We start from the raw sequence: 132,881 nt of genomic DNA on the forward strand, positions 1-132,881 counted from the left end.
TGAATGTTTGATAATTATAAATTTCTTCTGTCACAATCCTTCTCTTTCTGTTTGGTTGTTAGGGAGGAGGATGGTGTAACAATGTCACAACTTGCCTTTCCCGTAAGAAAACTCGTTTAGGTTCATCTAAGCAAATGAAGGAAATTGTTTTTTCTGGGATTCTGAGCAACATGAAAACATTTAATCCAGGTTTGACATCTACAACTACACTAAAAATAATTTCTTTTTTTGGGAAATTGCTTTCATTTTCTATCGTCTGTTGAGCCTGCCTTGTTTTTTTAACACTAAAACAAACATTCTGTTTCCCATGTCAGACTTTTACAATTGGAATAGAATCAAAGTTAGGTACTGTGATGGGGCTTCATTCACTGGTGATGTTAAAGCAATAAACCCTGTGAGTTTCTTAGCATTCAATTAGTAGTACAAGCTTTACATACATCACAGATTCTGAATCTAGTGTATAACAATTTGAGCAGGCTACTGGTCTTCACTTCAGAGGAGCAAGGATTTTTCGCGCGGTGATCAGCGATCTATTAGCAAAAGGAATGGGGAATGCTCACAATGTATGATCACCCATTAAATGTCAACAATTTCAGTTCTGTTATCTTCAGTTGTGATAACTTATTGGGACATGTGACTGCAGGCTATTCTTTCTGGTTGTTCTGCTGGGGGATTGACTTCTATTCTTCATTGTGATAATTTTCGTGCTTTCTTACCTGTTCGAACCAATGTGAAATGCCTTTCAGATGCTGGTTACTTCATTAATGTGTAAGCTCAAATTTAGTACCTTCTGCCTTTGCCTTGTATTCCAAGCTATCTGAGAGTTGCTTATACACCCGGTAATGAATAACAGAAAGGATGTTTCTGGAGCACAACACATTAAAGGCTTTTTCAATGATGTTGTTACAACACATGTACTCTCTCTCTCTCTCTCTCTCTCTCTCTCTCTATATATATATATATATATCACATGTTGTACAAACATCAATCCCCATTTCTGATTGCCAACTTTGTGCAGGGTTCCGTGAAGAATTTGCCTTCATCTTGCATTTCAAGATTGAGCCCAGGTTTGGTAAGTGTTGCTATATTGCAATGATTTTTCACTTGTGACTATATGTATCCTCACCCTTGTAAATTCTAATGATGCATACTTTTTAAAAACAACTCTAGTGCTTCTTCCCGCAATATGTGGCATCGCAAATCCAGACACCAATATTCTTTGTAAATGCAGCCTATGATTCATGGCAGGTTAGCTTAAACCCCCTGACTCTGTTAATTGTTTCCCCAAACTCTTTGCTGCAATTTCAATTTTAATTTTATCTATCCACATTTTTTTCATAATTGTTAAAAAAAAAAAAAGGGAAAAGAATGGAGTTTTGAGCATGCATTTCTCTTTCATTTTCTCTGACTGTTCATGTCAATGTATGCATCCAGATAAACAACATTTTGGCACCAGGAGTTGCCGATCCTCATGGCACTTGGCACAACTGCAAGCTTGATATAAAGAATTGCTCCCCCACTCAACTCAAAACCATGCAAGGTGAATCTTAAAACCCTACTTTAATTTATACTACTATGCCCTGAAATAATATTTCTTTCAACAGAGTAATGTTAGATGTATCACATTTTTTCTACTAATTGTACGTATTAGATGTATCGGAAAAATCAGCTGCTGAAAAATTTACTTAGTCTGTTAACGTGACAATTTTTATTTTTTTTCGTTTTTGTTTTTCAGATTTCAGGTTGCAGTTTTTAAGTTTAGTAAATGGTGTGAACAACTCTCCATCAAAAGGAATGTTCATAGACTCTTGCTATGCACACTGTCAAACTGAAATGCAGGAGGCATGGTTAAGGGCTGACTCTCCAGTACTAAGCAAGACGGTACATAACACCAAATACAGTCTCATTATTCATCCCATTTTTCTCAAAGTCTTTTCTGGGTTTTTTTCTCTTTATATTTTATGACGTAAGAAGAAAAAGAAAAAGACTAATTTTAATTTTGTAAATACCTTTTGTGCTGTGCAGACAATTGCTAAGGCAGTTGGAGACTGGTATTACGGACGTAGCCCGTTCAAAAAGATAGATTGTCCTTACCCTTGCAATCCCACTTGCCATAACCTTATTTTGATCCAAAATGAGTACCTAGAATAGTATTAGATTTATTATTTTAATTTATGTGACAAATATATCATTTTTATTAGCTAGATTTATAGGTTAAATGATCTTCAACAAGAAAAAAAATGTGGTTTATCAAGTGATCATCAAAATAATGAAAGCTCACCACAAAACAAAACTTGTGTGCTGGGTGCACGTCTTCCCTCATTGTTTATGTAATCAATCATTAATCTCAATTCTCAATTATATTTCATACTCTTCCATCTTTATTCAAATATGACCATCTTTTATGCTGAAGGATCAATGGGTTACAAAGCTGCATAAAGTAAATGGATACCACAATCCTCATAAAAAAACCTAGAACTTGAAAACTAGAATGCTAAAGAAACTAGGAATTGAACTAAGAACTTTCTATGAGAGCAACAAAGGGAACTTGATGCAACTTGAGTGTAGTGTCTCTTGAGCTTTGTGTGTCGAATGTTGAATGTGTGTCCTCTTCTTCTCCTCAATGGATGTATTTATAGGGTCTAGAGTGCAATCCTAGTGAAATGCTATTTCTTGGCCCCAAATTCTCTCCACTCTCCTAATTTGAGTGGGACTCAATCTTCTAGGATCCAAGATATGGTAGAATTCTTGGGCTGATCTTCTTGCAAACCACATTTTCGTCATTGATGAAAATTGAAGTTCTTTCCATAATAGAAGTCCTTGCTTGATCATATTGCATTCTTGCTCCACTAGGTGACTTGTCTACAAAGACTTTTTGAATCCTTTCCTTAGAGGGCTCTAAGAGAATCTTAGATCAAATCTCATCATTAATGAAGATAAAATTTTTTACTAAAGTTGGACTCATTGCTTGAATACTTGGTCCCCACATAATATTGAGCTTGTTTCTTAGAGTTGGTCGCGTGAATGGGCCGTGACAATTTTTATTGGCCCTACTTGAAATGGGCTTATTTATCTTGTGGCCATATAGTCAGCCCACATATTAGGGTTGCGAGCCACACTAGCAAGAAGTTTCAAGTAAGTTTTGGCCCTCAACGAACTTTGGGCCTCAAACTACAAACTAAAGTAATGAGGGTTAAAAACATTTCTTGACCACAAAATAAGTTGGCCACGAAATAACGAAATGTTAACCACAAACACCTCTTGGCGGTGAAATAAGGATATATAGGCCACAAACGCTTCTTGGCCACAAAATATGTTAGCTACAAACATTTCTAAGCCCAAATAGCCCAAATGTTATTTTTTGGTACAAACAGTAACAAATGTTCATCACCAATCCAAGAGTTAAAAGATTATGCAACATTGGACCACATCCAATCATACCTACCGTAAAATAAGTTGGTTTTATGAAATTTGCAATAAATAAAAAATATATGAAGTTAAAAGGAACATAACAATACCATAACACAATCCTTCTAAGCTGCAAAATTAGAACACATAAATAAAAATAAATAAAGATACTACTCCAAGTATAAATAGATATGGTTGGCTCATGCACTACTGTATCGAAAAGTTCAAAGTATTAGTATATGGAACAACAATTTTATACTATAATATTTCCTCAAATAAAAACTAAAAATTTCAAAATCCTATCCTCAAATCTAAATCAAACATTATCCTCAATGTTTCAAAATAAAGAACATGACAATGACAATAATTAAGGTGAAAGAGAAGGATGAAAAACTATCTCAAAGATGATTCCCTCATTTCTTAGAAATTGCTAACAATGAAGCACAACAAATATGATATGATAATTTCAAAACATAATGAAGAGAATGCATGACATAACAAAAATTTTAGGAAAAATTAAAGACACAACGAAAAAAAAAAGAAAAAAAAAACTAACACTACAAAAAGAAATAAGTAAACTCAACCCGGATCATGTACAAAGTGTAAGAAACACTCATGAATTTCCTTTTTGCTCAAAGAAACCTCACACAAGTGTTCCTTGTTTGGTGACTCAATTCTAGACTTCAAAGAAGGTTTATAAATCATTCGACCACCAATCAAGTCAACCTTAAAACTATCCTCTTTGTCGGGTGGTTTTTCTTTGATGTTAAAAACACACTACAACATTATCTAGCAAAGGCAACCAATTTTTTTTGGTAGGAATAGATGCAACTGACACTGTTGTTAGTTTGTATTGCCCATTGCCACCCTGCAGTCACCATAGAGCATGTTGGAGGTTGGTGTTGGGGTGGCAAGCGAGCTAAGGCCACCCACATGTAGGAATGGTGGAAGCTTTTGCCAAAACCTGCTATGACAGTCTGCAAGAATGCTCCTCACCAATGCTGCAGTTAGTTGGTTTCAATTTTTCACCATATTTAATGAGGTTGCTATATTGGTGGAGGATTGATATTATTAAATAATGATATGCCATGGATTCTTCTACTCTCTTGTTAAAAGTGGGTTAGGTAGCTCACTAATTCCAACAGTAGCTTGTTGCATTCCCACCTTCTTGGTATTAGTTTCTGATTTGGTTTCAGTAATTAAATGTCCTCCACCATGCAAAAAAAAAAAAAAGCTTACTAGTTAATAGTAATGAATTTTCATGTAACCTCAAAGGAATACTACTAATTAATAAACTGCTCATAAAATTTGAAAATACATACTTGAACCGAATGTAACTTGCATTACACATATATATCAGTTGAAGCCTAAATTACAAATTATTCTATTAGTTTCCTTCAACATTCTTACAACTAGAAACATCTAAAACAATTAAACTTGGTCAAGCAACAGCTCCAAACCAGCTACAAAATACGTAGATACCCTGCCAGTTTTCACAAAAATATGACCAAGCTTTCACCATCAATATCATCCCCTTTAAGATCCCCCTTCACGAATTGAAGATCCTTCAATACCATCAATCTCACAGAACTACAAAATGAAATTTCTTTAATTGTACCACCAAAATAAATATATAAATGCCCCGATAATTATCAAGAGTGTACCTTGAGGCCTTCCACTATGGTAAGACCCATTTTTTGTGACCCAAAACCCATTTTGGGTCACAAATAGTGCTGTGACCCAATTCTCACTGCAATGGTGCTGTGGCCCATTTTGGATCACAGTGTTTTACACATATTTAAAATATGACTAATATTAATTAAGTTATGTTTAATTTATAATTTAAAATTTAAATTATAATAAAAACTAATCTATTGGTCTTATTTTAATGAGATCTTTAAAATAAGGTCAATATTGAATATATTTAAAATAAGAAAATTTCATAAATTAGACAACATAAGCCTTACAACATCGAGACTTTAACAACCACAAACAATAAAAACAACACGATGATTTAAAGAAAAAACAAGAACAACACGATGACTAAAAGAAAAAACAACAACAATATGATGATTTAAAGAAAAAACAACAACAACAACTGCATTCGACATGACAGAAAATGAAGAGAACTTCTTATTCGGAGTCCGATGACGAAGAATTGAAACCCCCGTAATTATACCAATCTGAGATCTTCTATTGAAAGTTTGTGTTAGGTGATTTATCTACCTAATTAACTTGAATAAATCCACTGTCATTAATCGGACCCCAATTTTTGTTTTATTTGATCATTCAGAAACTAATTAGGCAGACACAACTTTGACGATACAGTAGCTAAAATCTGAAAACACATTGACTTGTAAAACCAAAACAACTTTTGTAAATACCACAAATCAGAACACACCAAAGAATTGAGTGACAACCTATGCACTCAAAGAATCCATCAATGTAGGCATCCCAGTGCTATCAACAACTAAAGTGGTGTGTGGGCAGATTTATCAAACTTTCATTTAGCATTCAAGAGGTTAAGTTAACATGCTAAAGTGAAGTGTGTGATCTTGTGATGTAATTTCCAGATTAATAATTAGCAACACAATGGAAATAAACAACAAATAAGGCACAAGATTGTTCACCCAGAAAACCACTAACGGTTAAAAACTGGGGGTCTGTTTCAGCTGACCAAGCAATCCAATATCAAGGGTTTCAATACAAGCAATCACACGACAAGCTCAATCACTCTAGTCCTAATACTAAGTGGCAGCTTCTTACCATTGTGCATCCTTGTGCAAACACCTTGAAGTTAGCAATCAATCATTCATGTCGTTGGCAGCTCCTTCTTGAGCTCTTCAACGCACAGCACCGATCGCACCCAAGCAAGTGGATTCCAATGATAATGCAATGAAATGATATGCACATTTGGATTCTATAAAAATCAGCCTTCTCAAGCAAGAGACATGAAAAGGCTAATGGAGAATCCTTAATCTAAAAATCTAAATGAAAGTGTTTATAAATATGTGAAAAGATTTAGGACAACACTCAAATCCACTCAGATTTTAGAGGAAAAATAAGTTAAGAAAATCATTTAGTTTTTGAAAATCAAAAGCATTTTCTTACTTGAAAAAGGATGATCACTCGCACAAAATTACCCAAGCTTGAACGCAGCAAGAATACCCACTAAAAATTATGCTCATCAACCCACTCAAATAAAGCAAGACCATTACACACCTCTACCTCGTACAACACACACACGCCATTACCATCACTGCTCGTGCCATGTGGAAGCCAATCAATGGCTGTCCACAAGAGACAAATAAATGACATATTTCTTTTGTCCTAGAGAAGTATCCTAGTACTGCTAAGGATAAGAATGAGGAGCTGTAAAATCAGATATTTCTTTATTTTGCAAAAATCAGAAATGGAGAAGATGATGAATAGTGCTGAGGTGTGTGAGTGAGTGGCGTGAAAGTGATGAGAAGAAGATCTGATCTGATTGATTCAGTGAAGGAACCAAATCATGTGCTGTGCACATGCATGTTTAAAAAAACAGAAGATGAGCTTTAAATGAAATGGGCTTTAAGAAGCAAAACCCGAAATGGCCCCACTAAAGTGACTGTCATTTAAGTGTTAACCATTGTACGTGAAGAACATTGTCCTTATGTTCAGTGAATGACTAGTCAAATAGACAAAAAGCTGTTATTTTCATGAAATGCATGAAGTGCAGTATACCTTGGGTCTTTGTGCATTACAACTTCATTCTTGATTTCTTTAATACAACTGATCTTACCCTTAATTCTAGCCTAGAGCTTGTGAGTGATTAAATAAAAATAAATACAATGATTTTGACAAGGAAAAAACTAATATATCAAATCCTAGAAACTAACAGTTCGGTTTCACACTCATCACATGGTTGAACAGGAGGGTTCTTCCCGCAGGTGCATGGCACGACTGGTTTGGGCTCTGGCAGGTGGTTCAACCATTGGTGGTGAAGATTTGGGTGGTTGGCTAGATCCTTGAGCTCCAATCCCATGCAAAATTCACACAAATGGACCAAAATATCATCCGAACACTTGCAGAACTTCCAGTCTGGTTCTTTTGCATGCTCCATCATTAAACAATAATCGCACAATGGTGCAGCACAGTTAGGGAGGCACTTACACAAGCTTTGATCGCACTGTTGTTTGGAGCTCTCACCGGCGCCTTGCTTGGAGCTCTCACCGATGCCTTGCTTGAAGCTCTCACCGACACTTTGCTTGGAGGAGGAAGCCATTTCTAAACGATAGTTATGTGGATGTGTTGGCCTTATAGTTAAACCTTGGTATTTATAGGGAAAAAGCATGATAACTTGCCCATTGGATTCCCTAATGGATTCACAGATACTCGAATCTCACATGTGAAGCAACAGTGTTGTGCATGAGATGGAGTGTGGAGTCAGTGTATAGTCTTGTCATTGGTTCAGTGAATTATTTTGCAAGCATGTGATGGTTGTGTCATGTCATGTCAGCTAAGAGAAATCAATGCCTTTTTTTCATTTCACAAACTGCAACCAACAAACACAAACACACTTAAATGGAAAATACAAAGACAAATAACAAACTTCGAAGATAAACAACAAAGATTAACCTAACATAAGATAATGAGAACAACATTGATGAACCATGATTCTGATTTCAATGGGTTGAGGCAAGTGGTGGGTTCCCTTCTCGGATTCAGATGTGCTCAATCAAATTGGTTTTTAGGGATTCATTGACATTTCGGTCTCTAAGAAAATTTCGACGAATATTTATCTCAGGTAATGATGATGGAGCGGCACCGGTCGGACATGGTTCTTCACCTTTGTATTCAGCTTCTGCCCTTCTAGTGCTCGCTTTTAGGTCTATTAGGTCATCCCTACAGTCATCCTTAGGGCGCTCATCCTCCATGATCATATTGTGCAATATTATGTACGCCTTCATGATATACCCAAGCTCAATCGGACGCCAATAACGAGCAGGTCGTTTTATAATCTGCCATCGGGCTTTTAAAATTCTAAACGCCCTCTCCACATCCTTCCTGTATCCCTCCTGTCGAGCGGCAAACAACTTGTGGTGGGGAAGAACGGGACTGTGCAATGGAGTAATAAGAGTTTACCATTGAGGGTAGATCCCATCTGCCAGATAGTATGGAATGGTGTAGTCTATCCCATTCACAGTGAATTTCACCCTGTGGTTCCGGCCAGAAATCATATCATCAAAGAGATGTGAATAGTCCAGCACATTGATATCATTATTCGACCCAGGTATACCAAAATTTGCATGCCATATCCACGTGTTGTACCCAGCAACGGCTTCAAGGATAACTGTTGGGACACGATAATGCCCATGGTAAACAGCTTGCTCGGCCATTGGGCAATTTTGCCATACCCAATGCATGCAATCCAAGCTACCAATCATACTTGGAAATCCTCTACGGCTCTTCTTTCGCAAAAGTTTTCTCAAATCGGTCGGGGTAGGCCTCTAGAGATACTCTGGTCCGAAGACGTAAGTAATGGCTCTCACGAAATTCAAGAATGACTGTCGTATAGTGGTTTGGCTAATGGTAATTGACTCTGAGACCAAATCATACGGAATGCCATATGCCATCACCCGCAGTGCCGCAGTCACCTTTTGGTGAGGTGTGCAATCCACTCTACCGAGAGCGTCAAATCTTAGACGAAAATACTCATCCTGGAGGCAAACCGCTTCGAGAATCCTATTGATTAGCGGTTGGTGCATGCGGTATCGCCTGCGGAAAGTCATGGTGTCATCGATTGGCGAAGGGATGAAGTAGTTATCCATGAGACGTTCGTGGGAGGCTTCTCGATTCCGGTGTTTGTATCGGCGACTTGAAGAAGTACCACCATGCCTTGGACGTCCGGCGACGACGGTATGACCCATTGACATGATCAACTGACCCACCATCCCCCTTCCATCCTCTTCCTTATCCCATTCAGCATCAGAGTCCGAAGACGAGGAGGAAGATGAATACACGTACAAAGGATTCATCTTAGTGTTTATGGAATGAGAAATGATCCTGAAATAAGATTGAGTGTAACATGGTAAATATAGTGGTATTTATATTAAAACCACATGCATTTGAGATAAGGATTGAATGATCCACATTCATTTGCTTTATGATGGTGTAGTCATTTCATGCACTTTGATTGAGTAGTCGTTTTCAACAGCATGCTTATTCTGCAGTAATGATAGCATGGATCAGTCTTATCTACTGTAGAGCATGCATGCATCCATTGGAGTTGTACCATAATAAGTTAGAATCCAATGTTGGGTGGAAATGCAAACATGACTTAAATAAATAGCAAACATGACTTAAAACAAGATTGACATTCAAATTAAAGGATACAATTAAAGAGCAAACATAATATAAGGTCTCATTCTAATTATTAGGCGGGTACCCCTGGTTTGACTGATTGAGGTTGGAAAGATTCGGGTAGTATCCAGATGGAGTGTACTCTGAACTGTGGTTAGCACGCATTTGCCTCTTTGCAATGATTTCAGCCATCTTTTGCTCCCAATACATCCGTTGCCCCTCATTCATTTTGGAGAGGTCTTAGCCCATAATATTTTGTTCTTCCCATTCTAGCTGTCTTTCGATCCTTACCCTTTCTCTTGCTTCCTTTGCGGTGTCTCTTTCACTCCTTGCATGCTCCCTATCAAGTCTCGTTTGTATGAAAACCCTTGAATTTTCATTATAATGATCTACTGCCTCAACCATATGAGTTTGGACAGGCTCGGCTGCCTTGGCCTGTTTTGCATGGTTTCTCCCTGGTGGCCTTGGCCGCGATGAACCTATTAGTTGGAATGGTGGTGGGTTTTCGTCCTCGCCAAGTGGTATGACTGGATCGGCCTCCTCAGGATCATCATCGGCGGGAGTGTTGGCATCGTCGGTGGCGGGGGTCTCTGGATCACTAAACCAAACAGCAGCATGAACCGCAGCGTACTTTGCACTTTCCTTTATTTGTTCCTTTACTTTGCACTTTCCATGGAAACTTGAATCCAGTCTTGTTTCGAAAACCTTCAAGTGCTTGCGTAAATTACAATAATAAAATAAAAATAAAAATATATAAATATGCTTGATAAATAAACAAAACAAAAAATAATAAAACTATTATATAAATATGCTACATTTATAAACAATAAAAAATAATCATACAAATATATAAATATGCTTGATAGATAAACAAAACAAAAAATAATAATATCATTATATAAATGTGCTACATTTATAAACAAAAAAAAAATCATACAAATATATAAATATGTTTTATACATAAACAAAACAAAAAATAATAATACTATTATATAAATATGCTTCATTTATAAACAAAACATATAATAATCATACAAATATATAAACATGCTTGATAATTTGATAAAACAAAAAATAATCATACAAATATATAAATGCATAAAAACTTACCACATTGGCATTATTTGCAACGCTTGCCCGCATTCGCTCGGCCTCCAATAAGCAAGCATAAAATTTGTTGCAATCACGCGTAATATCTTTGAATCGTGCTTTAACGCCGCCAACCTTACGAATGGTTTCACCCCCCGTGTTATGCTTGAAAATTTGATAAATTTGTTCTCAAACCACGTCGGCTCTATTTTGGGCACCAAGACAACCGTCAGGAGACCTCTCTAGGGCTTCATCTTCAGCTAACCCCCAAGCATTTCCTCTAGGAGCCATGACAAAGAAAAAAAAATTTTGAAATTTGGTAAACAAAGTTGTAGTTTGTGATGAAAAATTATGAGTTTTGTATGATATATATACACCCATTTGAGAATATAGCTGTTGGAGGGTTTGGAGAAATTTAAAACATTTTTTTGAAATTTTTTAAAAAAATTTTGGGTGTTTTTTTTTTTAAAATCATTTGTTTAAAAAAAAAACTAATTGGCTACGATTTGGACCGTTGATAATCAATGGTCCTTTAATCTAGGCCCTGCAATTTGGTCTGGGTTTAAAAAAAAAAAAAGAAAAAAAAAAGGGCCCAACGGTCGTTTCTTACTGGCCGCTCATCACCAACGGTCAAGCCATTTGGACCTTTGGTGCATCTCACTTTCCTTGCATGCTTTGGTCCATCACTATCCCAGACAGCTGCTGTATTGTGTCAGTATGGATGCAGGCAAGTGGGAAACTTGCTTCCTTCACGTGGGTGGGCCCAGCCAGCATTTGGGTCTCAATAAATTTGGCTCACATATGTGACCCAGAAGTGGGTTAAAATTTGGGTTACACCCCATTTTGGCTCCCCTTTTTCGGCCCGCAGTGAGTGGATGTGAGGCAAATGTGACCCATTTTGGGCTTTTGGGTCACATTTGCCGGTGCATAGTGGTAGGCCTAAACATGGAATTTTATCCTCTTAATTTGTTGCTGCTTCAGTAGTAACTCCCTTTGCTTCAAGAACACCATTTACAAGTCATATAGTGCATATCTGTTAAATTTACTGATAAACAAACTTTGTTGTTGTACTTATATAGAATTAACCAACAACAATACTTAGCCATTGTGCATCATCTAAAATCTACACAAATATATACACCAATATATAAACCATGCAATGTTGAATGTTCCATATTGATGTAGGACAAGAAGTAGATTCGAAGCTTGAGGATCGGACCTCTCCCCAGAGGACCGAATCTCCAGAAACTCACCATTGAAGCCATGAAGCTGAGGACCGGACCTCCAGGAAGCCTCCATGAAGCTGAGGACAGGACCTCCTCCTTGAGGTCTAGACCTCCAGAACCTCCAGCAGCTCCCAGCTTCACCATGAAGACCAAACCTCTCCCAGGAAAATCTAATATTTTATATTCCTTTTATTTTTTAATCTCAGAATTTACTACGAAATTAAGTGTTTGTTTATAGCCACAAAATCATAAGGAAATTTATAAAACATAAATAAATATAAACATATCTAAAAAATGAAAAAAAAATTCACAACAAATATAAACAGATCAACTCTCAAACTCTTGTTCATAAGAAAGAAGCTCATTTTTTATTGTCCACAACATGACTCAAACTCAGTTCAACTAGGATGTAGGTCTCTTAGAAACTAGGGATCTTGGATAGGGCATAAATTAGGGTTCATGGTGGGTCTCACCAGAAATTCTTCATATCCTCCTTCGGGTGGTCCAGAGGATGTTCTTAAGATGATGATGATGGCGACAGTAGAAACGACTTTGAAGATAGAAATTCTGCAAAGCTCCAAATCTGAAAGGAAACAATGAAACATAATAGTTACAGCCTAAATCTTCCTCTAAACATCAAATCTACAAATTGTAATAATTTTCAAAATCCCGAAACCCTAGAAGAAAATTTCATGATTTGAGAGAGGAAGAGAGAAAATGTTTGTTTACCCGTGCATGTCCTCTAAGTTGTATTCATGGAGAATGCAGGAGAAAAGATCTTGGGACATAGCAGTGAGAAGGTGTGAATCCATGTTTCCATTGGGTTGTTGAGTAATCAAAAGGCAAGGAAAGAGAGAGGAGGAAGAGACTAGTTGATTGAGGTCCATGTCGCCGATGTTGGCAGCTAGGCGGCGAAGGGATGGCCAGAGAGAGCTCACAGCAGAGGAGAGAGAAGAGAAAGAAAGAGAAAGGGGTGTGCAGCTGTTTCAGGACTAAAATGAGAAGAAAAATGTTGAAGTTGGGTCTTTATAAAACAAACCCTATCTGACGAATTTACTAAATTGCCCTTTAGAAGCCACATGGCACAAACCTATAGGCTATAGAATAACTAGAAGAACTAATAACCACAATCACTGAAAATACAGACACGTGTACAATTCAACACAACCATGAAGTAGAGGACCAGATCTCCACCTTGAGGACCTGACCTCCAAGAAGCCAACATGAAGCTGAGGACCGGACCTCCAGAACCCCCAGCAGTCAGCACATTTTCTGAAAAGCCTATTGTCTCCATCTACACAACAATTGGGTGTAGCAGGTGCTTCCTTATTCATGCACAACCCAAGCACATAGAGGAACCACAATTTCTGAAAAAAAAAAAACCCAAGTCCAGGTGCCACAAACATGAATAACGGTAACCAAAGAAGCAAAAAAACTCATGAATTTCCCTCACCTATGCGCAACAACAGTGGAAAGATTGAAGCCCAGTTATTTGGCAATAAACAACCCAAATGGAACCCACTTTCCGATGGTGACTGGAGGAGGATCAACCCCTTGATTTGGGGATTTGAACCGATCGACACTTTCTGGCGTGAGTGTTGACATCCACCGATGCTAGATCCCGTTTGGTTTGGGGTGGGAAGAAAGAGATGTTGCCACTATATAGGGAAACCCAGTAATGGTTTAGCCACTAGGAGCAACTAGACAAAAAATTAAACTCCTTTTTTAACTCCTTTTTTTAGTTTAAATTATTGGGGTGCCACGATTTAATCAACTAATCAGAATTATTAGTTGAATATGCAATCACTGTTCATGTCAGACTTAATAATGTAATCACTAATAATTAACATTAGTGAACAGCCACATTAGCAATTGGCACCCCCCAACTTTGGTGGAAATCATTAGAGGCCTTTGGCCAAAATTGTTGTAGTGACATTGTGGTGTGAAATTATATTTTCAAAAGAGACAATCACTACACCATTACCACCATTTATTAAATTATGTGAGCTTTTGAAATTTTCTCTAAGTGACTCTTATGCTCACCTACCAAAGAAACAATGCAATTGATATTTTTCAATGAACCCTCCATCGCCTCTTTGGGCTCATTGGGATCACTCACAAGCTTAGCATCTAAGATTTTAGAAATTGGTTCAAGGGCTAGCTTGGGTGGCTCTATGATGGAAGCTGGAAGTGGGGGAGCAATAAGGAGATGGTCTACTCTAAGTCCCCAAGAGGTGATGTCCATGATGGGTGTGGAGTCCAATTGCATTAACCTTTTCTATAGATTTGGTCAACATCAAAGTCACAGCAACAATGGGTTAAGCCTGCTTTTAGTGGGTCCTCAACACTATCTCTAAGGGAAGAATCTACCACCATACTATCGATGCGAATGCTATCCTCACCTTCATGTGGTTGGTGACCAATGTCGACACTAGTATAACTCAAAGGCTCATCAATGATCTCAAATTGTCCTAACATGTTGGTTCTCTCCCTCCCCAATAATATATTGTAAAATGGTCTATTTGTTGTTCTAAGTTTGCAATGGCATTAGCATGTTGTTGGGTAATTTCTTTGATTTCATAAATTGTTTGACTAGTTAACTCAATGAACTTTTGGAGTGTATCCTCTAAAGTCGTTTGTTGGGGTGCAAACGGTGGTGTATGTTTATAGACACCAGGATACAACTCACTAGGAGGGTAAAATAGGTCATTTGGCACTTGTTCTCCTAAGCTCATTTGAGAAAAAGTGTGGTCATTCTCCCAACAATTAAAATTGGATATTTGAGGAGGATCAAAGTAAGCATACATGCAATGACAAGTTTGATCTACATGTTTTGGACTACCACACAAAAAACAAACCTCAAAATTGTAAACATTTCTTCCAAATCCATACATTTTTTTTTAACTAAGGGCAAATAATCAACAAAAACACAAATAATTAAAAATGAGGAAGTAAATTGCGCAAACCAACAAACACCAATCAAGAATAACTAAATAAAGATAGTTTATAGTGTACTACTAGTGTGTTGACATAGGCCAAACACACTGGGAGATGGGCAACCACAACTTTATGAGCTAGCAATCCTCTCTTGATGATCCACAACTTTTGCAATCTCCTCCAAAAAAGAAAACACAAGAAGACAAAATAAAAAATATGAACAAAGTGCAAAAGGTAAGCAACCTAAACAATTTATACAATGAAAATGTTACTAATAAATAAAGAAAAGAAACACTTTTTTTCTTCACCTACAAGGGAAAAGATGGGAGAAGTGAAAAGAATTATAAAAAAAATTGAAATTTTTTTTGGCACTTATAAAGAGGGGGGGGGGAACTTCGAATGTTTTTTTTTGTTGAAAAAAATATTTTTTTTTCTTTTTTATTTTCTCAAAGAACAAAGTAAATGAAAAACTAATAGAAGATTTAAACTAACAAAAAGTCTAAGCTAGTGCATCAAAACACTCACTGGCAACAACGCCAAAAACTTATTATGTTTTAATTATTACTCGCAAGTGATAGACGGCACTTTATGAGGTCGATCATCAAGGAGTGTTGCAAAATAGATACACTAATTTAAACTTAAGTTAATTTATCTCTAACCTAGCTTGGACGATTTTTTTGAGTTTTTAATAAAAGAAACTAAATAATAGCTAAATAAAATGAAAAATATGGGTGGAAGGGTCTAGAAATTGGTATGAAACCAAGGTCTAGGGTCCACACCACCATGTAATTATTTATAGAAAAGATCTAGTAATTTCCCATATAAAGGAGGGCACCCAAGACTCAACTTGATGCTCTCACCAAATGTATTTATATTTGAAACACAAATGAAATGATTTTTCATAGTAGATCTTGTTATTGCTTAAGAGCACAAGCTCTAAGCATCTCAAGTGCAACCAAATTTTAAGTAACAACTAGAGATCAAAGAATATATCTTGCATTGAAACTTTAACGTACAACCAAGCATAGATGTGGAAAAGAGGCTTCTAACAACCCATGATACATGGCATCATGGGTGAAAGTTTTCTTTTTTCACAATTTGTAAACAAGATCTAAAACTTTGATGAACTGAAACATGAAAAATTAACTAAAAATTAACTAGAAAATGTAACATGGTAGTGATTCCTCCTTATCAAGGTAAAAGGGTTTAGTGACAAACTATGGTGAAAATAAAAACAAGGGAATAAATACTAAAACTAAAAATGCAAGAGAATAAATAAACTAAACTCATAATATTAAAAGACAAAAAAGGAAATAAGAATAGACTAAATGAAAGAGACAAGAGGAGAATATAAATAACTAAATAAATAACATAATATTAAATAAAAATGTGCTACAAAGTAAAAATAAAAGAAGAAGTTACAAAACATAAATAAGAGACCTAAGCTACTATGGGGCTATAGAGGCCTCAAAAGAGGCGTGAAGGAAAAAAGAATGAAGGCTGAGTCTTTCTTAAATAGGCTAGAGCAGTAGGAATTTTAGGGCTTGTGTGGGACACTTGTCGCAGCATGAATGGGCCAGGAGAGGAGAGAGATAGGGCTGTCAACAGCTATTCTGCCATGTGTCATCGCGTGAGAAGATAGCAGCGGAAAAAGCAGGAGTCGTTGGCTTCTTGGGGGAGTGCGGAGAGCAGTTGGGCGGAAGAAAGAGAGAGAGGATCGATGGCTTACGCAGCTTGGCGGCTCCTGAAGGAAGGTTCGGCTCCAGCTTGTGAGGAAAGAGAGAGAGAGAAGCTTCCCTCCGTGTGACTCTTTGCCTCCCAGAGGCTTGGGCCGGTTCTTGGGCTAGGCTTCTCTCATCTTCTCTCTTCTTTCTCTTTGTTTTGGGCTTTGGGCTCTTTCACATTTTCTTCTTTTAGGATTTTTCTCCCTTCTCATTTTAATTAAACCTAAAAAATAAAAATAATATTAATTATCAAATTAAATCTAATTTAAATAAAAATAAATAAAAATCTAACAAAATTTAGAAAATAAAACGAAAACTAATAAAACCAAATAATTGACTAGTTAATTAAAATGAGATATAAAATGCAAAAAGACAAGAACTAGAATGTATGATTTTAAGGTTAAATAAGTGTTATAAAATAAGTTCAACAGTCTACAATGGAGATCATGCATTATATGAGCAAGTTTAAATTTTTCATATATGCTAATTCGGAATTGATCTTTGGTTTCATTAAGAAGATGAAATTTCATATTTTTAAATGTACCTGGATCAGAGCGTGTTATCAACATAGAGTAGTATTTTTCATGAAATGGGTTGTTGCTCTAAACTATGTTTGACGTCACCTAACATTGATCTGATCATAAATTGCTGGAAACAACAAATTTTACATCTAAATTACCAAAAACCCATTTAGATGTAAATGAGGCCTGAAAGTAGGTGGGAGAGGAGGCACAACAACGACAGAGGGTGGGAGAGAAGGCATGGCAGCGAGTGGAAGGTGAAAGAGGCGGAAGGGGGATGGGGAGGGGGATCAGTTGAGCTCAACTGCCAAGAATTACAATCTACAAAAATTGTTAAACAGCTTTGTCCAAAATAGTATTTTAGCACAAAAAATACTGTGCTATCGTGGGAGTTGGGACCATCTCACGTGGATGAGTTTAAAAAGTGTTGACACAAGTTGCTCGGCATCTTCCTCCTCCTATTTTGAAACATAAATGACTGTTATTACAATTCTAGAATCCTATCGCAATCGTAGTTATTGTTAATTGAGAAAGAAACTTACCTGCAAGGGGCCACTGAGGTGTGCAGAGAGAAGGTTAAGTAAAGAGTGGGTCCCACATACTGATGCCCACCCTTCTCTCGGAGAAGTCACCTCAGTACCACTATTGCAAGCAAGTTTTTTTTCGTTAATGAAAGTTGCGTTGGAAGATGATGTGGTAATAGGGGTGGGCATTTTAACCGTGCATTGTCAAAATCGACCAAACTACACCGTTAAAAAATCGTAAAAAATTGCGTTGATCAAAAAAAGTCAACACTGCCAAAAAAACCGAACCACACCGATTCTCTCCGGTTCCAGTTCCGGTTCTATACCTTATTTAACCGCACCGAATCGAACCGCACCGCATACTTGTAACAAATATATTTTTATACATATATACACCATCAGGGCCCTTCCAATAAAGGATCCCTCATTTAGTGTTAAATGAGGGATCACCCTGTGTGGCCCAACCAAGTCGTTTTGTGTTAATCCAAACCGTCTATTTTTTACATCTTCATTGATAGATCATCTCTGCAAAAAATCAGCTAAATCAGAAATCGTTTAGCCATTTGTTTAAGCGGTCAAAGTTTAAAACAAATGGACGAACAACAAATTCCTCTATAAACACCTAAACTTTGACCGCTTAATCGAACGAGTAAACGATTTTCGATTTGGTTGATTTTTTGCAGGGATGATCTATCAATGGAGATGCAAAAAATGAACGGTTTGGATTAACACAAAACAACTCGTGTGGGCCCCACAAGGTGATCCTTCATTTAACACTAAATGAGGGATCCCTTATTGGAAGGGCCCTCTATACACCATTATATATATTTATATATATTTATACGATTATTATATACTTTTTGTACACATTTTTATACACTTTAGATCATAAACCCTAAACCCTAATAAAATATTAGAATTAATATTAACGTAGCTATATTTTAGGGTTTAGACCCTAAAATATATTTTATATAACCCTATGACCTATTTTCTAGATATATAATATAATAATAAATTAATAATGTTTTAGTATATAATTTTAGTTATACCCATTACCCTATATAATAAAATTAGTATATTCTTTATATTTAATATGAAAAAAAATTAGTATATTATTTATAGTTTATACTCTATATACTAAAATTTTAAATTGTTTATAGTTCTAGGGTATAATATATAGTTATATACTATATAAGTGTATAGGGTATATTCCATATAAGGTTTATAACTTGTAGTAACTAGTAAGTTAGTAACTTTATTTTAAGCAAGTTCTTAACTTGTAGTTGTAGTCATTGGTTGGATACTTGTATACTTGATTTTGTTTTTAACTTTTAAGTTTTAAGTACTAAGCAGATTAAACAAAGTTTAATGTGTGAGTCTTTTTAGTTAAGTTCATTGAATTAACTTGTAAATTTTTTTTTTTGTTGCCAACTTGTTAATTAGGATGAGTTTGCAACATTAAATAATTGGGCTTAGGTTTAAAAAAATAAATGTGAGGTTCAAAAGTGCTAATCTGAATAATAGCTCATTAGGCCCAGAACCGCGGTGGAGAACCGCACTGCACCGCATCTTGAATGGTTTGGTTTTTTTATTTCTTTTACGATTTTAAGTATCGAACCGCACCGTATATTAATGTCTGGCACGACGCACGATTCCGAAAAAAAAGTGAGTCGAACCGCACCGCGCCCACCCCTATGTGGTAGTAGCAAATAGCAATTAAATGAGCGTTTCTTGCATGAAGGTACTATCTGTTTTTTTTTTTTAAGAAAAAAGCAATGAAGGTTTTTTTTGGCCAAAAAAAAAGCAATGAAGTTAATTACTAGTTTACTCTTTTACACGCATATGCTATCTATTTATGTGTGTGTACTATTCTCTGACATACACTCGTTTTCATGAATGAGCAATTGAGCACCAAACACGCGCACACCGACAGGACAAGATTCCTACTATGCTTTGCAGCTGTGAGCAATAATGTCGGTTGGGTTCGTTCGTGAAGGCTGATCGCTTTTTCGTTTGGATATAATAATGAGCTACTTTCTAAACTTTGTACTCCATCATTACCAAAGAGCTTTCTTCACTCACCACGTTTTCAATTTCTTTGCTTTCAGTTCTCTTCCATTACTCTCAGTTATAGTTTGGCATAAGAAGCCCAACTACTCAACTGGGTTTCTCTCCCATTCTTTGAGTCCTTCAGGTGTTCTCTCTCTGTTTCCAAAGGTATAAATTAGCAATATATGCTTTTGGTTCGTTCTCATAGTAAGAAAGCAGTCCTGTTTACTTTTTTCTTCATTTGGTTCGTAGAGAACAACATGCTCTGAAGCTTTTATTCAGTGTTTGTTCTTTGTATGCTGACAACACTGTTCATTGAATATATGAGTGTACAGTGTTTTTTCTTTTATGTCTGTATGTGTATGTATTTGCTAAATAACACCTCTTTTTTGTTTTTTTTTTGGATATGCTATTGAATAAAGAAGCATAGATGGGCAAATGGAACTGGATTCTTTGCTCATATTAGCACTTTTTTTTGTTTGGATTTACTATTGAATATGATGAACTTGTTAAGCTAACTAAGCCATATTACTGTTATTAGTGCTGAGTAAAAGTTAAAAAAGGTTCTTCGCGCATCCTTAGACATTAAGCAATATCTAAGGGTGAGATTTTGAAAAGATAACAATTTTGTATCTTTGAGTATTTCGTTAAACCAACCAGGAACTTCACAACATATGTTACTGTGATGTAGTGGGAAATTTTGTCTATAATTAAGTTATGCAAATGCTCTGTTTTTCTTTGTAATCCTTTTGGTTTTGTTAATCTTGGGGTATTAATTGCAAAAAAAATTTATATGCGCAGAATGACCCATGCAAGATTAGGCCAATGGTTAAGTGTTGTTGTGTGTTTGCTGATCTTGCTGAATGCAGAAAGCCATCCTGTGGGAATCACTTTTGTGCAGGATGCAGTAGCCAAAGGAGCTGGTGAGAAATATTAGAATTGAGTATTTTTCTAAAGTTCCATTGTTCCCATGTCAATTTCTTTCTTTTGAACTTTCATTGTTTCCATAACAGTTTCTTTCGAACGAGTTTTCTTTTCACATGATATGTGTTCTAAATCTGAATTTGACAAACTATACAGTTTGTTTGGACGGGAGTGCACCGGCTTACCACTTTGACAAGGGATTCGATGCAGGAATTAACAATTGGCTGGTTCACATCGAGGTTTGTACTTTTTCCTGCCATGCTAAAATTGATTTGAAAGAAAGAAAGGATAGGGTGGGAATGTTAAACAAATTTATTTAGTTATAACAAACTTTTTTGCATTAATGTTTGACATCCCTATAAATTGATATTGGTGGTTCTTAGGGAGGAGGCTGGTGTAACAATGTTGCGAGTTGCCTTGAGCGGAAGAACAATTTCAGAGGTTCATCTAAGAAAATGGAAAAAGAAATGTCTTTTTCTGGGGTTCTTAGTAACAAGCAAAAATTCAGTCCAGGTTCGGTTTGCCTTCATATCTCATTAATTTAGCTGTCTTTAAATTAATTTTTTTGCCTTGATCTCGAATTTTGCTTCGTTAAAACAAGCATATCCTAAGTATGATTCAGTAACTGATCAACATAGCTCTCAATTATTTAATATGAGTTTCTTCTTTTTGTTTCCTTTATTTTTTCTAACACTAAAAATTGAACTTATTTTTTTATGCTAGACTTCTATAATTGGAACAGAATCAAAGTTAGGTACTGTGATGGGTCGTCCTTCACTGGTGATGTGGAAGCAGTAGACCCAGTAAGTTCAATTAACAAACCATGTTTTCTTTGGTAAGAAATTTTGAATCTTCGCGCGGTTTCATCTGTTTCACATGGCCTGTTCTTAATTAAACAATAATTTGATCAGGCTACAAACCTTCACTTCAGAGGAGCAAGGGTTTTCCGTGCCATCATTGATGATCTATTAGCAAAAGGAATGAAAAATGCTCAAAATGTATGACCTATTCTGGGAACTGTCCACTTTTGTCATCTTGCCCTCCCCTCTGATAGTTAATTTGTTAGTACTACTTGTCTGATTCAGGCTATTCTCTCTGGTTGTTCGGCTGGCGCATTGGCGTCTATTCTTCATTGTGATAACTTCCGTTCTCTCCTACCTGTGGGTACTAAAGTGAAATGTCTATCGGATGCTGGTTATTTCATTAATGCGTAAGTTTGGATTTCATTTCTTCCATCTCGATTACTTGTATGTCTGTACTAAAATTTCACAGTTGCTTACACCTAGTAATGACTAACAGGAAGACAGTTAGTGGATCAGGTCATATTCAAGCCTATTACAGTGAAGTAGTTGCAACACATGTATCTCTCTCTCTCTCTCTCTCTCTCTCTCTCTCTCTCTCTCCCCCTCTCAGCATTCATTCTGTGCATATGGTAACTATTAGCTTCTGATTCTGATTATCTATCTTTTGTGGCAGGGTTCTGCAAAGAATTTACCTGCATCCTGCACTTCAAAAATGAGACCAGAGTTTGTACGTATTATATTTTTTTTATGATTTTAATCTTCCCTATTTCCTTATTACTTCTAATATTTCCTTAAAAAATATTGCAAATTTGCAGTGCTTCTTCCCACAAAATGTGGTACCACAAACCAAGACCCCAATATTTTTTGTAAATGCAGCTTATGATTCCTGGCAGGTTAGCTCATTCTAATCCATGATTGCATATCAGTACTTTCCAATTTTTTGTAGTGCATGGAACCTTCTTTTCTAGTACTATTTAATGATTGTACAAAAGAAGTCTACTTGCTGAAAATTATTGTATGTGACCATATAACACCACGTGGTTTAATGACATGATGTTTTGCCATATGATCAAAGTTATAAATGTCAAAAACTTTTTATTAGCATATGAATTATAAATCTGTAACCCTGAATATAGATAGAACTAAGTAATAGTTTAGGGTACAATAGCTCTTTTTTTTATTCTCATCCTTAATTGTATTTTATACTTATATACTTGATTTTATCTATTTTCTTAGACAACCCAAGACTCTCCCCTGCGCCAAACAAATTAGTGGCTAAATTAACATATTGAGTCTCTTTCTCTTTCTCCATTCATTTTTATCATTTTGTAGCTCGATAAGCAATTTATTCTGGTTTGGCTCAGCTAGCTAGCTTTGACTAGCTCTTGCGCAATTTTTGTTTTACCAACAGTGCTGTTTCCTCAGGAGCTTTGTATACAAGAATAGCTTAGCTTGTATCATTCTTTCTTTGATAACAAAACAAACACCAACCTCAATACAAGGGCCAGTTTGGTGGAAAACGGATCTATCATTATTTTCTCCGTATTTCAGTGCTAACTTATTCTATCTTACTATTTGGCAATTGTATAAATAGAAAACAGTATCACCCGAACCTTCGCTAATCATCAGACCTGAAAAGGCAATAAGTACTAGTATGATAGTTATATAACATCTAAATATAAATGCTTTGTTTTCACTTTCTAAATTAAGAGAATATGTTGGCATGCATTTCTCAGATAAAGAACATTTTGGCACCGGGTATTTCTGATCCTCGGGGATCCTGGCGCAGCTGCAAGCTTGGTATAAAAAACTGCTCACCCGCTCAACTTCAAACCATGGAAGGTAAAATACCAGAAGCCTCCTATATACCAATAGGCAGTCCTTCAGACATTCAAGTTAATTATACTAGAATCCTTCATAGCCCCTTGAGAATATAAACCGAGAATTCAGTTCATACAAAATCGACTTAGGTTAAATCTCTTATGTCTTGAGTAAAATTTTATGGCTGAAGCTTCTTAAGGTCTCATGACCTACTGCCTTTACTGTGTAGTCTTTAGATGAACATAAACAATTTAAGTATCATTACTGTCCCCACAGTCCCCAGTCCCCCAATGAACAGAATTAGAAAGGAAAGCCTTTCATGCTTTTGGCTGAATTTGGTTTTTTGGACATACCAAGAGAAGACTGGGTGCTGGAAAATTTACTTGGTTTGTTGTTGTGTTGGCATTTGTTTCAGATTTTAGGTTGCAGTTCTTAAATACAATTTCTGGTGTGAGCAACTCTCCATCCAATGGATTGTTCATAGACTCTTGCTATGCCCACTGCCAAATTGGAACGCAGGAGACATGGTTGGCGGCTGACTCTCCCATGTTGGGCAAGACGGTAAGAAGTCCTGTAATCTTTACTTAATCTCCACCCATTATCAATTAATTATCTTTACATTTCCCTTAACTTTTTATTGGTTTCATTCATATTTATAGAAACAAATGACTGATTAAACTATAATTTTCTGAACAATCTTTTCGTAATATATTATGCAGACAATTGCGAAGGCAGTTGGAGATTGGTATTACGACCGTAGTCCGTTCAAAAAGATAGATTGCCCTTATCCTTGCAATCCTACTTGCAAAAACCGTGAATTTGATTCGAACGAGCAACAAGATTAATTTATTTATGTCAAAAATATATAATTTCTTTTTCTACCGAAACGATATATATAATTTTTATAAGCTTTGGACAATTATGTATTGACCGTATATCGTTCTCAAATAATATTTATTCCTTTGAGCTTGGTTGTGTCATGAGGATTTTTTGCACTGAGAAAGCAAAGAGGATGTTAAACAGTTGCAGCAAAATCATTTGTTGTGGTGGTGGATGGTCAAAGGATTTGTTGTTTTTTTTAAGCACCAAGATGGATCCTGCACAAGGAAGAAAGGGTCACTAGAAAGGCATCAGTATGGACCGGTCTAACCCTCTCCTATGGGAAGATCACACACACACGAAACTTCCACCCTCTTTAAAATTCTGGGAAAAATTTTCAAACAGGACACCTACTTTGGGATCGATCTTAGTTTAGGACACCAGTTTGGATTTGTGTTAGTGTAGGACATATATTTAGAATTTATGTTAGTTTAGGACAATCCGTCAACACCGTTAACTTTTTCGTCCAAATAAGGGATAAATTGGTCATTTCATATTTTTGAAATAAATAAAAATTTTCAAAAAGAAAAAACTAAAAAAAATCAAAACTTTTTTTTTTGGAGGAAAAAAAATCATTAAAAAGTTTAAAACTAAAAATTAATTTAAAATAGATTAAAACTAATAACAAAAAAAAAAAAGATGCAGCAGATTTGGATCATACCTATCCAACCCACGCCACCCCAGCAGATCTGCAATTGTATTGTCATGCTTCGAAGTTCAAAGGGTAGATGAAAAGCCTTTAGATATGGCGCCCTTCCATTTAAATTAGGCCACATGCACACACACCCACATAGAGCGAAAGGGTTAGGTTAGCGATCGATTGAAGGTTGAAGATGATAGCAAGGACTCCCCCAGCGAAGAAGCAATGGTTGGTGGAGAAGGAGAGCCCGGCGGCACCGCTTAGCCCTTTCGTCATCTACGAGGACCCTCTTCCCCTTCCGCTCCACCCACCGACTCTTCCGACCACATGCTCTGCACTAGGGCTGAGATTTTATGCCAAAAAATAAAAAATTATCGACCACCGACCGAGCATTGTTCCGAAAATTATCGAAAATTTCGATTACTGATACCGGGGTGTCGGTTTTCATTCCGAATCGGTGATTTCGGTAACGGTACCGGCTTACAAAATCAAATACCGATGGTATACCGATACTGAACCTCTATTTTAAAAAAATTGAAATAATTCATTTTTATACATTTATTTGATTATTTCTATACTATACCCTAAATAAAAAATACCTTTCTATATAATTTATAAAATACATTTCTATACTATACCCTAAACAAATAGAGTAAAAAAATACTAAAATACCCTAAACCCTAATATTATACTAAATTATAAACCCTATATAGTATATAGTATATAGTATATACTAATATACTATAATTTATAATTCTATATAGTATATAATGTATATTAGTATATCACTATATCCTATTAATAATTCTCCCCTTATAATGTATATTAGTATAACACTATATCCTATTAATAATTTAATACTATAAATTTATAATTCATAGTTGGTACTTGGTAAGTTGGTAGACTTCGTAGTAACTTGATAACTTGGTATATATTATTATAGTAATAATGTAATATACTAATATAGTATATACTAAATAGTAAATAGTAAATAATATATAGTTATATAACTTATATTATATACTATATACTAAATAGTATATAGTATTTACTAATGTACTATTAAAGAATAAAGTAGTAATGTAATATAGACTATATAGTATTAATTAACTATTAAGTATATACTATATACACTAATACATTATAGAAGTATAGAGTATAGGCTATACTGCTATAGTGATATACCCTAAGGTTTAGGATGTAATTAATGATATAAATTAAAAAACATATAAACTATTAAGTATTAACTATATACTATAAAAATGTATAAAACATATAAATTATAGGGTTTAGTATTTATAAGTTATAAGTTATAAATTTATAGTATATACTATATAGTAAGTTAGTAACTAGTTAACTACTAACTATAAGTATAAACTATATACTATAAATTTAAAAACATATGTAATAAAAATAAAAAACTTCAAACCCCAACCAAACCCCAAAGTCCAAACCCCAAACGAAGCCCCAAAATACCCTAATCCTACTATTCATAAATTCCTAATTTCATAATGTTTAAAATCTAAATAATAAATGAATTTTTTTAAAAAAAACCACTTAAACAAAAGTCAAAACAACAGATTTTTTTTTGTTTCACTCACAAGGTCTCTCACTCTCGAAGTCTCTCTCTCCTCCTTCCCGCAACACCCTCTCTCGTTAGTCCGGCATGATGCCGACGAGCTAGGCAGTGAGACCACCACCAAACTCTCCCTTTCTTCCTCCTCTCCCTCCCCATGGCCTTCTCTCTCCCAGATCTCTTCTCTCTCTTCTCTCTCCTCCCTCCCCGATCACCTCTCTCTTCGATCTGCTACCCTTCAGCAACGGTTGGTGACGAGGCCGAGCTCATCATGCTCGACTACTCGCCTCCTCCTCCCCACTCTCCCTTTGGTCTCCGCCCACTCAAAACCCCCTCTGTCTCGCCGCCTCCCACACAAATGGTTTGCATTTCTGGGTTTTGCTGCTAGTGGGTTTGCCGAGTACCGCTCCGACACCGCCCAGCTCCGACCGATGTTGAATGCATCGAATTTCGACTACCATCAGCACGGTATTGGGGTCCAAAATCCTCCCTCCGCTCATTCTTGGTCGGAAGTCGGTATGTGGGTTTTGGTACGGTTACCGTTCTGAACCCACCCCTACCTTTACTGATAGACTAATAGTAGAATTTGAATATAAGACCGTGCTTACAAAAAAAAAAACATACTGATGGATTAACTAACAAAATTTTGAGAACAAAGGTCTAAAAGGCCTCAATCCAAGACATTAGCACCCTCAGGTTCAAGCACACACAAACTATCATCTGATGAATCCTCATCCTCGTCTGACACATAATCGGGATCAGATGAGTGATCACCGCCAGAGCCTGAACTGGAGGAGGAGCTGCCAAACCAATCCAGACCTACAGAAGGCAGAGGCACCAAAGCTGCATGAGGAGGAGGCAAAAGCACCAAAGCTGCAGGAGGAGGAGGCAGAGGCACCAAAGCTTGTTCCTCAATCTGGCGACCCTTCTTCATTAAATTGATTACATTAGTCCCTCGACCAGGGGAAGGGGGTGGAGAGATGCAGACACCATGGGGCGGTGTGAGCCAGCCAAGGGGACTCGAGCGTCGGCCAGGTGACTGGGTCTGGTGCCGGCCAGGTGGCTGGGTCTGGCGCCGGCCAGGGCGGGCAGAGTGGCCACGGCAAGGGGAAGGAGAATGGCGCCGGGGAGAGTGGCGATGCGAAGATTGGCCAGGGCAAGGGGATGGAGAATGGTGCCGGTATGGGGGTGGAGTTAAGCGACGGTATGGTGGGGGAAGAGAATGGCGCCGGGGAGAGTGACGACGAGAAGATTGGCCACGGCAAGGGGATGTAGAATGGCGCTCGTATGGGGGCGGAGTTAGGCGACGGTATGGAGGGGGAGTAAGGCAACGGTATGGGGGGAGTAAGGCGATGGTATGGGGGGAGTTGGGCGACGGTATGGTGGAGGAGTTAGGCGACGGTATGGTGGGGGAGGAGAATGGCGCCGGGGAGAGTGGCGACGTGAAGATTGGCCACGGCAAGGGAATGGAGAATGGCACCGGTATGGTGGCGGTGTTAGGCGACGGTATGGAGGGGGAGTAAGGCGACGGTATGGGCGGGGACTTAGGCGACGGTATGGCGGGGGACTTAGGCGACGGTATGGGGGAGGAGTTAGGCGACGGTATGGTGGCAGAGGAGAATGGCGCCGGGGAGAGTGGCGACGCGAAGATTGGACACGAGAAGGGGATGGAGAATGGCGCCGGTATGGGGGCGGAGTTAGGCGACGGTACGGTAGGGGACTTAAGCGACGGTATGGGGGAGGTGTGTAGTGCCGGGATGAGGATGGTGTGTGGCGCCGACCAAAGTAGGGGTAGTGGTGCGGCGTGTGGGACAAACGCGCGGGGGCTGCAGAGTGATATTGGGCATGATCTAGAGGCAGATTGTGTCGCGGCGGTGTGTGGCGCTTGCCATGGATCGGCGAGTGTCGGGCTGGCGGTGCACTGTTACTGCGGTGGTACGACATTGCTGTGTGTAGGGTTGAGATTTTATGCCGAAAAACCGAAAACTGACCACCGACCGAGCATTGTTCCGAAAATTATCGAAAATTTCGGTTACCGATACTGGGGTGTCGGTTTTTATTTCGAACCAGTGATTTCGGTAACGGTACCGGCTTACGAAATCAAATACCGACGGTATACCGATACCGAACCTCTATTTAAAAAAAATTGAAATAATTCATTTTTATACATTTATTTGATTATTTCTATACCATACCCTAAATAAAAAAAATACCTTTCTATATAATTTATAAAATACATTTCTATACTATACCCTAAACAAATAGATTAAAAAAAATACTAAAATACCCTAAACCCTAATATTATACTAAATTATAAACCTCATATAGTATATTGTATATAGTATATACTAATATACTATAATCTATAATTCTATATAGTATATAATGTATATTAGTATATCACTATATAATGTATATTAGTGATATACATTATAATGTATATTAGTATATCACTATATCCTATTAAATTTATACTATTAATAATTTAATACTATATCACTATATCCTATTAATAATTTCCCCCCTTATAATGTATATTAATATAACACTATATCCTATTAATAATTTAATACTATAAATTTATAATTCATAGTTGGTACTTGGTAAGTTGGTTGACTTGGTAGTAACTTGATAACTTGGTATATAATATTATAGTAATAATGTAATATACTAATATAGTATATACTAAATAGTAAATAGTAAATAATATATAGTTATATAACTTATATTATATACTATATACTAAATAGTATATAGTATTTACTAATATACTATAAAAGTATAAAGTAGTAAAGTAATATAGACTATATAGTATTAATTAACTATTAATTATATACTATATACACTAATACATTATAGAAGTATAGAGTATAGGCTATACTGCTATAGTGCTATACCCTAAGGTTTAGGATATTATTAATGATATAAATTAAAAAACATATAAATTATAGGGTTTAGTATTTATAAGTTATAAGTTATAAATTTATAGTATATACTATCAAGGGTTTAAATTTCGAAGTTTTTGGCGAAATTTCGCCGAAAATTTCGATTTTCAGGGGGTCTGAAATTTTAACACGAATTCGACAAAATTTCAGAAAATTTCGGTGAAATATTCGAAATTTCGAATAGGGTAAACTCAAATTTTTTTGAATTTGAGCGAAATTTCGCTAAAATTTCGTCGAAATTTCGCTCAAATACCCACGCACCCAGGCTACCCAGCTAACAGCCTAACCCTCACGCAGTCACTCACGCCTCACCTGAAGCATCGCACACCTCTCTCAATCTGAAAAATTGAAACCCGATCTGCAGCGCCGCCTCTCTCGGCTTGCTAGTCTCCTCTCTCTCTTCTCTCTCTCTCTCGCCTCTCTCCTCCGTCTTCTCGGCTTGCAGCAGCGCCGATCTCTGTTTCTGTTCTTGGACTCCGGCCATCTTCGCAGCAACTCCGGCCACCTCGAAGCATCCGGCCACCTCGAAGCCTCTGGCCACCTCGAAGTCTCCGGCCTTTCTCTCTCATAGTGAGTATACAGCCAAAGTGCCAAACACAACAGTGATTTCACCTCGAAGTCTCGGACTGTGGCTGATTGAGTGATTGTTGAGTTTTTTTTTTTTTTTTTTTGTGTTAATGTGTTATTAACTTATTACAATTTACAATAAAGTTTGGCTGATTGATCTTGGGTTGATTATTTGATTTATATAAGATAAATTATATTGATCTTGGGTTGATTTATATAGATTTGGAATTAATTGTATGATTTTGGGTTGATTTTGATTTGTATAATTTGTATGATGTTGAATCTTTAATTGTATAATTTTGGAATTGATTGTATAATTTTAGGTTGATTTTGATTTGTATGATTTGTGTAATTTTTATGATATATAAATATTGATATGGAAGTTGAAAGTGATGATATGATATGAAATTGGAATTGGTATGATTTGTTAATAATTAATATGGAATTTGTATGATTTGTTAATACTTAATAGTATCTAATATGTATCATGTATGGAATTGCCGAATTGGTAATTTAGAATTAGTGAAATTAATATGGAGTTGGTAATAAATTAATAATTAATATGAAATTAGTAATATGGAAATGAAATTGGTGATATGATATGAAATTACAAATTAGTAATATAGAATTGCCAATTAATAATATGAATATGATATGAAGTGACAATTACAATTATGGGCAAAACACTCCAATATTCTACCTACCGCATCGCCTTACTTGGTTGAGTCTGATAGTAACTCATTGGCACAACAAGAGACAAACTCTTCAAATGAGTATGCTTATGGGCAAATTCAACCACAATAGGTTCCTGATCCATATGGTTGGCATGTTGGCAATTACATGCAAAATTATGCTGGAGAAGTATCTTGGGATGATTATTCTTCGCATTACACCTACTCTGGACACGATGATACTGAAGACAGCGGAAATTTTGAACCTCCTAGAAAATTTATGTGGTATTGATTACTTTTGTAATTTACGTGGCAATATTGTAGTAAAAATAAAATTGATGTGTTATTGTAGTAATTATTAATTAGTGAAGCATTTTTTTAACAGTATTTGCCTCCAGCGCGCATTATATTCATCACATATCACATGAAATCTACTATATAATTTGGTTTTTTCAATATTTTTTATCAATGTAGTAGATAATATGTTAAATAAACATATGGTAAAATTTCATTCAAAATTTCCGTATTTTGATAGTAATTTCCGTCGAATTTTTGTCGAAATTTTAAAATCTTCGAAATTTCCGTCGAAATTTCTTCGAAAACCGAAATTTTATTCCTTGTATACTATATAGTAAGTTAGCAACTAGTTAACTTCTAACTATAAGTATAAACTATAAACTATAAACTATAAACTATATACTATAAATTTAAAAACATATGTAATAAAAATAAAAAACTTCAAACCCCAACAAAACCCCAATTGAAATTTGACCCCAAAAAACCCTAAACCCTAAACCCCAAAGTCTAAACCCCAAACGAAGCCCCAAAATACCCTAATCCTATTATTCATAAATTCCTAATTTCATAATGTCTAAAATCTAAATAATAAATGAATTTTTTTTAAAAAAAGACCACTTAAACAAAAGTCAAAAGAACAGATTTTTTTTTGTTTCACTATCAAGGTCTCTCATTCTCGAAGTCTCTCTCTCCTCCTTCCCGCAACACCCTCTCTCCTTAGTTCGGCGTGATGCCGGCGAGCTAGGCGGCGAGACCACCACCAAACTCTTCCTTTCTTCCTCCTCTCCCTCCCCATGGCCTTTTCTCTCCCAGATCTCTTCTTTCTCCTCCCTCCCCGATCACCTCTCTCTTCGATCTGCCGCCCTCCGGCAACGGCAGGTGACGAGGCCGAGCTCATCATGCTCGACTACTCGCCTCCTCCTCCCCACTCTCCATTTGGTCTCCGCCCACTCGAAACCTCATCTGTCTTGCCGCCTCCCACACAAGTGGTTTGCATTTCTGGGTTTTGCTGCTAGTGAGTTTGCCGAGTACCGTTCCGACACCGCCCAGATCGACTGATGCTGAATGCATCGGATTCCGACTACCGTCGGCACGGTATTGGGGTCCAAAATCCTCCCTCCGCTGATTCTCAGTCAGAAGTCGGTATGTGGGTTTCGATACGGTTACCATTACGAATCCACCCCTATCTTTACTAATAGATTGATAGTAGAATTTGAATATAAGACCGTGCTTACAAAAAAAACATACCGATGGATTAACTAAAAAAATTCTGAGAACAAAGGTCTAAAAGGCCTCAATCCAAGACATTAGCATCCTCGGGTTCAAGCACACACAAATTATCATCTGATGAATCCTCATCCTTGTTTGGCACATAATCAGGATCAGATGAGTGATCACTGCCAGAGCCTGAATTGGAGGAGGAGCTGCCAGACCAATCCAGACCTACAGGAGGCAGAGGCACCAAAGCTGCATGAAAAAGAGGCAGAGGCACCAAAGCCTGTTCCTCAATCTGGCGACCTTTCATCTTTAAATTGATTACATTGGTCCTTCGACCAGGGGAAGGGGGTGGAGAGATGCGAATGCCATTGGGCATTGTGAGCCGGCCAAGGGAACTTGAGCGCCGGCCAGGGGGACTCGAGCGACTGCCAGGAGGCTGGGTCTGGCGCAGGCTAGGTGGCTGGGTTTGGTGCCTGCCAGGTGGCTGGGTCTGGCATCGGCTATAGCGGGCAGAGTGGCGATGCGAAGATTGGCCATGGCAAGAGGATGGAGAATTGCGCCGGGGAGAGTGGCGACGCGAAGATTGGCCACGGCAAGGGGAAGGAGAATGGCGACGCGAAGATTGACCACGGCAAAAGGATGAAGAATGGCGCTGGTATGAGGGCGGAGTTAGGCGACGGTATGGTGGGGGAGGAGAATGGTGCCGGGGAGGGTGGCGACACAAAGATTGGCCACGACAAAGGGATGCAGAATGGCGCCGGTATGGGAGCATAGTTAGGCAACGGTATGGTGGGGGAGGAGAATGGCGCCGGGGAGAGTGGCGACGCGAAGATTAGCCACGGCAAGGGGAAGGAGATTGGCGCCGAGGAAAGTGGCGACGCGAAGATTGGCCACGGCAAGGGGAAGGAGAATGGCGTCGGGGAGAGTGGCGATGCAAAGATTGGCCACGGCAAGAGGATGGAGATTGGCGCCGGTATGGGGGCGGAGTTAGGCGACGGTATGGTGGGGGTGGAGAATGGTGCCGGGAAAAGTGGCGACGTAAAGATTGGCCATGACAAGGGGATGCAGAATGGCGCCGGTATGGGAGCGGATTTAGGCGACGGTATGGTGGGGGAGGAGAATGGCGCCGGGGAGAGTGGCGACGCGAAGATTGGCCACGGCAAGGGGATGCAGAATGGCGCCGGTATGGGAGCGGAGTTAGGTGACGGTATGGGGGGAGTTGGGCGATGGTATGGAGGGGGAGTTAGGCGACGGTATGTTGGGGGAGGAGAATGGCGCCGGGGAGAGTGGCGACGCGAAGATTGGCCACGGCAAGGGGATGGAGAATGGCGCCGGTATGGTGGCGGTGTTAGGCGATGGTATGGAGGGGAAGTAAGGCGACGGTATGGGGGGGGACTTAGGCGACAGTATGACGGGGGACTTAGGCGACGGTATGGGGGAGGAGTTAGGCGACGGTATGGTGGCGGAGGAGAATGGCGTCGGGGAGAGTGCCAACGCGAAGATTGGACACGAGAAAGGGATGGAGAATGGCGCCGGTATTGGGGCGGAGTTAGGCGACGGTATGGTGGGGGAGTTAGGCGATGTAATGGGGGAGGTGTGTAGCGCCGGAATGGTGGCGATGTGTAGCGCCGGGATGAGGATCGTGTGTGGCGCCGACCAGAGCAGGGGTAGTGGTGCGGCGCGTGGGACAAACACGCGGGGACCGCAAAGTGATCTTGCGCATGATCTGGAGGCGGATTGTGTCGTGGCGGTGTGTGGCGCCCGCCATGGATCGACGAGTGTCGGGCTGGCGGTGCACTGTTACTGCGGCGGTACGCCATTGCTGTGTGTAGGGCTGAGATTTTATGCCGAAAAACTGAAAATTACCGACCACCAACCGAGCATTGTTCCGAAAATTATAGAAAATTTCGGTTACCGATACCGGGGTGTCGGTTTTCATTCCGAACCAGTGATTTCGGTAACGGTACCGGCTTATGAAATCAAATACCGATGGTATACCGATACCGAACCTCTATTTTAAAAAAATTGAAATAATTCATTTTTATACATTTATTTGATTATTTCTATACTCTACCCTAAATAAAAAATACCTTTCTATATAATTTATAAAATACATTTCTATACTATACCCTATACAAATAGAGTAAAAAATACTAAAATACCCTAAACCCTAATATTATACTAAATTATAAACCCTATATAGTTTATAGTATATAGTATATACTAATATTCTATAATTCTATATAGTATATAATGTATATTAGTATATCACTATATCCTTTTAATAATGAAACATATGTATCCTATTAATAATGTATATTAGTATATCACTATATCCTATTAAATTTATACTATTAATAATTTAATACTATAAATTTATAATTCATAGTTGGTACTTGGTAGTAACTTGATAACTTGGTATATAGTATTATAGTAATAATGTAATATACTAATATAGTATATACTAAATAGTAAATAGTAAATAATACATAGTTATATAACTTATATTATATACTATATACTAAATAGTATATAGTATTTACTAATATACTATAAAAGTATAAAGTAGTAAAGTAATATAGACTATATACTTATATAGTATTAACTATTAAGTATATACTGGATCTATACTTCACCGTCAGCTCTCTGGATCAAACAATATTGGGTTATTAATGAAATTTCGGACAATTGGATGAGAAAATGGTGCTTGCTAGACTTGGAGGCTGTCAATGAAATATTGTAATTTAGCACTGGGGAAATTATTTAACACCTTATCTTTTATCATTCAATAGTAATTATAAATATTTATGTATCGATTGTTGATATTCAAAATTTCCAATTTCACCATAGGATCGACACTAGAACCCAAGAATATGTTGTCGGCACTTATATTTCCATGATATCCTCCTAACTTAACTGTAATATACAATTTTTCATTAAGAACATTCCTAATGGAAATAAAATTACTCGAATATTCCTTAAACAGTTTGGTTGGTTTACACATTTACACCCATGACCCAACCAATTCTGATTCTCAAGGTTTAAGGTTTTATTACATGTACTTGGTTTCTTCTCCACTACCCTCAGTTGCCACTCTTCTTCTTCAAACTCTGTTTTTCAACTCTAGTAAGCTTCTCCTTCTATCTTTCTCCTAACTTCAAGTTTTTAATTATTTGTTTATAATTAGAGTTTATTTGAAGTTTTAATCCAACATTTAGGGTTTAATTTTTCTGGAATCAACTCACCTCAATAATTTTGGGTGTTGGGGAATTGATTAAATTAATTAGTCAGATAGCTAGAGTGTTTAGATATGAAAAAGAAGAAGACAAATAATTATAAATATCTATGCTTCAATTGTTGATATTCAAAATTCTCAATTTTGCCATAGGATCGACACTAGGACCTAAGAATATGTTGTCGGCACGTATATTTTCATGTTATCCTCATAACTTGACTATAATATACAATATTCATTAAAAACATTTCTACAAAAATAAATTAGTAAACAACCATTTAACACCTCTTTTCTTATCATTCGACAGTAATTATAAATATGTATGTTTCGATTGTTGATATTCAAAATTCCCAATTTCGCCAAAGGACTGACACTAGGACCCAAAAATATGTTGTCGGCACTTATATTTTCATGTTATCCTCATAACTTGACTATAATATACAATATTTCATTAAAAACATTTCTACAAAAATAAATTAGTAAGCAACGATTTAACACCTCTTCTCTTATCATTCGACAGTAATTATAAATATGTATGTTTCGATTGTTGATATTTAAAATTCCCAATTTCGCCAAAGGACTGACACTAGGACCCAAAAATATGTTGTTGGCACTTATATTTTCATGTTATCCTCATAACTTGACTATAATATATAATATTCCATTAAAAAAATTTCTACAAAAATAAATTAGTAAACAACGATTACACACCTATTCTCTTATCATTCGACATTAATTATAAATATCTATGTTTCAATTGTTAATATTCAAAATTCCCAATTTCGCCAAAGGACCGACACTAGGATCCAAAAATATGTTGTCGGCACTTATATTTCTCTGGTATCCTTCTAACTTGACTATAATATACAATATTCCTTTAAGAATATTTCTACAAAACAAATTAGTAAGCAATGATTTAAGGTTTAAGGTTATACTACACGTACTTGCTTTCTTCTCCACTCCCCTCAGTCGCCACTATTCTTCTCCAAACTCTGCTTTTCAACTCTAGTCAGCTTCTTCTTCTATCTTTCTCTAAGTCCAAGCATCACACAGACTCGGTTACTCAAATATTTATCTTTCTCCTAACTTTAAGTTTTTGTTTCTAATTAGAGTTTATTTGAAGTTTTAATCCAACATTTAAGGTTTAATTTTTCTGTAATCATCTCACCTTAATAATTTTGGGTGTTGGGGAATTAATCATTAATTGGTTAGCTACTTAGAATGGTTTAGATATGAAAATGAAGAAGGGCAATAAGGAACTCTCATCCCAACACCAGTAGTAGAACTAGAAGCCAGAGAGAAATAAGCGAGAGTGAATAGTTTTATTGGTGCGAGCCTTTATGTAATTGTTTTACAATATGTTTTGTATGTTTCATTTAACTCATTCACACATAAGTTTACATTTTTCACTCTACTAATGTTGTGGGTTTCTGATGGTTGGACGAAATATATACCATTTTTTTTATAGATTAACCCTCTAGCTTAGAGTGCAAAAACTCGAAATTTTTGTGTGTTTTTGTTAGGTTTTGTGTCTGTAGGTAAAATGAAGTAAAGATGGAGAAAAGAAACCAATCGAGTTATATCAGATCATTTTCTAGAAGCTTTTCATGAGTGTTGAGTTTCACGATAAGCAATGGAATAAATGGGCCAAGGAGCGTGCACGCAAACTACAAATAAAATATATGAGACAAGGAGCAGGCGCATGTTCTATAAAGAGAAGAAACGGGCCAAATAAGAAATAGGTGCGCGTGGGCTTTGAAGAGACACAAGAACGGGCCGTAATAATTTTATGTACAGACAATAATACCCTCTCGATTCAAAACTCAAAAGAAATACCCTAGCCTCACTCAGCCTCTATCTCGCCGCCTTCGCCCTCGCCTTCTCAGTCTCTTAGTCTCTCGCCACCCTCGATCTCGTCATCCTCTCCCCGAAAACTCAGAAACCCATCGCAGAAACCCAGAAAGTTCAGACTCTCTCTCGACGTCCTCGCCGTCTCGCTGAATCCTCGTCCTCTCGCCACCCTCGATCTCGCCATCCTCTCACCGAACACTCAGAAACCTAGAAAGTTCAGACTCTCTTTCGCCGTCCTCGCCCTCTCGCTGAATCCTCGCCCTTTTCGCCACCCTTTCGCCATCCTCTCACCAAAAACGCAGAAAACTCAGAAACCCATCCTAGCACGTCCATCGCCCATCATCCCAGAAAAATCAAACCCTCTCAAACTGAGTTTCGAAACCTAGAAACCCAGAAAACTCACTCAGACTCTCTCTCTCACCGAGTTTCGATCTCCCAGAAACCATAAAGTTTCATTTAGTATTACATCCTAACTGAATGGATCTTGAGATTCGTAGGTACTTATAATCTGTTGATACCTTTTTTTTTTTTTTTTTTTAAGTTTCATTGGTAATGGTTGTTTTAAGGTATAAAAGTTTAGTTGGATCTGAGACCTGGTTGTGATGAAATTGATTTAAATATCAAGCTCAGTTCTAGATCTTTGAAGTATGTTTCATGTTTTGATAGATATACTAAATTGATTGAACCACTGATTCACTTATATATAATCTGTTGATACTATTTTTTTTATTTCATTGGTAATTGTTGTTTTAAGGTATAAAAGTTTAGTTGAATCTGAGACAAGATTGTGATGAAATTGATCTAAATATCAAGTTCAACTCTAGATCTTTGAAGTATGTTTTTTGTTTTGATATCATAGCTGATATACTAATTAAATTGATTAAACCACTGAATAAAGTTATATCCCCAATTTCAAGTTCTTCTAACTAGCTAGTTTATATGAGCTGCATATTTAATTTGGTTTCTTAGTCTGTATATATATTTGTGTTGTCTTCTCCTTTTTGTTCTCTAATTTAGGAGCAAGTCTCATTTGATCTCTTTCTCACTACGATCTTCATTTGCTGTATGTTTTGTATAGGTGTAAAAATGTCGTCATGTTGCTTGGCAACACAGTTTTCCTTCAGGGCCCATAACATCTTCACAAGAGAAGTAAGCCTCTGTAACTGTAACGATGTCATTCTTGACTCAGTTGTTATTCCAATTCTTGAAGTAAGCCTCTAATTCTAATCTAATTGTAATATTAACATATATATATATGTGTGTGTGTGTGTGCTGGGAAAAGGCCCAAAAGGCTTGGATTTTTATTTTTATAATTTTTTTTTTCTGCTGTAAGCCTATAATGAAGAATATTTACCAAAATACTGAAAATTACAGAAAATTGAAGGATCCGAAAATTACCGATTACCGAAAAAATCGATTTGGTAATCGGCATCCAAATTGAATTACCGAAAATTTTGGTAATCGAATCGGTAAGGCCATTTACCGATTCGATCCGACCGATGAGCAGCCCTAGTATTAATATTTATGACGTACGACCCGTAACAGAATTCATGACGTAGAAGCCGAAAAGGATAATTATGTGACGCATAAAAAAAATTATTATTACGCCGCATCCACCTTGCTTGCCGCCCACCAATCACAAGCTGCCTCTACCTCCTCTACTCCCCTATATAAAAACCTCTTCACTTCTACACAATTCACCAATTCACATTTTCAAGGACTGGAGAGTGGCGAGAACCACCTTGTTGTCTATGCAAGAACCAACATTTCATATTTGGATCATTGTCCATTTGCACTATAAATTGAAAGAAAGCATTAGGGAAGTGATATACGATACTGTATGAAGAATCAAACAAGGTGTGAGTTTTGGAAGTCTAGCACTAGGGGATATAATTATAAGAGACAATAAAGTGTGGCTACCTAAAGTAAGAAAGTAAGAAAGTAAGGAAAAGGTCTAAAAGATCCATCTAACTACTTAGAGCAATTCAAGACAGTATTTATTCTAGAGATATTATGTGCACATCACAGTATTGCAAATGAATGCCCCAATTCCCCTTTGACCCGAGAGAGAATCACAAGAGCCATTAGTATTCATTTTATACATACTCGAGGGAGGCTTCACTCATCATACGGAGGAATTGAGAAAAACATCATTGAATGGTGGAAGAGAAGAAGCATACTCATCGTGGAACATAAATACCATGAATTTGACCCCTAAAATCCCCAAAAGTAGCACTTGGGCAATGATTTAACACCTTATCTCTTATCATTCAACAATAATTATAAATATTTATGTATCAATTGTTGATATTCAAAATTCTCAATTTCACCATAGGACCGACACTATAACCTAAGAATATGTTGTCGGCACTTATATTTTTATGGTATCCTCCTAACTTGACTATAATATACAATATTTCATTAAAAACATTCCTAATGGAAATAAAATTACTCGGATATTCCTTAAACAATTTGGTTGGTTTACACATTTACACCCATGACCAATCCTGATTCTCAAGGTTTAAGGTTTTACTACATGTACTTGGTTTCTTCTCCATTCCCCTCAGTTGCCACTCTTTTTATTCAAACTTTGCTTTTCAATTCTAGTAAGTTTCTCCTTCTATCTTTCTCTAAGTCCAAGCTTCACACAGACTCGGTTACTCAAGTATTTATCTTTCTCCTAACTTCAAGTTTTTAATTATATGTTTCTTATTAGAGTTTATTTGAAGTTTTAATCCAACATTTAGTGTTCAATTTTTCTGGAATCAACTCACCTCAATAATTTTGGGTGTTGGGGAATTGATTAAATAAATATGTGCAACATAAAAAGTTATTATGTGCGGCATAAAAAGTTAGGCATAGATTCAATTTAGACACATAACTATATATGCTATTTCAACGGGGTCCATGAACTTTCAAATATTTCAAATATACATATGATTTATTATGTAAATTGAAAAAATGAAATTTCGTCCATCAATTTATTGAGAGATTAGTTAAATGTCAGCTTGGCTTTTTCTAACGGGGATTAATTGGCGACGTGGCACCAACTCAGCATACATTTCCCGCCAAATGAGCAACACATGTCCACTTGACACGGGCCCACACACCCATCACCTCTTTCCCGCTCATCAAACGCTCTCCTGACCATTTAGTCTCTAAAAAACATCACGTTTTCCCCCAAATTCGAATATAAATCCCTCACTTGTGTTCAACGAGCGAGAAAGAGATGATGAGTTTGTGGACCCGTGTTAGGGTTTAGGTGGACCTGTATCGCTCATTTGGCAGGAAATGAGTGACACGGGTTCACCTAACCCCTGACACGGGCCCACAAATTCTCTCTCTCGATTATTATTAAATTGTGGGCCCGTGTCGCTCATTTGGCGGGAAATGTTTGCTGAGATAGCGTCATGTCGCCAAGTAATCCCGGTCAGCAAAAGCCGAGCTGTCATTTATGTAACGACCCGACCCAAATTTTCACTACAATTTTAAATTTTTATTTAAGTATGTTTTTTTTTAAGAGGTCTTTAAAGAATGTTGGGTTGTATTTTAAAGATTTGAGATTTATTTGGAAAATAAAAAGGGTTTTGATTTAAATATTTATTTTCGTTTTAATTTGGGGCTTTACCCAAAGTTGACTTTTAAAATAAATGGGCTTTCGATTTTGACTTCGGCTCCGTTAGATAGGTTTCGAGCCCACGATTTCATAGACACGTAGCACGCGTCGATCCGAGTTACAGTTTGAAAGATATGGGCGTTTGAAGCGAGGGGCAATTTCGTAAAATGGACAAATTGGGTTTAAAAAAATAAGATTTTTTTAAAACTTTCTCTCTCTCTCTCTCTCTCTCTCTCTCTCTCTCTCTCTCTCCCGCACTCCCTCACTTCTCTCTCTCTCTCCCCGAGCTCACTCACCTCCCCCTCTCTTCTCTCACCGGCGCGGCCAGCTCCGGCCTACTCCCCGGCGACCAGAGGCCGGCGATGAGTTCCTCTCGTCGTCACCGACCCCACAGACCCCCCCCCCAGTTTTCTTCCTCTCCGCGACTCCCTCATCTCTTTCCCCCACTGCTCGCGATCGGCTCAGCCCAGCCCGGTCAATTCCGGCCATTACCCGACCAGCCCAGGCCACCGGCGAGCCTTCCCGACGCCGACCACCTCTCCCGGCCACTCCTCCAGCCAGCCCAGCTCCCACACGCGCGGAACCAGGGCCAGAGGAAGCCCAGCCCGCCGCCTCTCCCTCACCGAATTCCGGCCAAATCTCAGCCCCTTTCATCCATATTTTTGGTGAGTTTTCTTCCTCTTCTATTGGGCCTTCATTTCCCTAAATTCATATTGTTCAATTTCAAGTAATTGGGAATTTGAAGTTTCTGAGTTTTGAAGCCATTTCGGGTGTTCTTTAATTTTCAGACTAGAGGACCATTTGTGTTGTTTTGAATAATAAATTCTATTCCTAGGAACCCCAATTGTGGTTTAAGATTGAAGGACTGAATGAGTTTGAGGAATTGGGCATTCTCGGCTAAAAATCTGATTTGAGACAGCCACCTTGGGCGGCACACAAGGGGATTTCGAACCCCATTGTATTTTAGTGAATGTAGGATGATTTTAAGGAAATGGTGGAGTGAGTTATTGATCTTGGTTAGGACGTTTTTGGTTAGGCTGAGCCGAGGAGCTTCCGGAGTGTTCATGTAGGGGTTTTAGGTCTACGAGTGGAGGTTGGGAATCGTCGAACTAGAATGGGAGGCGGGTGTGATGTTAAGTTGAGTCCATATCTACGTTTAAGTGTCTTGAGTCGGAACTAATTTTATTTCGTTGATTGTCTATTTTATAGGCGAGACGACCGCGGCTCGAAACGATTCGGCGGAGGATCGGAGCTAGGATTCTCACTGTGAGTGGACTTGGCTTCTTGAACGTTTTTATAAATTCATGGATTTGTTCATGTTTAATATCTTGAATAATTGATTTCTGCGTAGTGAGTTGGATTTTGTTTTCCTTAAAAATGATTTTCAGGAACTTCAAGATTTTTAAATCATGATTTGATAATGATTTTATCCAAATATGATGACTTGTGAATTTGACCTTGATTTTAATTGAATTATGGGTTTTAAATGATTATTTGCCTATTTAATCATTTGATAACCAAATATGAGATTTTACTTAGCTTTGAAAAATTTGTAAATGAGATTTCCATGTTGAGTAATGACTTTGTTAATTTGGGAATTTTCATTGTGGAGGATAATTTATTTTGAATTTGGAATTTATGCAATAAGTTCATGGATTTAAAGTTTCTTGGAAAAGTACAATTATTCTATTCTTGGTGGAAAAATGATTTATTTGGGTTATGGAAAAAAAATGGTTTTCAAACCACCCTTTGCAGTACCCTCCAGATTATCAGATACATAGGTCTTTGGGACCCATCACGGCACACATATAGGCTTTGGGCCGTGTGTCGGGATGCTTCGCCCTTTGGGGGCTGCTCTGCGTGCACGTACGACCAGGTTTGCCTGCACGTGCTGATTTTATTCACATGTGTGTATGGCTAGGATATTGCCTGCACGTGTTGGATTTCACTCCACGCGTGTGTATGGGCAGGATATTGCCTGCCTGTGCGATGCAGGAATTTCGCGCAGGTGTATGGCCAGGATTATTCAGGGTATATAGCATGGTGGAAAATGAATTTGGCTATTTTCAGAAATTATTAAATATGTTTTTAAGTGAGGGATTTCTTTTGAATTATATCAAGGTTGTTGTTACGATGTTTTACGGTTCGTATGTTTTTAAGAAATTGTTATCTTGAGAAAATACATATTGTTTTATGGGATTCTTTTAAGTTTAAATAAACTTTATGGTTTTAAACTGGGGGATTTCAAAGAGTGACGCGAGGTCTTAGAGCTAAACGTGTTTTTGAAGGATTTTCTGAAACATGAAGTTTACCTCAAATGTTCGTTTCTATTAAACTGTCCACTCACTGAGTTGTCTCACGGTTTATTTTGTTTTGTTTTAAATTGTCCCCCCAGGTAGTAGCTTTGGTGGAGGTCGAGCCAATCACGTCGAAGCGGTTACATCCATATTCCTTCTCGGACCAGTAGGCGTCATTCTATTTTTCGGTGTAAAATTCTTTATAATAGATTAGAGGCTCTGATAACCACTTAAAATATTTAGTTGGTTTCTCTGTGAAATTGTTGGGTCTGAGACCCTATTTGGTTGTGGTAGAGGTGGTTGATGACTTAGAAGTGCTTTTAACAGGTTTCAAAATTTCTGGGTTAGTCCATTTTCAGGGAAGGTTCTGCCGAATTTTCGGTAGGATTTTCCTTGATTTTGGATTCCCGCAGGACCTCTCCGGGTTTTAGGGTGGAATCTGGGGGCGGTCCTGTCATTTAACTGATCTCTCAACGAATCAATGGGCAGAAATTCATTTTTCAATTTAGATAATAGATCGGGTGTATATTTGAAATATTTTAAAGATCATGGACCCCTTTGAAATAGCTTATATAGTTATGTGTCTAAATTGAATTTATGCCAAAAAGTTATTACACCGCGTCCACCTTGCTTGCCGCCCACCAATCACAAGCCGCCTCTACCTCCTCTACTCCCCTATATAAAGACCTCTTCACTTCTACACAATTCACCAATTCACATTTTCAAATTTGAGAGACATGGAGGAGCCAAGAGGAAGAGAGAGCCAAGAGGGAGATTGGATAAGTCGAGAAGGAGAAGAAGGAGCCGTGCCCATCGCGAATGCCGCCCCTACTATCGCTGATCTCTCTTGTGGTCTTTTGATTTTTTTTTTTCTTGTATTTCAACCCTTTTATTTTATTAATCAAAGTATTTTGTTCATTTGAACTTTATTTCAATTATATCAATTATGTTCATGTTGTTCTTGTTAGTGGTGGATCTATCCATCCTCTTAATATGAATTAGTTACTCTTGACATGTTATAAGGATGATGAAACCTTTATAAAAGTTAAACCATAACATCGTGACATGAGACTTAGAGGTCAACTGAAAGACATGCATGCATGACAATGTTATCTATTATCAAATTCTTAATCTATGGTTTAAAGACATGTTAGACAGTTGAATTTCTTTGGAGTAATTAACCTAGATTGTTTGCATCTAGCTAATGTTAGAGTTTAGTGTGAAATAAACAAAGACACTAAATTCAAAAGGGTGTTGTGGTTAGTTTTGTGAGAAATAGTGGATGTCTTGTATTACTGGTAGGACTTGTATGTTTTGTCGTTCACAACCATGACTCTAACCATGTGTTTGGGCACATGTTTAGTTAACTGCTTGGTGAGACTATTTTGTAATCCAAGTATGAATTTCATTTATTGTGTGGGATCAACCTCTTACTTATACGTTATATTTACCTCAAGCGATTCTTATACTTATGAGCTACAACTTGGTATTCAATTCTAAAGTCCAAATAAAACAAGTTGTACAAAAAGTGACAACACTAATATTATTTGAAAATAAGTTGCTAAACATACTTTCAAGTCTATTGGTTGATTCCATCAAAAGTCTAGTTAATTTTCATCTTTTTATTTTTGTGTCAGTCAAAGGATTGTATGTGTCAGTTGTAGGGGTGGACATTATCACCGCGAACTAGAAACACCAGACCAGACCGAAGGCCAAAAAAACTAGAAAAACCGCATTAACCAGTTTTAGTCAACGCCGAAAAAAAAGTCGGAACCGAGACCGGCTTGAACCAAACCGGTCCTGATCCCGGTTTACACCAGAAATTAACCAACTCGAACCAAACCAGACTGGATAATATAATATATATATATTTTAAATATTTATACACATTTTAACCCTAAAATATATTTTATACAACATAGACCCTCAAATATATTTTATAAATTTATGTAACCCTATGGCTATGGCCTATATTCTATATAGTATATATAAAAATGTTTTAATATATAATTTTAGTTATACTCATTATTCTATATAATAAAATTAGTATATTTGTTGAGCTCTTTTATATATAATTTTTATCCCTAAAATCTTACATTTTTGTCTATATCTTTTAGCAATTTTTAGTGTTTTAAATTCTTATTTTTATTATTTAGTTAATTAGTGAATTTTATTAGTTTTTGTTATTTTTTAAATTATATTAGGTTGCATTTATTTTTATTTAGGTTAGATTTAAAATTATAATTATAATTATAATTTGTTTATTTTAATTTTAATTTTGTAGGCTTACTTAAAGAAAAAGAAAACAAAAGCCCAAAACTAATAAAGGAAGACTGAAGCCCAGCCCAAGTGGAGAGAATGAAGCCCAAATAAGAAAGCAACCGGCCCAAATTGAAAGAATGAAGACTGAAGCCCACTTGCGCAGAGGCCCAGCCCAGGAAGCCGAAGAGTCACTCGCCACTTCCGCCCAAATGCCTTTGATTAATATTGGCTCCAGCCAATACCGCAGTGACACGTGGCGCCTCACATTTCCTACCGCTTCCAGCCAATTGTTTGATTAATCAACCCATCATCCACTCGAGCGTCGCCACATGGCCAACCAACAGCCATTTCTTCCGCCCAGCATTCCGTGTGTCACTCCTCACCCATGTGAGCCGAGCCGAGCCAGCCAGCCAAGCCTTGAGCCGGTCCCTCTTTTCTCTCTCCCTCACGTTGCTTTCCAGCCGCAACTCAGCCAGCCGCTGCACCCTTTCCGTGAAATGTTGTCACGCCAGCAGAATGTTTTGATTAATCAAAACATCATCCACTCATGTGTTGCCACGTGGCACCTCCTATAGCTGTCTTCAGACTTTTCCTTCCACCTCTCTCCTCTCACAAATATCTTTCACCAGCCATTTTGTGCTGATTCTCTTCCTAGAGATAGCCCTAGTATTTGTAAATAGGAACATTCAGCCCCCTCTTCATATCTTTTGACCCTAGAATTTAATTTATTGCCTCTTCACTCTTTTCTCTTCTCCTAATCTTTATTTACTTTATGCAGTTTTTTATTTTATGTTTAACTTTATATTATGTCTCTCTTTTCTTCTAATCTTTTATTTACTTTATGTCTTTTATTTTATGTAGTTATTTACTTTATTGTTAGTAGTGTTATTTATTTTATTGTTCTTTATAATGCTCATTATTATTTATTTATTTTTATTTAAGATATAAGATCATGCGTGGTCACTAAACCCCCTTACCAAGGTAAGGGGGAAGCACCACCATGAACATTATTAAGTGAGGTCTCTATGTTAAATTTTCCCTTATTTAAGATCCTACAAGCTCTAGATTTTGATATTAAAATGAGAAAGAGATCATCTTTCACCCATAACGTCATATATCATGGGTAGTTAGATCCACTTTTCACATTTTAACTTTATATATGGTTAATTGTTTTAAACACAAACTTTTTGAACTCTAGTTGTTCCTTAGTTTTAGTTCACTTGAGTTGCTTAAAATTTGTATTTTCTAAGCAAAATCAAAATCTACCATATAAATCTTTAACTTTTGTGCTTAATTCATATTTATCTTTGTGAGAGGGCATCAAGTGACTCTTGGGTGTCCTCCTTTAAGGGGAAATTATTAAAAATCTCATTTAATATGTTCATAAGTGGTGTGGAACCCTAACCTTGGTTCTTATACCATTGTTTAGTTTCTAAAACCAAAAAGTTGTTATTTTCCTTTCTAGATTTAATATTTCAATTCTTGCATCTTTATTTACCTTATTCTATTTTCATCTACTTTATTTGCTTTTTAATTTAGTTGCATTTTATTTTAAGTTGCCTCAAAAACCAACAAAATTTTCAAACTAAGTTAGTTTTAAATTAACTTAAGTTTAAGCTTAGTGTATCGTTTTTCATCACTCCTTGAGGTTCGACCTCGTTAATATACTACTAGACTCGTATATTTGCGAGTAAATAAAATTTTACAACAAGTTTTTGGCGCCGTTGCCGGGGAGTGTTTTGATGCACTAGTTTAGGCTTTTTATTAGTTTAAATCTTCCACTAGTTTTCATTTATTTTGTTTTTCTAAACAAAAAAAAAAACCAATAAAAACACAATAAAAAAAATTTCGAATTTTCCTTTAATTAGTTTTTTTTTTTTTAGTTTCCTTGTTTTTTTTCCCACTTTTATAAGTGCCGAAAAAAAAAATATTTTTCTTTACACTTTCTTGCATCTCTTCTCTTGTAGGTACCAAGAAAAGAAAGAAAAAAAAAAATTATATATTTATAGTTTACCATTTTTAGTTTATTATTTATTTTAGTGGTCTTCTTTATTTTGTGCTTGTGATAAAAATAAATTCTTGCTTTTATTTAGCATATTTATAGTTTTCTCTTTCTTTATTGCTTTCATAACTAGTATCTAACATCATCTTTTATTTTCTTTACCATTAGTTTTGTCTTGTTTGCCATCTAAAAAAAAAATTTATATATATAGTAGCATATTTATTTATTTGTTGTCTTTAGGTTGTTGCATCCAGTTTCAATTGTTGAATTTTTCTTCTTGTTTTTATTTATTGTTAAAAAGAAATTCAAATATTTTTGTCATTTAATATAATTTGGTTAGATCTTATTTATTGTTGTGTTGTGCATCTTATCCATTGGAACATTAGATAAGGTAATTTCTATCTCCTCTTATTTCATTTCTCTCTTCCTATTCCACCTCTTGTTTATTTTTATTTTAGTTCTATTTCCCTTTCTCCTTTTGTGGTAATTTTAGTATTTATTCTAGTATTTTCTTTTTAGTGGTTGCATTGGGGAGAAGTTTGCAAATGTGTGGTCATCAAGAAAGGGGAATTGCTAGCAAAAGTTTGGTTGCCTTCTCCTAGTGTGTTGTGGCCAATGTCACCACACTAGTGGTATACTCTAAACTTTTTCTTTTTAAAAGCTTTCTTAAGTGGTGTTTGCCTTACTTGTGCAATTTCAACTTCTATATATCTTTGTTTTATTGGTTGTTGCATCTTCAATTAGCATTCTTGCATAATCAACTAGTAAGGGCATTCACCCCCAACAAGATAAGGATTGGATTTCATCACCAAGTCCTTGCCCACCTAGGCTAACCATCTTCTGCATTTGTTAATCTCAAACTCAATTTAATTAAAATCAAGTAGACATTGGCCAAAGGGTTCACGAAGCTCATAGGACCCTCTTGGAAGAAGTCAATTAGTGGATACTCCGGTGAGTGTTTTTGAAAGTACAATGTCTAAAAATGTTCTTTAAGGTTGCAATTATCTTGATGCTTAAAGGGGACTGGTTTTTAAGAGAGACCATCTGTGACTCCTCCACCTCCTCCAGAACCGGCCTGATTGTATTTTTGAGAACCTTATATCGGTACGCCACTAATTTGCTTTGAAAGAGAGAATGAGCTTGTCTAGTGCTTAATCAAGATTAGGATTGTCTAAAAGACATCTCCCAAGGCTAAATCAAAGATAATTAAATTGCTTGTTTGGATTAACTCCTTATTTTGTGATTTTTGTTTAGTTGTGTTTGATTTGTTTATTAGTTTGTTCATGTTTTCGTTTAAAAAAGGGTAGTTAATTAATTAATTAAAAAAAATTACAAAAAAATTAATTAAAATAATTTTTGAAAAAGTTTTTGAAAATTCTTTTCTTGAAAGCCGTCTAGTGCATGCTTGGTCGTCGTTCATTGAATCACGATTTAGCACCTTTTGACCTTGAAATTGAGAGAACACTTAGAAATTTAAGAAAAAGAATTGAACCGATAATTGAAATGGGTGAAAATATTGAAATTCGTCCGTTAAGAGAGTATTTTGCTCCCGTCATCCTTGACAACCCTTCTTACATAGTATTGCCCCACACTACCGCAACTCATTTTGAGATTAAACCCCACATCATTCAATTGTTGCCCTCCTACCACGGATTGGATCGAGAGGACCCGTACACACATGTTAAAGAATTCATTGAAATTTGCTCAACCTCTAGATACCAAAATTTTCCCAATGAGTCTGTGCGTCTCCGTTTATTCCCATTTTCGGTCAAGGACAAAGCGAAAGCTTGGTTGAACTCCCAACCCCCCGGTTCCATCACTTCATGGGATCAACTTGTTAAAAAAATTTTGTCAAAATTTTTTCCAATGTTTAGGACTAACGCGCTTAGGAGAGACATTTCGGAGTTTAGACAAAAAGACGACGAGCAGTTTTATGAGAGTTGGGAGCGATTCAAAGACTTAATTTTGAGATGTCCTCACCATGGTTTCGAGACGTGGCGTTTGGTGCAATACTTTTACAACGGTTTAACTCAAATAAATTACAATATGGTAGAGTCCATGAATGGGGGTGCGTTTTAAAATCTTGGGAAAGAGCAAGCCTATGATTTTTTTGAAAAATTGTCCGAAAATTCTCAACAATGGGATTTCTCCAACCCACATGATAGACAAGCCAAAAAACCAAAGCATGGGGGGATGTATGAAGTAAGAGGCGATGTAGACTTAGGGTCTAAGATTGAGAGCCTAACGAGAAAGGTGGAGGCCTTGGCCTTGAGTCAAACCATGAGTGTCGTTAACCATGTCCAAAATGAGATTTGTTCTCATTGTGCTAGTCCGATGCATAATGTCCACGCGTGTCCTTCCTTGTATACTTTTTTCGAGAGTAATGTTGAGCATGCGAATGCCCTTAACAAATTTAGGAAGCCGTTTGTGAACCAAGGCACCTTTTCCAAGACCTACAACCCCAATTGGAAGAATCACCCAAATTTTTCTTGGAGACAAGGCCAACCCCAAACACATTTAGGAGGAAATTCAATGCCAAACAATTCATTCCGTCCTCCTAATCCCTCATATTCTCATGTTCCTCATGTTCCTCATCCCACTCCACAAAGGGTTGCCCCACAACAAAATCCATCATCACCTTTAGAGGACACACTCCAAAAATTCATGCAATTGATCGATCAAGCCTTTGTTGAGGTTAAAGCTTCCACCCACCAAAATACACAAGCCATTGCGAAGCTAGAACATCAAATTGGTCAATTAGCTAACATTGTGGGGGAGAGAGAGAAGGGAAAATTTCCAAGTCAACCCATTCCTAATCCAAAAGGTGAATTTCAGGTTGATGCATCTAGTTCATCCAATACTCATGAGCATGTCAAGTCCATCACAACCCTTAGGTCAGGTAAACAAATTGATAATAAGGTTCAAATGCCCAATTTGGAAAAAGAAAATGATGAAAAGAATGAAAATGAAAATGAAAATGAAAAAAATGAAAAAAAATGAAAAAAAAATGGATTAGGTGGTCTAGAACCTAATGTTGATCACATTGTCAAGTCAAAGGAAAAAGAGCCTTTAATTGTTGATCATTCTCCAACTTTTGTCCCCAAAGCCCCATTTCCTCATAAGTTGGCTAAGACAAAGAAAAATGCACAATTTAATGACATTCTAGAAGTGTTCAAGCAAGTCCATATCAATATTCTCTTCTTAAATGCCATCAAACAAGTGCCTTCTTATGCCAAATTTTTGAAAGACCTTTGCACCATAAAAAGGAGAACCAACGTTCCAAAGCAAGCCTTTCTCACCGAGCAATTTAGTTCAATTATCAAGCATCGAATTCCAGTTAAATACAAGGATCCAGGTTGTCCTACCATTGCATGCACGATAGGAACTCATCATATAGGAAGAGCATTGCTAGATTTAGGAGCAAGCGTGAACCTTTTACCATACTCCGTTTATGTGCAACTTGGCTTAGGAGAGATGAAACCAACCTTGGTGACTCTTTATTTAGCGGATAGATCGGTAAAAATTCCTAGGGGAATGGTGGAAGATGTTTTGGTCAAAGTGAATGAGTTTTATTTTCCCGTGGATTTCATTGTACTTGACACCCAACCCGTGACCAATGCTTGTGATCAAATTCCAGTAATTTTAGGACATCCATTCCTTGCCACCGCAAATGCCTAAATTAATTGTAAGAATGGAGTCATGAATTTGTCGTTTGGGAACTTAACTATGAATCTTAATATTTTTAACATAAGTCACCAACCACAAGAGGGTGAGGATAGCATTTGTGAGGTTAATTTAATCGAACAAATAGTGGTAAACTCTTTCCATAGGGATAGTGTTAAGGACCCACTAGAAGCATGCTTAGCCCACTTTGGTTATGACTTTGATTTTAATGAAGCCATAGAAGAAGTCGATGCACTTTTGGACTCCACACCTATCATGAACATCACCAATTGGAAACCAAGGGTAGAACCTCTTCCTCTTTCCAAAAATCCTCCAGATCCTCTTTCACCCATAATGTCATATATTATGGGTAGTTAGATCCTCTTTCCACATTTTAACTTTATGGTTAATTGTTTTAAACACAAACTTTTTGAACTCTAGTTGTTCCTTAGTTTTGGTTCACTTGAGTTGCTTAAAATTTGTATTTTCTAAGCAAAATCAAGATCTACCATATAAATCTTCAACTTTTGTGCTTAATTCATATTTATCTTTGTGAGAGGGCATCAAGTGACTCTTGGGTGTCCTCTTTTAAGGGGAAATTACTAAAAATCTCATTTAATATGTTCATAAGTGGTGTGGAACCCTAACCTTGGTTCTTATACCATTGTTTAGTTTCTAAAACCAAAAAGTTGTTATTTTCCTTTCTAGATTTAATATTTCAATTATTGCACCTTTATTTACCTTATTCGCTTTTCATCTGCTTTATTTGCTTTTTAATTTAGTTGCATTTTTTTTTAAATTGCCTCACAAACCAACAAAATTTCCAAACTAGGTTATTTTTAAATTAACTTAACACTACAACAAAATTGTCAATAGATATCACCTAATTTATATCAGATTTGAAATCGACTGATATTGTAAAAATTATAATATCAGATAATTTTTTGGCTAATTTTTAAACTCTATTAGAAATCATCAGATTTTTTGATCTGATATATAATGTTTTCCTTTTTTATAAAAATTTTGTAAAGATATCAATGTAAACTGCCAACTGATATCTTAACACACCGCTTATAATTTTTTTTTCCTACCACCGAGCACACCTGATATCTTAACACACCGCTTATAAGATATTGTAATATCTTTTTCCCACTTAAAATTTTTTTTGTCCTACTCCCAACACTTGCACAAATTAATTCACTAACCCTCACTCACAAAGCTCGATCAAACACAAACCCAGACCCATAACACACACACACACACACACTCTCTCTCTCTCTCTCTCTCTCTCTCTCTCTCTCTCTCTCTCTCTCTCTCTCTCTCCTGCGAACTTGATCTATCTCTGATCGGGTTCTCTCTGTCTGGCAAGTGTGACTGGCGAGATGACCACCAGTCTCTTCCTTTCCTTCTCGTCTCTCTTTCCTTGTACTTCACTCGCCTTGAAACCAAGCCAGAAACTCGAATCGAGCCACACAGACTCGATGGTCTTCTCTGACGATCTCCTAATCCTAGCGGCGTTGCGACCCAAATCCGGCCGCAATGGGTTCCTCTCGTCGATCTGGTCAATCCATGGTCTTCACTTGGCAGCGATTCGAATCAAGTTAGTGCTTTGATTAGGTCCCTCTCACTTTCGCCTGTTAGCTTAGGTCGCCTCTGAAATCTCCTCATCAGTCATCACAAAAGCCACTAAGCCATACAAGAATACTCAGCTCCCTCGAATCAGGTTAGGGCTTCGATTTGTTTAGGTTTTGATGTTATATATGGTTTCGATTTCAAAGATTTTGTTTGGGTTTTGTTTTGGGGACGTGTACAACAATATGGCCATGCTTCCCAAAGAGCTTAAGCTTGACAAGGAAGCCCACCCAACATTCGAGCTTCGGTTCCAACTCCCTGACCTCACCCAACCCATCAGAGTAAGTCCCCAACCTTTTTTATTTTAATTTTTAGTTGCTAAAGGAGAGGTTATGTTTATTATTGTTCCTCTGTTTGGTTAACTGAGACTGGTGTATTAATTTCTCTGTATGGCTTTGTTGATAATCTTGTAATAGGGCTCTGGGATTGGAATTTATGGTTCAAATTGCCCTCAATGGATATTGGAAATGGAGGTATTGTTTGGTCATTCTTTTCAATCTCATTTTGCGTTTGTTAATTTTTCTTTTCTGTTTTCATTACTGTGATACTTTTAGATATAATCAGTATATGATCAAGAATGTGATGAACAACTTGTTTAAATTTTGTGCAGGCTTGCAATGCTCACGGTTTGATTTGTGTGCTTTCAGATTTTCTCTCTCTCTCTCTCTCTCTCTCTCTCACACACACACACACGCACATTGGTTGAAAGTGAAAGAAGTGAGAAATATGAATATCTCAACCTGCAGCTATTGAATCCCGATTCTAGGACTCCTCAACAACTAAAAGGTGAAAACAATGACTTGTAATTATTTATGTTATGGTTGTTTTGAGCTTGGTTGTGGTTGCAGTTATGGTTGCCGTTATTGTTAGTTTATTGTTGCTTAATTATAGTGGCCTAAACTTTGATATTTTCTTTAAATGTTATTAGGTCTGATGTAGCATAGCAAAGTGGGGAGGTTACATGATCTGTTTCTGGTCCAATACTTTCTAGGTATTTCACATCTTGCAATCCCATTTGTTAATTATATGTTTAATTTCTCTAAAAAAATATATATACCTTTAATTATTTTCTAGTGTAGTTACTGTTCTAATTATTGTGGTGTATCATTCTTCTAGGAGAAACCATGGTCATCATGAGCTTCGTGTGGAGAGGCAACTGATGCCCCATGTACTTACTGGATATTTTGAATGGACCAGATTTGACAAAAGGCAGCTAACAGCAGATCCACCAAAGGCAGAGAAACAAAATCCATGGATGAGAGGTGATAATACTCTTTTATCACTACATCTGCATTGATTTTGATATATAGTCTTACCTATCATTTATGATATTTGTTTCCAATACCAGTCCATATTTGATTGTTAGTTTCTAATACTATATACCATCTTTGTCATCTTACAAACATCTCATTTTAAGTTTGTTCCCAGTACGTTCTATTCAAGAAAGATTATTGTTACTTTGACTGCTTGTATTTCTTTTGGCTTAAGCTAAATTGAAAGGAAGTTTTCCTAAGGGGAACCTAGTTAGAGATGTTTTCCATCTTTTGTAACTTATAGCATTGTTCCATGATTATATTGTTACAACTTATCATTAGAACAATATATATCTTATTGCAATCACAATAAATTGATGATTAATATATTAATATCTTTATTTATCTTTATTTGCAATCACACCTAATTTGGTTGCAGATCCAATTATTTGATGAGTAGGCATATTAAAATTCGTCCTATATACAAGAAAGTCAGAAACTCATTGCAGCAGGACTTAGAATATAAGTGTACTATTAAAGTTCCTTACCTTAACATTAGTTTGTAGGGATATATTTGTATATAATACAATGAATATAAACTACCTTATATATGATATTCATTTGTGGATGGCTTAGTAGAGACAAAGATAGAAGAGTACGTTCATGTTTTTTCCACAAGATGCAGCTTAATTAGGAGCGGTTATTCTAAAATATGTAGATTGCAGCAATCAAATGTTTCAGATTACTTGAAACATGTGGAGGTGCATGCTCTCTCTCTCTCTCTCTCTCTCTCTCTCTCTCTCTCTCTCTTTTTCTCTCTATCCCTCTGTCTTGCATCTTTCTAGTCTGATTGATTTCCAATGCTCTCAGTTAGCAGTAGATATATTGACATATCTTTCTAGTCTGTTTGATTTCCTGTGCTCTCAGTTAGCAGTAGATTTATTGACATAACTGTTTTAGTTAGCAGTAGATTTACTAGATTGTGCTAATAATCTTGTCACTAACACATGATAGGAAGATTAACCTGCATGACTGGAATTGAAAAATAAGTTTGTAAATATATGACTTCTTTAGAAAGTAAAGCAGTGATAAAATTGTACGTAACTAAGTAAGACACTTGGACTTTCATGGTATTTATAAATGAAGGTGAGCTTTTGTCTACTGTCCAAAGAGGTTATGGAAGTGTAAGGGTGGCATGTCCAATTTATATTTTGTCTGTACATAATGGTGTCATTTGTATAATATATATATGTTTGTATTGTTTTCATTTATATCTAATTTAATATTAAAATTTTTTTTTTAACAACAAGAAGATTAAAATGTTTTAAACTTCTAATTTAAGTTATGATTTTCTGATTTTCTTCAAAGAAAATGATGTAAGCCAAGTCAATGTGCTAATTTGAACTTTACTTCTTCGAAAAGCTTTTTTAATTATTGCTTATGTGCTTTCAGTATCTAATTCTAATATAATCCCTTTAGGCTCCTGCTGATAAGGGTATTAGCAAAGATGATGAAGGAAAGGACAAATGTGCTAAAGATAATGAAAAGTTAGTTTCCTCAATACAAATATTTGACTTCAGTATCTCTACTTGTTATTGGTGGATAATTAAGCATGTAATTTAAGCTTTACGGTTTCTCATTTTATGTTTGTCTGCAGTGTTGTGGTGGATTTGGGTTCCACTGATTTTGTGGGTGGGGTTTGTTGCTTGTTCGGTTTTGGGTTCATTGATTTTGTACTTGGGTTTTAGCAAATTATAAATTGTGCATTTCATTTTTCAGGTTTACTTTGTTCGTAATAGAAGACATAATCAGCAGCCCTTTTTACACATAAGGAATTGCTAACCTTGGTATGTTTCTTAATTATTTACTTCGATCATTTTCATGCTGTTGTTCAATTTTGGTATGTTTCTGAATTTGTGATTAAATTTAAGAATATATGTTCCTTTGATGTTTTCAGTGGTCCAATATGAAGACCAAGCGAAGTGGATACATATAAGATCAAATAGATGAGGTGCGGGTGGAATGGGGATCGAGATTTTCTGAACAATTACCTTTAGACCGACAAGTTAATTGGTAGGTGGTGTACGTTTTTCCTCTTTTGTGGATAGAAGAAAACTGTCATGCATGCTCAGTTTTTGCAAAGCATGGAAGAAGATTGAAGATTTGGTGCTTTTAATTAGAATACATGCTGCCATGAATATTTTGTAAAGGATGGCTGAATTGAATTAGAACTAGCTAGCTAGACATAGTGCTGATTTATTGATTAATTAGCCTAGGTGCTGTCATGCTATTTTGTACATGTGGGCAGCGTTGGTACATTAATTACAACTTGTTTTGGTTTTGTAAAGGTTTCACAAGCAGGTTTAGACAATATTATCTTAGTTATTAGGCTGGTGGTATGTTTAGACCTCTACAAAACAAAAAATATATGGTTATTTTGTTGGTTATCTTGTTGGATATTTGTAAGCAGCTTTGAATATTGTTATTGGTGATTAGTGGAATATATGGAATGAGAATGAAAGATTTTATGGTTGCACAAATTTCTGGCCATATTTATGTACAGACTCAAATTTATGTATTGATATTCTTTTTTGAGGTGAAAAAAAAACTAATATAGCAAGCTGTATTCCAATTATCTTTTGATATACTAAACGATATCAATTTTTGACTAAAAATTGATATTTTATAACGTTTTGATATCAAATTCTTTTTTAGACCTGATATATAAACGATGTTAGATATCAGGGTCTATTCTATGCCTGATATTGATATAAAGATTATATATCAGATTTTACCACAGACCTGATATTGATACTATAATTTTATATCATATTATACCTCAAACCTGATATTGATACCAGGTTATATGTCAGTATTAGTATAAAATTCGATATCTATTGACTAGAAATATTAATACTCGGATTTTATAGATATCAGTAATAATATCAAATTGGATATCTATTTTGTATTTAGGACATCAGATTGAAAAACAAAAATGATATATAAAATTATTTACATATCAGTTTAAAACTGATATCTAAAATGTGAACATTAGATATCACGACGCGCTATATCAGACGGGTACCCCATTAGATATCAGTCCACAACTGATATATATTGACATTTTTGTAGTAGTGTAAGTTTAAGCTTAGTGTATCGTTTTTCATCACTCCTTGAGGTTCGACCCCGTTAATATACTACTAGATTCGTATATTTGCGAGTAAATAAAATTTTACAACAATATTCTATATGCTTTATAGTCTATACACTAAAGTGACTAAACCCTATAAACTAAAAATTTTATAGTTCTAGCCTCAAGGGTATATAGTATATATTGTATCAATAATGCTTTACAACTAACTAGTTAGTAAGTTAATATAAAACTAACCACCCTGTTGGGCCCACTGCACAATGTAGTTTTATAATTCGAACCGTTTATTTTTTAGGCCATACTTCAAAGATCATTCCTGTAAAAAATCTTCAAAATTGGAAGTCATTTAGCCATTTGATTATAATAACAACTCTTTTTATACTTTTATCGAAAATACTGATCGTTTATTTATTTGATCTCAATTAGATGACTACATGATTTTCGATTTAGTTGATTTTTTGCAATGATGATCTTTGAAGTAGGGCCTAAATAATTGATTGTTCAGATTATGAGATTAGTGATGTGGTGGGCCCAAAAGCATGGTTAGCTTCGTATTAACTTGCTAACTGGTTAGTTTTAGAGCACTCCTCTATATTGTATATGGTATATTGATACATTCTGTAAAGTTTAAAGTCTAAAGCCTAAACTCTAAACTCTATTAAGTATCTTATATACTAATATACCATAATTAAAAGTTAAAATCCAAACATATTATTCTAATTATAGAGTTAATTACACTTACACTCAAGGAATAAAATTTCGGATTTCGAGGAAATTTCGACGGAAATTTCGAAGATTTTTAAATTTCGACAAAAATTAGACGGAAACGACGGAAATTATTATCAAAATATGAAAATTTTGAATGAAACTTTACTATATGTTTATTTAACATATTATCTACTAAATTGATAAAAAACATTGAAACAACCAAATTATATAGTAGGTTTCATGTGATATAAGATGAATATAATGCGCGCTGGAGACAAATACTGTTAAATAAAATTAGTATAATAAATAAATGAAATTAGTATATTATTTATACTCTACAATCTATACACTAAACCCTATATATTTTATAATCTATACTTTATATTATTTAGGATATGAAATATGATATTAGGGTTTAGGCCCTTTAGGGTATTTTTAATTATTTTTTATATATAAATATATTAGAGTTTACTGGTTTAGAGTTTAAAAACAACTAAACGAAACTCCAAACCGGTCAAACAAAACCCAAACCATTTTTTTTCTTTAGAATTGCCCAAACCCTAATCAACTCTAAATCTTTTAATTTTTTTCTCTTTTTTTGCTTTTCTTTTTTTCTTTTTTCCTTTTTTTTTCCCTTCCTTTTAATTTCTTTTTTCTTCCTTTCCTTTTTCCTTTTCTTTCCTTTCTTTTCCCCCGTTACTCTCCACTCTCCAGTGCAATTACTATCTCATGGTGTTTTTAGAATTTTGTATTGCAAATGGATCAAGGAAATATCCACTGCTCCAAGTGTACATGCTGCCTTGCTGGTAGTAACTAGTCAAAGGCATATTCTTTAAAAAAAACACCCACTAGTAAAGGCACTCACCAGATACGAAGCCCAAAAACATAAAAAAAACATGAGATTGCTTTGGTTTGGTAAAGGGCCGCATACTCATGAATCACAGACTCCACTCTCGGGTTCTTTTTTATTCATCTTCTTCTTCATCCCCTGTTTCTCTCTCTCAATCTCTCTCTCTCTCTCTCTCTCTCTCATCTATGATTTGTCTTCTCTCTCTCTGTATCTCCATCATCACTAACCCACTCCCACCCTCAGCCACACATCTTTCTCCCTCATCTCCCCCCTGTCGCTCCCCTTGCCGCCCCCTGCCGCCACCCCCTCCTCCTCCTCCCAAAACCATCTCTTTCTCCCTCGATCTCTCTGCTGCCAAAACCATATTTTTCTCCCAAAACCCAGCCTCCTCTCCAAAAACCCAGCCTTCCAAAACCCAAAACCAGCCTCTCTTGCTCCCTCGATCTCACCGGCCGAAACTTTCGCCGAAATTTTGATGATTTCGGCGAAATTTCGATAATTTCAACGAAATTATACCGAAAAATTAACAAATAAGGGTTTCGATTTCGACATCCCAGAAAATTGAAATTTAACACCTTGCTTACACCCCATGAGATTTATCGTCTTTTCACATACACCCCCTGGGGTTTCAATAATTACACATACACCCCTTGATGTTTCAAAACTGTTGTATATAACCCCTTATAGTGGGACGAAAAATGATGAGAAATTATACAAAAAAGCATGCTAAAGGGTTAAATGGCCTAATAAGATTACTCAAGGTGTAAAATCCAACTTCAATACAAATATTTTTTTTATTGATTTATTTTTTTCTCTTGTAGGGGGTTATATGCAACAGTTTTGAAATCTTAGGGGTGTATGTGTAATTATTAAAACCTCAGAAGATGTATGTGAAAAGACGATAAACCTCAGGAGGTGTAAGTATAATTTACTCTCTAATTATAACCGTATGAGAAAGACTTATCTGAAATGGGAATACCACAACTGGTATCCCCCTCTCTTTCTATCTCTCTCCTCTCTTTTTCACTCTCTCTCTTCCTTTCTTTCTTTCTCCTCTCCTTCTGCTCTCTTTCTCTCACTTCGGTTGCATAAGGGCCCGTTTGGCACTGCTTCTTAGAAGCACTTTTATTTAGTAGCGCTTTTATCAGAAGCGCTTATGTTAAGAAGCATCTATAAATTTTTATAAAACTTATAAGTTGTTTATGCAAAAGCACTTGAAAGTGCTTCTTGAGAAAGCACCTGTCAGGTGCTTCTCAAAAAACCCCTTAAAAATACTTTTATAACTCAAAAGCACTTCTAATTATTTTTGCCAAACGCTATCAAAAGCGTTTTTACTAATTTGAAAGCGCTTTTGACAATTTTAAAAGCAGTGCCAAACGGGCCCTAAGTCTGCCGCTATCACACGGCAGACAGGTTATTCTCTAACTTTATAAGGTAATAGCCTAATAGGTATAAGATTTAAAATTTAATAAAAGTGAAAAAGCCCTAATGAAAGTTATGAAACCCCAAAAAACCCTAATTTATAATTTAATAGAAGATTCTAGTCTAACTTTCTCTCTCAGTCTCTCTCTCTTCTCTCTCTTTCTGTCTGAACTCTTTCTCTTCTCTTCGATCTCGCCAGTCGCTCCACCACGGCACCACAGCACGCCACCACCGCTCGCCACCACCGCTCGCCATCACAAGGCAGTAAGGCGCCATCTCTCTTCTCTCAGTCTCTCAGTCTCTCTCTGTCTCGATCTTCCATTTTGAATTTTTGATTTCTCACTCTCAGTCTCTCAGTCTCACTCGTCACTCTCTCTTGTCTCAGCCTCTCAGATTCTCACTCTCTCAGCCTCTCTCAGTCTGGCCACCACCGATCGCCACCACCGGTCCAAGGTTAGGGTTTCATTCGATTTTTGAATTTTGATTGGGGCTTCCTAAAATTTAATTGGGAATTAACTTGGGCGATTTTTGATTAATTGGGAATTAATTGGGGCTTTTTTGATTAATTAGGGTTTGAGGCTATCTTTGAAAAATTGGGGCTTCAAAAAATTGCTGGCTGCTGCTGTGCTAACTGATAAGAGAGTAAGAGGTATGTTTTTTGATCTGTTGCTTGCTTATAATTTAGAAACCTGGTTGCTGTGCTGGTGCTAATTGCTAAATATGAATGTTAAAAAAAGGTTTTTTGATCAGTTGAGTTTGGTGTTACTGAAATGGAAATGTTATTTCGTAATATATGTTTTTTTTTATTTTTTTTAAATTAAGTTATTTAGTATCACTGTTTCGACGTGAAACTTCATAGGTGGTTGCTTCAGAGATAGTTTATAGTCAAAGCTGTTTGAATTTGCTTTTGAATTTGGTTTTGAATTTCAGGGCCTGCCTGGAATCTTCTACAAATATGAAGAAAATGATAGCTCTAGGGTTTGAGGGTTCAGCCAACAAGATTGGTGTTGGGGTTGTGACCTTAGACGGCACGATTTTGTCAAACCCACGCCACACATACATTACTCCACCCGGCCAAGGTTTCCTTCCCCGTGAAACTGCACAACATCATCTCCAATACATACTTCCACTAATTAAGTCTGCTTTGGAAACTGCCCAAATAACCCCCAAGGAAATTGATTGCCTCTGTTACACCAAGGGTCCTGGCATGGGAGCACCACTTCAAGTTGCTGCCATTGTTGTTAGGGTTCTTTCACAGCTGTGGAAGAAGCCCATTGTTGCAGTTAATCATTGTGTTGCCCATATTGAGATGGGAAGGATTGTGACCGGCGCTGTTGATCCTGTTGTTCTGTATGTTAGTGGCGGTAACACTCAAGTAATTGCATACAGTGAAGGGCGGTATCGAATCTTTGGGGAGACCATTGATATCGCTGTTGGAAATTGCTTGGATCGGTTCGCCAGGGTATTAACACTCTCCAATGATCCAAGCCCTGGATATAACATTGAGCAGGTATTTAAATTTGGTATATTTTGACTTGTTGCAACAGTTGAGGTTGAAATATTGAACATTCATGCCTTTTTTTTCCCCGAGCAATCTTTTTATATTTTATCAATATTTCTTCCTTTGATGATTCATTGGATCATAGGTGAACCTGCCTAGGTTTCAATAATTTCAATGCATTTCATGCTTTACATAATCATACAATATAGGCACTGAAGTTGTGTCTTGTCATCTTGTCAACTGCTCAACCTATTTAAAATATGTACTTATTCAAGTAAAATTAATGTCCCTTGATCAAACTTACATGGGTGGCTTATGAAGGAGACTTCTACTGCTGTTATGTTAATTTTGGTGATGTCAGTACATTGACTCAGGATATGTGAAACAATCTTGGTCATAAGGGTTATAGTACTGATCTTAAGGTGCACTTGTTTCTAGTGTGCCTACATAAAATTGTGGCAAATCATTTATCAAGGATTTTTTTTTTTTTTTGGCCACCATTTATCAAGGATTAACTGACTGGCTTTGTACTCTTTTTTCTTTTCTTTTTAAAGAGGATTCAAAGTGACTTTTTCTTGGGGAGAATTGTGTTTTGGGGGAAAGTTCATAATTACTTGATGAATTTAGATGCAGCTTGCTATCCTTAAAAGTAATGAGGTTAGGGTTGACGAAGCTTAGTGTCCTTAAGTATACTTCTTTGCTATGGAGAGGGAGATATTAGACTTTGAAGACATGGTGTGAGTAAATCAGTTTTCATTTAAATTGGGTCATATAGAGGGAAAGTCTTTGATTTGTTTTCCAGGAAAACTTTGTGTAATTATTTAATTTTTCTAGAATTTAGAATCCTGCTGGTATGATTTCTATTTATTATATTCTGGGCGGCCATCTTGCCTCTTTGTATGTGGTGCATTTGAAATGTCAGAATCCATTCTAGTTGATAGCAGATTATCTTTCATAATACACGATCCTTTCATAATGTTTAGAGATATCTTATTGGATGCAATCAATATTAAGTGCCCTATGTGTACATTATCATATTGGATGACTCATATGGCCTTAGATTGCACTGAATGGTATAAAAAATCCATTTGTAATTCTTCTTAAAGTGGAATCATCATTATTGTCATCATCATTATCATGCTCATTCTAGCTTTAACTACTCATTCATGGCCAGTGCTTGAGAGTTCAATATTTTTTTGGGAAGTGCTTCCATCATGAGTTGTGATACCCTTCCGTGTCGCAGCTTGCAAAGAAAGGAGAACAGTTTATAGACCTTCCTTATGCTGTCAAAGGGATGGATGTCTCTTTTAGTGGAATTTTGAGCTATATTGAAGCCACTGCTGGGGAGAAGCTAAAAAATAACGAGTGCATCCCTGCGGACCTGTGCTACTCACTTCAGGTAAGTTTTCTAATCATTTCTATTTTTGATGAGAACATTACACAAAACCTATGTTCTCATCAAAAGAGTAAAAATTTGCAATTTAATAACTCTCTGTAGGTAAAAGAGTAAGAATAAGAATTGTAACAACAGTAATGATGTACTTTATGTATGACTTTTTTTTGTTTTTCTTAATATGTTTCAGGAAACTGTGTTTGCAATGCTTGTGGAGATAACAGAGCGTGCAATGGCACATTGTGACACGAAAGATGTCCTTATTGTTGGTGGTGTAGGTTGCAATGAACGCTTGCAAGAGATGATGAGAACCATGTGCTCTGAACGTGGTGGAAGGTTGTTTGCGACTGATGATAGGTATTGTATTGATAATGGGGCAATGATTGCTTATACTGGTCTTCTTGCATTTGCTCATGGCACATTAACCCCCCTGGAGGAATCGACTTTCACCCAACGGTTCCGGACAGATGAAGTGGAAGCAATCTGGAGGGTAAAAGAGGAATCAGAAAAAGTTGATGGATTCATGGATGAGAGTACCTAAATCTTGTGGCCCTTGAGGTATGTTGGGTTTTGGCTCTCATTTCATTTACAGTTGGTGTACACAACAAAACTGCAAAGTGTATTGAGATTCTTTTGACTGTTTAGCTGCAGTGAATTTTCCGACTACAATTTGGTGTTGTTTTCTGAAGAGTTAGTGACTTAGTGCAAAAGCAGCATAGAGAAATTAGAAAAGGAAAGACAATTTAATATTTAAAAGAAAAACAAAACAAAAAAGTTGATAAATCCATCCATTAACCATTGATTGTACATAGCGTAATAGGGGGAACTGGGGAAGTATTTTCCTTTTATTTTTTGGGTGCATTACCTGCGTATGGGAATTGAAGTTGTTTATAGGCTTCACTTTTTTTTTTTGTCAGATCCATAAGAGGAGTTTATAAAAGAGAGAGAAAAAAAATCCCCGAAAGGAAGGCCCATGTATTAAAGAGAGGGATTAAACTTGTGACAATGAATGAGTGAAGTTGTGCCTGAGATTTTTGTTCAATTGAAGCAGCTTTTGGGGATTGGTTAATCTCATCATTGTACTTGTAGTATTCTTATCCTTTTGCATTGTAGATTTTACTCTCATAATTATAAATTAAGGAGACCCCTGAACTATAATTCTTTGTAATTAAGTAGCAACGTTCTCACAGTGGTCTTCAAATCACTGAATAAGTAGTTTGCTATTATTTATTTAAGACTTTTTTACATTTTAGCCACCTGAATTTTGACCCATTTTTCACTTTACCAACTAACAAAAAAATTGAATTAATGTGGCATCTTAGTTTATAATTTTTTGCAATACAGCCTCCGTCTCATTCCATCAAGATTTTCATCCAAAAATAGTCGTGCTCATTCGGTCAAGATTTTCATCCAAAAATAGTCATGTGCATTGCACGTGACCTCTTTCTAAGGGACATTTTGGTCTTTTGGATTTTCATGAAATTTGCTTAATAATTCTTCTATTCATACCCAAACATATTCTCTCAATATCTCCACAATTTCCAATTTTACCCACAAATCAGATTTTTCAAAAAAGAAAAAAGAAAAACACAGCAGCAACCCCACCCTGGGTAGCTGTCAGCGGCCCCTCGCTTTGACTATCCGTTCCCCCTCCCCTCTTTCCCTCTCTCTCTTTTTATTCTGCCTCTCTCCCTCGACCAGTCATCTTGTCAATTCAAGTGGGTTGAATTGATTTCTTGGTAATTTTTTGTTGGGTATTGGGTGCTTTGTTTTTTCTCTGGGTCTTCTTGTCCACTAGGTTTTGGGATTGTTTGGTTGAGGTGGTGGTGGTGGGTTTGGTTGTTTTGTTCTTGGGTATGCTTAGCTTGGTTAGATCTGATGGATTTGATGAGTTTGGTTTGGTTCTTGGAGGATAGATTGGGTTTGAAGAGTTTCATTTGGTTTTTAAAGAGGATATAGGCTGCTGGTGGTTGTGGGGGTGGGTGGTCTGGTTATTATTCATTTCTTTGGGTTTTGTTTTTTGTTGAAATATCATTTTCAGATTTAATTCAGGTTATTATTCATTTGAAAACATGAAATAATTGTATCTCCAAAAGGAATTTTTGGTAAGCAATGGATAGCTGCAGGTGGTGGTGGTGGGCCGAGGGAGGGAGGAAGGGAGGGAGGGAGAAAGAGTGGGTTGTTCATTACTGCACTTTTTTTTGGTCTAACAAAAAAAACTAACATAAAAAATACCAAAATGCCCTCATTTTTAACGGAAATATTGATAGAATGTAACCAAGGTGGTACATTGCAAAAAATTATAAATTAAGGTGTCATATTGATTCAATTTTTTTTGTTAGGTAGTAAAGTGAAAATTGGGTCAAAGTTTAAGTAGATGAAATGTAAAAAATCCTTCATTTAATACTAGAAAAGAGTAAAAAATTGGGAAGGTTGGTATATCGATATATCCCAAAGTCCCACATCGACTAAATGGCATATTGCAGCTATTTTACAGAACACCATTAACATAGCACATTGCAGCTATAAACTGATAAACAGAGCACAATGCGGCCACACCAAGTACTTCTCTGATTCTCCCCGAAACAGCACAAAGATAGATTAGTTATCACTGATCAGCCTTTTTCTTGATAGAGTTATCAAGATCAATTTTGGGGACATCTGATCTTGATAACTCTTACACTAAATTTGCATTAAAAAAAAATACACAAATAAATTTGCCACTAACTTCATGAGTTTCTACTAGAACAATTCAATATCATTAAAATCAAATAACCATTTGACATCTAACCTAACAGCTAGTAGGTGGACAGTAGAAAACACCATGCTCTCCAACAGACTCTTGATCAGTCTCACCTTTGATGCTAGAGGTGGCATCCACTGAAGAAGACATGGGAGAGAAATCAGCATCAAGGGACCCAAGCAAGCCTGTGAAATCAGAGAACCCAAACAGAACCCCAATCGACTATACATGACCCATATTGCACACATTCAATCACAAGTTCACAACACAAAAAAGCAAATCAAACAATAAGCACACACACAAATAAGCAAAATGAGAAGCAAATCAAATACAAAGAAGCAAATCAAGCACCATTGACATCCAAATAAAACTACAAAATCAAACACCATTTTCCCCAAATTCCAGTATTCAAAACCCTAAAATCAAAGCCCTCTATTCAAAACCCCAACCCCAAAAACAAAACCAAACAAAAACTCGGAAATCGAAAGCCTAACCCAAATCGAAGCCCTAAAATTACTTCTAAAAATTAAGTAAACCTAAATAAATCAAAATCCTAACCTGATTCAACCAAGCTTTATGCGATGAGGTGAGGAGAGTTGTGAGACTCAGAGGCGAGACAACCTTAGGTCCTCGGCATCTCAGCTAACTGAAAATTGAGAGTGAGAGTGAGAGTGATCGGGACTGGGAGGGAGTGAGATCGGGATTGGGAGAGAGTGCGATCGAGACTGGGAGAGAGCCCAGTGAGATCGAAACTGGGAGTTTGGGAGGAGAGACCGAGGGAGTGAAAGTCGAGAGAGGAAGCAGATGAGAGAGCTTTGAAAATGAGAGGCGGATTTGAGAAAATGAGAGTTAGAGATGAGATAGGGTTATATTTTTTAAGATAATTACTAAAATGCCCTTCCCTTAACGGGTGACCCGCAGTTTCACCAGACACGACTCGTTATTTTAACGGGTCACTAATGAGTGACACTGATATCAACCCGACCCGATAACCTCGAACCCAAACCCGTAAATTTGTGTGTCGTATTGTGTCATGTTAACGGGTCGTGTGTATTTTTGCCAAGTCTACTAACAGTAAGGAAATGGTCACCGCAATTAATTTGTGGTTCTCACTCCGCCTCTCCCACCGAGAAGTTGGGCCTGGCTCTGCCTTTTAGCCATAGACGCTGGGCCCCACTTGGGCTTCGGGCTCTGTTTGAAGCCATCCTTAACTGAACAAGCCGTAACAGGGGCCTTGGGCTTCGTGGCCATCTTTAATGACTACATTGGGCCCTCGTGCAGCCTACTTCTCAAAATAACAGGGTTGTGGTTTCTTTTCGGTTAAGTCCCCAACTTTTTTTATTTTTAATTTTAATTGTTTTTCCTATTTCTAAAGAGATAGCAAATTTCAAAAATTTTTATTTTCTCCCAAATATATCAAATTTATAAAATTTTTATTACAAATTTAAGTTAATTAAATATCTTTGACTTTTTTTTTTTTTTTTTTTAAGTTTTTAGAAATTTTACCTTTGAGTAGTACTTGAGCACCTTTCAAGAAGTGCTTGAACACCCTAATTTTTGGAAACAAAAATGAGTTAGTTTTCTAAATTTCTCTTTTATTATAGCAACTTGGAGCTCGATCGGACTTGCTAATCCTTTAATTCTAAAAAAATAAAAAATTATAAAAACAAAAGAATAGAACCCTATAGTGGTGAAAATCAGAGATATCGGTTTGGAAAAGAGCATGCAGCTCTCTCAAATGCTTCATATAAGAGATCACACCGAGTCCAAAGTCATCAGGCGTCACTCAGTCGCATCGAGTTGTTGTCGTCTCCAAGTTTAGGTATAGCGTAAATTTGAAGCCATTTCCTTCATTGGCCTTTAGTTGTCATCGTCTTCATTTGTTGGTAACATTTGAACAAGCTCTTTATAATAATAAAATTGAAATTATTCACAGACGAGCTAGTTTCGCAGGAGCTTGGTGTTCGGCTTGGGGAGGACGTAGGATGCACCATTAGATTTGAAGATAGAACTTCATAAAGGACGTGTATTTAATTACCTTTATGACGGGCCGGAGTCCTTCGCCAAGTCAAAAAATTATATAAAAATCTATATATAGCTCATTCAAATCTAGTATTTCTACACATTCATCTATCTTTACCCTAAATTTTATAACAAAGTATTTGTTTACAATATGGGTGGTACAAGAAAATGAAGTGGTCGGAAGATGAAGATAAAGCTCTATGCAATGCTTGGCTATAACAGTCCATCAGATTTATTCAGATCTGATATTTATTAATTGGATAAATATGAACGTACATGTCATAATTATCATAGAAAATTACATATAAATTAATGAAATATTTCAATATTACATAATGGTCAATGTAAATTTTTTTTTTTTTCACATAAAGGTCAATGAGTTTTGAAATTGTATCATATTTTAGTTACTAAGTCAAACCACTTGATAATTCATTTTGGTCAATAGTAACTAAAATAAAATTATGAAAAAGTGCATTGATTAAAATGTAATTGTAAAATTTTTTATTGATTTATTTGTAATTAACCCTAATTATTACATATATAACATGAGATAATACTTATAACATGTTTGTTAAGCAGATTAATTAAAAAGTTGTATTTAGACACAATTTCAAGACGAACGTACACGGTTATACTCTACTATATTTTTCTACTAAACCATAACAACATGAAACTCTTATAAAATGTGATGTAGGTACATTCGGCTTGACATTCTTAATATAGTTGCATTTCCATGTTTCCAAGGAATAAAATTTCGGGTTTCGAGGAAATTTCGATGGAAATTTCGACGGAAATTTCGAAGATTTTTAAATTTCGACAAAAATTAGACGGAAACGATGGAAATTGCTATCAAAATACGGAAATTTTGAATGAAATTTTACCATATATTTATTTAACATATTATCTACTATATTGATAAAAAACATTGAAGAAACCAAATTATATGGTAGATTTCATGTGATATGTGATGAATATAATGCGCGCTGGAGGTAAATACTGTTAAATAAAATTAATATAATGAATAAATAAAATTATTATATTTTTTATACTCTATAATCTATACACTAAACCCAATACTTTATATGTCATAATATTACATTAAACCCCATACACTCTATATTTTTTAAGATATGATATAAAATATTAAGATTTATGTCCTTTAGAGTTTTTAATTATTTTTTATATAGAAATGTATTATGATTTAGAATTTAAAGATAACTAAACGAAATCTCAAAATAATCAAACGAAACTCCAAATTTTTTTTTTTTTCAATTGCCCAAAGATCTCAAATTCTAATTGACCCTAAACTTTTTTTTTTTCTCTTTTTTTCTTTTCTTTTTTTTTTTTTCTTTTTTCTTCTTTTTTTTTTTTTCTTTTTCTTTCCTTTTTTTTTCCTTTTCTTTTTTTCTTCTTTCCTTCCTAATCCTACTTCCACTTCACGTGATGGATGGCGTGAGCAACTGAGGATTGAGCATTGTGCAGAACTGCAGACCCTTTTCTTCTTCCTTTTTGACTTTTTCTTCCTTTTTCTTTCCTTTTCTTTCCCTCCTGAGTCCTGGCTTCCATCTTCTTCCCTTCATTTCTTCTCTCCCAGCCGCCGCGACTCACTCAGCAAGTCAGTATATGGTATAATATCAAACCTCCTTCTCTTCTCTCTCCTCCTGTCCTCCCTCTCCAACGCCACTCTCTCTCTCCCAAGTCCCTCCCCGATCTCCCTCTCTCCCTCACCTGATTTGATTTTCTTCCTCCCCACTCTCTTCTCTCTTCTTTCTCCTTCCTCCCCAATCACGCAGTGGCTGAGTTTGTAACTGGCAAGGAGAAGACAGACATAAAAATGGTGGGTTTGTTGCTTGGAACGAAATTTCGGCGAAATTTCGAAAATTTCGAAAATTTCGGCGAAATATTGACGAAAAATTTATGAACTAGTGTTAAAATTTCCATACTCTCAAAAATTTCGCCGAAAATTTCGAAATTTAACTCCTTGCATGTTTCCCAATTTTCTAAAATTATCGGCACAAAAAAACGAAAAACCAATTTTCTTTCTAAACTTTTAATTCCAATTTTAGCCTTTAACAAAATTGAAACATATTCTTTACCTTCCTCTCCCCTTCCCTTTAATAAAGCTTAGAGAAGGCGCTAATGAAAGGCACCTTCCATTCAATGCTCTTCTTCGTTTAATCGTTTACCATGTCTCAGTGTCTCATCTGTCATGATGGGTTCTTTTATGATCATTGATACATAATTTCAAATGAGACTATACACAACTTAGAGTTCTCTTATTGCATGCATGTTTATTATAATTTGAAGTTATATAGTAAAATGATTTCAATATTTGATATAAGGGAGAAAACTTCCATTCACTAACAAAAATTTTTGACGGGCTAACCGGTCTAATTTAAATTCAAGTAGTAGAATCGATCATCTTCTTTAAAATTTGTAATTAAGTTCTCAAAACAAGTAACTTAATATTCAAAATCAATGAAAAAAAAGAATAAGAAGATACAAAAACAAATTAAGAAAGTAAAAAAATGGAAAGAAGGAAGAAACCAAGGCAATTTACTTTCCAAATTGGTATCCAACCCCATCCCATGTATTACACGCCTTTTCTTGCCTTACAATCAACCCCCCAAATTAACCCTACTCCTAATCTCATTAGAGAAGCCATGAAAACCCATAGAATATATATTAATCCTTCATTAGTATTCTTGCTTCCAAGCCTAACTCATTCGCCATGGTTTCCTCACCGTCACGGTCGCCTAGCATCCCCATATCCGGCGGTGGCATAAGCACCTCTTCGATTCTATATCTAACAATATTTGGCTTTGTGTGTTGTGTTGCTCTCAAACTCGTATGCATTATTTGCTGTGGCAGACGTTTCAGAAACAACAGAAAGGGGCCTCAAACTCGTATGCATTATGTGTTGTGTTGTGTTGCTCTCAAACTCGTATGCATTATGCATTTTTCGTCGGGTTGTCAAGGAAGCTGTCGTCCAGAAGATTGGTAGTGATGAATCTGTCTGAATCCCAATGACTGAGTGTTGGAGAAGAGAATGTGTCTTTCTTTTTGTGGTTTTTTTTTTTTTTTTTTTTGTTGTCTGTCCTAAATAGGCCAATGACCCGACAAGGGTATAAATTAATTAACATAAGAAACCTATAGATGAATAAGGTTCGATTGCTCTTCCTGTTTTTGTTTTTTGTTTTTTTGTTTTTTTTGGTCTATACGAAGAAGTTTTAAAGGGGGACTGGGTATGTGTATGAACTCTATCATTAAATGCATGTGTGGGTTAATGCGCTAACAACTAGAGCTACAACCCTCACTGTTCAATTGTTTATATTGAGGGGTTCTGTTTCTTTCTTTAAATAAAGGGTCAATCTATTCAAGTTGAAAATATGTATACAACTCATATGAAAACAAGTGAGCTAGAATTAACCCATTAATTGAAGTAAATTCGATCAACCCTTGAATATATTGTCTTTCATTTGGCCCTTATATTAAGCCGGACTCATATTTATAATTCTTCTTGACATTCCATATGTTTTTGAAACAGTATGATTTAAGGTTAGGTTTGTTGACTTTAGGTATGAAATTTCAATTTTTATTTTATTTTAATTACTAAAACTTTTATGTCATTACACTTTAGATATTAAATTTCAGTTTATGTACCAATTGACTTTAAAAAACGTAGTTCACCGAGCGCTTGAGAAATTTTTTATTTTTTTTACAAACTCAACTGTGATTGTCTAACAATCACAACTTTTTACTAATTTGTTGTGAACATATGTACTTGAGTTTTAGCTTCTTCTATGTGGGCATATTCATTATTTTCTTTTCATTGTAATCACTTTTTCTCATCAATAAAGTGTTGCTTTCGAGCTTTAATAAAAAAAATATATTTATCAACAAATATTTAAATTAATACATTAATTTAGTTAAACTAAAAATATGCAAGAAATTGCATGAGTGAACCTACGTGGATGGACTTGTGCGCAGGACGTGATGTAGGGCCGTGTATGCTGGACGTGACTACATGCATGGCGGTATATGTATTAGTAAAATTGAATTTATTTATTTTAGTTTAATACATGTCAAAATTAAAGCTAATTTGTTATGAAAAAGGATGCTCGTGAAATGTCATGTATATTTTGAGCTTTAAAGTTCAATAAAATTTGCAATGTAAAAGGTAAAAAGTTATTTTAAGTTAATTAATGTTCTTGCAATTGTTTATATTCTTTGCATAACAGGCTCTTCGCTTGATTTTCATCTTCTATATATGCGATTAAGTCGTTATAGGGTCTATGATCGACCATGAATGAGTACCTCCAAGAAGTGAAACACAACTTGATAAAACTACTTTGGACCTTTGGTAGTACACATTCTAAATGGACTCACTTAGGGTTGTCCTTTGGTTTGGTTTTTACTGAACCAACCGACTACCGATCGAATTTTTTTGGTTTGGTATACTGATTTTCACAATTCGAAAATTAGAAATCCGAAACCGAAAAAAGTTGGTAAATCGACCGATTATTAAAAAAAACCGAATCAATTATTACCGAAAAAACCGAAATATATACCCAAAAAAATTGAAACAATTACCGAAATTTAGTTATATATGCTTATATAATACTATTATGTTAGTGGTACAATAAATATTAAACTACTAATATCTTAAACAACTATAAGAAAATATAATTGTATAATGTTGTCATATTAATATTATTAAAAGTGTGAATTAAGATATAAAGTCATTTTCTAATAAAGTAAATGTTATTATTTTTAGGAAAATAAGAATCTCATCTTTAGATAAGTAATGCATATATATATATATATATACTCATATTTATCGATATATATACATACTAAATTAATAGGATATGTACTAATACATATTATTAAACTATTTATACTAGTATATATTATTACTAATATTAATATTATTGCAATTAATACTAGTACTATACTAAACTACCAATACTACTCGTGCAAATATATATTCATCAAACATTATATTTTATGCATCATATTTGATTAAATTTTAATTTATATTTGTATATAATAATTAGTATTATTATAATTATATCGAAAATGAACCGAATATATATTGAAGTAAACCGAAAATGAATCGAAGATATACCGAAGTAAATTGAAAATGAACCGAAATTATCTGATACCAAGATTACTGAAATCGACCGAAAACTAAAGTTTACAAAAAAATTACCAAACCGAAAAATACCGAATTTTTTGGTTTTGGTTTGGTAAGCCCCAATTTCAATCCAAACCGACCGATGGACAACCCTACTCACTGATGGATGATATGACAATTTTGCCACATCCATTCGAATTAGATCAGTACCAATCTATGCAGATTAACTTCATGGGATGATTCTCAATGAGGAATAAGCGATTGAACACAAAGGTACGTAAAGACATTTTAATCCCAAACAAGTCTTTTCTTTTTGCAGTAGCAAAAGCACATGGATTATCGATCACAAGCACAAAACTGTCATAAGTATGTAAGCTTGGAGACCCATATTTTTTAAGGATCGATCTTTATTAGAAATTACTTATGTTCTTACAAAATGGTTGGCATCGTTCAATTGAAATACCGGTCTATTATATATTGTGGGAAGTGAGTACTACAAAAATATTTTGGGTGAAAAGGCACTCTTTTACAATTAGGAACATTCCAATAGGTTCATATGAATTATCAATCACTTTACATGAAAAGACACTTTCTATCATTTCAATACATGAAGTCATCTTCACTGATGTGTATATATATATATATATATATATATATATATATATATATATATATATAAAAATGCTCTAAAACTAACTATTTAGTAAATTAATACAAAACTAACCACTCTGTTGGGCCCACTGCACAATGTAATTTTAAAATCCAAACCGTTTATTTTTTAGGCCATGCTTCAAAGATCATTCATGTAAAATCTTCAAAATCGGAAGTCATTTAGCCATTTGATTATAATAACAACTATTCCATGCTTTTATCGAAAATACTGATCGTCTATTTATTTGATCTCAATTAGATGACTACATGATTTTCGATTTAGTTGATTTTTTGCAATGATAATCTTTGAAGTATGGCATAAATAATTGATGGTTCAGATTATGAGATTAGTGATGTGGTGGACCCAAAAGCATGATTAGCTTGATATTAACTTGCTAACTGGTTAGTTTTAGAGCACTATTTTATGTATATATATATCAAATTACAAACTATGTATCTGTCACATGACTTTGGTACTACTGCTTTTCACCATCTGATTCTTAATCTTCTTCATCTGCTTTGACAGTCCATTATAGTCCTCCGATGTTGGTCCAAAATAATATTGGCAGCCTGTTGGATTCAATTTATATCATATTTTATATTCCAAATTATACATTTTAGTCTTTAGTTTTTAGTATTTTAATTGTTATTTTAATTATTTAGTCATTTATTTGGTTTTATTAGTTTTTGTTTTATTACATAGATTTTTACTAGATTTTATTTTATTAATAAGTATTTTATTTTTGCTTTCGACCTATTACAAGCTGCCACGTGGCAACTCCCAACTCCCACCAGTACCACCGTTCCATCTCTTTCCTTCCGCAAGCCATGCCACAATTTGGTTTGATTAATCAAACCTCCAACCTTTCACAAGGTGCCACTTGTCCTCCACCTGCGGCATGCCTCCCTTTCTCCTTTTCTTTTCTTTCCTTTTCTTCTCCACTAGCCGCTTCACTCTTTCATTAGTTTAGTTGATTAATCAACTCACCAACAAACACATATCACCAGCCACCCAATCCCTTATCTTTTCTTTGTTTATTTCCTCACCTACACCACAACATCATTTACACCAACACCATTCCACCGAAACCACCATCCTTCTCTTCATTTCATTCCCTATAAATAGCCAAGGCTTTGGCCTTCAATAATCATCTGGGAGAGCTTATCTCTCCTTGATCATCTTTGATCATGGTTTTGGGGCTCCTCTCCATAATAAAATGTTTGTATGATAGTTGTAATTTTAAGTTTTTGTAAAAATCAAGTTATGTAATAAAATAATGTTTTTATCTTATGTTGTGTTAAAATAAAGTAAATAATTGACATTATTAAGAATCTTCGTGGGATCGACCTCGTATTTGCATGTATGTATTATAATTGACCCGTGCACTTGCGAGTTAAATGTGTGGGTTTAAAGTAGTGTAAATTTAGGTCACTTTGAATTACCAACATAGCCGGTCTGTGATATATACCTCCAGCATGTGCTTCAAACCTAGTGAGAGCAAACACCTTAATTCGAACAATGTACAATCACGTCTGATCCATTCACGAGTTACCATACCCCTAGTAACCGGACCAAAGCCAAATTTCCTTGACAGCAATAGTTCAGCATTTTGGCCGTAACATTTAGATAGCAACAAAAAAATCTTTAGTGCACCTTAGTGTCTGGCAACACCGTGTTATGGTCTATCAACCAAGAAAGCACCATCTTAGGACAACCTTTTTTAAAATAGAAAATTAAATGGAGAAAAAAATTTAAAATTAAATGTTTCAAATAGATTGATTATCAAGAAGACAAGAACCTACTGATTTTCTAGACCATGATCCAAACAAGATATAGATTAATTAAGATAATCTAAAACCAGATCGAAGAAAATCACTATAAATTTGTCCATTAGAAAAACATAAGCACACACATGGAGAAAAGAACAAGTTCGAACAGCAAGATATAGACATAGATATATATACATAAGATATATAATTAAATGGGTTGAGATTGGATCTCAGTCCCCAAATATAGGAGAACATGAGTGTGTATTTATATATAATTAACAAAATGGACAAAACTCAATCAATAATCAGCAATATGAAACCTTAGCCCCCAAAGACAAAAACGATTGATGAATATATAATATACCTCTGATAATTCATTGTACCGATTTTTGTAGGTTAAGCTCTCCAGTACTAGAGCATCTTCATCTTCATCTTCAACTTGGCATTCACATATCTCACAAATCTTAAACATTTTCTCAAGGCCAAAAGACGTTTTTGGTTCCTGTACTATGATTGAGTCGCACTTGGTTCCCGTCATTTCAATTTTTTTTTGTTAAGAACCGTGTTTCCATTAGTATCGCAATCAAGTCCAATCCTTCAAAATCGAGACGAAAAATGCCGACGTGGCATCACTTGATTGGCTCTGAAGTAGACAATTTTGATAGTGTGGACCTGATTGCGACATTAATGGAACCACTGTACTTGAAAATGCAAATTTAAATGACGGGGACCAAAGTGCGACTCAGCCATAGTACAGGGACCAAAAACGTCTTTTGGCGTTTTCTCAATGTAAAGCCAAAAGCCAAGAAGTAACTAGAGATGGAGATTACAGCAAGTTTATGCACATTGAAAATAATTAGTCTTTAGGTTATTTTTATAAGTAAAATAGAGGATTCCAGAAGGGCGATTTTGGCAAAACTATGGGCTTCAACCCTTGTCTGGAACCTATTTTTAGGATTTGATATGTTTGGTTTTTATTATTATTTTTTTTTGGTCAAAAGGATTTGATCGATCTGTTTGGTAAGTACGCTCCATCCAGATCTTTACCATAGGCACTTGGCTGTTGGCTCCATCCTTATCTTTATAATTAAGAATGTAATAAAATGGGTTAAAAGTCTTCAAAATGTTCAAAATTTGGTTAATATTCCAAATATTTTCTGTGTTCTCTTTGACTGAATTGTTAGCTCACGCCAACTTAAGTGTCTCTATTTCTTTTTTATAAAGCATAACATTGCATTAAAATAGTCAAAAAGGCAAAGAAAATACAAAGTTTGAGTCCAAAAGCTTACAGCAAAGCAAAAGCCCACAAAATCGTGTGATAGAGTGGAGCGAAAAAGCCCATCGAAACTCCAAGATCTCGTAACCTCGACATCGAGCAGAAGTGTCTCGATTTCTTTATTGTTTCTTCTTTACTGAAAAAAAAAAATTAAAAGATTGTTTCATCTTTATAGAATTTTTTTAATTGTATATGTTTGGCAACTGCGTGACATCTTTTTTTGCTGAGAAAGTGCATTGAATTGTTACCAGTGCTCTATTTGCCAGGCAAACCTGAGGTGCTTGATCATTCTCCATCTTTTATTGTTGAGGTTATGTTGAGTGTGCATTTCATGACATTTTATGTTACTAACTCCCTAATTTATAGTGTTAAAACTCGATATTTTGTGTCTTATTAGTTTGTTTTAATGTTTTGTAGGTTAAACAAAACATTGAGGATGAAAGGAGTCTAATGGGGTGATTTTGAGCTAAAAATGGAAAAAAAGAATCTTGAGAGAATATTATAGAAGAATCTGAAATCTTGAAGAAATCTTTGGAGAATCTTGGACAAAATCTTTTTTTTTTCAAGGTTGACTTTTGGTCAAAGTCAATAGTCAACTATGCAACATCATCACATCACATGGATCACACATGCAGCCCATGCATCATGGGCCATGCGCAAAACCCTAGCCCAAAGGACCAAGGCCATGAGCCTATTGCAAGCCCAAATGAAGGAAGCCCAAGTCGTGCCATCCAAGGTCCACAAGCTTAAGGAATTCGCATCACATATCTGATCCAAGGCCCAAATGGAAGGAATCCATCATGTGCAAGGAAAATCTCACAAGATTCAGTCAAAGATCACAAAGAATCCTAGCTGGAAAAGAATTCAAAACCCTGAAAAATAGAGCATGAATTTCGACAGTGATTTTGTACTTCTCCATATCGAACCAGGTAGCATATCATATATGGTTGGAAAGCTATGGATGTTAGTTTCACAGAAAATTTTAAGGATTTCAAGTCCGAGTTGTGTAGCTCGATATATGGCCATTTTAGTGGGGTAGCGCAGCAGTTCCTCGAGCAGAAAACGAAGTGACGCCCAAAAGAGCTTGAATTTAGCCTAAGGCCCATCTTTTTGCTGAAAACCCTAGACTTGTGGAACAAGGAAAGCCTCACCTCCTCACTCCTATATAAGGACCTCATTCTCTCATAATTCAGGACTTACCTCACCTTGCACCTTTCATTTACTTTACCTAGAAGCTAGAGATACTTCTATTTTCTGATTTATTTGTGAGAGGATTTCGACACCAAGTGGACAAAGAGGGAGTCTTTGCCGCAGCCCTAGCTTGCCCTAGCCGTGAGCCTCTTGCTTGTGGTTTCTCTCTCTTGCCTCCTTGTGCCGAAAATCCTTGTTTGCTTTTAATGATTTCTCTTATTTTTCTTATTTCGATTGTTTAGTTTATTTTAGTTTGTTATTGACAATGAATTGAGAATTTATTTATATTATGCATTTTATTTTTTGAATTATTTTATTATGATTAGTTAGTTGATTATTCTTGCATGTTGGGATGATAATTGATGTTTTAATTATGTAGTTAACCACGAGTGCATCAGTCTTCTAGTTAATTGATTCGGAGTTTGCGTATAATAAAATTCTTTTATTTATGTTTGAATGCCATGCTAGTTGTAGGATCTCTTTGACTGGCCACCTTAGGGAAATTGTATCTAGACTCATGTTATGAAATTAAACAAGCTAAAAAGGATGATAGTTTCAATTTGTAACAAGTGGATGTCCTAAGAACATATCCATGATAACAAGAATCCATAGATGCTCATAGGTTACAGGTTTCGATGAGTCTATGCTCTATGTGTTTGATGTTCCCCATGATCGATAATGACTCTTGTATGGCTAACAGCTCTAGGTATAATCAAGCCTTAGGGAACATGTATAGTTAACTAACTAGGGCATAATCAAACCTTAGTTATGATATAGAGGAGCAATTGTTGAAAAGACAATAATGAACACTTTTTAGTAGTCAAACTTTATTATATTGTGTTTGAATTGATTGCTAGTAAGGTTTGTGATGAGGGATTGCATGATTAAAATGGATTTTGGATTCTCAACATTGAAAGATAATTGGGTGTGTGCGTGTGCGTGATTGAAGTGGTGTGCGTGAGTTTCATAACCTACAAACCCCCTTTGCCGTGTGTGTGTGTTAGTGATTTCTAGTTGATAAGCATGATTAATTTGATGTATATTTACCTATTTCTCGTGGGATCGACCTTGTACTTGCACCCTTTGCTATGAATGCGATTCGTGCACTTGCGAGTAAACTTAGAGTCGTATATGTTTTAATTGATTAATTTTATACTCTAAGAAAACAACAACAGGTTATAGCCACAGATGGATCCAGTTAGCTTTCCTGTTACATATTGATATGGTATATATGTATATATATGCGCCTTTAGATCTTTCTTCTATCCGATAAATAGGTATTCTAATTTAAAATATCTTACCTTAGGGGGTTGCTTTCATTAAGTAGATACATTGCTCTAATGATTTGGTCAATAATGAGATTGATGACTGGGTATAATGACATATCTCGTATGTGATCATGAGGTGTATATAGGATTTAAAGTTTTGGAGCTATAGAGCTATATATATTAGAATTTGAAAATCCATCAGGTTAGCATCTAATTAAAAGAGAGATCTTTTGGAGGCTCTTAAGTCTAAAAGACCCTAAGAATTTCATCTTATTTCATGCCACCTAGCCATCCTTGCACGTTAGTAAAAGAACATAAAATGTTTGTAGATGAAAACAAATTAATAATAATCTCTTCCTAGATCAAAATTTAAGTTAGACTACTACATCTGAATGACCATATGCCCGTAGCAGAGAGTTACCTTGTCTATATAGCTATGGCTAACCCAATCGAAAATGAACTTTCACAAGCAATTACTACAAGTAATTCCAAATTAATTCCTCCCATCAGATAGCACCTGGTATGTGGAAAGCAATTTGGAAAGTGAAGGTCCTTCCAAAAATTCAGCATTTTGTCTGGAAAGTGATGCATATTAATGCTGTAGCAGCTAAATATAATCTTTCCAAGAGGAAGATCACAAATTCTTCTCTCTGTCCTATCTGTCATAGGTATCCTGAAACTGTGGAGCATCTCTTTTTATTATGTGATTGGGTGGAGCATGTTTGGTTTTACTGCTTGGGGTATCAAATTGATAAAACTGCTATTTCTTTTATGGATTCTTGGCTTTTGGATGTGTGCCAAGCTTGGAAAGTTGATGATGCTTCTTTGATGGCTAGAATTTGTTTTATTCTATGGCATATTTGGAAAATGAGGTGTAAATCTGTTTTTCAGAAGTTGGTTCCTGATCCTGCAGTGGTATGTTTCAATGCTATGAGAGCTTTTAATGATCGAGTTTATGGAGTCTATTCCTCCCCAAGCTCCTAAACTTGTGAATAGGGATGGACATTTGACCCAGTGGGCAGAGATACCTGCAACCCCAAACCCATCTCATTTAAATTTTGATATGGGGGCGGCTATTCCGACCACCCTGTTCTACTTAGTTGACCACCCTAAATTGAATTTAGTAAAAGACATATATACCCTATAGCAAAATGACCATAAAGGACATCTAATATTTGGGATAAAATTTTTCTCCCAACACCCCCTACCATCTTCAACCACCAGCTGAGAGGAGCACCATCATCTTCACCACCATCTTCAACCTTCCACCACCACCATCTTCAACCTTCATCTTCCACCTTCCACCACCACCATCATCAACCTTCCACCCTAGATATAGATTGTTGTTTTAAACAATCCCACCCGCTGGCTCCACCCACGTGTACCACCATCATCAAACAACACTCCACTCTCTTCTACCACCACCACCATCTTCAACCAACCCTAGACATAGATTGTTTTTGTAAACAAATTCATTGTATCCAAATCACCTACTTTTGACAAATGGACAATCAGAACGACAATTTGGAGTCATCAAATGAAGTAAGTTTGAGTTTTTTTGAATTTTTTCGCGGCTGAAAAACTGTGAGTTCGTGTTTTTATTCGGTAAACCAGTACCGAAATATACATTATATTTCGGTAGATGGTCACCGAATAAATGTACATATTTCGGTAGGTATCCACCGTTTATAAATGTAATGTCAATTTTTTACACATTTGTTCGGTCGATGCCTGTCGAAATATGGCAATACATTCGGTGGTTTGTCACCGAAGTTTATACCACCGTTCGGCAGATATCCACCGAATGAATAACGTATAGTTTTTTAAATAGTTTTATTCGGTAGGTAGTTGTCGAAATATATTGGTATATTCGGTACTTAGCCACCGAATATATATGGTTTATTCGGTGGATTCCCGTCGAATACTGGGACAGAACTACTTTTTTTCCCGAATGACCAACGTATAATTGTTTCATTCGGTAGTCAATTGTCGAACTTTGTTTGCATATTCGGTACTTAGCCACTGAATATATGTGATATTTTGGTTTTCCCGTCGAATACTGGGACAAAAATTATTTATTTATTTTTTTTTTGCTGAATAGGAGCAGCAAGTGGATGCTTCCACCGAACTCAGTATAGTTGAAGGAAGGTGCAATTTTGACTACACCAATGAATTCACAACAGCGGAGGTAAACATTGTTTGTATGGCCGGGAATTATGATTTATGCATACCTAAATATGAATTGTAAATAATATATATAATTATCATGTGTAGGTGTTTCAAAGTAAGGATTCAATGGTTAGTTGGATTCGTGCACAAGGAAAAAGGAACAACATGGTAATTGTCATTAGAAGGTCTGATGCAGGCGGGGTTCGTGGTAAAAGAGCTTGGATCAAATTTGCTTGTGAGAAAAATGGTCAATATGAGCCAAATAGATCAAGGAAGTCATCAAAGTCAGATTCAGGCGACCAAACATCCGATGCTGCTAGCCGTAAGCAACCGGTTTCTGATGACTCTAAGGACACCCGTTCGAAGAAATGTGGATGTCTATTCTCGTTGAAGGCGGTGAACACTGGATGTGGTGATCAATGGGAGTTGGAGGTTGCATGTGGAGTGCATAACCATGTAGTTTCAGAGTATATTGAAGGGCATTCATTCGCAGGCAGATTAACTGAAGAAGAGAATTCATTGTTAGTGGCTTTGTCCAAGACTTTGGTGAAACCGAAAGATATATTGAAGACCATAAAAAGTCAGAATCCACAGAATACATCAATCATCAAGACAGTATACAATGCCAGGCAAAAACATAGGGTCATCGAGAGGGCCGGTAGATCAGAGATGCAAGTATTTCTAACTAAGCTGAGAGAACATAATTATGTTGAGTGGCATAGAAGTTCTGGTGATGTTGTGACTGACCTGTTTTGGACTCATCCTGAGAGTGTTGATATATTACGTGCATTTCCGCATGTACTGATAATGGATTGCACTTATAAGACTAATAGGTACCGTTGGCCACTTTTTGAGATTGTGGGTGTGACTTCCACTAGCATGACATTCTCTGTTGCATTCGCTTATATATGTTCTGAGAAGGAGGATAATTATACATGGGCTTTGGGTAGAGTACGGTCTTTATTGAATGATGACTGTCTTCCTAACGTGATTGTCACGGATCGGGAACTAGCACTCATGTCTGCAATCCCTAAAGTGTTTCCTAGTGCCAGACATTTATTGTGTAGATGGCACATTAGCAAAAATGTGTTGAAAAATTGCAGGAAGTTGTTTGGTACGGTTGACCATTGGGAGAAGTTTAATGCTGCCTGGAATTGTTTGGTTGGATCGGAGAGCGAGGATGAGTATGTGAGTCGTTTGCGTGACATGGAAACCAACTTTTGTTCATACGCCGGAGCTATTGAGTACATTAAGGATAGTTGGTTGATACCTTATAAGGAGAGGTTTGTGGCTGCATGGACAGATGCTTGTATGCACCTTGGTAACACCACTTCGAACAGGTAGTCTATTTTTGTTATCATTGACTTGTTATATGCTTAGACACACATACTAACTTCTTGTTACGAACAGGGCTGAAAGTGCACATTCAAGGTTAAAGAAGGAACTTGGCACTAGTCAGCTTAGTTTTGAGTTATCATGGCAGTATATTCATACATTGATAGAGTTGCAGCATACACACATTAAGGCATCATTTGAGAAAAACCGTTGTTTTATCCAGCATAGTGTCAGGAAACATGAGGAGATGAAGGAATTGTTAGGCTATGTATCAGATACAGCATTGAATATAATTGGTTGTGAGATAAGGAGGTACCTACACTAACTAACCTTCATTCTACGCATTAAACACTTATTTAGTTTGTACCAATAATTTATTCACTTCTTTCATATTGTACAGGGCTGAATGGATTGGAGGTGCCTTACCATGTGATTGCACCATTCGTCGGACACATGAGTTGCCATGTGCACATGAGATTTTGTCATATAGACGACGTAACCGGCCTATTCCACTTGACTCCCTTCATCCTTATTGGAGAAAGTTGGATTACAATAGGGAACCGGAGGTCACAAAACTCTCAGATCCTCCAGTTAATGCCACAGTAGATAGACTAATAAAATGGATGGAAGAGCAAGATGCAGACACCCAGAAGCACATAAGTTTGAAGTTAGAAGAGCTTATGAATCCAAGTTCCACTACTCTGAGGGAACCACAAGTGAAGACCAAGACTAGGGGCCGCCCAAGTAAAGCTGAAACCTCTACTAGGCGTTTGCCATCCGCATTTGAGTACGTACTTTCCGGTTGTGACAGTCATTCACCCTCACCGTCCATTGGCAATGTTGACTGTACCTCGCCAAAAAAGAAACTAAAAAAACGGGCCAACAAAGTGAAGACGAGTTCGCCCATTCCATTTGCTCAGCCACATCGGTATATAGACCAGTTTCAACCCATCATGAGACCGTACATTTCTGGTGTAACCGACGTCTTACCAGATGGTAATTGTGGATATAGAGTTGTAGCTGCAGCTATGGGATTTGGAGTGGATGCTTGGCGAAAGGTACGCACAGACTTATCCAGGACACTGCTACATACACCGGCTTTGTTTGAGTCAGTTTTCCATGTGCGCGAGCGAGTTATGGAGTTTCAGAGGGTACTTGACTATTTTGATGACACCCCTGCACCCAGAGATCATTGGATGACTATGCCCGAGATGGGATATATTATCGCCACATGTTATGGTGTAACCGTGATCCATTTATGTAGATCGTTATGCCTTACGTGTCTCCCACTATATGCACACTCAGAAGCACATCAGGACGTTGAGCTCTGTGAGATTTGCATTGGTTTTGTCAACGGTGATTATTTTGTACAGGTACGGCTATAAATTGTGTAATTGTAAATTTATAGTAGAAAAATTGTCATTGCTAAGTTATTCACTTAATTAATATGTGTAGGTACACTTGTCCCCGGGCCATCCTATGCCACCTATTTTAGATGATTGGCATAAACATGCCGACGCGTATGCCGCACGTGGTTGGTACATTGGATATCAAAATCGCCTTGAGGAGTTCAAGCGAATTAATGGTGACGTGCCTACGCCGAAAATTGTGTCTCTTGATAATGATTGAATTTCAACTTAATTAAATCTAGTGAATTTTTTTTAACCTTTATGGCGTACGTACCATATATGTGGGATGATATTAACCTTTATTAGATCTTGACTCATGCATAATATTATCATAATATGTGGTGCTCCAATATTTGTTCGGATTGTTTTTATGCAATTTCAAAGTCACTAAATTAAGATGCTCCAATTTTAGCCAAAATAAAAAACAGAAGGTCCTAATTACAAATAACCCTCATAATTAGTCATTAACTTTTGGCCCTTGTGTTCATCAAAAAAACTTATGAACATGAAAGCGGGTGATCACTGCCGAGTGCGGCGCTGGTAGGTCATGGTGCTGCTCAAGTGTGTGCCCTCCAAGATATGTTGTAGACTGTCAATCGCCCTGTAAAGGTGAGAGGGACGCCTTGTGGCCTCATCCTCGCCCAATGCCACAATAGGGCGAGTGATATGCAACATACGGTCAACACAGTCCTGTAAGTAACAAAATCATATATAAGCAACAATTTATATACCATGTCAAAATATAAGCCAATTTGAGCCTAAATAAACAATTTTCACCACCAATTTCAAAATTTAAGCCTTTGGATCCATACCCTGCCAAATCCTGGTGCCACGGTCCTGTGGGGGTCAAATGCAGTCCTCAGTGCTGGATTTTGGATGTACGGATGAGATACATAATGGAACCACTGGAGGTAGCCGTCAACGGTGTCAGATGGAGCCTTCACTGGTACACTGCGACTATCTTCAGACAATAAGTGGTCCGGCCACCTCTCCCACGTACTATCAAAGTACTCGTAAAAGGGATTGTACGATTGTGCATAAGCACCTCGTCCACCACGCTGAGGAGCACGTGGTGCAGGGGGGATAGTTTGTACCCGTCCAAATTGCCTTAAGACTCTCTCCGGATAATATGGCTCCACAATGTCGAAACACTTGATCAATCCTGTGTAAAATGCCACATCTAGTAATGGATGTTGTTGTCTACTGGATTTGTAGGGTTCCCATATAACCTGAAGAAAGAAAAAAAACCAAAATAAGTTAGTATCAAATAATTCATCCAAGAGCAACAAATGCAAAATTAAGTCTAATTTTTCATTATTACTATAAATATATACCTCATCCGCCTTCAAATCGTCAAGTCGTTGTCTCAGTTTCTGCATATCTTCACAAGTTGTCCCGGTATCCCTCCTCGGAGTCCATCGGAGCGCACGGGGGCTACTCTCTAAGTAGTTAATGTCATAGCCCGGACTAACAATATGGTGCATATGCTCATACACCCATGCCTCCAACAAGGTCATATATCCACACATTTGCTTAACCTTAGACCTAGAAGCAACACCTAACTGCCGATATAGGAAAGATAAGGCCCCTGTACCCCATGCATAATGGCTAGTGGTGTCGAGATTAGTAAGTAATTGTAGATACTGGACTTGTACCCTTGTGCCAGTCTTATCGGCAAAAAGGGTACATCCTCACTAGCTCATCATCATGTGTATCACACACATGATACACATGAACAATAAATAAACTCTAGCAGCACACCTCACTAGCTCATCATCATGTGTATCACACACATGGCCAAACCTCGACCGTAGCCACTCGAGACGCACATACTCACCAGAATAGTCATCCAACTCCGATGTGGCATCTGCCTCACTCACCCCTAAGTATGTTCTCAATAAAAAATTTGATGCAATATGATCATGAGGGGGTGTAGAAAGTGATAAACCCACAACCGGAATTCCCAAAATGTTTGACACATCATCTAGTATGATGGTCATCTCACCGAATGGCATATGGAAAGTATTAGTCTCAGGCTGCCACCTCTCAACAAAGGCTGAGACCACTACCTTATCAACAGTACAGTACGAGCATGACACCAGTGGTCCGAGCCCAGATCTGATCACATACCCCTTCACATTGTTATTATCATTTCTACTGCACAAGTCCCATGTGCGCAGCTTTGTTGTTTTGGACATGCATCTTAGGGGCTCACGTTCCTATTTTCAAAAACAAGCCACAAGTCAATTACAATATTGCAAACTATATAGTTATAAAATTTTAAATTATATAAGTCATTATGTATAATCTCTAATACCTCATTTTTCCAAATGGAGGCAGCAATGTGACTGTTGAAGCTCCTAAGCAATGACATATCAGTGGGACCTCTAGGGAAAGGCCCATTTGGATCATTGTTGTCATCTTCCATTACATTCTCTTCCGGCTGGACATCATCCCCCCTCTCTTCGTAAATAGTTTTGCCCGTCCTCCTACGCCCCTCTGAAGCTGTAGGACGTGTTCGATCTTCATTTGCATCACCACCTCTAGAAGATCTACCTCTACAAGTTTCGCCTCGAGCAGATTTACCTCTAGATGCTCCTCTCTTATCCATACCTATATTCAAAAATTGAAATCATGTTTAGAATACAGAGAATATAAGTTATCATGAAATATAGAATAAGAGAAAAGTGTATGTAAAAATATTTTATATTCATGTCATTCGGCAGATGTCTACCGAAAATTTCAGATCTATTCGGTAGATGTCCACCGAAATATTAAGATTCATTCGACAGACACCCACCGAACATATATCAATGTTTCGACAGATGCCCGTCGAATGGAACCAGCACCAGTTAAATCAATATATTCATTCGACAGAGACCCACCGAATGACATTTGATATTTCGGAGGATATCTACCGAATAAATGTAAATAATTCGGAACTGAACTACCGAATGAATTTGTAACACATTTCCAGCAAATTCTGTTCGGAAGTATACTGTCGAATATTTTGAAATAATTCGACAGTATACTTCCGAACAAGTTAAGAAATTTCGGTACACCGGTACCGAATGAAATTCGAAATCAGATCCTATTTTGCAGACACCCACTTTCAAAATCTCATTCTAATTTCTCTAAAATATCACATATCTGTGTAATTGGAAGGCCAAATATATATATTAATGCATTATACAACCCTAATGTAGGAGGGAGAGAGTGACAGAGAGTGAGTAAGGGAGAGTAAGAGGGAGAAAGCAACCACCTGAAATTGCAGAGGAGGAATCGGCGGTGGAGGGGAGGAACGGCGACGGCGGGGAGGACCGGCGACAGCGGGGAGGACCGGCGACAACGGGGAGGACCAGCGACTGGTGGCGTGTAGGCGGGGGTGGGGTTTGCGGGTAGGCAAGGGTGGGGTATACTGGTGGGGTGTTTGTTTGGGTGGGGTAGGTAGGTTTAGATAGTAAAAATGATGTATTTTGTGAAATAAGGGGTATTTCTGTCATTTTAGGGTGGTTAACTCAGTAGAAATTAAAAAAATTATACAAGGGGGTGGTGAACTCAGCAAGGGTGGTCAACTCAGCACAAAATGGTGGTGTGCATAGCCCCCCCCTTTTGATATACACATACCCAAGCCATACCCGTTACTATTTTCATGGGTATTACCCATACCTGCTCCACCAGATTAATGGGTTGCCCAAACCCAACCTATTAACCCACAAAATTTTTTTTTTTAATAAAATATAATTCTAATCAAATAATTCAATTTTTGGAGGAAACAATTTATTATTTCATTATCTCTCTGGTATTTTTTCTTCATCTGCTAGCTTTCTAGGCTTTATATTAATCTCTGTATAAGACTAACTTTGAAAAATTAGTCAAAATTATAGGTACCAACTTTCACAGATCCATCACCCACCACTTGTCCTGCATGTGTATTTTTCTGCCCAGGACATTTTTTAAAATGTGAATGAAAGTGATTAGTCCCATTAGTACGCACCCCACTTAGGTCATTTTGACAATAATTACAAACCGCTCTCCATGCCCCATTAATTTTTCAATAATGCTAGTTGTCCCACATTTGTATCCCACCTGATGTGTCATTACTTTATTGGAAGGGTATTTCTTTTTTCTTTTTTAGGTTTTATTTTTTAATTTGTAGTATCCAATGTATGAATGCCATGTAAGATGGTATGAAATTGTGGTATAAAAATGTGGTAAGTGTAGCATTACTGTTAATTTTTATTCTTTTGAAATGGTTCCACATAGTTAACTTTAATTTTCTTTTGCGTGAACCACCACCACCATCACGTGAAGGAGTTCTGTAGGACTCTGCATCAGTTGGCATTTCACTATCAATTTGGTTCTCAGCTTGAGTACCACTAATTGACAAGTGTTTCGAATCCATCTATAATCTAATAAACAACTTAATATACTAGCTATTTCTCCTTTGTCCACATAGTTTAACAAGTTAATCACATTTTAGATAACAAGTAACTTGCAAACACATTATATAATTATACATTTATTAGTTTTTACCCACCAAAATAAAGAACAAGATACTAATAGTTCTAATGTGGCACTAGTCTTGCAAAACCTTCAAACAATAATTAACTCAACCCAAGCTTAGAGTTGAATGAATCAAATTATAATTATACATAACTCTATAGCTTTCAACTATTAGATTTCAAATTTATCAAATCCTAAAGAATCAAAAGTTAATCCATGAGGTCTAACAAACCCAGTTCAATATTAATCCACAACAACAAAAATGAAAAATGATTCACAGAATTAAAAATTATCCCAAAAGGAATCACCAAGCACCCAAAACGCTGCAAACCACAAAGACACCTATATACCCATCCAATGTGAATGTGCCACTGCCACCAGTAGAACATGAATACCAACATTGAGAGAGAGAGAGAGAGAGAGAGAGAGAGAGAGAGAGCTCACAAATAATCCCTACTTTGTGATCTCCGTTGGAAATATAGCAGACCTCTATGTTATGATTTTTTGTTTTGTATATTTGGATAACAATGGGAATTTCCCAAACCCACCTTATCTCTATATGGGTTTTATAAAAATCCCCATACCCAGTCCAAACCCAATAATAATGTCCCAATTAAACCCATACCCTAATGGAATAGGTGTTGCGGCTACCTACACCCATGGGTCAAATGGCCAATCCTACTTGTGAAGCAGGTATCTCATTAAAATCAGGTGCTGAGGTGTGGTCTCCTCCTAGTGGACATGAAATCAAGATTAATACTGATGGATCTTGGCTTAAGGACTCCTATATTGCAGGGATATATTGGAGTGATTTTAAGGAATCATGTTTGTCAGATAATGGGAGGTGTTTCTAAGCCTTGTTCCGCAGAATCTACTGAATTGGTTGAGGCTATATATGGCAACTAAGGAGGGGCTTCTTTGTGCAAAGAATTGTGGTTTTACAGAGTTAAATGTGGAATCTGATTCTCATTTCTCAGTCTATCATTTTGGCTTTGAATCACTCTACACAGCCTATTTCTTGGCAGTCAGCTCCTATTATTCATTACATCAAATTGTTGCAGCAAGATTTTTCTTCTGTTAGATGGTCATGGATTTCCAGAAAAGCCAATAAGGCTGCTCATGAGTTGGCTCAGCTGGCTCGAAGGGGAATGTGTCCTGAGGACTGGGTTTCTAACCCCTCATTCTCTTTGCTTGGTGTATTAATAGCTGATGGCCTTCTAATTGATTAGTTTCTGTGATTGGTTGTCTGTTTTCTTGCTTTGTTTCAGTTGCTTTGATTTAGTGGTATTTGTTTGGTTGTTTCCTGTTGTATTGTTTGGACCTTCTGCCTTTGTGGCTTTTTAATGGAATCCTTTCCAATTGTTCAAAAAAAAAAAAAAAAAAAAAAGAGATTGATAGGCCAAGGAACAACACTAGGATTTTGGAAATTAATTAACATAGATCTGATAGTCACAATCAATCCAAGGATATGATGTCATCCTTATATTGCCAAGCCAAAGGGAGAGATATAATGGCCAAAACTTCAACAATATGAGAGTGATAAAAATGACCTTGATGATTGTGATATCTCTTACATGCATACATCTTTGAATGTGCAACATTTTATTAATTTGTTTTAAAATAAATAAAAAAAGTTAATTTACCATATTAATTTTTAGGATAATTAAAATTTTTCATTAATTTAAAATTTTAAATAATTGTAGCTTAATCCGATCATGCACTAAATACAGGACGGTGTTATTTAGCTTATTTAGCTTTATAGTTCGACACAGCACCAAACACAAGATAACACTTAATCCAGCTTACTCCAGTCCAACACTATCCAGCATAATCCATAAAAATAATTCAGTCCAATATAGTCCGGCGTACGAACCGTAGCCTTGGGATTGAAGAAGTTGGGCTTGGCCAACAAGTATCCATTTGTCCTTTTTTTTTTTTTTTGGTCGAACGTATCCATTTGTCCTAGATTGTGTTATATGAGACAGACACAAACCCGACCAAAAATCTAATTTTGATTTTTGAATCCCAGAAAAAGAGGCAGAGAGAACGCCACTCTCTCTGCTCTCATGCCTCCTCTTGGAACAGTCACACACATACAAATGCTCCACTTCAACATTACATATCAAGTTGCTCTGCCCTGCCTTCGTTTCATTTCCCCATATCTCTGATCTGTCTCTGCAAGTAAGTTACTTTGTTGTCTCATCCCCCATCTCTCTCTGAAATAATTATTTTTATTTTTAGTAAATAGAAAATTGAAAATGTGATTGAAACCCAGTATTCATTCCTTCTACAGCTTCCCAATGCGTGGTTCGTGGTGTAGTTTGAATCACATTTTGAGGGTAAATTTCTAAGGGCATTGAGTTTGGAGGGGGTGAGAGAGTGGTGAGGGAGATGGGATCGAGTGGCAGCAAAACGAGGTCGTTTTCTTCATCATCATCTTCTTCAACGTCGTCTTCTCGCGGCACTGGGCAGAGGTGTCGATCTATAGGCCACAGAGTGTTCCAGTCGTCTTGTCTGGGAACCACATCTCGATCTCACGACAGCGATAATGACGACCAGGTGGCTCTCAATTTTGCCCATTCATTTTAAAAGTTTATTCAGTTTTCTTAGATTTCGAGCATCAATGTGGAAATTGATTCGAATAATTACTGGGTTTTCATTTGCATGGCATTTCGAGCAAATCTTTAGTTGATTTAATTTCATTTGTGAAATAGGATCACACTATTAAGTTCACTGAATTTTTTTTTTTTTAATTAGTAAACAACTGTCGTCCATGAGATTTGAATTTAAGACCTCCTCCCACATAGGAGAGACTGAATGCCACTAGACCAAATGGTTAGTGGCAAGTTCACTAAGTCTTTGGTAACAAAGTGTTTTTCGAGAATTGTTTTTTCAGTCTAAATCTGTTTTTTGCGATGGGTATCAGCTTAGGAAGCAATATTTTAATTAATAAAATTGTGGTCGCATTTTTTTGCTTAATAAATATCTTTGGGACCAAGTCTTTGTTTTGTTTGGTTGGTAATTATATCCTATATGTATTGGCCCTCCAAGCCATAAAAGGAAGCCATTTACTAGAGGATAGAACTGTTATGGAATCTAAGCTTGAGCATTGATTCTCAACTTGATGCTGCAAAATAGTCTCAAAATGTCCTTCATTGAAATAAAAGCATTCCACCCTTATATAGAGGCTTTTACTAATCCTAACCCTAAGAGCAATTGGGTTTCTAAATAATAAACTACTAAACTACATTAACCCATAAATGACTACAAAGTTAAAAACCCTAATACATAACAAAACATGAATTTAAATTCATGAGCCAGGACAACAGGTGATATTGAAATTAGGGATTTACCCTAAATCTGAAATCAGTAGCTTCCTAAGGGAAAGAAATATGAAAAACTAGCAGTAATAGTACCTATTGAGAGTTACATGTGTATGAATTGAATTAAGTCATATCCTTAATCATCCTAGCCAATGCCCATTGACTAATCAGCTGGTGAGCTTATATTTAATTGGAAATTATATTATACCATCAGTTGAAATGCTGAAAAGATGATGAGTTCATATCTTTTTGCGTGGAAGAACTTAAGAATCCATACTCTTGTATTAAATGAGTACTTTTCTGTTTTTTTTTTTTTTTCTTCTTCTTCTTCTTTTTCTTTTCTTGGTGGAACAAAATTAAAAGAAAAAATCAGCTGATCTTAGCATTAGGTGTGAAAAAAGAAATTAACCAGGTGAAATAAGATTGCTTGGTCACACTGTTACAGTTTTCTATGCAGAAACTAAGAGATCCTTTAGACCATCTCAAGGCCTCACTATTAGAATGTGTATTGAATTATTGGTCCTTATTGAACTTAAACATGGATGGAGTTATAAATATATTCTGCAGGACTCCAACAAGTTTGCACCATTCTTAGAAGCCTTGCATTCCAACCTAAATCACATTTTACTTGTCTTCCACCTTTGATATACAAACATGACATTCAATGGATGCCCCTTGCAACTGCAGACTCACAAAAATTGGTACCCCTTTGTCCCTGTGTGCATTCAGCCTTTTTATCTGTGGAGTTCCTGTTGTTTGGGGATAGAATACCTTTTTATTTGAAAGTTATTGCAGTATATGCCCTCTTTTTCTTTTCTTTCAGGTCTATTTGTTTATGCCTCTTCACTTGGACCTTTATCTGCAATTGCTTCTATGTTTTTTATACTAGACTTCTCTTTTAACTCCCTTCAAGCATATGTACATGGTGCATGTTTCTGAGAGTTGGTCATTTGAAACTTTTATCTATTTATAAGCCTGGTCTGCCGTTAATTGCCCAACAGTTATATAAGGAACTAAAGTGTTGTGTAACTCATGCTTTAGGTTTGTGATCACCGGAATAAAGAAAATAGAAATAATGCTCCATGTTCAAACTTGACTGAAACTGAGCCAGATCATGCAAAGATTGAATGTTTCAGAAATGTTAAAGTTGAACAATCTGATGAAATGCCTTGTATATCTTCAAATGTTGAGCTCAATGGATGGGGTCAGGCTAGCATCACTGAAGGTAGCAGCTCTGCCCAAGCTTCTGCGGCTCCATCTTTGAATCCTTCAAGTCGTTTCCTTTCTCGCTTTAGTTTCATTCCAGGTAATGTAAGCTTCAGGCTAAGCCGGGCAACCAGTTTAGGGTCTTCCAGGTCTTATCCTCTATCTTCAACAAGTCTCACAATATTGAACAATGATGATGAGCTTGATCTACACACAGGACCTGCTAGCAGTTTGGTTGATAGAGATGAAGGTCAAGAAGGTAGCGACTTTCATCCAGAATCACTGATTAATAGGACCCCTGCACATTTTTATGAAGACACTTCTGGTACTTTACAATCAAACGCTCCGGCATCTAGTTTTTCTGACAATTTGCAACATAACCAGACAAATTCTTCTATGCATGGTGTTGCTAGAAATGTTAATGGTACAATAATGAGTGTTGGTGTAAACTTGTGTTCTTCAAGAATTCATAATGAAACAGAGAGCAACAGAACTAGACTTTCTGATAGACGCCCAGGGGCTCGGGAACCTGTTGAACGAAATGTTCGTTTCAGCCGCACCTTAAGTGTTGGAAGACTTCGTGACAGGGTTCTTCGTCGATCATCATTATCCGATTTAACATTTTCTTCTTTGCAACAAGAGGGAGAAGTGAGAGATACAAATCAGGGGGATTATTCAAGGACATTGGAACCTGAAGGTAATGTTGTAAACTCTCAAAATGGGTCTGGTTACCCTCCATCCAATATGTCTAGTTCATTGTTTAGCATCCAAGACCATGAGGTGGAAACATCAAGACCAAGAGAAGCCAGGTATCACGATCTACTCGAACACAGATCAAATTTCCTTGAGCGGAGGAGAAGAATACGATCTCAGGTTTGCATCTTTTTGACAGAGTAAATTTTGGTGCTTGGGTGATATTGAGTATTGAACATTGAATAGCACTTAGGCTTGTAACTTTTTAAACAGAGTTTTGAAAATTACAACCTTATCCCTATTGCCAATTCGGTGTAGCAGTAACAGTGTTATAGGGCCTTTATAAGGACATTACTGAGTCCTTTGTTTCTAGGTGGTTCTTTTGGGTATTATATTTGCCAAACTCTGCTAAAAGCACCATCTAAACTTCTTCATTCTATATAAATATTGCCCATCTATTCATGAGACTTATTCCCATGCTTTTTATTTTTCAATATAAATGTTTTAAGTTCGCTGCCTGATGTTACTTATTTAGTTTACTGAACATGTCAAATTTTGTAGGTTCGTGCACTTCAACGATTGGGGAGCCGTTTTGAAAATGTGTCTGGACATGAGAGGTCTTGTATCTTATCTGGTCAACAGAGAACAGGTCGTTGTACATGTCGTACGAGTAACCGAGATGCCCATCCAAATGATGACAACAGTGCTAGGGCTAGTATATCGAGAATTGTTATGTTAGCTGAGGCTTTGTTTGAGGTACTGTTAATATGTGAATACCTTTTTGTCGGTTTTTTCTCTATTTATTATTTATGTTGAATCTTTTATACGTAATTTAATTAGGTTCTGGATGAAATTCACCAGCAATCTGTGGTTTTATCCTCCCGACCTTCTGTTTCTTCAATTGGATCTGTTCCCGCTCCCAATGAAGTTGTGGAATCTTTACCTGTCAAATTATTTTCCAAGTTGGAAAAGCATCAGTATGAGGAGGCTGCACAGTAAGTACCCAAGTCTATCTACTGTTTGGAATTCAGTTCACTGTATAACTTAGAAGGAGGTAGCTGACTCTTTCAGCATGTTGAAGATTACAAGATTTTATGTGCCTTGTGGTTTTTATGATGTTATCAGCCACTAATGGTTTTCAAATAGTGCATTTTCCATGTGATTAATTTACAGCTGCATATTAATATTTATCTGAGGAAAAATGTTCCCCTACTTTAGACACTGAACAAAATATTAGATTACTTGAACATTGATTTTCATAATGCCAGTTAATAAGACAGTAAAGCTTATTCCGTTTTTAATTATGTTCCTAATTCTGGCCATTTTAGGTACATGTTTAGTTTTGAATTTTGAGCTCATGGTCATTGCTTCATGTTGAACAAACATATTGACAAAGAAATGGTCTTTTAGTTTGTTGTTAGTGATGCAAACAGTTAAGTTCATTTAGGTAGTATTTTTTGGGTTCAATATAAAACTTTGGGCTCTGTAGCACAAATGTGCAAGTTTAACTCTTCAGAGAAGTCACTTCATACAATAAGGCTGAAGGTTATCATATCAATTATGAATTTTTGGTGCTGGAACAAGAGGGTGAAGCAGCTATTTTCACAGAATTATTTAGTGGAGAGTGGGTCCTGCATGCCTAACCATATGTAAATTTTCTGTTTTTGATATGTATATTTATATTTTTTAAAAAGCACTCTAAATCATGAGGCTGTAGCATATTGGCTTGGAGCTCATATCTGAAACTCTTGGGTCGAGTTTTAAATTCTTGTTTTACATTACTTTCTCATTTTATAATAAATAATGTTAATATGGTTAAGCTTTCCAAGTGACGCTAAAATAGTCAAATTCATTTGCAATCTGACAAGTCTGTGGCTGTGACTATGTCAATATGTCGATCGAGAACGGGCTTTTATTAAAATATGAGGAGTTAATGTGTTTGATGTGAGTTTATTGCCTTATTCCAATGGTTTATACATTTTAGGTTATGATCATATCTTTATCTCTCCTATGGCTAGTTAACATCTTTGCTTAGGTAATGGTCCTGACAATGGTTTGGTAACCTGTGTACCATGTAAATCTTATATTCACTGGCATCTGTTGGTATTCATTTTGGAATGGTATTGAAATAGGTGTGTTGTTGGCAGTACATTATCTCTCTTGCTAAACACATGGGAGTGTCTTTAGAAAGACAGTTTTTGTGGACTGACTATAACAATTTGCAGTGACTTTGTTTAATTTCTGAAATAAATTATTTTCATTGAGAAAATGTGTAAATTGCATCTTGGATATATTGCACTATCTTATTTACTTTTGCTTTGGGTGTTCTTCAATCTAACAGATGCTACATATGCCTTGTGGAGTATGAGGAAGGAGACAGAATGCGAACACTCCCTTGCCATCATGAATTTCATAAAAATTGTATTGACAAGTGGCTCAAAGAGATTCACAGGTTTGGAATATATTTGCTGCTTTTGAATCTTCTAATAAGACTAAATTATATAGAGAGACATACACTTGATTGGATACAATAACATATGTTGATGAGTGCTACTGCAATGTACTTTTATATGTTCCGGCCTATGAAACTCGTGAAAGCTGTTTTGCTAAATTTAGTATAGTAGTTGGCATAGAAAAGAGTATAATCTTGGGATAAAATTTGTTCCCCCGGCTTTTCCTATCAAAAAATTTGTTCCCTGGCTGCTCGCTTGTTCAGCAGCACTCGCATGGTAGTTGGTTGGTACTTTGTGGTGCTGACTTCTGATACATGCTGATATTGGACCATTGGTGATACAAACTTGAAGCTGAAAATGGTAGTTATTGATGCTGATAAATTGGAATTGAACCAAACAGATGAGAATGCTTGTCTTGCAGGTTCAAGCATAGTTATAGATTCTTTTCCTGTCTTGCTGGAATGAACAAATTTGTTTGGTTCAATAGGTTTACCAGACCAGCAACTCTCCAGTGTTATCTTACTTTAAATACTGAAGTATTTCACCCCATTCCCCCTTACTATGCATTTTTGGCTCGTTCCATTGCAGTGCAAAAAATAACTATCCTTTTTCAACATAGCTTATTTTGGGAAGGTCCTTTATGTTGTGTTGTGTGGTATTAATTTATTTTTAATCGTTTGTGCCTGAAATATCTATGCCTCCAGTTTCTGACATTTTCGTTGAGGATTATTATTTTGATGCTAATAATGCTGGCAGATAGCTAACTTGTCTCTGGTATGCAGGGTATGCCCACTTTGTCGCAGGGATATCTGTAGATCCGATTTGTTGCCTGCAGTGAACTAAGATGGTAATTTTTTCACTCTGCTTCTGAAGGCCTGTTGAGGAGTGAATCTTTCCACCTAGGCAACAATAAGAACTGTTTTTGTGTATGATTCTACGGGAAGTTCAGTCCTTTTCTGCCTGTATCATTGCTGCCCACCATTAATGGCTCTCATTGCAAAATGTAATATTGAAGTTAGTAGAAATGGACTGAACTACTAGCCATCTGCATCACCTCTAGCTAGATTCGCGGGGTGAGTGAGTGAGAGAGAAAGGGAGGGTGAGTGAGAGAGCTGTTTCTTTCCTCTGATGAATACTGTTAATATGCTTAGTGAGAGCCCCCAGTGGTGTATCTGAAATTCTGTGCATTCCTGCATTTCTGATTTTTTTGTAAGAGGTTGATTTTTAGGGGAAATTTATCTTGCTCTCCTTAAATTTGAGGTCAGTTGAAATGTCCTTTCTCTTTAAATACTATTTTCTTTTCTTTTTGTCTGATTCCTCTTTTTCTACTTTTGACCAATGCTCTCTGTACTATTTGTACCTGTTACGTTGAGTTTTTATTATTATTTTTTTTGCTATATATACTAGGGGAAATTACCAATTTAGTCCATTTATTTGTTCTAAAGTCTCATCTTGGTCCACGATTTTTTTTTTTGGCCAACTTAATCCACTAACTGTTTGACGTTTGCCAACATAGTCCATTCCGTCAAACTTTCAATAACGGCCGTCAAATTTAGGGGCAAAATGGTGAATTCATATCCTTAAATGTACTATTGGTCCACTTACTTTCACGTTTTTCCCAAGTTGGTCCACTTTTTTTTCGACATTTACCTACTTGGTCCATTCTATCAATTTTGTTATAAATTCTGTTAAAATGAAGGACAAAATTGTCTTTTCATATTTAATAAATTTGTAATTCTATTTCTAATTTTAAAAATATTAGAACTAAAAAAAAAACCCAATAATTAAATTTAAAAAACAAAAAACAAAGAAAAAAAACCCATCGTAAATCCCCGGCCAAACCCACAAACCCCAGCCACCCATCTTCCTTCCCTAAACCTCATTTTCTCATCTCCAATGGCGGAAGTAGAAGCTCCTAGTGTCGTCGCCCGAGGCTCCAATGGCAGAAGCAGAGGCAGATCGAGATGGGGTGAAGTCGACGATTGGCAAAAAGGGCATATCGAAAATGGATTTGGCTGCAAATGAAGAAGAAGTTGGATTTGCACATTCAGAGAGAGGGGAAAATAGAGAGAGAGAGAGAGAGAGAGAGAGAGAGAGAGAGAGAGAGAAAAAAAAAAATAGGAGAGGGGGAAGAGGGGGTCACTGGCTAGGTGTGGTGGTAGGGCCGGGCAAAAGGTCAGTGAGAGGGAGAAAAGGGTGGAGGGTGGTGGGTGGGTGAGTTGCCGATGGTGGATAGAGGGTTGTGGGTGGTGGGTATGGGCTGGGCATGGGTTGGAGAGGGGAGGTGATGGTGGGTTTGATTTTTTCTGTTGTTTTTTTTCTATATATTCTTTTTTTCCATTTTTTTTTTGTTTTCTGCAGGTGAGGGTGGAGATGGTGGGGAGGGAGGAAGGGCTACGGGTTGTGGGTGGAACCTAGGCTTCTTGTTCTTCTTTTATTTTTATTTTTATTTTTTAAATTATTTTTATAGTTGGGCATGAGTGAAGATCATGGGAAGTTGCAGAATAAGAAAGAAGGTGAAAAAAAAAGTAATGGCTATGGGTGTGATCAAGGAAGAAGAAGAAGAAGAATTAGGGAAAAGAAATGGCTATGGGTGTGATCAAACAACAAGAAGAATTTGGGTTTATTGCAAATGGACTTTGGGTTTATGCAACTTTTGTTTACTGCAATTAAATGGACTTTGGGTTTACTGCATAATTTTGGATTTTGTGTGTGAATTGAAGAAGAAAAAGAAGAACAAGAAGAAGAAAGAAAAAGAACAAGAAAAAAGAAAAAAAATTTGTGGGGGCTGTTATTTTTCTTTGTTGATCGATCTAAGGGTATGAATGTTTTTTCTTTGTTTTTTGTTTTTTAAATCTAATTATTGGGTTTTTTTTTTAGTTCTAATATTTTTAAAATTAGAAATATAATTAAAAATTTATTGAATATGAAAAGACAATTTTGTCCTTCATTTTAACAGAATTTATAACAAAATTGATAGAATGGACCAAGTAGGTAAATGTTGAAAAAAAAGTGGACCAACTTGGGAAAAACGTGAAAGTAAGTGGACCAATGGTACATTTAAGGATATAAATTCACCATTTTGCCCCTAAATTTGACGGCTGTTATTGAAATTTTGACGGAATGGACTATGTTGGCAAACGTCAAACAGTTAGTGGATTAAGTTGGCCAAAAAAAAAATTTGTGGACCAAGATGAGACTTTAGAACAAATAAATGGACTAAATTGGTAATTTCCTCTATATACTATTTGTCTTTGTCTTGTTTGTTGACCCTGGGCCTCTTGTTTCGTTGGGTTGTAATGACTAATGAGCATTTGTTTAGGTATAGCCCCTATATATGGATTTGACCAAAAAAAATAAAATTATAACAACTTTGTTGATAATGATTCGTTTGGTCAAAAGAATTATCCGAAGGAAAAAGAGAAAATGAATGGGAAGGTGCACTCCAATTTTCCCCATCTTTACTTCTCTTATTTTTCTTATAGTTTTTAATGTTTTTCATATATGCTATTATTTGTATTTATAAATGTACGTTTTATAGCTTTTGACTTTAAAATATTTAATTCTCATCAACCTATTAGTATTTTTCTTTCGAAAACAAGTTTTTTATTTTTTTTATTTTTGTGCATTGGATTCAATGAATACAAGACGGAAGAAAAAAGTGGTAGGCACAATCATCTTTTTTATTTTTTTGGTCGAAAGGCACAATCATCTTCTTTATAACATGCATAGGTGTTAGTAGATATATTAAGGGAAGAGAAAAATTTACAAACAAGATACATACTTTGATGGTTATTTTATTTCAGAACATTAATTTTGATTCGTGTTAGTGAATGATACATACTTTTATTTTATGTCAATTAAGGACTCTGTTTTATCTCAACTTTGTCCCGACATTGGACCCATCAAAATTCTACCAAATTTAGTAAACTTATATTTGGTTTAAAGTTATGCATCTCCTCTTTACAACCATATAAAGATCACTCAAATCGAGCATTTATAACTTCAGATAATTGGCCCAAAAGTAGAGTATCCACAATTGTCCAATCGGAGCTCTGCGAAAAAATTTAGAAAATCGGACAGTTTTAGGTACTCTACCTTGGGGCCGATTATCTGGAGTTGTAGAGATCTGATTTGGGTGATCTTTATATGGTTGTAAAGAGGAGAGTATAATTTTTTTGAATTTGGTGGAGTTTTGATGGGTCCAACATCGGGGCAAAGCTGAGATAAAAACTGAAAAAAAAACATGGTCCTTAATTGACACAAAATGACAGTATGTGTCCTTCATTAATACGAATCAAAATTAATGTCCTGAAATGAAACAACCACCAAAGTATGTGTCATGTTTGTAATTTTTCCCTTAAGGGAACTTTTATTCATACCCAACAATCTTCTTTTTCTTACTATTGGACATATTACATACTAACTTTTTAGATAGCGAATTCCCTCTCATAGTTTGCAAGAACCCGATGTATTTTTTAGGATTTTGTCAGTTTTTTGTTTTTACAGGGTTTGGAAGTAGAAATGAAGAGAAGAACTTAAATGGGCTTACTTTGGAGGCAAGACAAACTATCAATGGGAGATACATAGAACTGGGCCTAGGGAATGTCAAAAAGCCTACGTACACTGCACAAAATATTGCTTAGCATCCCATAAGGAGGCCCAACCACACCAAGGCTGCACCACCTTAAGCCCACTATGAGTGGCCGCCCAACCAGCCAAGTGCACACCTTAAGGCTACCATGCAGAACGGCCTAAGCTATGCTCATGCCTCCACAAGGCTAGCGGCCCACTAATGCTTGTACAAGGCCTCAAGGCCAATCCACCACTGCAAGTTGCCGTCCAAACCGCCTTGAGGAATGGCGTGCAAGGTGTAACACCCTGAATTTTTGGCTTATATTCATTTTGTTACTTAAGCTTTTTAACCTTATTTTTAAAGTTTGTTTAAAGGAATTAAAGTTTTCCTTAAGTTTTGATAAACTAACTTAGACCTTTGATTGTGGTTCTAGAGTTTAGTTGCTTGAAAATGAATTTGAGTTTAAGGAAATTCAAGAGTGGTGATTATTTTATTTATTTTCATTTTTCGAAATTAAATTATAACAGGAGGATTTTTCATAACTTTTATGGAAGTGATTTGACTATTTTGAGGCTATAGGAAATTAGTACTCATTGTTACAAGTCCGTAGGATTTTCGGGGAATTATTTAGAGTCTCGAGCTATTTTTTGTGAATTTCCGAAGTTGGAGAAATTAGAAACAAAATAGGAAATTAAAATAAATTGAAAACAGTGCTGACTGGTTGACACACGCCAACGTGGTGCGACGTGATTGGCCAAAGCGACGATGACAAGGCACTGAATAGTTGACGCAGGCGAGCTCACGAGCTTGCTATGGAACGTGTCACAACAGATCCATCACCTATGTTCTAATCTGAGCCGTTGGAGCTCATTAATGAGCTTCTAATCTCAGCTGTCCATCCAAGAGAATAACCGGTCAGACTCAGCCCACATCCCTGACTCGTGTGTTTTGCCATGGATCGACCTGAATCCATTTTGTCTCACAAAACGGATAATCCTGTAGGGTTATTTTGACCCAGTTCGATTTTTAGTGTGTTTTTGACACTTTTGTGCATCCTATCTCACATTGAAAAATTAGAGAAATTTTTCATCTCGTTGTGCCTATAAATAGAGACCCTTGTATTTCATTTTCATTTGTACCATCAAGTGAAGTTTGAGATACTCACTCCTTGGTTTTGTGGGAGTCTCTATAAGAAGAGACATACCAAAAGGGAAGAAAATTCTCATAATTTAAAAGTTTTCTTTTGGAGAGTTTGTCAAGGAGGAGGAGCCCTTAAGATTGGAGTCTAGTTTTGGAGGTCTATAACCAGGTAAAAATTTTATTTATTTTTCTGCTTTGTTTATTTATTTTTTGCTTTAATATTATATTGCATGCTTAGATTAATTAAGTAGGATTTATTTATTAATTAAGCATGCTTAGGTTTATTTTAGAGAAATACTGATTAATTAAATATTTGGATAATACTTAAATTTGATTTATTCTAACCTAAATTAATTTGTAGAATTGCTTTAAACCAAGACAATTAGTCGAGTGGTTTGACTGTAAAATTAACTTGAAACCTAGAAACCTTAAAGAATAGAGTTTAGTCCACTTAGGGCTAGAGTCTTTAGGGGCGTGTGACCTAAAAGGATGGCCCATAACGAGATTATGTTGAACTCAACTTTTGACTAAGTTGTCGTATTGTCGGACACTTAATTCGAGACGAATGGGGATGCATAGGCTATGTAGAGAATACATGAAAAGCATTGGATTCCAGGTAGGGGGATTTATCCTACATTCTTGACTATGAAATTTGTATTTTAAAATTATTATAACGTGTTATCATTGTATTTGGTCTGAGAGTTTGGGTAGCGTAGTACGTGACCTTGGTTTCAAATCCTCAAACCTTTTAGAAGAAATGATCTGTACATTATGGGGAGTTTAGCCAAGTTAACACTTGGCTACGTGTTCTTGTGTGAAATGGGGACTCATGATTGATCAGGTGGCAGTGATACGATTTCTTAATTGCGAATTCATATTTCTGTTTACCAGGGTACTCTTGCTATGGATGCTATTTTCTTTGATTATAGTTGGCCATAGTCGTATCTAATGTGTATCGAATATCTGAGTTATTATTATTTATGAGTTTTTATGCATGTTTACCATATTGTTGTACAACCGAGTCATAAATATTTTGTTAAGGATTTCAAAGGAAATGTTTGAAGAACTTGTTTTGGATGATTTAAGAATTCAATAGAAAAAGATTTACACTATGTTTTTTTCACTGGAAAAGGTTTTGTGTTTTTCAAACCTAGCAGTGTCCCCTGAGGGAAGCTATTATCGTCTAAGATGCTTACCCTCTACATTGTTTTGTTGTTCCTTATTTATTAGATGTTTTTATAGGTATGAGCATGATAAAGAGACATACTTGGATGAGGGTTGAGCAGAGCAGCATCTTGAGACTTGTCAACTTCCTGGATTTAATTGGTGATGTCATTTGATTTTTCTCTCGTATCGAGTATGTCTTGAATGATTTTATCTTTATTGTTTGGAGATGACTTTCAGTTATTTACTTTGATTATACATTTGCATAGTTTTAAAACTTTTATTCTATGCTTGCCATGTATTTCGAATTTATTTAATTCTTCAAGATTGCAATGAATTATCGTAACCTTGGGGGTTGGTTTTATAAAGAAATCTTATTTTTACTTCACATGTTTTCAGCTATTTATTATCTCTGATCCAACTCGTACTAAACTCAAAAGGCTTAACCCGCTTTGAGTATCTTGAGGGATTAATACTTGATTTAGTGATATTAATCTCTTTGGGTATTCAAGGTAGCTGCCTCTGTTGCATACTCAGGGTTTAGGGTGTGACACAAGGCAAGGGAAGCCTTGTCGCCTCTATTACCTCGACTCACTAGGAAATTCACACCTATAAATACCCCTCCTCTCCTTTCATTTCATCATCGCGGACTGAAGCCATCATTTGAGAATTCGGTCCTTAGAAAGAGTAAGAGAGATTTCGAGAGAAGGAGGAGGAGAAAATAAGAGTCATCGCCCCTAGCAGCCGCCCCTTGTTAGCGTCGGCCTCCATCTTGGTTTTTCTTTGTTCTTCCCTTGTTTTTCTTTTGTTCTTATTAGTTCTTATTTATTTTGTAGACAATAATGCTTTTCAATTTAATATTCCTTTTAGTTATGGATTCATTTATGTTCTTTGTAACTAAATAGTTTCTTGTGACATGTTAGAATGATGGTGAAACTCTAGTTGAGATTAAACCATAACATCGTGACAGGAGACTTAGTGGTCAACTGAAGATCATACATGCACAACAAGCTATCTTGTATTAAATTCTTAATATTTGAAACAAAGATATGTTAGATTGTTAATTTCTTAGGATTGATCACCCTAGGTTGTTGTTTTCATCTAGCTAATGTTAGATCTAGGTGGGATACAGTTTAGAGAACACCAAAATCACAAGTAACAAATGAATTGATGGGTTCAAGGGATTAGTTTTGTAGAAAGTAGGGAATGTTTTGTCTTACCTCTATGATTTGCATGTTTTGTTGTTTCATAAAACTTAATAACTCTATACGTGGTTAACAGCCCTGGGTAGCCAGCCGTAGCCGAATGGGAACATGTATAGTTAACTACTTAGGAGAATGATTTAGAAAACTAAGTTCATGTATAAGGAAACACAATTTGTTAATAACAGTTGCCACTAATAACTAGCCAAACCTAGCTGGTAGGCAAAACTTTGATACTAGATACTTGAAGTGTGGAGCATGACACCACTAATGGTGGAATCTTCTAAACTAGGGTGGATTCTAACTTCTAGCATGTCAACCATTTACTTTTCATGCACTTAGGTTAGTCTCACTTCTCAACTCCCATTCCTTTTATTGCATTCAATAAATGCTAGTTAAGTGAATGAGTGCCTTGCCAATACATTTCTCGTGGGATTGACTTCGTACTTATATTTATCCTTATATCAAGCGATTTGTATACTTGCGAGCTACAACTTGTTATTCATTTCTCAATTCCAAGTAAAACAAGTTGTAAAAAAAGTGACAACAAATTTTTGAAGCCATTTATAGGGAATGGTAATTGGTGTCACACATTTACTTGATTAAGCTAGATAGTTAGTTTTTGTTTCTAAGAAATAACAAGAGTCTATGTACTTTGTATTGCAATGATGTTGGGATCAAAGCTGGTGATAAACTTAGTGAACTCAGGCCAGTTGTTCTTAACTTGAAGAAGAAAGTTGTTGGCATTCCATGTTACAAACTTGAGTGGCTCTTTTGGAGATGATGGAAGAGCCTGTTTTTTTGTAAAACTAGGATAATTAATACAATTTTTCAAAATGATTATTCCATTCCACGGTTGTGGTCTTTATACAAGAGTATCCCTACAAAATAGCAACTAAAGTCTATCTCTAACTTTACAAACAAGGAAGGTAAATATATATATATATACATATACATAAATAAGTATATTAACTTCCTATTCGATCTACTCCTGAATTGGTGGAATAAGGTTGGCTTGTCGACACTCCCCTTCAAGTTGGAGAGTGGATGTCAAGAATTCCCAACTTGCGCAACATGGTTGAGAAAACATACTTTCCCAATGGCTTTGTAAACACGTCAGCTAGTTGGTGTGATGAGGAAATATGTTTTGTAACAATTGAACCATCTTGTACCTTGTCTCTGATGAAATGGCAATCCATCTCAATATGTCTGGTTCTCTCATGAAAAACAGAATTAGCAGCTTTATGCAAAACTGCTTTGTTATCACAATGTAGTGTTGCAGGTTTTGAATGCTACAAGCATAAATCTTTGAGAAGATAACAAAGCCATGTTAATTCACGACAAGCACTTGTCATGGCCCTGTACTCTCCTTCTGTCGAGGAAAGAGAGAGAGAGAGAAATCGTCTTCTGTCACTATGTCCTCCAAGAAATTAAAGAAGATCCAAAAAACACACAGTAACCTATTGTAGACCGTTGAGTAGTTGGGCATCCCGCCCAATCAAAATTACAGTAAGCACACAAAATCAATTCACTATGAGAGGAAAAGAAAAGTCCTTGTCCCGGTGTGTTCTTGAGCTATCTCAAGACTCACAGAGCAGCTTTCATATGAGGTTTGCGCGGCTTATGCATGAATCTACTCAACACATGTACTGAATAAGTGATATCGGGTTTGGTAATTGTGAGATAAATCAAACGCCCTATCAGTCTCTTGAATTTGGAAGGATCTTTCAGAAGGTTACCTGTGTCTGAAAGTTTAACATTTTGCTCTATTGGAAAATTGACTGGACATGCTCCCAAAAAACCACCATCTTTAAAAATTTCGGTTGTAAGCTGGAAATACCTTTATGTGATCGGGGAAACCTCAATACCCAAAAAATATTTTAAATCACCAGGGTCTTTGATGCGAAAACGACTGTGGAAGAACTTTTTAAGGGAGCAAATAGGAGCATCATCATTCTTGTAATTACAATGTGATCAATATATATCAAGAGAGATGTAAAAGACTTCCCTTGTTGACTTGTGAAAAAAGGAATAATCAGTCTTGGATTGAACATAGTCGGCAACCATAATAGCCTCAGAAAATTTAGCAAACCATTGGCGAGAAGCCTGCTTCAAGCCATACAACGACTTGTTGAAGCAACATGCCAAATGCTTCTCCTATCACTGAAGACTAGGAAAATGAGACATGTTAACATCCAACTGATGAAGTGACCAATGCCGAGCAACTGCAAAAGCTAGTAAACAGCGAATAGTAATCATCTTAGGTGTGGGAGAAAAGGTATCATGATAGTCAATACCTTTCAGCTAGGTATAGCCCTTAGTGACTATATTAGCTTTATAACGCCGATGGTGCCATCAGAACGATGTTTGATTTTGTAAACCCACCAACAACCAATGGGGACCTTGCCAGGAAGAAGAGATGTCATAGTCCAAGTAGGATTATTTTACAAGGCTTCTAACTCAAAACGCATAGCCTCTTTCTAGTGAAGATGAGAAAAGGCCTCAGCATAAGAACGGGGCTCCACAGCTTAACTAATGGTACCAATAAAGAAGAGATGTGATGGTGAGTAGCGATGATAAGATAAATAATTACAAAGAGAAAATCGAGTACCTTTAGTTGGACCAGCTGATAAAGATGACGACGGGTTTGAAGGAGTTAATATCACCTGCGAGCAAACAAAAGCATGTAGATGAGCTGGAGGATTATGAGAACGTTGAGAGTGACGAAGGTCGAGCGTAGGTGACAGAGCAATGGGAGCAACTAAGGAGAGAGGATGGGTAGGTGTGTGGGCCGGGCTAGGTGAAGAACCAAGAGAGGAAGGACTGGGCGTGGCTGGGTAATCTGACGAGGCAAAAGGAGGAGATGGCGCAGTGGCAAGGGAATCATTTGTGGTGATAAGCAAAACAAAATGAGGAGTTAGAGATGGGATGGACGACACAAGCTGGAAAGGGAATGTTGTTTCGTGAAAAACAACATCGCGACTTATAAAGATTTTATCGGTGACATGATCATAAGGTTTGTAGGCCTTTTGACCCACATGATAACCAATAAACACACATTTCTTGGCACAAGAAGCAAATTTGTGAGACACATGAACCTCAGTTTCATAGGCAAGACACCCAAAAACCTGGAGATGAGAGAAAGTGGGTGGTTTGGCAAAAAGAAGTTCAAAAGGCGTCTGTTTGGAAAAGACTGGTGTTGGAAGCCGATTTATGAGGTGTACAGTAGTAAGCACACAGTCCCCCCAAAAGGAAAAAGGTAATAGAGCTTGAATATGTAAAGCCCTTGCCATCTTGTATATGGCGATGCTTGCGTTCTACGTACAACACCATTTTGTTGAGGCATGTGGACACAAGAGTGTTGATAAACAATACCATTATCCTTAAAGAAATTGAGCAAAGAAAAAAATTATCCTCCATTGTCCACATGAAGTGTTTGAACCTGGAAATGAAATTGGATTTGAACAAAGGAGAACTTTTTTTTTTTTAAGAAGGTGTTGTGTTTGATGTTTATGATGCATAAGAAAAACCCAAGTAAATCTAGAATAATCATCAACAATTGTAAAACAATATCTTACTCCAGAAAGAGAGGCTGTTTTATAAGGGCCCCAAATGTCACAATGAATAAGACTAAAAGGTTTTGTTGTTGAAATAGAACTATTACTGAAAGGAAGACGACTCTGCTTGGCTAAAGGACAAACAACACAAACATTATTCAATTTAAAAGGAAAATGTAAAAAATGTTTGGCCATAAACTCTAATCTAGAAAAAGATGGGTGACCCAAACGATAATGTCATAGCTCGGTAGATGAGACAACAAGGTTCCAAGAAGGCTTGGTGGTAGAGTTAGGTCTGGAAGATGCCAATGCCACCAAGTAATAAAGCCCTTCATATTGCCTACCCAAACCAATCATCCTTTTCATAACTAAGTTCTACATAAGACACCAAGAGGGAAAAAAAGTCACTGAACAATTCAATACTTGAGTAATCCTACTCACGGATGGGGTGGACACGGGTCGGTTTGGTTCGGTTTAGCCCCCAAACCGTAGACCAAACCAATGCCTTTGGGTTGGTGATTTTTCAAACCAAACCAACCCACTGAAGGTGAAACAACCGAACCAAACCAAACCAATTAAAGTCGGGTTAGGTTGGTCGGTTTGATCGATTGGGCATGTCTCAAAATACAATTAAAATTTAGGTACAAATTAGAAATGAATGAAACTCTCTTTAAGTTATAAAATTAATGTCTTTATTTTCTATACATGAACCCAATTCAGTGCATGTCTGCTTTTATAGTAGAACAATTACAATCACATATAAAACAAGAAAACCATATATGTGAAACAATAATATTAATATATTAAAGAATAAAGCCATGTGAAATATTAATATTAACTTATTATGATATTAAAGAACATAGGCCATGAAACTAGGGAAGGTGAGATGAGTTCTCATTACTTTGAGCCTTTGACCATTCTAAACAAGGTGAGATGAGAAACTAGACATGTGAATATTTAATTTAATTTTTTATTTATTTTTAGGTCAGGTTCGATCGGTTATTTGGAACCTCAACCCGCTAACCAACCCATTTGAGCTCGTGTGGTCAGGTTATGAACTGACCTCTCTAAATTGGGTGTTAGAAACCGAACCAACCCAACTCATTTTGGTTAGGTTGGTCGGGTTGCATTGGGTTATGTCCACCCTTACTCACGGACATCAAATCAACTTTGAAAGTTGGTACACATAAAACATCTCGCATATATATGGATGAATTTAATGATAAGTTGTTGGTATAAGTAATTGGAGCTTGTTCTCCACTAGACATGACAATTGGCGGCAAGGTAGTATTCTTGATACTATGAGTGAGTACATGTGATGAAGAAGTAATATGATCTGTCGCATCACTCTCAATTATCCATGCATCGACGGAGGTGTAGCGGTGATTTAGACAAACCTGTAGAAGTCCCTGCGACATTGGCTTGAGAAGCAGCTAATTGCTCAGTTTCTTTAATATTCATGATAGAAAGGATTTGTTGAAACAGGGTATCAGAAAGGCCGAGCATGGCTGACTTCAATTCCTAGACGGAAGGACCGTCAATCACAACCACCACCACCGCGATTTGATTTGTTGGACTTATGGAGACAATGTCTATGAGGGTACCCATGTGGCTTATAACATGTCTCAATGGTGTGATGGTCTTGATCGCAATGGGAACAATGAAGCGATTTGCGGCTAGAGGAAGAAAAATCTGACTTCGACTTTGAGCCTTGGCGAACAGCCATGGCTGCCGTTTCTAAAGTCTCACGGGAAACACTCAACTCATGTTGCTTCTTCTCTTGAGAGATCAAGGAGTATGCTTGTCGCTATGACGGTAATGGATTCATCACAAGAACTTGTCCTCGAACCGAACTGTAGGATTCGTTCAATCTCATAAGAAACTATGTGATTAGCATGTCGTTTTGCTGCACCACAAGTACATGATTGAAGGTCGTTTTAGGAAGCCAACTCGTCCCACATGCCTTTCAATTTCTTATAATAGGCTGCCACAGATAATTGATCATGTTTAAAATAAGCAAGGTTGCGTTGAATTTTAAAGATTCGAGGGGCTTTACTTTGAGAAAAACGTTCTCGAAGGTCCTGCCAAATTTCATGGGCCATGGTTGAGTAGATAACACTATCAACAATATCTAGTTCAAGGGAATTCAGGATCCAAGAAAGAATCAATCGTTGCAACGTTGCCATGAAGCAAAATCATTTTCCTTGGATTTTCTTGAAGGGTCCTTCATGGTGCCATCAACAAAACCTAGTTTGTTGTTGGCACTCAAAGAAATCCTCATGGATTGGCACCAGGTAGCATAATTATCTCTGTTAAGAGGTTTGGAGACTAGGGTCATTCTGGGATGATCGAAATGATGAATAAAATAAGGATTTGAGGTATTAGATGAGTCCCCAACCGAGCTTTGTTCATTGACCATGGTGGAAGTCGACGACACAAAGAAAATTAGGATAAAATAGCAGCGGAAAAAAAAAAAAAAAGAGCTAGGGTTTTTCGTTCCTTACTTTGATACCATGTAAAACTAAGATAAACAATACAATTTGTGAGAATGATTATTTCATTCCACGTTTGTATTATTTATACAAGAGTATCCCTACAAAACATTAACTAAAGTCTATCTCTAACTTTACAAACAAGGAAGGTAAATATTTATACATAAATAAGTATATTTAGAACTTCCTATTCTACTCCTAAATTGGTGGAATAAGGTTGACTTGTCGACATTTTTCGCTGACCCATCTTTCTCCACCGGTTGAAAGAACCATTTCATCGTCTACCACCAGTGTTTTCTAAGCTTTGAGTTCTAACAGTGTTTGTTTCCCCATTGGAACAAAAGTCATAGTCCTCGTTTATATATTTTTTGGGTAAATATACTGAAATATCGTTACAGCCCTAGTCGTGGAGAAATTTTTCGATATGACCCTAATGCCATGTGGAATATCAACGAAATATTATCAATCCATTTAAATTATAATATGTATTACAACTATTAATATGTGAATCTTAAATCATATATTTTTACCCTTAATTATTATACATATTTTATTATAATTAATTTAAATGGATTGATAATATACAGAGGGTTATATGACCATGCGTATGATACGACCATTCAATGCTACGGTACTATACTACTATGTGTTTCTCAAGTTTATTGTTTAGATTGAGGATGGGCCAAATTGGCTATACAATGTACTTGCATTAGATGTTTCACATTATAACTAAATAAATAAAGTCCCTTTCTTGTGAACCACTCTCCATCCGTTTTGAGAGTCAACTCACCTCCCCCCCCCCCCATCTCCCACTCTCCTCACCCTCTCTCCCACGAGAAATTATTCAGTGAAACGGATATACCACTAACGAAGCTGAATGGTATATCTCTTCAATCTCATTGGCTTATTTTATGATTTGGAGACCATATGTTTAATAGAAGAATACAGCTTTAAACAAACGACGTTTGTAACTCTTAACTCACATTCAACGAAACGGCGTTTCCATCAACGCCATAAGGCCCAAAACTGAATCGCACTCTGTAAGACTACCACTTTCAGATTAGAGCTTTTGGATTTGTGAGAGAAAATAAAAAGCGATGCAACTCCTTAAATCGTCTGCAGATTCTTTCAATGGAGTTCAAAGGTATAAAATCTTTTTACACTGGGTTTTTTTTTTTTTGAGATTTTTCTCCTGTTTTCAAAGGTCTAAAATCTTTTTACCCTTATGTTCGATTGTGTCAATTCTCATGTATTCATGTCTTTTTCTCTCTAAATTTATCTAGGTTTCATGAATTTCATCATATTTTACTTTTAGGTTGTTTGGTTCTCAGGAAAGAACTAGAATTCAACAGAAATAGAGTTTTGGTTGAGGACAATTGTCAGATTCTTTTTTAAGTATTAATTTTACAAGATTTTTTCATACAACCATAATGTATGGACATGGCTGATCAATTTAAATAACGTAGTCTATGCTTACTATTAAATCTTTCAAATGTCATTGTAGTACTACGTAGGAAGCTCTATTTGTAGATATAATTGAACTTGACTAGTTATATGTTTCTTGTTTTAGCTTGCCATTTGATTAATTGGATTTTAATGGGTTTGAAAACATGCATGTTCTCAAAGGTTCTGTGAGGTTTTGATGTTGTTTAGAATTAAAAGAAATGAAATTTGGATATGCTAAGCAGGATAGCTTTTAATGTCCGTGTGAACAGGATAGCAAATCCAATTGATCCTTGGGTTGTTTATTGTTGTGGATGGAATTGCGGGCGAGATCAACCAAGATATAATTTGATGAAAAGCTTACAACTGCAATTGGAAAGGAGTTATACACTTTGCTATGCAACTGTAAAGGAATTATAATTATGATTCATTCATTAGAGAAGATAATTAATTGATGAGTTTCTTTTATGCTGAATTGATATCTTTCAATCTTTTCAGTATATGGAGTGAGGTTTATGGAATCATATTCCTTGCAGAAATTGATTTAGTAACTTAAGTACTGGTTGTGATTTATGTTGAGAGTATTGAACTTTGATGTGATAGCTAGTAGACTGCTTGAATCTTCCTCGATTAAGTCTGACCATGATTCATATGCATTTTGTAGAAATTCGCAATTCATATTGGAGAGGTTGTCATCACCAAATATTTTTACACTCACATGAACTCCATTTGTTGTTCTTTGCAGTTGTTATATATTTAGTCTTCCAGCTTGAAGACAAGTGTAAAACTGAGGTAGAGATTTGTAAGATGATTAGTCTTACTGAAGTCACTCTCTACAAAATCTACAAGGAGCTCTTGGAGAGTAGGGACAATTTATTCCCATCTAATTATACTCTAGTTGCAACTCCAGAAAAAGCGTTTCCTACCACTATAATTGCTTCAAGCCATTGTTCAGCTGATTCATTGGATGTGGAAATATGATGACATTTCCGAGTAACTGTTGGTTGTAGGAATTGAAGAAGTGATTGCCAATGCAAAGAAGATTGCTAAGGAGTTTGCTACTTAGTCGAGGAGAAAACTAGCTTTGTCAGTTATTTTTAGTAAATTTGAGTTGTATTGGGTACAAAAATTAGAAGTGTGGCATATATTGTTAGATCCCTTTGTGCAATAAATTATGCATTGGTGTGCGTTTATTTTTTTTTAATCCTTTCAGTTCAACATGCCAAAAAAAAAAATTCATTTACTTATGAATGATAGTGCTGGTTGCTAAAGTCTACTAGCACACAGCATAAAACATAAGTAGCAGCAGATACTCTAGTCTACAGGTAAAATACCCTGGTTCATTTGAATCGGAGTCCTGTATAAGAAGCCTGTAAAAGATTAATATGCTACTGAATGTCTAGGCTGAATTAATATTACTTTGATGATTAATATGCTAGTGATATATAACAATATTGCGTTTTCAATATATTTCATTTACTGTATATTTGAATAGTGAATACCAAAGTAATAACTAATAACTGAAACATATATAAACCCTTAAACCTTATTCAAAATATGAAAGGTGGACATAGGTTGGAACAAAGTATACAAATGAGGTGGCATAAAGCATCCAGCACATAGCCAAATTCCATATTTGGTCTTAAAACATGTAATCAAAATTATAAACCTTCAAACCAAAAAACAAATCATACTACTTGAACACATCACTTGGTACTTCTTCTGTTCAAAGCCGATTATTCTAATACGGAACTTTAACCTTGAAACCGCCATTGAAAGTTATGACAATGAAAAACATCACCGCTAAAATTATCACCATAAAATTTATACATCGATTATTACTAAAACCATAAACATCGCTCCCACCTACACCCAAAAATAATATATTAAGTCAACTCAAAAATAATACATGCCAAGAGTAAAAAAGATTAGTAATAATTCAATTTATTTTTCCATTACACATTACCTTACAAAAATGCTTAGACACTATTCTTTTGGATCTTGTTGGTACGTGGCAAAACTTGTGGATGAATTCTGCCATTACAAAGTAAAAAACATGAAAAATAATATCATTATAATTTCTAATTTTTTGTTCTAAATTGTGATTTCAACGTACATGAATGAATTCATCTCATACCTGACCCAAATGTGGCATATAATCATCACTTTGTCGCATGCTTGTAAAAGAAAAATTAGGCGGACAATATGTCCAAGTAGAATTTGGATCCTAAAAGAACAAAAATAGTACACCTTTAAATTTGCAAGGTACGTTGGATCGAGCTACATATATTGATAATATATATTTGATGACTAACCAAATTTAACTAACAAAAAAATTAAAATATGAGGGTTCTATAAAAATCATAAAATCCATACCTGATTTTTAAAGTTCACAGGCACATCGAATGAGTTTAGAAAACTTGAATTATCTGGTACTTGAAGTGAAGTATGTGAAAGACCTACATTGTTTGGTATAGGTGAGAGACCTACACTACTTGGTATAGGTGAAGGATCTACCCTCTTTGGTTGCTTGATTTTCTCTGCACAAAAAAGTAATAATTATCACTATTGTGAACATTAATTAGAAGAGATTAATATAGTTATCAATAATCAAAAAGTTAATATGTGTGAAAATTTTCTTACTAGATGAGACTAGATTTTTTGATGTTTTCTTTTTCCGTTTCTCCAAATGGTTTTTCAATCTAGCATTACTTATCCCTTTTGGCCTCACACATGAAGGATTTAACACTGGTATCTCATCAAATGAGCAATCCTTCCCATTAACCTTAGCAAGAGCATTATCATTCAAAACCTCCTTGCTTACTTTATTAACATCTCCCTTTGACTTTATTATCTCTTTGTCAATTAATTCTTCCATCTCTCTCAATTTTTGCACTGCAATTTTACTGGCACTATCCATCTCTGCGCCTTTACTCAATATATTGTAAGCTATTCGCATCAAATTATTTCGACGCAATATCACTGGTTGTTTATCCTTTTCCTGTAATGATCCACAATACTCATTTTCTTCCAATCCTTTCTTTGCATCTTTTGTCCAACGCTTCAATATATATTGAGCTGGTATCTGAGTAATATTTTTCACATTTATCACCCTTAGAGCATGACGGCACAACATACCAATAGATTCAAACATGTTGCAACTGCAAGAGACGATGCAGCCTAAAGAGTTTAATATGACAATGTAAGCTCTTTTATGACCCTCTTCATTAAGCTCAAAGGTTTGGACTGTTCCATAAATTCCAACTTCATGCATCGTTACTGCCAAGCTAGCAATAAACTCTTTCTCAAATAATATAAACATTTTTCTTGTGTACATAGTAGCAGCATGATTTAGAATTCCACTACTTTTGGCAGCTCTGGAAGGTACACCCTGATTGCAACGAAAAGTTTCTTCAGCTTCTTTTGAACGCATCTCTTCTGTTGCTTTATCATACTGATGCACAAATTGAGTAAGACTTATCGTTTTACTAGACATATGATGAAAAACATTATTTGTGCTCTCACTTCTCTGTGAAGATCTTATCCTGGCAGAAAAAGTATCTTGGCTAAAGGTCGAACACCATTTTGCACGAAGGCTATATAATGTCTTTAACCATGTGTTCTTTGCAAGGTTTAATGTTGCAATTAAGTCATCTCAAGCAGATTGAAATTCTAATTCTGTCTCACATCCATAAAGACAATAGTTGAACATCCTCTTAAACTCAGGGTTTCCATAGTGACTTGCCAAATTTTTTGCTGCATTCAATGATATGTGCCATGTGCATAAACAGTGACATGTCTCAGGAAAAACCTTCTCAATGGCATTTGACATTGCTTGAGCTTGGTTTGTAAAAATAGTCTTAGGCTTTCGACTTCCCATTGATTCTAAGAATGTCTCAAACAACCAAATAAATGAATTAGTTGTCTCATTTAACAAAATAGCATAACCGAACAACACGTTATTCCAATGGCTGTTAACTCCCACAAAAGAAGCACAAATCATGTTGTACCTATTGGTACGATAGCTAGTATCAAATACTAGTACATCTCCAAAAGCTTCATAATCAATTCTTGACCTTCCATCTCTCCAAAAAAAATTTGTCATACGATTTTCTTGGTCCACTTGCACTGTGTAAAAAAACATAGGATCTTCAACTTGTCTGCGCTTGAAATGATCGATCAAGCTTTGAGATCCCTTGCTTCTAGCAAAATATTTTTCTCCTTATTAACTAGGTTGTAGCAATCTCTCTTTGTAAACCCGACATTCTGAGATCCGCCAACTTCTTCGGCTAAATATCAGTATGTATTTTTTGTCCTTATACCTGCACCAACCATAGATTTAATCACACCCACATGAGCTTCTGAAATTTTCCTATTTGATCTTAAAAATTGCCTCTCTTCTGGCTTAGCAAGCTCGTGGTTATGTTCATGATCAAAGCAAGAAACTTTCCACATACCATCATCTTGTAATGCAAATCTAATTTTAGCTTTGCAACCTGTTCATGTTTCTAGTCTATTCACCATCTTCACTTCTGAATGATCACTATCTAGTCGAAAACCTTCTTTTGAGCACATATGATTAATTTGCCGCAAAACATTTTTTGTACCATATCTTTTTTGTCCCTTCCGAACACTAAATCCCATTCTTATAGCATAATCATTGTACAAGTTAAAAGCTTCCTCTTCAGTAGACACAATCTTTCCAAGCAAATCTTCATCAAAACTTTCATAGTGATTCACAGTCATTAGATCTTCCCCATTATTTTCTTGAACATATTCTTCATCACCTTCGAATTCAATAACTGCTTGTACAAAAATGATTAAAACACACAACATTAATTCATGTGAAACCAAGAATAAACACATAAATAAATATTATGTACCAAAAAACTAATAAATCAAGAAAATTAATCTATGAAGTTCATATATATTATATATATATATATAGAGCGGCTCTCTATTGCGGATGGAAAAATTTGCGGATGAATAAGGGTGTAAAATTTTAGCCGTTAGATCTAATGAATGGCTTAGATTAAAAAATAAAAAAAATTATTTTTTTATTACTTTTTTTCCCCTTCACTCGTGAACCCCCCTCCCTTTCTCTTTCTTTTTTTTCCTTCTTTCTTCTTCTTCTCGCGACAGCAGCCCTTTTCTCTTTCTTTCTTTTTTCTTCTTCTTCTTTTCGCGACCTCACCCTCTCTCTCTAATTTTCATTTTCTCCAGCGTCCCTCCGTCTCTCTCTCTCGGCGTCTGGGGTAGTTGATGGTTCAGACACTGCCGGAAAAAAGTCAACGCCGCCGAAAAAACCCTTGATTTTTCCTCGCCGTTGATCGGATGAACAAGTTGAGGGCGCCAATGGACTCACTGTGGCCTGGAGAAGAAAACCCAGTGGTCTACCTCCTTAATTCGCTAGAGAACAGCCGATCAACGCTGAAGCGATTGGTTCTGTTTTTGTTTGATTCGTCGAAAAACTTTGTTTTCTGGGTTTAAAAAGAGAAAGGGGGTCATGGGTGAAGGGGAAAAAAAGTAATAAAAAATAATTTTTTTTATTTTTTAATCTAAGCCATTCATTAGATTTAATGGCTAAAATTTTACACCCATATTCATCAGCAAATTTTTCCATCCGCAATAGAGCCGCTCCCTCTATATATATATATATACATGATTCTCTTTGCTAACAAAAACATTCTCAAGTAACCAAGTATGAACTCGAAAGTCTAATGAATTATGGTTGTACATGCAATTACTTACTTCAAGTAAAATTATCTTCTGATTAGGAAACCTTGTCATACTACATGAGCAACCATTATCTAGATAGAGTAGTAGTATGATCATTCTTTTGTTCATGCAAACCTTTTTATTTTTTTCTTTTTATTGGCAGTGACTAGATTGAATTTTTATGCTGAGTCAAAGTACCTTCAGTAATCAACGTACAGTGTTGGCATGGATGAGTTTTGTACAATAAGCTAACTTTTTTTAAATTAATTCCATGATTCTGATTTAGATAGATGAAACATCATAAATTCTTAAGAAAGATACGTCATTTTTCATCTAAAAAGACATGAAGTAGAAAACTAATTGAACATGGTCATTAATTATTTTCTAAATAAACTGATTGCCCTAAATTAAAAGCACATTATGTAATTTTTTTATCAGAAAGCACATCATGTATTAATATATATATATGCTACTTAAATTTAATAACTAATATGTCTCAAAAAAATTTATAACTAATAGAATATTTATTTCTCCAACGTTTTATTTAGCCACCAACAAGTATAAACAATAATAATTTTTATTTCAATTGATCAACAATTCTATTATTATTATCATAAGAGGTTATAGTATAAAAATCAAATAATATCAATATTTCAATAGCTATTGAAATTTTCTGAAATACCATACAAACCAAAATTGAATATTGTGGGGTTTACCTTTATCAGTGGACATGGCAGCAGCACTGCTACTTGCAGACATCCTGACGTCAAGGTCAAAGGTTTGAAAATGTCTAGAGAAAAGCTGCAATATTTTAACTTTAGGGTTTGTAAATTTGACAAAAGGTTTAGAATAGCAATATAATTTTGATTGAAATAGCAAATACCGTACTGTATCTTTTTTTTTTTTTTTTATGGGGGACTGGTTTGGAGGAACGCCGTTTATTTTATTCATAAAACAACGCCGTTACTTACTGTAAATGAAGGAATATGTATTGATAGGTAGTAATACACGTCATTTTAGTAAACCAATTAGATTGATCTGATATACCAGTGGACATTGCCACGTGATATATGAGTACTACGGAATAATTTCTCCTAAGGTAGAAGACTAGTCATTTCCCCTTTATTAGAAAAAGTTGTTCTACAAGAATCTCACTTTCAGGTGATGGAGTAATGAAGCAAGCATGTAATGGATATTCGATTGCCAATCACTTCAATAATTCAGTGTGGATTTGATTCTTGTGTCTTGAAAATAAAAAATCCTTAATTTCGCTAGCTTGCTAACACTATTGTCCAGGTTTTGGGTTTACATAAGAAGCTAAGATCAGAACAATTGCTTTCCTTCTAAAAAAAGTAAAGGTTAGTATAGCTACAAATTAAACCTTCAATTTTGTGATCTTAAACAGCCTCCAGGTAGAAGGAAACTAAACTTGTCTACATTTTTTATCAAATAAGCAGGAAGATGAACTGCAGAAGCTGAACGGGGTATTGGTCCCAACTTCTTAATCAACTCCTGGAATGTGTACTCTTCAGGCAGCATATCAAAAAGATCATCTCCATGACAAATACGCTTCTGAATTCTTTCATAATTCAGGAATTCTCTCCGCCTCACACGGTCTGCGTGGCTATAAGCAGTCATCTTGAACACAAAGTCTTTAAGATATCGAAAGCAAAAACTGCAATGCCATCCTGCATTAGATACTTTCACATGCAGTATAGGGGCTTGGGATCTCATCAGTATCTGACATTATCAGAATATCGCCATAGGAAATCCCTGCACGCCGAATTAAGGCATTCATAGCTACACGTTGCTTTAACTCAAGATCAAAGGGGTCTGCATGCATGCGACCCTTGGGGTAAAATTTTGCCAGGAAACATATCGTGGACGATTTTTTCCTCAGCAAAGGCAAATCTGCTCTGATTTGAAGCAAAGAAGAGAGGTTTCGGGATGCCAGTGAAAGTGGTATTTGACTCAAGGATTATAAATTTTGTGACATATGGATAAAGCTCGTGCCACCTGATATCAAGCAAGTCTAACTCATTGCTGAAGATGATGCCATCAAAAACACGGCGGGGATTGGTACAGCCATAATAATATATAGATTAGATTCTACAACGTAGCATAATAATCTTCATGATATATATATAAACTACATGAGAACTCACTTTTGCATAAAGTTCAATGAAAACTATTACAACCCAGATTTTTTTGGCCAGGTTACAACCCAGCTTTGAAGAATGCCAAAAAGGGAAGGAGCATATCCCCAAAATGAAACTTTAATAATATTCTCGATCTCACTAAATCACAAGCAAATAACCAATTCAACTTTTCCAGATACGGGCAAAATCTGATATAAATCAATAGTCCTAGGATTCTAGACAAAGTTGGAATAAACAAAAACTAGAATAAAGAAGTGTTGGCCTTATAGTCTGATATCAAGTACACACATAATTGTGCCTTTGATTCCTCGAACCAAAGTCCCTTTGAGACCCTTAGAAGCAGTTTCAAAGAACCACTATAACGCATGTGCAAAGCATAAAATCTCCCAGTTGTACTGATAGACAAAATTTGCCCAATTAAGACGGATCAATTGTTGCATTATGTTAACCTGGGTCAGAATCCCTTCAGATGTATAAAACAGATTCTTCAACAAAGAAAAAGAGACTACAAAGTATTACTCCCACCATAATGATGTGGACCTCTTCATTCCATTATAGCCACTTCTTCCATGATTCCATCTCATCAATGGCTTTGAAAACAATTTTTCCTCCAAAAGTAGGACCTTGTCTAATTAATTTCATGCAAGGCAAGCTGAAACCATTATCTGATCACCATTTAATTAGTTTCCAACCAATAATGCTTTGAAAGTCAAAATGCACAGAGTTCATTGATTTACTAGTGAATTCCCATTTCATTTTCATTTTAACCTGAGTAAGGTGGTGTTGAAACTAAATAGCATTTCTAATGTCAAACCTCCTTAGGATGATATAAAGAAACAACAGAAAAATGAGAGAAGAACCAGCCCACAACTAACGAGCAATCTAAAGAATCAAAGAAGAACATAGAACAAAGAAAAGCAAACCAAACCCAGAAACCCAAAATTCAGCAAGCAAGATCAGTTATAATAGAGGTATGTGTAACATTTACAAGATTTTGAATATGGCAAGTGCAGTGCATAATCAATTAAGCTAGTTACGAAGTAAGAAAGAAAACTACAAAAGCCAAAGTCTTTCGTTATGCATCAAAATCTTTAAAACCCAAAACAAAAAGGGAAGAATTTTTTTTTTTTTTTTTTTAAATCGAAGCTCTAATGTATTGTACGGAAAGAAAAGGAAAAACTTGGTGAAATTAGTGAAACATGGAGATAAATAATTTATCTCTATACTTTGAATTATTTCTTAATTAATGAAATTGTCTTATTCGTGATGCGTTTCGTATGGAGTTTGGCGACGAATACAGGGTAATGCGTTTCGTAGGGAGGTGGAGGCTGGTCTAATGAAGTACAAGCCAGATATTATAATTAGTGTGCATCCTTTGATGCAACATATCCCTTTGTGGGTTCTCAAATGGCAAGGCCTTCAGAAGAAAGTGATTTTTGTGACAGTTATCCTACATGGTCAGTTTGATAAAGCTAATCAAACTTTCCATTTCATGCGTGCTTATTTTAAAATCATAGGCAATCATACAATATATTAACATTGATATATTTTCCAGGTTTCATCCTGGGGTGAATAGGTGCTACCGCCCATCACAGGAGGTAGCTAAAAGGGCTCTATTAGATGGCCTTGAAGAGTCTCAGATACACGTTTTTGGCTTGCCCATCCGGCCTTCTTTTGCTCGTGCAGTTCTTGCCAAGGTGCGTTGCATGCCTGATATTGTGTTTGTATGTATGGTTCAATGTGCGTGGTTGCTGAATATTCTTAATGGTGCCTTATTGTTTCTTTCTAATTTGTGGTTGCATAGGATCAACTCAGAGAAGAACTTGAAATGGACCCGGACTTGCCTGCAGTTTTGCTGATGGGAGGAGGTGAGGGAATGGGTCCTGTAAAGGTAACCGTCCTTGCTTGTTAAAACCTATACTTTGACACACTTTTACATGGGAAAAATACATTTATTTTGAAACATATGTAAACTGTCTTGCTTTTTCCAATTTGTACCCAAATGGAAAAATGGATGGGAGCTTGTGACTGCATCATAACAAAGGTACATTGAGAGGGTTCCTATCCAAATAATCCCCTACTAATTTGCATATTTCCATGCACCTTAGACTAATGAATTTTTATTGGTTCCCATCTTTCATAGGCTGGACCTGGAACAATTGCAGAGGCATTGATCAGGGGGCTTCCTATTATCCTCAATGACTACATTCCGGGACAAGTTAGTGATCATTTTCATCCCTCTCTCTCTTCAATTCATGCATTTTCTTAGACATTTTAATTAAAATTTGATCCTTTTCACTTGAATTGGCAACCCCAGGAAAAGGGCATTGTGCCTTATGTGGTAGACAATGGGGCTGGTATGTTCACCAGAAGTCCCAAGGAAACAGCTAGGAGTGTGGGTTTTAAGAGTATCATTTATTAATAGTATCATTTATGTCATACTCCTTGGAAGCATATGAAATTATGAAGTTTTAAGAGTCATTTCTTAAACAAATTTGCATAAAAAAAGTGTTGTTAACATTAATTTGCATAAACCAAATTAATGTTGGGTTTACAGGGGTCCAAGTCATAAAACGATATTAACTAGTTAGCTATTGATTGGGCTATCCTAAGTTCTAACACGTGAGCTGATTGGGCTTGCTAGAGTATAGGCCCGAGTATGTCTCTTGAGTGGCTTGAACTCTAGGTTCAAGTCTTGTTTAGTTCTTGAAGCTTTGGTTATTAAAGTTTACCCCAGTTTTGGTTCTGACAAGGCCTGATCTGCATTAATAGTTAATTTGGTCTCAGAATACCCTGCCATTTTTTTAAATCAACATTGTCATGTAATCTGATTTTGCAGGTTTCCTGGGAAGGTCGTATTGATGCTCTTGTTCACCCTTCAATGATATTACCCTGTGAGACAAATGCTGCAAAAGAGGACAATGGTATGCAACAAATAGGACCATACAAAGGAAATAGTGGTGAAATCCAAAAAAGTGGATCCTCAAAAAGCATAAGGCTCATTATGACACCACTAATAGGCATCATGTCGAGTAATTGTGATGTATCTGTCCACTTGGCTTGCTTGAACACGTGGTGTTATCTAGTGCATAAGCTTGATACTTCTCTCCATGATTCTTCAGTGATCAAACTAGTGGTAGAGCCTATCTTTGAAGCAGTTTTTCAATTTGATCATGATGGTAAGAGCGTTTGGGCAAGGAATCTGTGCATAGATTTGCTTGATGATTTCATATGGGCACAATGTAAAGATCTAGATTATGACTCACGTAACCAGGTAAGCCATCAGTTATCAGCCAAAAGCTCCATGAATGTACCCTCTATATCTGGAAATTACTCATGGAAGCAATATCCTATTAAATGGTTGCCGTGGTGGTATCTGAGCATTTGGCCTTCCATTAAAGATGATTAACGTTCTCATCTGTCAAGCATCAAGGGAAACTGGCTCTCGTGATAACAGAAATCCAGCTGGTGATGCTTCTTTAAGGTATTTATATCTGTTTTGAAAGGAGTTGAATTGGAGTTCAAAAGGTCATCAAATAATTTTAATGATATTATGTTGGGTTTGAAAGCAATATTGAAGTTCATAAAAAATATGTGTGGAGAAGTAAGTTCGGATGGTAGTGACTGAAATGACTTGCATCATATATCCCTTCAGTTGGTTGAGGCTTTCAGTGAGGAGATAGATACTACTATAGTGGGATCCCCTCTTTACAAGGTGGCATTAGACATGAAGTATATTGAAAACCTGCAAACAGTTGCTGACATTAAATATGCAAAATCAGGTGTCTGCTCTATTGCTTACATGGATATGGTTTCCCCAATGGTTTATTTAAGTGTACTTTATTTCTGTGTGGTGGTTCAGGCAAATTTGAGTGTGGCCAAAACAGACTTCATTCTGCAGGGTATGCAGAAATATTTTAAATTTATTTTATCATCATTTGATCTCCTGGAAGGTCTTATTGTACAAGCACATTAGACCTAGCTGCTTAAGTAGTGGATAGCAGTAGCAGAAGGTCTGAAGTACTACATAAATGATGTGAAGGATTTCTCATTATTGAAAATGGACTCTGACAGCAAATATTTTGTCGTCTGCCATCTCTTGTCCTACACACTAGTTGTATGCTCCTGCACCCAGAAAGACTTTATGTCAGCAAATATTAGAAGCTCCTCAGAAGAATCTCATCCTTCTCCGCAGGTCAAGGTTGAACTGAACAAATTATCACATTGTGGAAGTCACGATATGGTTCTCTCTGTGTACCTCATTGTCAGGGTGTTTCACTATTGACAGATTCTCTGAGGATCTTTTTTCAATATTGGACTAGTGCCTTGACAAGTATACTAGCGTGGTTGCGTGTGCAGATGAGCTTGAGTTAAACTTCAAGGATTTGGATCTTCATCTCATTTCCTTATATGGCAATGTTTTGATATGTACTTCGGAAGAATTCCGTTCTTCAGAATTAATTTCAGATGGAAATAACAAGTATGGCTGTAACTACAAGGTCTCTAGCAGCATCACATGCTGCTGGACTTTGGCCATTAGGTAAGTTCAATTGTTGTCTGTTTGAATTTAGCCGAAGTCCGTGTGAAGCAAGTGAAAATCAGAAAATATTTCTCCAAGTTATTGTCAATGAAAATCACTACACATTAATTGTTCTTAATTGAGAAAGAATGTTATTTGAACAAAATGTAATAATATGATAACATTAGGACATGATTATTTCTCCAGAAGCTTCACCTCTTCCGCCACCACTTATCATGTTTCACTTGTTATTATTATACAGATATACGAAGTTGTTGCAGACAGAGAGGAACAGACTCACCAATTGGTCTTTGTGTGGCCTCAAGGTAAGTCCGGGTGCCATTTTCTTGCCTTTCATGTTTGGGTTGCACCTAATAAAATTTCACTAATGTAGATGTCTCCATTCGATATGAAAGTTGCAGGGTGTATTCTGCATTGGCACACTTCATCAGTTCCCTTCACTTGAAGCAAGATATCCTTTCCTTCTTCAAGGTTTGTGCTTCTTATTTCTCATAGCAAAACTAAGAGATATGATAGACTATATACCAGTTCACTACCATGAGTTGTGCTTCTAAACTTTTACACCAAACCTTTACCCTTATCCTTTAGTTCATGTTTTTTTTTTTCTTTTCTCTGTTCCTCTCAAATTGAAGCAATTTTAGAAAAAAGTTGTTACTGGATGAAGTGAAACCCAGCTGCTCAAATTACTCATGATAAATAGATAATGAGCATGTACCGGCTCCTTTTTTATTGAAAAGATTGAAGAGTTTGTTTAAAAAATTGAGATTTACTATGTGCTGCCTTGTTGGAGACCTTTGATTAGAGTGTGTCCCTCGTAGGAAAGAACAGACAACAAAATTAAAATAGTTGGAATGGGCTTTCCTTCTTATCTCATCTTGCAGCAACATTGAACTTGAATACGCAATTGCTTTGGAAATTTTTAAAACATTGTGTATTGACTTTAATTCTTGCACTAGTAAAATAATAATAATTAACCTTAAAGAAAACAAAAACAGAATTGTAGTTGTATAAGAAGAGCAACTAAAAATTATTGCCACACTCCTTTGACAGCATATTGCCCATGCTCTTACCAGTATAAGATGCAGGGCTTTCAAACTACTTTCATCAAACAACTGAAGTGAAAATTTGTCCTTTAATATATGTTAGACCCTGGTACACACACAGTGACACTGTTGTGTTTGGCTCGTTGAAGTCCTAGCTGGTTTTATGATTCCTAATCAGTTTAGGAAACTAGAGAAAAGTATGCACAAGGATTTCCTAGTAGCTTTAGGAAATAGTTCTCTTGTATTTCTAGTTGATTTAAGGTTAGATTTAGGGAAGAAAGTTGTTTTCCCTATTCTAAAAGGTTTAGGCTATCCTAATAAGTCAAGGAATGTAAGCTAAACCCTATAGTCTATAAATAGGGCTTGGCAGGTCTAAAAATTTTTAAGAGAGGAGTTTCGCAAGTCTTCATAAGTTCTGAAGAAAGGCAGAAACACGAGTGATAGAGAGAGAAAGAAGGAGTTGCGGGTAGAGGGTTAGTTTTGGGGTTTCAATAAGCTCTTGTAATCTATTTCTAATCTTCATAGTGCTGCTGTGATTCTCTAAAGATCACATGGGGACGTAGGCAAAGTTAACCGAACCTTGATAACAAATCTTTGGTGTTCTCGTGTGTTTTTCTTTTTGCTGTTTTTCTGTGTGCTGCTTGTTCCTATCGAAAAAACTGCTATAAATCTAAATACATCAAAGAATAAAGTCACAAGGGGGTTTAATTCACTACAGACACAACCTGTATCTTGTCATTTTTTCATGACTATACAAAGAATTCAAATAATTTGTTATCATCCTGCAACTTAAATGTTCTGGATTATTTCCAGGCTAATATTAAAGATTGGTGCACTTACAATCATATTACTGCAACTGTCAAATCCTTGGATTGTTTTACCACTACATGTACATGTTGCAAAGCTATGTAGAAAATATAATTTAGGTTTAAATACCAATTAGCAAGCATGCCCTGTGTTGGTATGTATAAACGACCATCAGGCATGAATTGTACAAGAAAGTAAAAATTGAACACATTTCCCCAAAATTTTATCTATGTAATAGACTTTTGGCACCATATAATTGAGAGTTAAAAAGAGATCCACAAGAATGCGAAAGTTGCCACCCATACCTCAACAACGTTGCCCACCAAGTAGGGCAATTGCTTGTTGAGCTTAATCTTTTCATGATTCTCCTTTATCTTCTCCTTGTATGAATCCAGCTCCAAATTTGTTCTTTGCAACTCTTCCTGGAATCCCACAAAAAAAAAGGTATCAGAAAAACACATGAACATTAGCATATTATATAATCCACTAACCCCACAACTCAGCCAAGTCACATACTAAAAAAAAAAAAAGCAGCACATAACTTATCTCAAATATAAAAAACTTATAATTTCACAAACAAAGTAAATTTACACAGAAACCCCCAAAATCCAATGGCTGCACAAAATCAAATTCAATTCCTTTAATCCTAATTCTGTGAATAATTAAAAGAAACCCTAAGTCACTCATAAGAGTCGTACCCTAGTGTACTGCAAGCGTAAGCACAAAGAAAGTGAGATATATATATATATATATATATCTATAAGGAGAGAAAGATGCAAGTTTTAACTTCTATCCTCCATGTCCAAGGCCTGATCTCGTCCAAGGTGTCAAACCACATGGAGATGGGACAATAATCACCATTATCTTGCAAGATAAGCAAGTGGAAGGCCTTCAATTTCTTAAAGGTGATCAGTGGTTTAGAGCTCCCATTGTTCCTGATCAGGCGCTTCTCATTAATGTTGGTGATATAGCAGAGGTAATCAGCACTAGAATTTTGTTTAGGCTCCTATTTAATTTTAATGGCATTTTGTGCATGTTACAAGATTTTAAAATGAATCAACAGTTTGGCTTATTACACATTAACCTGTACTTGTTTGTGATGCTACACAGATATTGACTAATGGAATAATTGAGAGCGCTAGGCACAAGGTAGTGATTAATGCAGAAAAGGAGAGGATTTCTTTGGCTGCGTTCAGCATCCCAGAATCAGAGAGAGATTGAGCCCTTTGGATGCCTGGTCAATGAGTCAAGGCCAAGATTGTACAGAAAGGTCAAAAATTATGGTGTCATCAGGGGAGACCACCAATTGAAGCAGCAAAAATATAAACTTGATATTTAGCTCTCAACTTTGCTATATTTATATAGCAGGTTTTACAATAAGAGTGCAACTTTCATGAATCATGCTGATATATATATATATATATATATATATATATATAAGAATGACACATTAGATGGTATAAAAATGTGGTATAAAAATGTGGTAAGTATAGCATTATTCAGTACCTAATGGTGTTATTTATTATCCTATCTATGAAAGACATAGAGATGGGATATGCCACTTGATACCATTTAGTTGCTACTGAGGTCATCGCAATATCATGTCGTTTAAGTGAAGCTAAGAATGCATTCATCCTTATGTGTATGGATCGCCACCATTTCGACACATTCGATGATATTTATTTTCATGAACCATAATCAGTGTATCTTACCATTATTGATCACAAAAACTATTCCCTATCAAGGAAATTTTAAAGCAATGGGACACATACCATTCATGAGGGGAAAATGGAAGATGAGTTTGATCGATGAAGTAACATTTAGGAAGATGACAGGCTTGACAGCAAACCTTGTCCCCTCGCCCATTTGAATGGAATTTGGACCTTTTCAGGAACTCTTTGGATTTTTCCTCTGCCACATTTCATCTTTTAAAAATAATTTAATTTCATCCCTTTCTTCCTATCTTTCAAATCTCCACTTTTCTCGCAGGATCTTATCACTTGCAGTTTTGGTTTCAATTTCAGGCAGCAAGCCAAGCAAAAATTGCAGTGTTGCAGAGTGGCATATATATAGGAAGACTCAAACCTCCATTACTTGCCCCATACATTCTTCTCCCCTCACACATAGAAGTACCCAACAACCTAGCTTGTTCTGTGTTTTCCCTTTAGATAATTAGATCAAACAAAAAATCTTTTAGAACACAGGTTAGAAGAACAGTCAGCGATCATATATATATATATATATATATATAAATCTTTTAGTCTATGTGTTTTCCCCTCACACAGACTTTAAATTTTCTGTTTACTGGTTTGATTACATAAGTTCTGTATTAAATGAAAGTTGCACTCACATTTTTTCTCCCACATTTATATCCCACTTGATGTGTCCAATTTATGAATACTATGTAAGATGGTATGAAATTGTGGTATAAAAATGTGGTAAGTGTAGCATTACTGTTAGGTACTTCTACAAATTAGTGAAACTAAATTAATCGGGACTCTTATAGTAGAAACAAGGCATAAATTTAATTTAGACACATAATTATATAAGCTATTTCAACGGGGTCCATGAACTTTAAAATATTTCAAATATACACCCGATCTATTATCTAAATTGAAAATTGAATTTATGTCCATTGATTCGTTGAGAGATCAGTTAAATGACAGCTTGGCTTTTGCTGACCGGGATTACTTGATGACGTGACAGCAAACATTTTCCGCCAAATGAGCGACACGGGCCCACAATTTAATAATAATAGAGAGAGTGAGAGTTTGTGGGTCCGTGTCAGGGGTTAGGTGGGTCCGTGTCAGGGGTTAGTGGACCCGTGTCGCTAATTTCCCGCCAAATGAGCGACACAGGTCTACCTAACCCCTGACACGGGTCCACAAACTCATCATTTCTTTCTCGCTCGTTGAACACAAGTGAGAGATTTATATTCGAATTTGAGGGAAAACGTGATGTTTTTTGGAGACTAAATAGTCAGGAGAGCGTTCGACGAGCGAGAAAAAGGTGATGGGTGTGTGAGCCCGTGTCAAGTGGACGTGTGTTGCTCATTTGGCGGGAAATGTATGCTAAGTTGGTGCCACGTCGCCAATTAATCCTTATTAGCAAAAGCCAAGCTGACATTTAACCAAGGAATAAAATTTCAGGTTTCGAGGAAATTTCGATGGAAATTTCGATGGAAATTTCGACGGAAATTTCGAAGATTTTAAAATTTCGACAAAAATTCAACGGAAACGACGAAAATTACTATCAAAATACGGAAATTTTGAATGAAACTTTACTATATGTTTATTTAACATATTATCTACTACATTGATAAAAAATATTGAAAAAACCAAATTATATGATAGATTTCATGTGATATGTGATGAATATAATGCGCGCTGGAGGCAAATACTGTTAAAAAAATGCTTCACTAATTAATAATTACTTCAATAACACCTCAATTTTATTTTTACTACAATATTGCCACATGAATTACAAAAGTAATCAATACCACATAAAGTTTCTAGGAGGTTCAAAATTTCCACTGTCTTCAGTATCATCGTGTTCAGAGTAGATGTAATGTGAAGAATAATCATTCCAAGATACTTCTCCAGCATAATTTTGCATGTAATTGCCAACACGCCAACCATATGGATCAAGAACCTGTTGTGGTTGAATTTACCCATAAGCATACTCATTAGAAGAGTTTGTCTCTTGTTGTGCCAATGAATTACTATCAGACTCAACCAAGTAAGGCAGATGTGGTAGGTAGAATATTGGAGGGTTTTGCTCATAATTGTAATTGTCACTTCATATCATATTCATATTACCAATTGGCAATTCCATATTACTAATTTCATATTAATTATTAATTTATTACCAACTCCATATTAATTTCACTAATTCTAAATTACCAATTCGGCAATTCTATACATGATACATATTAGATACTATTAAGTATTAACAAATCATACAAATTCCATATTAATTATTAACAAATCATACCAATTCTAATTTTATATCATATCATCACTTTCAACTTCCATATCAATATTTATATATCATACAAATTACACAAATCATACAAATCAAAATCAACCTTAAATTATACAATCAATTCCAAAATTATACAATTAAAGATTCAAAATTAACCCAACATCATACAAATTATACAAATCAAAATCAACCCAAAATCATACAATTAATTCCAAATCTATATAAATCAACCCAATATCAATATAATTTATTTTATATAAATCAAGTAATCAACCCAAGATCAATCAGCCAAACTTTATTGTAAATTGTAATAAGTTAATAAATTTAGAGCCATATTTGTTACCCCCCAACAGTTTTGTAGAAATTATCAATTAATAAAATAATAAGGAATTAAATGATACAAACAAAAAAGTTTTCTTATTTACCACATTTTCTACTTTTATATCCTTAGAAGTTAGATCCATCATCCATGCACGAATATGACAGACCAATTTTGGCCCATTATTGACGAAGTCAAAGGCCAACTTGTAGATGCAATTGATTGCTTTACTGGGAGTCTGGGATGGCCATTGTTCAAAGATGGCTCTAACATCAGCCACAGTCCGAGACTTCGAGGAAATCACTGTTGTGTTTGGCACTTTGGCTGTATACTCACAGTGAGAGAGAAAGGCCGGAGACTTCAAGGTGGCCGGAGTTGCTGCGAAGATGGCCGGAGTCCGAGAACAGAAACAGAGATCGGCGCTGCTGCAAGCCGAGAAGACGGAGGAGAGAGGCGAGAGAGAGGCGACTAGCAAGCCGAGAGAGGCGGCGCTGCAGATCGGGTTTCAGTCTTTCAGATCGAGAGAGATGTGCGATGCTTCAGGTGAGGCGTGACTGCGTGAGTGACTGCGTGAGGGTGAGGCTGTTAGCTGGGTAGCCTGGGTGTGTGGGTATTTGAGCGAAATTTCCACAAAATTTCGCTAAAATTTCGGCGAAATTTCCAATATTTCATCGAAATTTTCCGAAATTTTGTCGAATTCGTGTTAAAATTTTGGACCCCCTGAAAATCGAAATTTTCGGCGAAATTTTGCCGAAAACTTCGAAATTTAAACCCTTGCATTTAACTGATCTTTCAATAAATTGATGGACGAAATTTTATTTTTCAATTTACATAATAAATCAGGTGTATATTTGAAATATTTGAAAGTTCGTGGACCCCGTTGAAATAGCATATATAGTTATGTGTCTAAATTGAATTTATGCCTAGAAACAATTACAAAATTCGTATGTAATAAAAACATTACTAGCGTGTCAAAATCGCAATCCACACAAAAAACTAAATAAGAACAACAAGGTCGTCTTGGCCGAGTGGTCTATGGCGTGTGCCCGCTAATCCTGCGAGAGTTCAAATCTCTTCGTGCGACTTTTTTTTTTTCAGACCAAAAAAAAAAAAAAATCCACACAAATAAGGAATAATGCCTTCTCAGCTCCACTGAAAAGGACATGATATAAGTTATATAACAGAGATTCATGTAGCAACGACATGGTATATCATAAGTGGCATATCTCATATTAGTTCTATAGTTTCACTCATCATAAAGAGCCGACAATGTCGAAGGCAACGCTTAAGTACTGTTGGAGACCCAAAGTGCCCATGGAGCTGCAAACATTTCAGCTCATCGCCTACCAAACTGGTGCACATGTTTTATTCTTCAATGTCATTGTTAAATTGCCCATCAATCATGGATTCGAATCGTCTCCATTCTCATATTGACTAACCTCAAAGTCTATTTTCCCCCAATTTCCTATGATTGCAGAATTTCCTTATGGTATATATTTCAAACTTATTTTATTTTGAATTTCCTTATGGTATATGTTGCAGAAGTTCGTTCTATTGGCTCGGCTCGTTTACACCCCTAATAAAAAACGCATGAATTAAGCACAATTCATTTGATATTATTTGTTTCCTTTTTTAATTTTTTTTGAAAAGGAAAATTCAATTTTTAAACAAAAACTGAAACTAAAAAAATAATTTGATAAATTGCAAGCTTGCACAAAGTTGGAAACTTCTTCATATTTTTAATTTTTTAACTATTGTTGATTTGTTAGGTTTAAGTAGGCATATTCAAGTTTTTTACTAAACTGACTCAATTTTTAAGTTAGTTTCTCCTATTTTCCCATTTTCAACAAATTAAAATGATTGAAGTTTCTCTATTTGAGAAACAAAATAGCTATATAATCAAAGACATTCGAGTTTTCAAAGTCAATGATCCAAACACTTTGTCACATTTCTTTTATATGCAATACAATATCGATTATAACGATTCATATAACACATAAAGATGATTGTCAGGTATTCCTTTTTGCAAATCTCAATATCTCTAATTTTAAGATATGCTTTCTTCTAAGCTAGACTACTTTTATGGAATTTTCATTCTACTACATGTCAATGTCTACCTTATGTATGCAATTGGGCAATTCAATTCTTGTGAAGACGACGTTTATATCTTTCGAATTACACATGTAGATACAAGAATAGCCACAAGGCCCAGAATGGCTCTCTTAAGTATTTATTTTGGATGTTAATAATCCATAAAGGAAGTATTTGACCAAAAAATATATATTGCTTTCCTCTCGGAAAAAAACTTGAATTAGGGTTAAATCCTTTTCCTTATCTCATTTTTGTATTTACAATAAATTGATTCTATAAAGCAAGCTAGAAGTTGAAAACTTGAAACATTTAAGAAAACCAAATGGGAATTAAAAAACAAACCCTCAACAAAATTATCAGTTTATCAATTATCACTAATCATACTCTAGAAAAATTGAAAGATAAAAGGTTTGACTCAGATATCACGATGGCCCGTCCCATGAATTAAAAAAGACAAAAAATAAATAAATAGAAAGATAAACAGAGGTTTTGTG

At 36.1% G+C, this 132,881-nt stretch overlaps 8 protein-coding genes, 1 long non-coding RNA gene, 1 other non-coding gene and 3 pseudogenes across 28 annotated transcripts in view; 9 read left to right on the plus strand and 4 right to left on the minus strand.

Annotated features, from left to right (window-relative positions):
- The window catches only part of LOC147273229 (pectin acetylesterase 8-like), a 3,840-nt gene extending 1,470 nt beyond the window's left edge, over window positions 1–2,370 (plus strand). For all 3 annotated transcript variants that reach the window (XM_086256230.1, XM_086256231.1, XM_086256229.1), the window contains 10 exons: window positions 63–189; window positions 315–394; window positions 477–563; window positions 644–768; window positions 854–914; window positions 1,019–1,072; window positions 1,171–1,248; window positions 1,435–1,540; window positions 1,736–1,881; window positions 2,026–2,370. In XM_086256230.1, the coding sequence (XP_086112356.1) occupies window positions 63–189; window positions 315–394; window positions 477–563; window positions 644–768; window positions 854–914; window positions 1,019–1,072; window positions 1,171–1,248; window positions 1,435–1,540; window positions 1,736–1,881; window positions 2,026–2,151 (990 nt within the window). In that variant the 3' untranslated portion in view covers window positions 2,152–2,370. The remainder of the gene's footprint in view (window positions 1–62; window positions 190–314; window positions 395–476; window positions 564–643; window positions 769–853; window positions 915–1,018; window positions 1,073–1,170; window positions 1,249–1,434; window positions 1,541–1,735; window positions 1,882–2,025) is intronic.
- A 17,356-nt stretch (window positions 2,371–19,726) lies between these two features.
- LOC147273230 (pectin acetylesterase 8-like) lies at window positions 19,727–24,334 on the plus strand. Its single transcript, XM_086256332.1, has 13 exons — window positions 19,727–19,988; window positions 20,622–20,743; window positions 20,901–20,983; window positions 21,128–21,257; window positions 21,468–21,547; window positions 21,656–21,742; window positions 21,830–21,954; window positions 22,044–22,104; window positions 22,221–22,274; window positions 22,363–22,440; window positions 23,284–23,389; window positions 23,784–23,929; window positions 24,088–24,334. The coding sequence occupies exons 2-13, from the start codon at window positions 20,623–20,625 to the stop codon at window positions 24,211–24,213; spliced, it is 1,197 nt and encodes a 398-aa protein (XP_086112458.1). The 5' UTR covers window positions 19,727–19,988; window position 20,622; the 3' UTR covers window positions 24,214–24,334.
- A 16,971-nt stretch (window positions 24,335–41,305) lies between these two features.
- Window positions 41,306–43,998, plus strand: LOC147273231 (uncharacterized). Its single transcript, XR_015119730.1, has 3 exons — window positions 41,306–41,528; window positions 42,073–42,129; window positions 43,259–43,998. It is a non-coding gene; the product is annotated as an uncharacterized LOC147273231 (long non-coding RNA).
- A 5,307-nt stretch (window positions 43,999–49,305) lies between these two features.
- LOC147273232 (small nucleolar RNA R71) lies at window positions 49,306–49,412 on the minus strand. The gene has a single exon (XR_015119789.1). It is a non-coding gene; the product is annotated as a small nucleolar RNA R71 (small nucleolar RNA).
- Window positions 49,413–49,617: 205 nt separating this feature from the next.
- LOC147273233 (uncharacterized) lies at window positions 49,618–51,102 on the plus strand. Its single transcript, XM_086228182.1, has 2 exons — window positions 49,618–50,323; window positions 50,441–51,102. Exons 1-2 carry the CDS (start codon window positions 49,618–49,620, stop codon window positions 51,100–51,102), a joined length of 1,368 nt encoding a protein of 455 aa, XP_086084308.1.
- A 1,243-nt stretch (window positions 51,103–52,345) lies between these two features.
- On the plus strand, window positions 52,346–56,419 carry LOC147273234 (uncharacterized). 13 transcript variants are annotated; one of them, XR_015124273.1, is made up of 11 exons: window positions 52,346–53,000; window positions 53,136–53,192; window positions 53,330–53,345; window positions 53,466–53,505; window positions 53,648–53,710; window positions 53,836–53,981; window positions 54,609–54,733; window positions 55,452–55,519; window positions 55,630–55,664; window positions 55,752–55,819; window positions 55,930–56,419. XR_015124273.1 is itself a non-coding variant. In XM_086257386.1 (11 exons), the coding sequence occupies exons 6-10, from the start codon at window positions 53,879–53,881 to the stop codon at window positions 55,812–55,814; spliced, it is 390 nt and encodes a 129-aa protein (XP_086113512.1). In that variant the 5' UTR covers window positions 52,346–53,000; window positions 53,136–53,192; window positions 53,330–53,345; window positions 53,466–53,505; window positions 53,648–53,710; window positions 53,836–53,878; the 3' UTR covers window positions 55,815–55,819; window positions 55,930–56,419. The 13 variants fall into 13 exon arrangements, 4 of the variants coding, with proteins under 4 accessions (XP_086113512.1, XP_086113513.1, XP_086113516.1 ...); XM_086257386.1 differs by having other exon boundaries at window positions 55,630–55,660; XM_086257387.1 differs by having other exon boundaries at window positions 54,612–54,733; window positions 55,630–55,660.
- Window positions 56,420–60,230: 3,811 nt separating this feature from the next.
- Window positions 60,231–64,251, plus strand: LOC147273235 (Actin-like ATPase superfamily protein). Of its 3 annotated transcripts, none has more exons than XM_086228584.1 (6): window positions 60,231–60,367; window positions 60,489–60,556; window positions 60,674–60,752; window positions 61,034–61,613; window positions 62,848–63,003; window positions 63,188–64,251. In XM_086228584.1, the coding sequence occupies exons 4-6, from the start codon at window positions 61,059–61,061 to the stop codon at window positions 63,536–63,538; spliced, it is 1,062 nt and encodes a 353-aa protein (XP_086084710.1). In that variant the 5' UTR covers window positions 60,231–60,367; window positions 60,489–60,556; window positions 60,674–60,752; window positions 61,034–61,058; the 3' UTR covers window positions 63,539–64,251. The 3 variants fall into 3 exon arrangements, with proteins under 3 accessions (XP_086084710.1, XP_086084711.1, XP_086084709.1); XM_086228585.1 differs by lacking the exon at window positions 60,231–60,367 and having other exon boundaries at window positions 60,400–60,556; window positions 63,188–63,555; window positions 63,915–64,251; XM_086228583.1 differs by lacking the exon at window positions 60,231–60,367 and having other exon boundaries at window positions 60,400–60,556.
- Window positions 64,252–82,809: 18,558 nt separating this feature from the next.
- LOC147273236 (uncharacterized) lies at window positions 82,810–84,191 on the plus strand. The gene is made up of 3 exons (XM_086228183.1): window positions 82,810–82,874; window positions 82,963–83,935; window positions 84,018–84,191. The coding sequence occupies exons 1-3, from the start codon at window positions 82,810–82,812 to the stop codon at window positions 84,189–84,191; spliced, it is 1,212 nt and encodes a 403-aa protein (XP_086084309.1).
- Window positions 84,192–90,470: 6,279 nt separating this feature from the next.
- On the plus strand, window positions 90,471–97,467 carry LOC147273237 (RING/U-box superfamily protein). Of its 3 annotated transcripts, XM_086257415.1 has the most exons (8): window positions 90,473–90,658; window positions 90,771–91,036; window positions 92,842–93,106; window positions 93,224–93,879; window positions 94,261–94,455; window positions 94,540–94,694; window positions 96,041–96,151; window positions 96,935–97,465. In XM_086257415.1, the coding sequence occupies exons 2-8, from the start codon at window positions 90,869–90,871 to the stop codon at window positions 96,993–96,995; spliced, it is 1,611 nt and encodes a 536-aa protein (XP_086113541.1). In that variant the 5' UTR covers window positions 90,473–90,658; window positions 90,771–90,868; the 3' UTR covers window positions 96,996–97,465. The 3 variants fall into 3 exon arrangements, with proteins under 3 accessions (XP_086113540.1, XP_086113539.1, XP_086113541.1); XM_086257414.1 differs by having other exon boundaries at window positions 90,471–90,658; window positions 92,842–93,879; window positions 94,561–94,694; window positions 96,935–97,467; XM_086257413.1 differs by having other exon boundaries at window positions 90,472–90,658; window positions 92,842–93,879; window positions 96,935–97,466.
- Window positions 97,468–108,028: 10,561 nt separating this feature from the next.
- On the minus strand, window positions 108,029–110,129 carry LOC147273238 (uncharacterized; annotated as a pseudogene).
- Window positions 110,130–113,712: 3,583 nt separating this feature from the next.
- On the minus strand, window positions 113,713–118,203 carry LOC147273239 (protein FAR1-RELATED SEQUENCE 9-like; annotated as a pseudogene).
- A 479-nt stretch (window positions 118,204–118,682) lies between these two features.
- LOC147273240 (uncharacterized) lies at window positions 118,683–119,540 on the minus strand (the record flags this gene model as incomplete). Its single annotated transcript, XM_086257333.1, is given in 3 exon segments — window positions 118,683–119,164; window positions 119,166–119,302; window positions 119,304–119,540. Coding segments are annotated over 3 exon segments (711 nt in total), but the record flags the coding sequence as incomplete, so codon positions are not given.
- Window positions 119,541–120,576: 1,036 nt separating this feature from the next.
- LOC147273241 (uncharacterized) lies at window positions 120,577–127,214 on the plus strand (annotated as a pseudogene).
- The last annotated feature ends 5,667 nt before the right edge of the window (window positions 127,215–132,881 follow it).

Source organism: Dryas octopetala, chromosome 9 (assembly GCF_963921425.1).
Source record: "Dryas octopetala chromosome 9, drDryOcto1.1, whole genome shotgun sequence".
Classification (NCBI taxonomy): domain Eukaryota; kingdom Viridiplantae; phylum Streptophyta; class Magnoliopsida; order Rosales; family Rosaceae; genus Dryas; species Dryas octopetala.

What these genes read in the sequence shown, in the direction of transcription:
- LOC147273233 (XM_086228182.1), top strand. Translation starts at nt 49,618, where the DNA reads ATGTATGAAGTAAGAGGCGATGTAGACTTAGGGTCTAAGATTGAGAGC. An exon ending in CATCACAACCCTTAGGTCAG is followed by an intron (nt 50,324 to 50,440) that starts GTAAACAAATTG and finishes AAAATGGATTAG; the next exon opens with GTGGTCTAGAACCTAATGTT.
- LOC147273236 (XM_086228183.1), top strand. Translation starts at nt 82,810, where the DNA reads ATGAAGGAATTGTTAGGCTATGTATCAGATACAGCATTGAATATAATT. An exon ending in ATTGGTTGTGAGATAAGGAG is followed by an intron (nt 82,875 to 82,962) that starts GTACCTACACTA and finishes CATATTGTACAG; the next exon opens with GGCTGAATGGATTGGAGGTG. An exon ending in ACGGTGATTATTTTGTACAG is followed by an intron (nt 83,936 to 84,017) that starts GTACGGCTATAA and finishes TAATATGTGTAG; the next exon opens with GTACACTTGTCCCCGGGCCA.
- LOC147273234 (XM_086257386.1), top strand. Translation starts at nt 53,879, where the DNA reads ATGCCCCATGTACTTACTGGATATTTTGAATGGACCAGATTTGACAAA. An exon ending in ACAAAATCCATGGATGAGAG is followed by an intron (nt 53,982 to 54,608) that starts GTGATAATACTC and finishes TGGATGGCTTAG; the next exon opens with TAGAGACAAAGATAGAAGAG. An exon ending in ATTTGGGTTCCACTGATTTT is followed by an intron (nt 55,661 to 55,751) that starts GTGGGTGGGGTT and finishes TTCATTTTTCAG; the next exon opens with GTTTACTTTGTTCGTAATAG.
- LOC147273237 (XM_086257413.1), top strand. Translation starts at nt 90,869, where the DNA reads ATGGGATCGAGTGGCAGCAAAACGAGGTCGTTTTCTTCATCATCATCT. An exon ending in TAGCTGAGGCTTTGTTTGAG is followed by an intron (nt 94,456 to 94,539) that starts GTACTGTTAATA and finishes TAATTTAATTAG; the next exon opens with GTTCTGGATGAAATTCACCA. An exon ending in CAGTATGAGGAGGCTGCACA is followed by an intron (nt 94,695 to 96,040) that starts GTAAGTACCCAA and finishes TCAATCTAACAG; the next exon opens with ATGCTACATATGCCTTGTGG.
- LOC147273230 (XM_086256332.1), top strand. Translation starts at nt 20,623, where the DNA reads ATGACCCATGCAAGATTAGGCCAATGGTTAAGTGTTGTTGTGTGTTTG. An exon ending in ATGTGGAAGCAGTAGACCCA is followed by an intron (nt 21,548 to 21,655) that starts GTAAGTTCAATT and finishes TAATTTGATCAG; the next exon opens with GCTACAAACCTTCACTTCAG. An exon ending in CAGCTTATGATTCCTGGCAG is followed by an intron (nt 22,441 to 23,283) that starts GTTAGCTCATTC and finishes TGCATTTCTCAG; the next exon opens with ATAAAGAACATTTTGGCACC.
- LOC147273235 (XM_086228584.1), top strand. Translation starts at nt 61,059, where the DNA reads ATGAAGAAAATGATAGCTCTAGGGTTTGAGGGTTCAGCCAACAAGATT. An exon ending in CTGGATATAACATTGAGCAG is followed by an intron (nt 61,614 to 62,847) that starts GTATTTAAATTT and finishes TCCGTGTCGCAG; the next exon opens with CTTGCAAAGAAAGGAGAACA. An exon ending in ACCTGTGCTACTCACTTCAG is followed by an intron (nt 63,004 to 63,187) that starts GTAAGTTTTCTA and finishes AATATGTTTCAG; the next exon opens with GAAACTGTGTTTGCAATGCT.